At 44.9% G+C, this 115,316-nt stretch overlaps 1 protein-coding gene across 1 annotated transcript; it reads right to left on the reverse strand.

The window, feature by feature from the left end:
* Window positions 1-4,173: 4,173 nt before the first annotated feature.
* On the reverse strand, window positions 4,174-98,067 carry ITPKB (inositol-trisphosphate 3-kinase B). The gene is made up of 8 exons (XM_075925311.1): window positions 97,715-98,067; window positions 93,684-95,429; window positions 25,881-25,980; window positions 25,038-25,251; window positions 16,009-16,213; window positions 11,170-11,271; window positions 9,757-9,828; window positions 4,174-7,863 (listed from the first exon to the last, which is right to left on the reverse strand). The coding sequence occupies exons 2-8, from the start codon at window positions 95,253-95,255 to the stop codon at window positions 7,648-7,650; spliced, it is 2,481 nt and encodes an 826-aa protein (XP_075781426.1). The 5' UTR covers window positions 95,256-95,429; window positions 97,715-98,067; the 3' UTR covers window positions 4,174-7,647.
* Window positions 98,068-115,316: the final 17,249 nt, after the last annotated feature.

Raw genomic sequence — 115,316 nt, forward strand, 5'->3', positions numbered from 1 at the left:
ATGTAGAACAATACCCACAGTTTGCAGGAAATTACTGTATAACCCTTCCAGTACACTAGTCCCAAATTTAACAAGGAATGTGAGATATTCAGGCAGATTGGCAGTTTGAGAAATTCAGAGAGCTGGAACACTCCTTTGAAGAATGCAACAGATTGAGTCACTAATGGACCACAGGTTTGCTGCCCTCCAGCTGCCTCTTGCTCAAAACTGCAGTATGGGCATGAGATTTGTAAGTAGGACTTTACATTTTTAACTCCCTGTAAAGCTCTCAGCATTACCATTCCCACGGGTTCACCCAAACTCAGTCAACTCCACCTTCAAAACAATCCTGAGGGAAAAATCTGTCACGAAGTAGTAAGAGATAGATTGAAGGTTCTTTCTATTTGCTCTCTGGTTTCAGGTCCATTTACAAGCTCCTCTCTACAGCCATGAGGTCTAGAAAAGTTTTTTAAATGAAAGCAGAGATTTTCACTTGTCTCCAGGAGCTATGGTTTCCTTTTAGCATGCAAGCAAGTTTTCAGTTGTTGGAATAAAAGCTGTGTTCATTTTCCAACACAATTTCTTTTAGGGACTGTTGTAAGCAGCAAGGGAGTCTGAGCACTCAGTCTTTCAAACTAGAGTCAGTTCGTGAGGCATAACACTGGTCTACAATTTTTTAGAAGTTGTCTGCTTCAGAGATAAAATGTGCTATTTAGTATGTATTTTGATGTGCTGAATTCAAATATGATAATTAAAACAACTGATTGGCTACTGTTTCCAAGATATTTAAGTTTTTACATTTTATGTCTATGTATATTGTGTAGGTAGTAGAGTTTTAATAATAAATTGTAAATGTAGGTCTTTTCATGTGTTTATGGTTGCTTTACAAGATAATATTTCACCTGTCCTGTTTATGTAACACTTTAAAAATCAGCAAAAGGGATATATAAATAAAATGTATTATGAAACAAAAGGCAAAAATCTATTATGTACGTAGTTTAGTCCTATTCAGTGTCTACTCAGCGCTTCTTGGCTTGTCTCTTGTATTCATTAAATAGAGCATCTCTTGTCACTGTCCAGCAATAGTCTGCAAGCACTGATGGGCTCCATTTGCCCTGATAGCCTTTCTCCATTGTTGCAATGTCCTGGTGAAATCGCTCGCTGTGCTCGTCGCTCACTGCTCCGCAGTTCGGTGGAAAAAAATCTAGATGAGAGTGCAAAAAATGTATCTTTAGTGACATGTTGCAACCAAGGCTTTTGTATGCTTTTAGGAGGTTTTCCACCAACAACCTGTAGCTGTCTGCCTTGTTGTTTCCGAGAAAATTTATTGCCACTAACTGGAAGGCTTTCCTTGCCACGCAGTGCATGGTCAAATGCATTATCTTGAAGAAGTTCACGAATCTGAGGACCAACAACGACACCTTCCTTTATCTTAGCTTCACTTAACCTTGGAAATTTTCCACGGAGGTACTTGAAAGCTGCTTGTGTTTTGTCCATGGCCTTGACAAAGTTCTTCATCAGACCCAGCTTGATGTGGAAGGGTGGTAACAAAATCTTCCTTGATTCAACAAGTGGTGGATGCTGAACACTTTTCCTCCCAGGCTCCAATGTCTGTCAGAGTGGCCAATCTATCTTGATGTAGTGGGAATTTCTTGCATGACTATCCCATTTGCAGAGAAAACAGCAGTACTTTGTGTATCCAGTCTGCAGACCAAGCAAGAAAGCAACAACCTTCAAATCGCCACAAAGCTGCCACTGATGTTGGCCATAGTTGTTTCATGTTGGCATAGGTTTCCTTCATATGGACTGCATGACCAACTGGAATTGATGGCAAAACATTGCCATTATGCAGCAAAACAGCTTTAAGACTCGTCTTTGATGAATCAATGAACAGTCTCCACTCATCTGGATCGTGAACGATGTTGAGGGCTGCCATCACACCATCGATGTTGTTGCAGGCTATAATATCACCTTCCACGAAGAAGAATGGGACAAGATCCTTTTGACGGTCACGGAACATGGAAACATCACCTAACACCTAACACCTAACATCACCTGCCAGGAGATTCCACTGCTGTAGTCTGGAGCCCAACAGCTCTGCCTTACTCTTGGGTAGTTCCAAATCCCTGACAAGTTCATTCAGTTCACTTTGTGTTATGAGGTGTGGTTTAGAGGAGGAGGATGGAAAATGTGGGTCCTATGACATTGATGGTTCAGGACCAGAAGTTTCATCCTCTTCCTCTTCCTCGTCTGACTCAAGTGAGAATGATTCTGGTGCATCAGGAACTGGCAGTCCTTCTCCGTGGGGTACTGGGCGTATAGCTGATGGAATGTTTGGATAATGCACAGTCCACTTTTTTTTCTTTGACACACCTTTCCCAACTGGATGCACCATGCAGAAGTAACAATTGCTGGTATGATCTGTTGGCTCTCTCCAAATCATTGGCACTGCAAAAGGCATAGATTTCCTTTTCCTGTTCAACCACTGGTGAAGATTTGTTGCACAAGTGTTACAGCATATGTGTGGGGCCCACTTCTTGTCCTGATCTCCAATTTTGCAGCCAAAATAAAGGTGATAGGCTTTATTAACCATAGTGGTTATACTGCGCTTTTGTGATGCAAAAGTCACTTCACCACAAACATAGCAGAAGTTATCTGCACTGTTCACACAAGTATGAGGCATCTCTGCTCACTTTGGCTAAACAGAAATGTGTCCCTTTGCAAAATCAAACACTGACAAGTAAGACAGCACGACACTGTATGATTTCTAGAGCTGATATAGGGCAATTTGTTCAGAAGAGTGATGTAAGCTTCGTTATGATTGCATCATCCATGACTTCTAGGAATAACATGATGCAATTCATATCATGTATGACACAATACCAGCTTCAGCTTGCATCATTCATTGTTTTGCCTAAAAAGCAAGTACTGTCCAAACCCAGTCATAGATTTATTCATAGATCCAGTCAAAGATGTATTTTAGTCATTTCTGGTTTAAACTGAGATCCCTTCCCTTTATAACTCACTTATCCTCCGCCATTCGCAAGTCAAGGGTCATATATACTGACCCAATAGCATATCTTGAAAACTAGAGCCAATCAACAATTTTAAGCATCATTTTCGTTCTCAGTGACCCAGAATTAGTAAAGTTTGACTACATTTATTTCAGAAGCATTTTGGCTGTAGAGCAGTGTAATTGCTCCCAGGGAACTAAGGCCAAATCTACATGGTGGAAAAAATGGATGCACAATACACAACTCCAGCTATGTGAATTGCGTGGCTGGAGTTGATATACCGTACATCGATTTTCTGGGGAGGCCCCACAATGGGCAATTGATGGGAGATTTTCTCCCTGTGACTTCCCTTACTCCTTGCTACAGCAAGGAGTACTGCAGTTTATGGGGGTGCCCTCAACGTTCAAGTTAGTGGGTCTTTAGTAGTCCAACTAAATTAAACCCCGGTAGATCGATTGCCGGAGCATCGATCCTTTGGTAAGTGGAGATGTGGCCTAAGCGTTTGTGTTGACAGTTGTGTAAGGACATGATTAAGATTGGAGCTGGAAGTCAGGAGATTGAGCCATCATCCAACTTCCAATGCTGACTGCCTGGGAGACCCTGATCACCAGGGCCTCACCCACGCAGCCAGGCTAGTGGTTTGTGTATGTGTACAGGGGGCAGTAAGAGAATGGACAGGTGTGGACATGTTAGAGTATGTGGTCTACAAAGGGCACTTTGTCATTCATGGTTTTTCCTTGACCAAAGCAAAGATCAGCTACAAAGGTACAAAGAAAAGCTTGACAGGAGTCATAACATGTTGGAAAACAGCTTGAGTAGCATTTCCTTTGATTACGGTAGGATCTTTCCAGATAAGCAATGCTAGGAGGTTGTGAGTGCTGTAGCCATTTTCACTGATCATGGGGGAAAGAAAGACATCTGGCAGCCAAGATCCCTACAGGTCTGTCTTTAGTTTATCTCACTGATGAAGTCTGATTTCCCTTTCATGTAAGCTCTGCCCCTGGGCCTTCAGTTTGGGGCCCGGTTCTCCTCTCAACCCCAGTGTTATTCCAGATTTACACAAGGGACAGAATGAGGCTCTTAACGAGCGGATTGCTCACAGCAGGACAGGTCCCAACCCTTGAGTTACTCCAAGTTTCAATAACCTGGAATGGCCACTCCCTTTGCACACAAACACAGCTGGTTTTAGATGCCTTTATTTTGGAAGTCATAGGCTCTTTACAGGCACTGTGCGTTGGTGTTTCAGAACAGTTCAGACTTACTCTACATCACCCAACAATCGAGGGATGGTGGGAGGGGGGAAAAAATACCTCAGAGCAACAGTTCCAGGAAGGCGTACGACATTCAAGGAAATGATCTGCTTCTTTTGGAGCCACAAAGCAAGGAATCAGGTTTACACAACAGACTTAAAAATAATATACATACACAGGAGCAATGCAATGCAAAGCTAAACTACAGCTAAAATGGGTACATATTTAGGGTGCTGCTCGAAAAGGACATTTTAAAACCTAAAAATACAGTTTGTTTGTTTTTTTAAAAAAAGATGGCATGCAATTATATCGTAGTGTTTTGTGCAAATAAAAAAGAATGAAAATAAATATAACTTAAAAACCTTTTCCATGACACTAATGGAATGGGCCACATCCGTAAGGCACTTCCACAGGGGCTACTTTAAGTAGCATAGGGAACCCGGGCAAAAAAGCAGAACAGCACAACCATTTACAACTGTCTCCTCAGAACCACAAACCTGTGCCTGGTGAGAGACTGAGGAAGTCTGATGAGATTTTAATCTTCACCTGACAGACTTGTGCAGGGCTGGGGAACAACAAATAGTCAAATTGCACCCCCTCCCGCTTGTGTTGCAGTGAAGATGCCTTCCTGACACAGGAAAATTGCACCCATCAAACTGTGGCAGAGTGGGCTGATAGCGTCACTACAAGGGGAAAAGATGAGACGATGGGTCTTTTGGAGTTGGGGGAGGGGGATGAGAAAGGTTTATAGAGTCTGTCAGACTCCTAACTAGCTTGTATTAGTCACAGAGGAACAGCTGTAGAATTGTTCATGACCCAAGCTCAATACTGTCCTTGTTGGGGATGTTAGCATGTAATCATTTACATGATTAACTGATAAGCCCAGGCTTATCGGTTAATCCTAATGGTTACATGCACCCCAGAGGCAGCAGGGGTGGAGGGAGTGGGAACCAGTGCTTGTGGGGAACTGGCTTTTAAGCTGGCTCCTCACACATGCAGGCTCCCGTCGAGCTGCTTGTCCCCCCTGCTGCCTCCAACAGAGGCAGCAAAGAGGAGAGGGGGAGGCAGGAGGAGCTGGTGCTTAAAAGCTGGCTCACCACGAGCACGAGCTCCCATAGAGCTGCCTGTTCCCTCCTCCCCCCCTGCAGTGCCGCCTCTCTATCACAGGCAGAGGGGAAGGGGGTAGGTGAAAGCTGGTGCTTGTGAGGAGCTGGCTTAAAAGCCAGCTCCCTGTGAGCTCCGGCTTCCACCTGCCACTGAGTGTAAACATGCAACCGCTAAAAATGTCAGCGGTTACACATTTACACAAATACACATCCCTAGGCCTTATGTCGCAAATTCTGGAGATCTCCAGGAAGGGCAAGACGCACCAACGATCTTCCTCTCTCCTCTGGTCTGTCAATAGCTGACCTTTAGCGACTTAGTTCTGCTGCAAACACTCTGCTTAGGTCAAATGTTCCAGGAAGTTAAAAATTCACCTCCACCCTAAATAGAGAACTAGTTGTTTTCACAAGCCTTGACACAGACTAACCATTTGTACATCCAGTTTAAGCAGAGCAGACTAGTGAACTATTTGTGAAAAACAGAGCTGGGGATTGAGCAACAAGGGAGGTAGGGGGTGCCTTAGATCCCTGTGTCTTGCAAAGAAAAACAGGGGCGATAACCTTAAGAGCTGCCTCCCTACCTTACCCCCTTCTATATTTCTGTAGATATGAGCACTCTCAAATGCACTCCATCTAGGGGTGTGTTGGTTGCACACAAGGGAGCCAACAGCCATGCCGGTGGGGGGAGGGGTGGCTCCATGCTCCTGGAAGGGATGAGGCCTCAAGCAGAAGGGGCAGGAACAGGGCAGCCAGACCTCAGTGACCCCCACAGCTCACCATGCCATGCCACCCCCCTAACCCTAAGAGCTACCTGGAGTGCCCTGCATGGTGCTCTGATGGCGATTTAAAGGGCCCGGGGCTCTCGGTGGTGCTGCTAAGACCCTATCAGATGTCTGGCATTTGCCAATCCTAGGGGCTCATAACAAAGATACTAGATAAGATGCTGAATGGCATTGAAAAACAATGGAGACCGCTCCCCACCTTGTGAACTTCCTTCTGTCCCCGATTTACCCGGAATCCACCCCCTTGCACACTTGGCAGTATTAGTCTGGCATGGCGGAGAGGGCAGCTTGCTTGCTTATTGCTAGGAAATACCCACCAACACTGAAGCCTTTTTAAAGTTTCACAGTGGTCCCTATAGCCACTTTCACTCTCCCTCAGCCTCACTGGAGGCCTTCAAGTCCTGTGGTAGGACACCATCCATCCCAGCTTAGGAGGGCTGGAAGTTGCTGCTATATTGAGAGAAGGATCGCTGAAGACAGAAGAGAAATCCCTTCCTTGCTGTCTAGATTCAAACTATTGGCTCTATAGCATTCCCAGTAAGTGCTGGCCCAGAAGGTCTGAGCACAGCCTCAGATCTTCACATGCCAGCTCACTGCCCTACTGCTAAGTTGCTATAAGGCCATTTCAATTTAAAGACAGGCCCATGGTAAACTTCTACAGCTGACAACACCAACCCACCTCAGTGGTTAGAGGGAAGCTCATCATTCAGCACCAAATAGAACCACAGTCACACCACACTTGGTTATTGACTAGAACAGGCTATTCCAATGGCCACTTAAAAATAATGGAACAATCACAGAAATGGATAATGAAGTTGCTTCGAGAGAGAGAAACCTAGATCTGCTTTTATCAGTTACTCCTAAGGAGTCTACATATCTAGCGTCCTAGGACGAAGGATGTTATTAAATGCAACTAAATTGCTGTCAATCGGGTATCCCTGCCTTCACCTTCTCTACAATCTGTGTCTTCCTTATTCCATAAATCCTTAACATGGCCATTTAAAAACTATGGAGTCTTGACTACTTTGTGGATAGTGTGTTACCAACACCAGCCACTAGAGGACGGATGATCCTTACAGATGAACAAGTTCTGTAGCTCACTTAGCCTAAAGGGCTTTAATTACACAGTTCAGGAGCAACAGAGCTCAGCATTGGGACACCATCTTCCCGCAGCTGCACAACTGCTCACTAAGCAAATTCATGTTAAAACGAGATTGACTAAGAGCCAGAAATGCTATGGAAAGAGCATGCATTTGCCAACCAGACCACAGTGGCTCACTGCTCTGGCACCCACAATGAGCGGCACGATCTGCTCCTGTCTACTGAGCAAAGCCAGTGTGTCAAGCTCAATGTTTGTTCTGGCAGGTGATCTACATATGTACAAAACTAAAAACCACCTTAAATAGGGGAGTGATAGCTTTAAAATGGGCACGGGGTTGGAAAGTGTCTTGTAGTGCAGTTCAGAAGAGTCAGTTTGAGGGGCAGGATTCTGGGTAGTGGTGGAGTTGGACATATGGCTTTAATGCAGGTCCTCGCTCTGTGACAATTCTGTCAGGATCTCAATGAGGTTGTCCAGCCCCCAGAGGTAGCCATCCTCTCTGTTCCCTTCCACCCACGGCACGTTGTGCTGGAGCAACTGTCCCTCTGGCAGTGGTGTGGTCTTCCCAAAGTCGATCATCCACACTTTGGCCTGTTCCCTTTGGTCATGAATGAAGAGGAGGGAGCTACCAATTACCTGCAGAAAGAAAGACACTATAATTCATCATTCCAGTTTTAGTTAAACATCAATGCCAGTCAGCCAATGGCCACTTGTGTGATCACACTCCCACTGTCTAAAACTGCACCTGCACAAATATTTTAGGCTCAAGTTTTTGCATGTGCATAAACTTGGATTTGTGTACACCAGCTGTATTTGTTCATGTAAATCAGATATTTAAACTACCTGATTCACTCATAAGTCACAGATATTGTGCATGCAAGCTTTGCCAAATTGAGGAGCATGAAAGTTTGGGCTTATAAAATTCTAGCGGCAAACTTCAGAAGCCAAGTGGAGTTTCCCAGGGTGGGGAAGTCATAGGGACTATCTTCATGGGGACACTCAGGAAAGTTAAGACTAAAGGCAGGAGGTTAATGCACATCAGTTAGAACACACAGAACCACTGAGGGTATGTCTACACTACCCCGCTAGTTCGAACTAGCGGGGTAATGTATGCATACCGAACGTGCAAATGAAGCCCGGGATTTGAATTTCCCGGGCTTCATTTGCATAAGCCGGCCGGCGCCATTTTTAAATGCCGGCTTGTTCGAACCCCGTGCCGCGCGGCTACACGCGGCACGGGCTAGATAGTTCGAACTAGCAAGCCATTCCGAACTATCTGTACGCCTCGTGGAACGAGCTGTAGACTGATGGACTCTATACTGACTTGCGCTGTTGCTATTCATGAAAGCACCAGCAAGTGCAAACCTGACAAGAGCAGCAAAAGGGGGCACCTTCAGCTGGGAATGCAGATGAGACTTGGAAGGTAGAAGAGAAAGACTCAGCCAAATGTAGGAAGCTGTTCTTGAACCATGAAAGGCACTGGAGAGCAATTTGTAAGTGGGAAGGAATCCTTACAGGAGAAATTAAATTAATGACCATCCAACCAGTCACCAGACGGCTCAGAAGATATTCCTGTTAGCCACCAGCTCAAGACAGCATGGGGGCTAGGACATCCCTAAAAGCAGTCCCCAGGAAAGAATAGTGATGCAGCTCTAAAAGAATTCAACCACAGTCAGCATTAAATTTGGAATTTCCATCCCATAGTAAAGGCAGTCCCAAACCAGAATGAAAAATTGTCATTTAGAAGTTTCTGTGGAATGGAAATTCCAAAAGATTTCCATTTGGAAATGTCAAAATATTTTGTTTCAACATTAGTTCAAAAAATAAACCAAACAAACCCTGACATTGCTGCAATCTAAATGTTTAATTTTGATTTGTTGAACTGACCCCAAACTCTTTGTTTCAGGTAATTTCAACATTTGAATTGTCTTTAGAATTCAGGTGCAAAAATGTGTGGAGAAAAATATAGAAGCTATTTTCTGACAGAAAATCATTCTGACAGAAGATTCCTGACCAGTCTTCCACTTGCAGGATCTCTTATCAGCTCTGTAAGTGCTGTTTTGAGAAACCTCAAAGGATGCTGGCAGAATATCTGGAACCATGTTTGAATAGCTCATAATGCTGGAAGCCAGCCATTATCTGGAATTTGCATTAGTGTAGAACTTAGCATAGACATACCATATATAGAGAGAAAGTAGCCAGAAATATTCCTGAAGTCACAGATAACTGTAAGCATTCTGAGCAAACATTTGTGGCATGGGCCAATAAAAATTGATGATCATACCATTTAAAGGTAGCTTTTACATAGTGTCATGTGTGACAAGTTTACCTCAAAGTTGTAGGTTACATGATCTCTCTGCAGGTACTAAATGGACAAATTATGAAAATACAAATTTGAGAATAAACTCAAATTTTAGAAATGTATGAGTTTTAACACTTACTATATTCTTTTCTTGGATAGAAGCTACAGTGTACACATACAAACAGATCTAGCTAAGCATCATCTTGAGAGAGAAAGACAAGTTCTACCTCATGGCATTTAAAGAATGGAGATGTTTCCAGGGTGGCACGGATCCCCTTCAGCCGATTAAGGTAACCGTTCTGGAATTATAAAGAAAATAAGCACTGTGAGTATAAGTCTTTTCAAGCAAGTTAGTGTAGTTAGGGCTAGAAAGGGATATGTTAACTAGTAACATGGTGAATTTCTGGAAAGCGCCAAGAGATCCTTCAAAGTCCCCTTGCTAATCATACCAATGTTCATAGTCTAATCCAAAAAGCAGGCTAAATTATAAATATTTTAATATATACAGTACTGGCTAACCATGCTGCTAGCCCTAACAGAGTCAAGTTAGCTACTCAAACGCTGGCTCTGGTGGGAAATTGTGGAGGGGGGCAGGAGAGAACTTTAAGAGGTTAGCAGTTGGACTGATCAGATTCACCTCTCATTTGCCCTACCTTTAAATAATGTAAGAGTGGTTTGAAAGGACTCCCAGTCTGCGGACTAAGGAGCAATTTGGCCAAGCCAGAGCCATGCAGAGTTGTTTACAGACCAAGAATAAATCCCAGGTAGTTAAAGTCAAAGTAAACAGGCAGGTTTGAAGTAGGGAGCGCTAAGAGTCAGGCCATTTAGAGTTATTTGCTAACAGGCTTTATAAGGTAGGGCCTAAAATGGAGCTAGTTTATCAAACTGTGTATTTTGCCCAGTCTATATAAAACATTTACAGCTAAACAGCTAGTTCACCTAGCAATGAGCAGCAGCACATTTGGCATATGCAATATCTATAGGTTTGCAGCGTTCAGATCTAGCAGAGGGGCAGCTGCAGACAAGACGGTTTCCCATGCCTCCCAGCCCACTCCAGGACATTGGGCACCCTTACAGACAGCCTTATGAGACAGCCCACAGTCTACTCTAAAAAATTAGAAGGAAATCTTGTCCAGCAAGATTCAGAGATCAAAAGTAAGAAACAAACTGAAAGGTCCAGTCTATCTTCACCAGCCCCAGCCACTACTGATGGGAGCTTGTTCCTTACATCCTATGCCTTTTCTCTTGCTCTAAAGCAGACTTCCCCTCCCCTGGTTTAGCTGACCAAGCCTACCCTTCTGCATCTGTCTTCTGGCAGTGAGTGGTCTTGTAATCCTACTGGCTGCCTGAAATCATCATGTTGCCTAATGCAAAGTCTGAATGTTGCCATTACAGCTAACAGCATGTTCTCTCCTGTCCTCTACCTACCCTTGCACCTCCTCCAGGCTAGGATGTGGTCTCTGCTTTGCCTCTCTGGTGCTATGTTCCAATGGGCTTGGCACAGTAGCAGTACATTTAATTCTCTGGTCCTTGGAATTATACAATGCACCAGCAAGGAGAGAGTGTAGAGAAGGAAGGAGTCCATCCTTGCACTTGGCAGAAATTTGGGTAATGTCTTCCTAATGCAACTGCTAACTCACCAAAACGTTTCGGTTTCCTTTAGTGAATCCTCTGAAGGCTTCTGTGACCTGTTCCTTTGTTCGTGTCTTCTTGAAATCCCGGTTCACTGTGCCATCTTCTTTCTTAAAAAGGGAAACAGAAACCCAGACACACTGTCATGAGAACGGGTTGTCAGAGGAGATGACTTGTGTTTGAAACACTACTGGGCATGTCATTAAACACAATTCAGACCAGTCTCCTGGGCTTTGTCTACACTGAAGGGTTTTGTGCAAGAAGCCTTTTGCGGAAGAGTTCTTGTGCAAAAACTTCTTGCACAAAAGCGCATCCACACCTCAAAGTGCATTGCAAAAGCAATGTGCTTTTGTGGTAGCTTCTACGCTGCATGGACACTCTTGCTCAAGAAAGCTGTGATTGCCATTCACAGAATGGCTATCAGAGCACCTGTGCTTTTGCTGATAGGGGTTTCTTGTGCAAAAACCCCTCCGGGGCCTTTTTACCTTTTTGCACGAAGGACTTAGTTCTAGTTAACGTTTGACTGCTGCGTGTAGCCGCGGGCAGTTAGTTCGGACTAAGGGAATTTAAAAATGGTGCCCGGATGGGAAGATGCAAATAAAGCCCGGGATATTTAAATCCCGGGCTTCATTTGCAACTTCGAATGCCTACATTAGCCTCCCTAGTTCGAACTAGGGGGGCTAGTGTAGACATACCCTCAGACGCTGTAGAAATAAAGAGTATAGAGCAAGTTCTGTCATTGTTTGTCCACATTCTATAAACAGCAGGGTAATCAGAATTCTCTTTGGGACACTCACTTCCTAGACATAATGACCAGTTTTAAAATGTGTCCTATACATGCATCTTTGTTTCCATAGTCTAGTTCTTCATGAAGGATGGCTTGTTTGCCCAAAACACTCTGAAAGGATGATGAGCCGGAAAGGCATCCTGTTGTGCTGGGGAAGATGAAGACTTAAGAAATGGGTCAGAGAATGAGGGAAGGAAGGCAGTACAATGAATATCCTGCCCTGTAGCTTTAGATGTCATGGGGTTCCTTGTAAAGTCTTCCCAGAGGAGTTTGAAGGATTCAGCTGATCCCCATTCCCACAGAATAAGGTATTGACTGCACACAAGTCAGTAAACTCTGAAACCAATCAGACATGGAAGGTGAAATGTGTGTGTGAATCAACATGTACAAGATTTAGTCCTAACTGATCCTGTTACTTTTTGGTTTTAGTTTTAGTGTTACAAGAAGGAGAGAGAAAAATTGTTCTCCTTGGCCTCTGAGGATAAGGCAAGAAGCAATGGACTTAAACAGCAGCAAGGGAGGTTTAGGTTGGACATTAGGAAAAACTTCCTAACTGTCAGGATGGTTAAACACTGGAATAAATTGCCTAGGGAAGTTGGGGAATCTCCATCACTGGAGATATTTAGGAGCAGATTAGACAGACACCTGTCAGGGATGATGTCTCTGGTGCTTGGTCCTGCTGTGAGGGCAGGGGATTGGACTTGATGACCTTTTGAGGTCCCTTCCAGTTCTACTATTCTGTTATCTGAGTTATCTCTTTGCACCACAACGTACACTTGCATTTAGTAGCCCATCTTCTCCAACTCTCTCAGCCTTGTGGTTGTGAAGACCTTCCTAATGTAAAAGGATGCAGTGGCACCTGCCCAGTTTTGCAGACAGCCTGAAACAGCACCTGTGAGAATGCTGACGGTGTTTGAAATTCAATGTCTAATGACAATACAAATAATCTCTATGAGGTTGGTTATTTCCCAGCTGATCCACGTGTGTTAGGAAAACAGGGCTGTAATTAGGAGGCTCCCCGCAGATTACTGAAGAAGCCGCTCTTTCTGACAGCAGCGGAAGAAGCAGCTAGAGCTGTGGGTGTCAGCTAGACGGCTGCCACCACTTATTTTACACCCCACTTACCACTTGTTTTCACCTCGGCTTGTTTTATTCAATCTGATCACTGGTTAGTAGAGCTGACCCCTCAATTGCTTTTGCCCTTTTTCCCATTTCAAAGCTACAGCTCCTGATGTTTATCGCTAGTAAAAGTTTTGAAAGATCTTAACTCTCATTATCTTTCAATGAGTTATATGCTTCTAAGGCCTGGTCAACATCTAAACATTGGATCAACCTAGCTATGTTGCTCAGGTCTGTGAAAAATGTTGTGCCCCGTGCTGTGTAGTTAGGATGACACAAACCACACTGTAAAATTCTTCCATCAGCCTCACTAGCATCTTCTGGAGATATGGATTTCCTATCTTGACCTACATTGCTACATCAAGAGTCTACCGCTTCTGTTGAAGTAGGACATGTCTACACTACAGTGCTACATTAGCACAGCTACAGAGCTATGGATGTGCCCAGGAGCTATTGAAGCACCCTAAAAGTGTGGGGGTCACAGGTGGCTGAATCATGGCTCTGCCACCCATGCCACACCACCCCAGACCACATCTCACACTGCTCCTGCCCCCCGGCTGCCCCTTCCCTTGAGGCTCTAACTCCATTTTGTCCCTTCCACAAGGTCTCACCCCTGCCCCGCCTCTTCTCCCAGGATCCTGCCCAGCCTCTTTCCCCCAGGAGCTCACCTGTCTCCCCTTCCTTCCCCCCCCCCCCACTTGCTCCTCTCTACCTCTCCTCGTTTCTCATCTTTATGGCTGGTAAAAAGTGGTAAAAATGGCCATGGTACCTTGTCCTTCCCCCTCTCCCCCGCCTCCAGTTCTGGCAGGCCTGACTATGCCACTCTACTGTGGATATACCCTCAGTCACTTAGGGTATGTCTACACTACCACCCTAGTTTGAACTAGGGTGGTTAATGTAGGCAACCGAAGTTGCAAATGAAGCCCGGGATTTGAATTTCCCGGGCTTCATTTGCATCTTGCCAGGCGCCACCATTTTTAAAGCCCCGCTAGTTCGGACTCCGTACCCGCGGCTACATGCGGCTCGAACTAGGTAGTTCAGATTAGGCTTCCTATTCCGAACTACCGTTACTCCTCGTGGAACGAGGTGTACCGGTAGTTCGGAATAGGAAGCCTAATCCGAACTACCTAGTCCGTGCCGCGTTTAGCCGCGGGCACGGAGTCCGAACTAGCGGGGCTTTAAAAATGGTGGCGCCTGGCAAGATGCAAATGAAGCCCGGGAAATTCAAATCCCGGGCTTCATTTGCAACTTCGGTTGCCTACATTAACCACCCTAGTTCGAACTAGGGTGGTAGTGTAGACATACCCTTAAGGCTTGTCTTCACTGCAAAATTGTAAGCTGTTTCCCATTCACACATATAAACCCTTCATTCGGGTTGGTGCTTCTAACTTTATTTGTCTGGCACAGGCTCCAGCTCAAGATAGCACAACTCTGTAATTGCTAACACAACCGTCCTGTAGTGTGGATGAAGGCTAGTTCCACTCAAGTTATGTCAGTCCTCCAAAGCCATCCCAGCATTCTCTCCTGCCCCCATCCTCATGAGGAGGCAGCAGGATAATTCCACCACAAGTCCCTGGGGGAACATTCATAGAGTGGCACTACTGAGCCAAGAACTGTGAGACAGGCCCACAGAACTCTTAGACCCACGCATAAGAGAGGGCAACACCCAAGTGGAAAAAACAGCTCAGATGTTATTTTGCAGCATTGCGGCTTTCACTCCAGCTAGACTAAAACTGAGAGAAGAAACTGAAGCGTAGATAACTCAGGTTAACTCTGCACTGAAGATACGTCCTTCAGCACCTTTGAAGAGTTACCCATTATGTTTAAACGAGAGATGGAGAGCAGCCCGTTACGTAGGAGAAGAATCTCCATAGTCCCGATCAAGCCCATGTCTTGATATGGCAATCTGAGTCTGGCACAAACTAAAATGCACATTGGGGTTAGGATCAAGGTTTTAGTTCAAAATTTCAGCATGACAATTCCAAACACCAAAAGAGACACCCTGGCTTTGTGAAAGTCCAGATCCACATTGCAAGCCCTCAAGTTTGAGAGCAGCTTTTGCTTCTCTCCATTATAGAAACTGGCTCCTGTACTAAAGGATTGGATCATGGTTTCATATATTCCTCTCTTTCCCTTCCTCCCCCACCCATCTACTATGGTTGTAATTTCACAGATGCAATTAGGATGACAGCCTCCACATTCTGAGAAGTGGCAGAAAGTCAATTAAACATGCTGCCGCTAGAGGGCAGTTTTAAACTGCTAGGATGTTACACATCCTAACGCCTGGTCTCAGCTTATAAATTGGGTAGACATAACTATGACACTTGTGGGCATGAAAAATGAATACTCCTGAGTGCCGTAGCTAAGCTAAAATAAGCCCCCACATAGCCATTGATTCTTCCTCAATCTTGCTACTGCTACTTGGGGAGGTGGGTTACTTACATCGACAGAAAAATCCCTTCCATCACTGTAGAAGCATATTCACTATGACACTGCTTGGCAAAGCTACACGACCAAGCTTTTCAGTAGTTACAAGATACTGGAAGGGGAAAGAGCAGAAACAATTTCTGCTTTGAATTTGCCAATCACAGGGCTGGATCATGATATTTTTTAAAATATCCCTAAAATTTGCAGGGGCTCGATTCTCTCTTATTGGAGCAAGTTAGGACCCATAACTCAAAGCAAAAGTTTAGTCAAAGCTTTGCCTGTTTCTTGGGTGGAAATAGCCCTTTTCTAAGGCTCTCCCTCAGAAGCCAGAAGGAGGCCCGGGACATCTTGAAATGATGTGAAACTGGCTGAGAGAGATCATTCTGTGTGCACATTTCACCAGGTCTGGCTACAGAAACTTCATGTTACTACTGAATTTATCACTTCTCCCAGACCGTTTTTCCCATGAACCCTGCCCTGTGTTATGGCACGGAGACGGGTCAAGCAGCCTCACCTTTATCCCCTCGATTCTGAATCCCAGCGTTGCTGTTGAACTAATGGTCTCTCTCCACTGCATGTATCGGGGCTTGGTTACTGCATGCTGTTCATTCTCCTCCTCGGTTGGGGCATTAGGGTCTACTTCAATCATCTTCTGATACATGTCCTTCCGCAGGCTTGGCTTCTTTCTGGCCTTAGTTAGCTCTTCCTCCAAATACGTTCTGTAAAGGAAGTGGAAGGATTATGAGCAGTTGATCAATGTGGTACAGTTCCAATGTATCAGGATCACTGTCTAAACATGTTAATAGTGCCAAGGAGGGATGGCTGCCCTTACTCAGGGACTGATCAACCAATACAGACCCTAACAGGAAGTCCAAGTGCCTTCAACTCCCAATGACTTCGCTTGGAAACAAAAGCACTCAAGATCCTCCCAAGGACCAAACCCTAAAGAGGCAGTGCCTTACAGGCAATTTCCAAAGAGCAAGAATCCGCAACATGGGGTTTGCAATAAATATGTAAACAGGTCTCCCATGCCCAGGAGCCTCATGACATGCAAGTGAACTGGGGCCCCAACTAAAAACTCAACATTAGCAACCCGAGATGTGGTATAAGAAGAGTCCATCAGCTACCATACCACAGTGCTCTCCAGTTACACTGAGAAAAGAGATGCAGAAGGCAAATGCAGCATGCACAGAAAAGCTTTTTATTTCCATCCCACCTGCCATTATTCAGAGCTCAGCCCACAGACAGACATTACAACTCAGGTGAACCCCAAAATGTTCTGATTGAGAACATGATCCAAGGGCTGGCTCCACAGGAGGCACTTTGCCATTCAAAGAGGGGAAACACAGGACACTTGTACTGCCATAATGCCTACAGCAGTGATGGGCAGCCGAAACTAGTGAGTGGGCCACAACATTGGTCCTCCATCATCATCCAACATTGTCATAACCAAGACAGTCACTCTGGATGGGGTCGTTTTGCTACTGCACTTGAGTCCCTAGATTTGCCGGATGTGCCGATTGAACCTCTTTGATTGGATGCAGAAGTAGCACATGGCTTTCACAGTCAATGTTGTGTACAGTGAGCATGTACCTCATTTCACATTCCCTTGCTTTACTTGTGCATCACTTTAGTAATACTGGTAGGAAAAAAAACTATGTTGAAGGAAACCAGCAGAATCTGCCAACATTGCTCATAGGTAATGGTAAACAAACCCTTGATGGGCCATGCACGGTCCTTGGGCCACAGGTTGCCCACCATGGGCTTACAGGCTACAATGAAAATCAGAGCCCCACTGTGTTGGGCACTGCATAGTTAGTGACAGTCCTTGCCCTAAGAAGCATGTACATGGAATATCAGAAGATATCCAGGGAGTAGCTGCCTATTGAGAAATGTGAAGATATTAACCTATATAAAGATTGTTTAACTGATCCTATGCAATTCAGTACCCCAAACTTCCAGCTTGTTGCAAAATACTTCAGACATTCTGAATTTACTTAGAATTCAAAATCAGTTTAGTTCCTCTGCTCTGCCTATCCATGGTGCCCCACAGTTCCCTCCTGACAGGTATGAGAGGGGCCTGAAGACCTAGGCAGGCTTATAACACTGCTGCTGGATCTGTTTCAACATGACTATCCTCCTCTTAGTGCTAAATGTCTAACAGAACTCTGGTACATTGCATGCTGTCATCTTCTGATCAATGGGCAGGGTTAACTTAACCAAGAGTTAACTCTATGTGGATTGGCTAAAGCAAATCAAAGACGTCAAGGAAACAGATGACCAAGTTTGGCTCTGGACAAATAGTGAACAAGCTTAGGATGCAGCTAATGTGGTATTTAAGGGCTGTAGGGTTTCTCCATCGAATGAAGGGACCTGTCCTGCAAGGTATTCAGCACCTCTCCTGCACAGTGCAATGTCCAAGGCTGGCCATGACTTCCTCTCTCTCATCCCAAAGATCAGCTATCAGCTAAAACCATCTCCACCTTCACCACTTCAGTTCCTGTAGCCTCTTCTACAGCCTCCCTCGATACCTGCTCCAGCCTATACAGAAACACAGCCACTGGGATCATCTTCCACAACCACTGATCTGCATAGCACGTGCTGCACAGCTGCATCAAGTTCAAGTTTGCATTCACCCTCAAGGCCCTACCAGACTTCCACTCAAAGCGCAGACCCCTAAAGTGTACCAATTTAGAGCAGGCATTGTCATCAACGGGAAGGGAAGTCTTCTCTCTCAACCTTTCTCCTCTGCACTAAGTAAGGAACAGATTACTCAGGGTTTCTCTTTGACAACTAGTATGGAATGCTGAGCAAACCTAAACAAGAAGTCATTCTCCTGAGCTAAATGGAGCTTTCAGAATGTGCTCTGTCAACTGACCGTGTGCCATGGAAACTGGCAGGGTTCAAGAAGACAGAGAGAGAGAAGTTGCTACATCCCAGCACTTGACTGTTAATAGCATTTGATGTTCCCTTTGAGAATCAGCTGACATGCTTTGACTTCTGCGAAGTCTGTCTTGTGCTTTTTTTATACATCTCCCTGCCCCCACACCACACAGCCCAGAGTGCTGCAGCAAACAGGGTGTTAAACAGGATGTTTTCACACAAAGCTGGTTTGAGATAGCTTAGTTCGTCTGGTGTGTGTCTGTTTTAGTTGGATTGTCAAGGAGGCAAAACCTTGTTCCTACTCCTGTAAAATACAGAGCAGAGTGAAGAGCTTTAACGTCAAATACGTCTGGTTTGATTCATAATGAAAAACAATGGGACAATTGGGAGGGGCTGGAGTGAATGTTCCTCCACTGGACATATATAATCTTTCCCATAGATGTTATTGGTTTGGTTCCCAACTATCTGAAATTCTGTTCTATGAGCAGACATACAGTATTTATTACCCTTGCTGTGGATTCTGGCCAGTCAGCTCACAGTGATAGCTGTGATAAATCAGGGGGATTTGCAATAAAGTCTTACAGCTGCTTTCGGCAGCCTCCAGACAGATGTAAGCTGCTACTTCCTAGAGAAACCTACAGGTGGGGGAAAAGGCAATCTCCTCTAAGACATACTAAGATAGCTTCTGCTCAGTCACAAGCAACAGCTCTGAGTTGCCTTCAGATAAGTCCCTCTCAGAGCAAACATTTTTGCCACCATCTGTTGAATTAAACAAGATCTGCTATGGAAGAAATTCTGTGCGGGGAAAGGAATGTCCAGTGCTCTTTACAATGGTCCTGTTGTCCCAGCCGGTGACACTGATTTATATTGTACAGTTCAGGTTGCAAGGATTGATTTTTATCCATAAATGTTGATTTCACACTGACAGCAAGTCTTTCCATCAATGATAATCATAATTTACAGCTAGGCTACGTAAGCAAAATGCTGCTTAAAAACGTACTAACATTTGATGTAAGGTTATTTATTTCACATATTTCGATGCATGATGTTGACAATTTGTGTTTTACTGGAGATGAGGGTTGAATTTTCTGAATCTCAATGTGATCATTAATGATTATTTCTGAGACCTCCACTGTTGCCCTTCTTCCCGCCCCAGAATTTCACACTTCTGTGAAAATTAGAATAGCTAACAATAGAGAAATGCTTCAAATACACATTGGTGAAATTATTCATTGAAATGAAAAACATAAAAATCAAATTCGGACCCCGGATTCCCTTGTTGTCCTATCTACAAGGACTCCCTTCCTCTGGTAGCAAAGACATTCAGTAAATGTCACAGTTTGCTGCCTCTCAGACAGAGAGCAGGTTCATGATATCAGGCTCTAATCTTCCAACTCAGAGGTCCTCCATCTTTCCCTTCAGGCCTTGCCTCTAGGTTCAGGCCTTGCCTCTAAGTTCTACTCTAGAAAAGCATATGAATCAGTATTTCACAAACTTTAACCCTCAAAGCCCACCTATCTGTGAAACCATATCTAGCTCTGGGGCAGCCATTGAACAGTGTAGGAGAGCATACAGAAAGCCACCCCGCTGAACTGCCGCAGGAATTCAGGAAGGCAGAATGCAATTACCATAGTGTGAATTTGGCCAGGACAGTGAGGGTATGTCTACACTACCACCCTAGTTCGAACTAGGGGGGGTAATGTAGTCATACCGAGTTGCAAATGAAGTCCGGGATTTGAATTTCCCGGGCTTCATTTGCATAAAGCCGGCCGGCGCCATTTTTAAATGCCGGCTAGTTCGGACTGCGTGCCGCGTGGCTACATGCGGCACGAACTAGCTAGTTCGGATTAGGCTTCCTAGGGGGGTAGTGTAGACATACCCTGTGGGTATTCATAAAGGCCCACGGGATCTTTCATAGCCAAAGGGATCAAAAACTTGATTTTCCATCTCCAGAATAGCAGCACAGTGCACTTGAGACACTGGCAGGAAATTGCTCCCACACTGACTGAAAAAAAGCAATCACCTACTGAAATTCTACTCCCTATAGCACGTGTGCGTGTATGTACGTGTGTCTCTACTGCTGTCCCAGTTCAATCTTGTTTGGACTGTGATCCTGTCTGAGTCAAAGTAGTTTGGTATGACAGATTAGATACACTAGCAAGACACAATGCCCCTCCTTCACACGTCATACCCACTGATCCATTATACCAAAGCTATTCTCTTAGGCCATATCTATATTAGACCCAGAAGGTTGGCTTAAGGCACGCAACTCCTGCTATTTAAATAACGTATCTGGAGTTGACGTACCTTAATTTAAGTCAAGCTTGGTGCCATCTTCACAGAGGGAAGTTGGCAGGAGCAAACACTCGCATTAGCTTCCCTTACTCCTTGGAACTGCAAATACTGGTGTCAACTGGAGACGCCCTCGGCATTCAATTTAGCAGGTCTTTATTACACCCACTAAATTGAATGCCAGAAGATCAGTCTCCAGCATGTCGCTAGTTGAGGACTTGCTCTCTCAGATGGGCCATGCTTTCTTTCGGTTTTGCCTATGCCCAGGCAGTGGTGGTCAATAGGCACTTTACTTCAGCTCTCGAGCAGGATGCAGGCGATGGCACTAGAGAGACTAGTGGAATGGGGTTATCTATGCACCTCGTGGGACCTTGATAGGCCCACAATTTATATCTGTTTCAGACATCAAATCCGCAGATATCTACTTTATATCTACGGGTATCCGCATTCGTGAATATGGATGCAGATATCAGCGGTTTATTTTTGTAGATATAGATACAAATTTTGTGTCCACACTGCGCTCTAGCAATCTAGGCATCTGGTCACAAATGAGGACATTACCAGAGCCTCCTCTCCTTTAAACCCTCACCTACAACAAAGTGGTGAAGGGCTCTGGCTTCAATTAGCATGTGACTTTAGGGTGGGGGAAGAGAGCAGGCAATGCGGTCTGAAATACTCCCCCTCCGAGCACAGTCTCTTCATTTGTGGATACCTTTCCCTTCCCCTCTCCATCTCCCCTCGGCTTTATCCGTCACTGGACCCCAACGCATCTGGTTTTAGACTGAAGGTAACTGGAGGAGGCCTTCTAAAGCACGACAGTATTTCTTCCCGCTTGGATAAAGGAGGGGTAGCAAGGCATCAATAATTACTTTCTTCTTGCACCCCACCCCACCACCCTCATGGGATACAATTACCTTCACAGAACTTCCAGAATGGAAAAACCCACATCTCCTGCTTACCTGGGACTAGCCAACAGGTCAGCATACAGGAATGCTTTCACCTTTTGTGGTGCGCTATGTTTGAGGAGATAACCCTGAACCAAAACCTCATTTCTGACCAGCCAGAGTATACTTCTCAGTCCTTGGCTTAGGCCCTTGCTATCTAGATACCTAAATCCCCTGCTAGTCACTGAACATTGTAAGCTTCACAAAGCTGCAATGATAGGTGTAAGCCTCATTTTGTGTTGTGATAACAAGTAGGGACCCTGAGCAGCTTTTGTACTAGGAGCTGGACATGGATGGAAGTAGACAGTCCCTTTTTTATGTAAGGGGACTGTTAGCCCCTTACTAAAACTCTGTGGGAGTTTTTGGTTTGCCAGCTCCCAGTATCAAAAGGGGAAGGGTCTATGAGACTGACAGACCCCAGAGACAATGGAAAGCAGCCAACACCAGCTCGGCCTGATTGACAGGTTGGACAGGCCAGTGAGGGAAGTAAGAGGCCAGGCACCGTCCTCCGTGTGAGCTGGAATTTTTCTCGGTCTCTCTGAGCAAGGAGAGGGGGCTGAGAGACAGCTAAGAGGAGCAAGCTGTGTGGAGAGGCAGTCCTGCAGCAATACAGCCAGGCACACACAGTCCAAGGAGTGCAGACCCTGTGTTGAGCAGCAGACTGGCAGTGCTTAGAGAGCCAAAAGGGACAGAGAAGCAACGCAAGGAGCTGGAGACTGGCAAAGCAGCACAGCCTGCAGCTGGATGTGGTGAGCAGCTCGGACCAGCAAAGTGGGGGGAGAGGCTCTGGGCAGGGAGATATCACCAGCCAAGAGGCTCAGCAGGCCAAACTGGGAGAAGGGTCTGACCACCTAGAGCTTGAGGCTGTGTGGTCACTGCCAGAGCAAGCATGTCCAGCCTGCAGCCCCCCCCCCCCCTGCAGCACATACAGGGCCTCTAAGGAAGAGACTATGAACTGTCCTTACACTCTGCAGACTGCTGTTTGTGATGGCCCCATGCTACAGAGCAGGACTGTGTGTTCTCATTTAACCTTTCTCATTTTTTCTTATTCTTTTCTCTCTAATCAGTTGATGTTTAATCAATTGTATTTGCTTTGAACTTTATGGAATGATCACTGGGCCAAGAAAGCATGCAGTGTGACGAGAGCACCCCGGAGTGGGGACACTCTATCCCCTGCCCCAAGTGACTACAAGGTCGGGGTCTAAGCCCCAGGAAACCTGGGCCCAGCCTTGTTGGGGTTTCGAGGACTCTGCTACTCAGGAGAGTGGAGGGGGAGCCCTCAGGATCAGGGAGGCTGTGGAGTAAAGGAAGTGGGAGTGGGGACTCAGATCCTTTCGTTGGTCCATTTCACCGGGGTGGTATAGAACTCAGGAAAGTTCCCCACAATAGCGGGACCATTCCCCCGCTTACATTTATGACGGAGGCCACAGTCAACAATCCAAGTCCGATTTAACCAACAGAAGTCAGGGCATGCTAGCTGCCTAACCACTGTCAAGATCTAGCCCCTGATGGGTAAAGAGATGAAAATGCAATTTGTTTTCTTCATTGAGCCTCCATTGATCATCTTTCATGCGTACCTTTTTGCACCATTATGTATATTTTAACACAAACATGGTTTTGACTCCACTGTACTGCAAATCTCCCCTGAAACACAAGTTCAGCCATCATATGCAGATGGTTTTGCCTAGTTCCACACCTCACTACCAGTGTGGCAAAGGTATATGCAGCCCTCTTTCACAGCAGCCTGCACAGCTCTAGCCTCCCAGCCTGTCAGCAGCATCAACATAAACCAGGCCTACAGATCACGGCCAGGGCAAGCAAATTTTAAGGAAATGCTCTTCCGTAGCCTCCTTGACCAGGATGTGCTCTTTTGGGCAAAGCATTGGTTTACCCTGCTCAGAATGTTTTTCCACTTGTTCATACAGTCACTTGAACTTCATTCCTCCTCTGTGAAGTGAAGAAGAAACACTGCAGCAGAATAGCCTTCTGCCATTCAGTGACACAAAGAAAAACACATGGGCAGAGTTAAGAGAAGGGGTTTTCTTGTGGGGCATGAGAACAGGATTTAATTATCACCCCAGGGGAAAGACCCAGTTCCTGTTTCCTTCAAGTTGCACTTCAACTTATGCTGGGGGGTGGGGAGGGGCAGGGATTATACCACTGGCTAGGAGACTGCCTGCATTCCATTACCTACATTCCTCCTCCACCCTCCGGAGAGGAGTATGGGTTTTGTGTCTGGCAGTCCAACATGCCAGTTCATGTTTCACATCAAGAGTTCAAAAGGGGAACTACAAAAAGAAAAGAATCCTCTTTTTCCACAAGAGCGGTCTTTTTTCCAGAAAGCGTACGTGTCTCCACCACCTCTAAGCTTTAAGTTAGTCGTGGGCGGGGGGAGGTGTCCTAAAACCCAAGCTGGCTAGTGATTTATACTTGGCCCAAATCTGTTCTCTGGATTTGGGTTTTAACACAAACATTTAAAGAACCTGATTCTGCAATGCTTGGCCATGTGTAACCCTTACTGGCTCAAATAATCCCACTGAAGTCAACAGGACTAGTTCTGTTTAAGGTCTGCACAGGAAAGGGTTTGCAGGACTGAATTTTAATAGTTCATATATGGACTCCAAGAAAGACTAGGATTCCTATGCTCGCCCTTTGCGAAAGGCTTCAGGATCCATTGATGAAGGAGAGAATATGATATTATATACACTGTACCCAAGCAGCATGGGAGAGCAAGTGATAAGCAAAGGAAAGGATTAAAAGCTGTTTGAATTCAGATCTGAAGTGGAGAGTCTGAGATGGAGAAACAAGGAGGCTGACAGATAGCACCAAGGTCTTCATTGCAGCTTGAATGGGCTAGAGCAGCACATGGAATACACATATGCCCTGATGTTTTCATGGCGGCATCTCCCAGAACATTAGCTGCCCTGGTATACCTTGTCCCAGCATGCTAGAATATACTTTGATAATGTAAATTTTAGGTGGTAAATGCTGTTGTTCCTTCAGAGAGGCATGCAGCTCCCTGGTGCTCTTCACCACAAAGCTAGAAGTGGGTGTGCAACAGCACTGCTTGTGCTTTAGTCGTATGTGATAGCTAAGAAATGCTTCCCCTGCCTGGACTTAAAGCGACATGTGGTGGGAGCTCCCAGGCAGGGCTCCCTCACGGTGTCTCACCAGCTCACTGCTTGGTAAAGCCCAGCCCAGGTTTCCTCTTGTGTCTCCCATCCCCACCCCCACCAGCAGGGCTCCCCTCTCCAGAGGCCTGGGCAATAGTTATCCATAGTCAGGTGAGCCTGTTAGAGGAACTGGTTTGCTCTGGATAGTCTTTACCCAGGGAATAAGTTGCTGTAAGCCCTGGATTTGGATTCTGGAACTGCAGCTGCTCGTTTCTGCTCAGTGACAAGCCAGGGCACCTCGCAGCACTAACCTGACTCCCATCTTGCAGTCCATAACGCAGGGGGAGTCAAACTCAGCCAGCAGGTCTTCCATCTGATTGTACCTCTCCCCATCCTTCACCACGTCCCCGTGGTAGGCAGGAACAAAGGGTTTAAGGACATCATTCATCAAGCGGTCCAAGCAGCGCTGCTCAGATTCACAGTGCTTCTTGAGTATTCGCCCATTAGCTGCAGCCTTGAAACTACCTGAGAGACAAAAGGCAAGACAGTGCATATTCGGGTGCCAAATACCCACTTTCGCAGAGGAGAGCAGACAAATAGTCATGAAGCCTCCTGCCCCTGCTGACATCCCCACCCAGAACAAACAAGGTGAAATGAACTGCTATTGAGTGTTACCTAGCGCCAAAGATTAACAGAGGTAATTGCTGACATGACAGACCTCAAGTGAGAGTCAAGGCTGTACATACTACTCTTCTGGGGGGACTCAATCATTCCTTCCCTGCCTCCCAAATCACTGCCTCTAAGCACAGTCTCTCCCAGGGACTAGTCCCTAATGACAGAAAGTAACACTCATGAACATTGCTGCATGGCAGGGTTTGAACTTGGGACTTTCATCAGTCAAGCACCAACCTCTACTGCTCGAGTGACAGGAGTAACTCCAGCATTTGACAGCACCCTGTACAAACTAGCATTTAGATCAGTCCCTCCCTCATGCCCCTGCTTCCCCAGAGACAAGGCTGATTCAATGTGAACACTTAATGAGCATCACAGCGACAATGTAGGCCAATGCAGCTAATTAGTGCAATAATCAAGAGACTTTCCAGTACACCGTGGAGGGCTTCTTTGATGACTTGACACAGCTCACACTTCCATACCTGCATGCCCTGCTAGTTGGATCCAAGGATACTTTTTCTTGAAGGACATAACGAACGGGGACCAGTGTACCATATTTTTGATCTTCCGCCATGACTTGCTCTAAGGAAACAGAGAAAGGCATATAGTGGGTCAATGTTTTTCTGTTCATAAAACTGGGAGCTCTTTAATCTCCAGTCTAGCTTGGAGAGCAGGTTTGTGGATTTTTGGGATGAGGAAAGAAAGCCAATACTGAAGAGAAGAAGAGAAAGGAGCACAGGGAACACTACTTCACCCCTTTCTCTTCTGCCCTTGTATGCAAATAAGTCATTGATCTCAATTATCAGTTCACACTGGCTTAAATCAAGAATGTCTCCATTGAAGTGAATGGAGTTTCAGTTTTACACTGATTCTGATCATGCTTTCATCAGAGTCATCTGCTATCTTCTCTCCATCTCTTAAATTTCCCCTTTAGGAGCAAATAGACATTTTTGGGATGCACCCTGGACAGTGTGTGTGTTAGAATTCTAGGAGACCTGTTAAATTTTGCAGATATGCCAGTGTTTGGCAGGATGGCAAAATTCCACTGCAGATCCACAAACAAAAGCCTATTTTTGTTTCCATTGGAAGACAGCTGCTTTGGTCATTAAGTACTGAGTCCGTGAGTGTCTAATTGACCAGCCAAACCAAGTGAATCAGCACATTTTAGAGAACAATTCCCTTCTGGCATATGGCATTTGTTATTAGATTTATTAGTACAAATACTTGTATGCATGAAGGCGGGTTTGTTCTCAAAACATAGGAAAGCTTCTTTCAAAGATGCAGTTTTTCCTGAAGAAAGTTGTTTTCCCTAAACTGTGCTGATGGAACACATAGCTAATAAACAGCAGAGATATTTCTTATCTTTGCACCAGAAGGCTGTGCAAACAATCTGTGCAGGCTCTATACAACAACAATGGGAAAATGCCTAATTGCACAGGATGAGACAACCAGTGCTTTTGTCCTGGGGACTCAGGAGCAACTGAGTTCAGTTTGGAAGTGACATGACAGTTACCTTCGTTTGCTCAATTTTAAAACACATGTAAGAGAGCAGCTGCCTCTTCCCATACAGTCTGGAGAACTAAGTTTCACCCCTCTCAGTCTGGTCAATGAGCGATCCATCATCCCCAGTCCTTAGGGCATTTACTTAGAGTAAATCACAGACCAGAGCCAGAAAGCTAATATTGTAGCCAAGGCATTAGGGAGAAGGAATTGATCTGGGTGCAATGAAAAGATCAGAGGTTTTAATTTCCTAAGCCTTCATACTGGAAATCACCATAGTATGAGTCTGTAGCCTTAGGAACCATAGTACTCATCAAGATTGTTAAGAGTAGCTATATGAAGTGTCAGCAGCAGAGAAACACAGATGTGTGGTGGCCACCGCGCTAAACTCAATTTTGAGACAACTCTCTTTGCTATCTTGGTGGGATTTTATAGGATGCTGAGCCATGTGGCATTAAAAGTTTTAACATTTAACTGTAAGAAGTGTGCACTAGGTTATGCCAATTAAACATGGACCCAACTAGGGGAGAATGTGAAGCCACTTCTCCTCCTGGGAAGTTCAGGGAATCCCTCCCAGATCGCCATACACAGGACAGAACAGGTTTGAGCCTGGCCCCCCAAGGCAGTATGAGAGGAGACAAAGCCAGATATCCTTGTGAGACACTGTGAGGGACTAGCTCCTGCATTCCGTGTGATGTCAGGCTCTTGCATGGGATGTGCAATGGAGGAAGGGAGCCAGGCATACCATCTCTCCTGCCAGAGCACATGGATTGGCCACTCACCCTTAGGGTATGGCTAGACTACACATTTTTGTCAGAAAAAGGTATGCAAAAAGCATTGTGTCCCTTTCCCCCGATTCTTTTGTCAGAAGAGGCTTTTTTGACATTTGGCCCGTCTAGACTGGGCCAAATGTTGGAAAAAAACCCCTCTTTCGAAAGGCCCCTTCTTCCTTGTAGAACGAGGAATACAGGGGTTTTTGAAAGAGCACGTTAGCTCTTCCACAAAAAAAAGCAGAAGAGCAAATGTGTTCCCTGGATGTGGCGGAGTTTTTTTGGGATATCTCTGGTATCCCGAACCTCCACACACACACACCCCTCCACAGGCTAGCTGTACCCTGGTTACAGGGGAATCAGAGGTGTCAGTCTCATCCCAGGCTTGTTTTCAGACCAAATGTTTGTCAAGAACATTTCCAAAACACTGAGATTACCTGGAGCATACATCTCCCTTGAATTTTGCTGTTCAGGATTTATTTATTGGAGCTGCAGTTTTACCAGGTTGGGACAAGGATGCAGAAGGTAGCTCCCTACCTGACGTGTGGATGAACACTTTCTTTCCAAGTAAAAGGCCAGAAGTTGTGTGCTTTGACTGTTCTTTGTTCTTACTTGGCAGAGAGCACAGGGGCTTTTCCCTGTCCTTTTGTTTTCAAAATAGAAACACTGCATTCCCACTGTCACTGACTGATTTTAAAAGGGACTCCAGCCTGCATGGGAGCTAGGCTTCAGATCAATAGGACCCAACTTGTCTAAAAGGGGGGATCCTCCCACCAACGCGGAACCATAACTCACTCAGTCTCAGGATACAAGCCAAGGCAACGACTGTTCTCGAGCCAAGATTTTGTTTTTTGGTGGTTAGAGGTATACAGCAAAAGCCTTGATGTGCTTCAGAGCAGGAGCGAAGTGATGCCAAGTGGCTCCCAGAGTAGAGGTGGCCATCCCAATTCCCTCCCCCAGCAGAGGCTTTGAGAGATACTGTATCCAGATAGGTCCTGCTCTGTCATCCTGCCCGACTTCTCCTCCTCCACCAGACCTTACTGGCAAAGGAAATAGTTCTCACAACTCTGCGATGGGCTCAATCCCTGCCTCGGCAACTATTTATAGCTAGTGTGCTAGTGAGCGGGCACTGAGAGCACTTTCTAGTCAATTAAGCAATACGGAGCTCTAATGGCCAGCTGAACCAGGGGCCAGGGCAGAGGGGCTGACAGACTCGCCGGGCCCCTGCGCAAGGTGGGATGGGGGATGGCTCCATGCTTCTGGACGAGGCCTTGAGCAGAAGGGGCAGGGCCAGGGCAGCCATCCCCCAGAGCTGCTGGGACCACGCCCCCGCTCAAAGCTGCCCAGAGTGTACCACACGGGGTGCCACCGGTGATTTAAGGGGCCCAGGGCTCCAGCCGGCAGCAGCAGTCAGGAGCCCCGGGCTCCTTTGAATCACCAGGCCCTGGGGCAGGTGTCCTCTTTCTGCCCCCCCGTATTGGCCCGCCTGGTCCAGTGTTGCCGGCCCTCAGCATGTTTCCAAGTACAGCACAGCCTATTCCTGCTGCTTTACACCCCTAGGGAATGGTTCTGATGCCGATCTAGGACAAGGGTTTGTAAGCCACATTTCAGTACACATCCCATTTTCAGAGTTACAGCTTACCCCTTCCCTGTTCACATCTCCTGTATGGCTCCAGGCCCAGGCAATGTTCCCTCTAATCTTTTCCATCCAGGGCAGGGGACTGCACTTGATGACCTCTCAAAGTCTCTTCCAGTTTTAGTGTTCTATGAATCTATGTGCGGATTTTTTCATCCATGTGTGGAATACATTTTTATGTGCACCAATGTTTCCTGAGCAGCTACACCAGAGCCCAGCTTACGAGGCACTATGGCTTCAGGTCCTTGCGTGCCAAAGCACCACTCCCCAACCCTTGGTGGCACCTGCAAGTGGGAACACAGCAGTCCAGGCGACAAGGTTTTAAAGAACCCCTTTGGTGAGGTGTTCCATGGAGGAGCATTACCTCTGAGCTTTTATATAGGTAAGTTGCACAGATATTCAGAGTAAATTATTCTTTGGGACAACTGGAAGAGTCATGTGGTACTACAGAGTAGTGAAGTATCAGCTGTGCACCAGATGGTGATTTTGGTGAAATGACTCATGTGTCTGACCATATCAGTATCCACTGAGGTCAATGGTACTAGTCCGGGTTGAAATGTGTAAGTGTAAGGGTCTATGACACACACAGCAATGCTGCAAGTATGGTGTCCTTAGGTAAGGTTTGGAAGAGCTGGTTCTTCAGTTACCTTGCTATCCAGCAAAAAGCCTGGTGCAAGGGTTAATTTAATATAACTTTGCAGCACAAGTCGGTTAGTGAGTGCGTAAGTGGGGCAGCTATAGCAGGTGTTAATAATGTCGTGTTCTCTCACTGCATCTAACCTGTTTTAACAGCAGCCGCAAATGCAGAGTGATTAGCTATTTTGTGCTAAATTATTCACCAGTGATGAAAAAATATTCAGTGAAGAACCCCACAGGTTACACTAAGACACTTATGTGGCAGGGAGGCTAAATATTACAGCTGTAGTAGATTCTAGACTTACTTCTGTAAGAACTCAAAGTAGCTACAAATTTACTGCATGTTCCTCTGTCCCTTTACAGCCATAGATACTGACTAACTGTCTTCTGTGCATCTTGGGATGCTAGTTTGGGGCCATTCCTATTAGGTGACCTAGATGGGAAAGGAGGGGGCAACTCAGTGACTTGTCATGTCAGACATTTAATTTTAGTGCTCACTTTGGTGGGGGGCGGGTAGGGAAGACATAGTTTTATCTACTCTATTTACTTTACATATCGAGAGGCTAAAACAGACAGTGGACTTCCCCTGTCGATGGAGCTTTGTATGGAAAAACCATACAAGAGCTCAGTGCCAACCCAGAAGCACAAGAAATATTTTGTTTCATTAGATTAAACAAAATGTGTCTGATGAGATTGACGTTTCCTGTATATTTGCCCTAGGGCAGATGGCTTTCTTTTAAGCAGGTGGAGCTCACGACTGCTCAAGGGAGTTGAGGTTCCTCCCGCCCTGTCCCTTTTCTTGTGCAGATTTTGAAGTGGTTTTAGTGATATTATTTCCTTTGACAGATTGTTTTGTGAGTGACTTGCCCTTATTCCAGACTGAGCCAGAGACCTGTGGCAACCAGGTTAATTAGCTGCAATTATGGCATCCAACAATTTTACAGGGCCAATTGTTCCTTAAAATTGCTTGGCTCAGGCTTGTACTGAATTATTTCTTTATTGTTATTTAATATAAACACATTACATTAGCCAAGACTTAACTCAAGCTTGGAAGATGATGAGAGTCCAGGGGCACTTTCTGTCAGTAATTACTCCATACCCTAAAAACAACCTTCCCCACACACTCCAGTTAGACCTTGAAAGAAGCTGGAGTCAGAACAGACCTAGGGCTTTGTCAAGAACTGAGGCAGTCTTCAGAGGAGTCCACAGTCCAGTGCAGAGGTGCTGAGCAACTACTGTTTCCACTCACTTCATTGGTGCTGTTGATGCTAAGAAAAGTCAGGCCCTAAGTATATTGCATCCATATTGGAAAGAGTGAATGGATAAGGTGAGGAAAAGCAGAGGCAGGGAGAGAAGAAACCAGTTCCTAACTCCACTTACAGGCACCCCCCTCTCCATTTAGCATTTGACAATTTAATCTCTAGGTTTCTATTTTCATAAGCGGACAGGGCAGGAGGGAGTAAACTCGAGTAACTTCTAAAATCCATGCAAGAAACTGGGTCTGTTTTTTTATATTTGCTGGGCAAGAAACCTAACTAGTTCATAGGCATAGCTTGTCAAATATATGAACAGGATGATATACCATGGGGCTGCCTGCCAGAGCAGAGGCCTGGACTCAGTGACCCAGGAATCCCCTTTCAGTCCTATGTCCCCGTGTGTGGCATGTTAACAGTCCCCAGCACTTTTTGAAAAGCTGTCCATGGCCACTCATGCATTTAATGATGTCCTTAAAATCCTTACTGCATGCCAGGCCCTGGTCGTGTAATGCTTGAAAGACGGCAGTGTCTGCCAAACCTGCCAAGAGCTTTATTACCCCCACTCGCCTCACACACTCCCTGCCCCGCCACTCCTCGCAGTCCCTGAGGCTATATCTACACTACACTGATCTATCGGAAAAAGGTACGCAGATTTTGGGGGAGCGCAATTTGCGTACCTTTTTCCAATAGTTTTTTCAGAAGAGGCTTTCCTGAAATTTGTCCCATCTACACTGGGCCAAATTTCGGAAAAGCCTCTTCTTTTGGAAGAACTCTTCTTCCTTGTGGGAAGAGGAAGACAGAGCTTCCAAAAGAGCATGTCTACTCTTCCGCAAAAAAAGCAGAAGAGCAGATGCGTTCCCTGGACGCAGCGGAGTTTTTCCAGGTTACCTCTGGTATACCGGAAACACCCCATAGTGTAGACATAGCCTTAGACTTGCTAGGAGTCACAGTGTGCAATGTTCAAAATACCCTCCAGGGATCGGTGCACAGCTGCAGTGTAGCAGTTCTCTGCCCCTTAAAGTGAAAGTATCAGCCCCACCAAAAAGGGAACTCCAGCCACAGTAGTTGCTTGGTTGTACAGTGACAAGTCACTCTTAAGTTCAGTGACGTTCAGCAGAACTTGGGAGTGGTTTTGGGGTGGGTAGGGAGGGGAAGGGGAAAGGATCAGTTAAACCAATTTCAGGTTTAAAGGTTAGCAATTTGCTCCCAGAACCTACTGCTTTATCTCACCACAGAGAAAGACAGATTTTGAACCATATTCAGCAAGTACTGAAAAAAGCAGGGAATGTTTGCCCACAGAGTTCACTGTGTGTCAGCGGGTTGTAAGGCCTTGGTACATACAGCCAAGGGAAAAAGAGGCCATTTAGTATTTCCATGTTTAAAAAGAATGAATGTGTTTTCTTTCGGTCTTTAAAAAGTAGTTACGGTTTCCCTAGTGATGATTGTTTCCCTTCACTAGGAAAAGCCTTGTACCACCCCAAGAAGATGATAAGGAGGCCAGCTCTATTCATTGTATGAGAGGCTGATGTGCAGGTTGTAAGCCCTGGCAGGTGACTGAGCAGCTCACTCCTGAAACCAAGTTTGTAAACTCTTCATAGCACTGGAATGTTCTGGCACACAAGTGAGAAAAACAGGACTGACCCAAAGAGACTTTAAACAGAAGACACTAAGGTGGCCTAGCTAAAGGAACCTGCAACCGAGCTCAGACTGTGCTTCTTCCTTTCAGTAAGGATGTTAAGGAGTGGGTATTTTGCTAATTGTGTAGACGATACAATTTGTATTGACTAAACGATTAGTTGATAAGGAGAGGCGTGCTGCAGAGGAGGCGTGAGCAGTCCTGGCTCACACTAGCTCCAGGACCGCTGCAGCTTGGGTGACTCCCAGAGCCGGTGTGAGCCGGGACTGAGTAGTCTTGGCTTGCGCTAGCTCAGATACCACTGCAGCTTTGTCTCCCCTGCCCCCACCTCTGTGCACTGCACAGATGGTGCTGGGGGAACCGGCTTTTAAGCCAGCTGCCTCCAGCACCAGCTACTGCTCCCCCCCCCTTGCTGCTTCTCATAGGGTATGTCTACACTACCCCCCTAGTTCGAACTAGGGGGGGTAATGTAGTCATACGGAGTTGCAAATGAAGCCTGGGATTTGAATTTCCAGGGCTTCATTTGCATAAAGCCGGCCGGCGCCATTTTTAAATGCCAGCTAGGTCGGACCCCATGCCGCGCGGCTACACGCGGCACGGACTAGCAAGTTCGGATTAGGCTTCCTATCCGAACTAGCTGTACGCCTCGTGGAACGGCATACTGCTGGCTATCAAAATTTGCAGATGATACTGAACTTGCTGCCTCTGATACAGAGGCAGGAAGGAGGGGGGAATGTGAGTAGTCGACAAGATTAACCAATAAGCCTAGACTTATCAGTCGACTACTCATTCACATCCCTAGTCGGAAGACAGGGCTAAATGGGCCTTTGATCTGACCCAGTATGGCCATTCTTATGTGGTATGTCAGGGAAGGGGGGGCCACTTCACAAATTTTGGAAGTGGCCGCGGGCCAACTCAGAAGGGTTGGGGCCTTGGGCAGAAGGAGCGGCATTGAGAACTACTCGATAAGGTGAACCCACTTATTTTCTGAACCCACTGCAGCTAGTAAGAACAGTTTAATTTAAATTATGAAACAGATGAAGCGTTTTAACTTTCTCATGTTAGTTTATCAAACTTCATTTTAAATAAAGTAAAATATTATGTCCAACACAAAAGGTTTCAATGTTTTCTTTATTTATAGCAGGGGTGGGGAAACCCTGTTGGGTAGGAGGTCACTGACCCACAAAAAAAATCAGTTGGGGACCACACAAGAAAGAAGCAAAAAACCTCCAAAAAACCCCAACGCTCACTGATGTGGCCCCAACTGAGACACCTCACTCCTCTGGTGCCCCAGCCTCATGGGGTGAGGGAAAGGGACGGGGGAACTGAGGTTCAAGGCTTCCCATAGACCAGGTTTACTTTTCTGGGGTTCTGAAGCAAGCTGGAGGTGCCCGGTCTTGACAGAATTGAGGTGAAGGGTGAGGTCTGGGCATGAGGGGGAACCTTACCTGGCTGTAGGCCCCCTTGTAGCAATGGCTGCAGACACACTATCCCAGCCTCCCTGGAGGGAGACCCTGCTGCTGCGGCCACGCAGTCCCGGGCCAGCCCTGGAGGCCAGAGGCGCCACAGCCATATGGCCCCAGAGGCCAGAAGCACCGCTGTTGCAGCCACATGGCCCGGGGCCAGCCCTGGAGGTGCCTTGGCAGCGGCGCCTCTGGGGCCAGCACTGGACTGCGTGGTCAAGGCACCACTGAGGAACCTCAGCCCCAGCGCTGCCTCCTTCCACCACAGCCTAAGCTGCTGCAGGAGGAAGGCGCGCTCTCCAGTGGCTGCGTGGGGTGAGGAGGGGTGGGGCTGAGCTCCTTCCCCTGTGGTATGTGTGCCACAGGTTGGGCATGCCGGTTAGGGGGCGGGGCCTGGAACTGCCTCACTGGCCGGATCCAGCCTGCTGAGAGGCATTTGCCTATCCCTGGGTTATGTTCACTGTGGTGATAAAGCCTCAATACCTCTAATGCCTCCAATTTCACAGTGGGAGAAACAGAAGCAGAGATGTTATTTAGCCAGGGCTTTACCTGAAAGTTGAGGGTAACCCTGGGGTTTGAATCCAGAATGTACTGAGCCCCAGACCGATAAGCACTATCATGCTCACTGTATATTTCCTCCCAAGAGAGAGCCCTTACTTTAAAGTAACAGCTGAAAACTTCCTAATATGGATTAGTCATAACAGGCCTTCCAGTAAAGCTAGTTGAATTATTAATTGCAAAAGAGTTAGCACAAGTTTAGCCTATTTCTGTTTGGGAACCAATCCAGATTTCAGTGAATGTATTTGTCATTCATGAAGTATACACTAATTCCTTTGGCTAGGCAATTTTCATCCTGGGAATCTGAGTAGTTCATGAGCATCTATTCGCTATTTTAGGCAGACATCCACGTCCTGAAGTCACATAGTTTTGCTGCTCCCTCTTTGGATGACAAGTTTTAGGGTATTCAAACACTACTGATCAGAAATACCCTGGCTGGCAGTCAGAATCACACACTTCAACCCACTCTCCCCCCCAAAATCCAGGGGATCTGGAGCCCATCTGTGGGAAGTGCTCATGAATAGCAAGCAAGGCACAGAACAGCTCTTCACTTGTGTAATGTTCAGACAGCTCCGTTTTCCGCACTTGACAAATGCAACATGTTCTCCTGGGGCCCAACCCGACAGCCCTGATGTCAATGGAATCTATGCCAGGGACTTTGATGAAGCAGCATGAGGGCTCTGGAGACTCGTTTGATTTCTTTACAAGAGCAGCATTGTGCACTACATCGCATGTTTCGCCATCTCCAAGTTTGACTTAAACTCAGCTGCCTCTGCTGTACTCTTTCTAGCTTGACATTAAAAAGCATGAGCCAGAGCAGTGTTTCTTAAACTTTAAGACCAAGAACCATCAAACAATAATATTTTAAATGAGGAACACCACAGGAAAAAAAAAAAGAGGTTGGGAGGGAAAGTTACTGAGGGAAAAAAGGATCAGGGGAAAATTACTGAGAAAAAAAAAGTTGCCTGCCCCTTTAAGGGTAGCCATTTTGAATTCTGTTGTTCTCTGCGGCACACCTCCGACTGCCTTATAGCACACCGGTGTGCCACGGAACACAGTTTAAGAAACACTGAGCCAGAGACTAGCACGGGTCCATAGAGCAGACTGTATGTGCAAAGCAATACTGATTTCACCATTTCCTATTGTCATTTTATCTGCTCTGAAAGGACACTTCTTACCCTCTAATTCTCATTCAAATCAACCAATAACAACCCCTGGCCATTCAGCTAGCATAGATGCTGCTGCAGTTACAGGGTTACATCTGTGTTCTCTTCTTGATGGGAAATGCTTATTTCAGTTCCAGTCATATTTATGAACTAATACACCAATCTAGTATGCCACCTCAATAGCCCCCAAAAAGTGTAGGGCAGTTTGAAAGCCACGTGATATTCAGCTTTTAAAAAGCCACCCTGAAAGTTGCTAGGTGGATGACAACCCTAATCAGAGAACCGGTTCATGGGAAGAAGCCTAACTGGAGTAGGAGAGACAGCTGTGTGCTTGAAGGCGCGATAGCTAGCTAAGGGGAAGTGATCCATGTTGCTGCTTTGAACTGTACATGTGGGCACTGGTGCCATGTCAAGGAGAGAGCATACAGGTACTTATCAAGTGTACAAATGCTCACAGAAAATGCAATGCTAAGAGAGTCCAAAGTACATCTTAGATCTTTTTTAAGTCTCTCTCATTTTGCAGTGGAGGGAGGGGAGTTAATGGGCTAGTTTGTTTAATCCCAAACAGTGTTACTACTTTATATTCCTTAGTGATAATTTAGTCAGTGTCATGGAAGAGGGGATAGTCAGTCAGCTGAACAGTCCAGCGTGAACTACTAGTACTTGAACCTGGAGTTCTGTGCTGGCTTCGAACTCACATTTGGGTATAGTTTGAAGAGTTGCCTACTATCTACAAAGGCAAAAGTGGTGGGGAAGTTAGTAGGTAATAGGAGAGACTCTTCCCCAGTATATCACTATGGCACTTTTCTAGGGTTGCCAGATGGTTTCAACAAAAATATTGGACACACTTGACATTACATCGCAATCTATAAAAGCGACGAGGAGTCCTGTGGCACCTTACAGACTAACAGATTTATTGGAGCATAAGCTTTTGTGGGCAAAGACCCACTTTGTCAGACGTGGGTCTTTGCCCACGAAAGCTTATGCTCCAATACATCTGTTAGTTTATAAGGTGCCACAGGCCTCCTCGTCCCTTTTGCAGATTCAGACTAACATGGCAACCAGACATTTACATTTTCAGTTATATTTTCTCAATTTGTTTCCCAAACAAAAAGCACAAATACTGGACTGTGCGGTTCAAAACCGGACACCTGGCAACCCTACACTTTTCCCTGGAACTGTAGTCCCCAAGGTAGGGCATTCTTGGTGGATGGCTTTCATCTTTGGAGCTTACTCCTAGTCCTAAACCTACCTTGGGCAACTTTTAAGGCATGATGGCATATGTCTGTTTAGTCTGTAATAGGCTATAATAGTCTGCTTAGGCTGTAATAGTCTGTAATAGGCACTGTAATAGGCAGATAGTGCACTCCTCCATTGGCCAATGCTATGATTTGCAGCCATGTTGATTGGCAGGATAAAAGAGAGCGTAGCATTCAAGAAGTCAGAAATCTGTAAATACCAGCGTATTGTTTTGCCTATGCTTGTTGGTTGTTTTAACAATGTCATTAAATTATTTAACTTTGCTTTAAAGCTGCTGACATGATATTGAGTGCAAAAGTGTCAAATCCTACTGAATTAGCCCCAAAGTAAAAGACTTTAAGAAGCCCTGTTTGGAAGGCATATTCAACAAGAGAACCTGTCATTACAATGTACTCATGAACCCCAAAACAACTCAAAATGGAGGCACAATATTTGATTTAAAAATATATTCCCATTCAAGATCTTTTGAGTGATTTATCCCCATTTAGCCAAATAATTCCATTATCCTATTTGCCTTTAACTAAATTTCATTTTATATAACACATAAAATTCCCCAACAGAATGAGAAATACTGAATGAAGGTTTTAAATGATTCACGCTTTTTTGGGAAAAATGGGAATTTTTCAGCATTTGATCTACTGTGAATCACAAGTTTACCTTAATCACATTTGCTTGGAACAAGCAAGTCAGTCACGAGGCCTTTTATTCACCCACGCGCATTAAGCACATGGAGTATAAGAAATGGATATTTAAGAGACACAGATTATGAATTTCACAGATATGACTGAACCATTTAAAGATGAATAAGTCATGCCGACCGACCTTGACCTCTCAATTCTCTTCAAGTTGGCTTAGTTCTTTAGTTTATATTTGGAGTTCTGAATTCATGTTTGGACAGCACTTGGAAGATTTTAAGTGCTATTTAAAGTTTGATTGTTTCTCCCACATTGAAATGGCAACAGCAAATGTTTTGATAAGTGGAGTAAAAACTCTCTCCTTCCACAGTACAAGTTGAACCTCTCTAGTCTAGCACTCTCTGGTCAGCAACATCCATGGTCCAGCATAAGATTAGTTAGCCGGATGTCCACTTATCATGGGTGTGGCCAAATTTCCCACAGTCCCATAAAGTTGGTTTACTGCCTCCAGTCCTGACTCTCAGTGTTCTATGCTGTTATTTAGCTCTAATTTACCCCTAAATGCCTTCTAAAAGAGCCCAGTAAGCAGTGTAAGTGTTGGTAATTCTGCTAGACCATATTGACCTCCAATGATTTGGCAAATTCTCTGGTTCAGCACTGGTCAGGTCACGAGGGTGTTGGACTAGAGAGGTTCAATCTGTAGCTGCTGTAAATCAAAGCCATGCTTAAGAGTTCAACAGTAATTCATAGCAGTAGTCTTAGATACCCTTATAAAAAAAAGGCACATTGGAGAGATGAATATGTCCCCCTTCCATGCCCAAAGGCCAAGTTGACAAATTTTTATGGATCACTGTAGCTGGAGGCTATCAGTTAGGTATCTACATTGTGCTTAGAACATTCTTTTTTTTTTTTTTGGTAAGCAAAATCCTCACCTGACTGAATACTGAAAACCAACATCGGTGAATAAGTTGACACTTTCTGTATGTATTCCCAATAGAAGTTTAATCCTGCCCTAGCATGACATAGCCATGGAAGTGGAGCTGAGTAGGAGGGCAGGGCTGGCCCCTCATTTAACAATGGAACCATCCAGTTGGTGCAGGGCAAACCCATGAAATGTTAAACATGCTCTGCTCTGGAAAAGAGAGGCATCCTGGGTGCCTTCTTGCCTCATGAGCACACAGGCCGGTCTTCCGCCTACTTTTCCTGAACAAGAGGCTGCGTTCTTGCTCTGCTCTGCACAGTGAGGGAGATGGGAGAAAAGAGAAAGACATTCCCTGTACCCTTTTCCCACAGTAAGGCCACTGTGTAGTACACAGGACAATTTGGTCCCAGACATGCTGGACTCCTGCAGGACTAAGCAGCCTATTTTGTGTCAGCCTGGCTATAAGAACATAAGAACAGCCATACTGGAGTATACCAAAGGTCTATCTAGTTCAGTATCCTGTCTTCCAACAGTGGCCAATACCACATGCCCTAGAGCGAATGAACAGAACAACTCATCCCTCCTCTGTCACCCATTCCCAGCCTCTGACAAGCAGGGGCTAAGGACGCCATCCCTGGATTCCTCTTCTATTCACAGAGGGGAAGTATTTCAATGACGTCCAAATTGATTGGCAGGTTCCAGAAATGGGCAGTGTTTCAAAGAGACATTTAAAGGAAACCCAGACAACTGACAAAAATTACCGCTTCATCATGATTTCCGGAGACTGAGACGCAAATGGGGACCATGTTCAGGTCTGGCTTTCTGTTTGCTATGTGGTATTGATCACAGAAAGCAGACATGTGACAGGTCAGGGTGACCCTTCTAGAAATCCTTTGGAGACAATGATGGTCAGATACAGGGGCCAAGCCAATGAAATAGATCTGAAGCTCTGCTCCTCAAAGCCTGATTTCCAGAGAGCACTGAGTGCCCAGAAATTCTCATTGACTTCAATGTGTCTCAGAGCTCAGCGCTCTCTGGAAATGCACAGAATGTACCTAAAGATAAGCACTGCTTCTGGAGTCTAAGTACCCATTTCTTTTTGAAGTGCTTTACTTGGAGTTTTAACCTCAGGAGAAATTGATGCCTCAACATTTTACTTTGGAAGGGGCCTCAATTCCGATTTCAGTTGGAATTAGATGTGCACCTGTGACTTTTTGTACTTGTTCTCACATCAGCTGTTTACATGCCCAACAATCAATGGTTAATGCAGAAGTTATACATGCACAATTGAGGAACTATTGAACCCCTGGGTCTATGCCTTATTTTTTCAGTGCTACATACCATCTGAATCAAAGATGTGCAAGTGAGAGAAACACTAGTAACACTCAGCAGTCACACACCCACCTAAATTGTAGATTTTAATTTTTGTTAGGAGACAAATATATAAATATATAAATATATAAAGCAATTTTTCTGAACCCACATTCTGTCTCAGAAGACACAAAACCTTTGATTCTCTTCCACCTTTTCAATTGGCATGCACAGCAAGAAGGGCCTAATAGAAAAAGGGACAATTGGTTGAGGAAGCCTATGACACATGAGTTTATTTGTGTCTAGACAAATGTATACTCAAGTGAATGAAGAGAGGGTTACTGCCAAGAATGGTATGTCTGCAGGTCTTCCCATTGTCCCGCAAAATGGGATCAGCGACGAAAGACTAAGTGCTTGTAGAAGGGGTGCAATTGGATACAAGATGTCGGTTTCCATGGACTGTCCAAGTAGCACCCTTGGTGTGGTGGAAGCACACGCTCCTCCATACATGCCTGGAATACGGATGTCAACATGTAGTCAACTATATGATTAACTGATAAGCCTAGACTTACAGGTTAATCTTGTCAACTACTCGCATTCCCCTCCCCACAGCTGCCTCTGTATCAGAGGCAGCAAGGTGGGGGAGAAGGAGCCAGTGCCCATGAGGAGCCAGTTTTTAAGCCAGCTCCCCAACCCCCACCCCCGTGCTGCTGCCTCTGATAGAGGGTGAGGGGAGTAACTGGAACCAATACGTGTGGGAAACCAGTTTTCAAGCCAGCTCCCTGCACGTATCGGCTCCGCAGACCTGCCTGCCCCCTTCCCCGATATAGAAGCAGCAGCGCAGGGTGACAGGGGGCTCCCTGCCCCCAGGGACTACCAAATAGTCATGTAAGCACTCAGATTTCAGACTATTCAATTACACGATATGTAACATCCCTAGCTTGGAAATGTGGCCCATCTCAGACTTGGAGGGATCAGTCCCAATCTTGGGGCAGCCAATGAGAACCAGTTGTGGTGCTGGTTGCAATGTGGCCATCTGTCCACTAGAAAAAACAAAAATAAACTCCACCTGTTAGAAAGGCAACTCTGATGGAAACAGTTTCACATTCACTCCTAGCCAGGACTGGCTTTGAGCGCAAGAGGCCTGGTGAAGGGTTCTGTCACACTGCCTATCCCCCAGCCTTCCGGCTCTGTTTGGTACTGAACAGGAAAAAAATGCACAATGCATATCAGACATACCCTTTTATGACTATCTGTCATACAGACTCTTCTTTTCAGAACACATTAGTCAGACACTGCACTGCAGTCATGTGGTATCAAAGCCCTAGCATGTCAGAATGTGTATGTTTCCACAAGCCATTTAATTACAGGGCTTGAAGGACTGACATCTCACATGGCCTGCCAGTAACTACCAGCGCACTCCCAATTTTCGTGTATAGCAACTTCAGAGGACTTAAGATCCTCAGCTATCATATCTCCTCTGAGTTCATTTCCGCTATCCCAGTTTACACCCATGGTCATTTTCATATAAACCTATCTGCTACCAAAGCTGTTTGTACCTGCACATTCTTGGAAGTGGGGATAGTTAACTCAGCAGGGAGAGTTGGTAAGAACTTAACTGAAGAGTCTGAAGGACTGATCCTCCATCATCTCTGTATGTTGTATGGACACCAAGGGCCTGTGGGACTAGGGCAGAGAGACACTGCCACAAGTGGCAGACACACCACATGCTCCTTGAGCTAGAAAAGCAGGAACAGGTTTGTGGCATCTTATCAGCAGGAGTCAGATCCCAGGGATAACCATATCTTTATTCTGGCAACCCTATAACTGCTGGCGTGTCCAAGCTCCTCCTTTTACAACCCATTCTCTCTTTCACACAGGACTCCATCTAACATTGTTAGAGAGGGGAAAGAAAGAAGGGGAAGGAGGAATCTATCCCCATCACCTTCCCTCTCCTTTCCTGAAACTGGCAGAGTGGGAATTCCATGAGTACACTCCAGGTGCAGTCAGTGAGTTAAGTGTACCCACACTAAATGGGGGAAACAATAAGTGGGCCTCCTTGATAAAGGAGCATTCATGATATGGGAACAGATGCGCATTACCTTGAGGCATGTAACAGAGCTGTCATCGTTATAGACAGCGATCTATGTCTGACACCCAGTGACAAAAGGTAACAGCTTTGTGTGTCCAGTATGCAGCATTTCAATGCAAAATGACAGAATTCATCTAATGAGCAAAGCAAGACCTCTACTTTTATAATTAGCAGGGCTGATGGATGCCTCTGCCCTTTCTCCTCCAGTTCTCCAGACACTCAGCCCCATGTACTTTTTCCTAGTGTTCTACCCTTCTACTCCCCCTAACCAAATGGTATCCAACTTGTGGGGCATGACCCCTTAGGGGTTCAGCATGGCCTGGGCCAGCTCTCATGGGTACCAGGGAGGGAGCACCATGCTTCCAGCCTCACTCCACCCCCAGACTCGCTCTTTCCACAACCCAGCTGACCCTCCAGTCCTGCTGCTCCTCCAGGTCCAGGCCAGCCCCATAGAGGGGAGATAGGAAGCGTCATACTTTCAGTCCCTCTTCACCTTCAGCCACCTGCAGCTCTTGTACATTTCAAAGGGAGAGATGCAGCAGTTGGGACTGGCATGAGCAGGGACTGCTTCAGTCCCTGCTTGCACAGTTTCCTCGCTGAGCCTCTGCCTCCCCTGTCCCCGCCCCCCTCCCAGAGCCAGTGCTGGGGGGGCTGGCTTTTAAGCTGGATCCCCCCAGCACCAGTTTCTGCTCCCCTCTTTGCTGCCTCTCTTTGATAGAGGCAGGGATGTGGGGGAAGCGACTAGCTGAGTCACTATTTGACGACCCTATAAGCATAAGCTTATCAAGTAGTCAACTAGTCGCGTACCTCCCTATCCTATTCCCCTGTTTCTCTGACCTTAAATACCACTCCTAGGAAGCATTCATCTGTCTCACCCAAGACTCATATTGTAGTGACCTCTAGCCACTCATTCCACGACTCCTTTCGTCTTAGGTGAGAGGGCTGGGATGAATGAGCGACGTTAATTGGAGGGTGAATTGACAGCCATCAATCTCAACAAAGTCTTTGATTCATCCTGACTCTAATACTTCTCAGTTAAACTGTACAAGGTAGCAGAAGGAAACCTATCTAAGGGGCGGGCGGGGGGAGGGGACTGTCTGTAACTCAGGAATCCCAGAGTCCCGTGACCCCAAATCAGGCTGAGTAATGCTACTCTCTGTTCTCATGGGGCACACCAAATTTCAAAGCCATTTGAGTAGCCATTTAGACTTTAAAGCACTTACAAGGGTCAATCTTTAAAGCATAGAAAATGGCAGAAATTGAAACCATCTAGCCCTTTATCTTAGGGATGTGAATGGCTAACCAGCTAACTGGCGGGGATTGGAGCAGCCCACCCACCCAATGTGGGCGGGGGCTGCTCCAGCCCTGAGGGGCCCACCACCGGCAGCGGGCACTCCAGCCGGGCTGGTACAGCCCCCATCCACAGTAGAGTGAGGGGCCACTTCAGCCTAGCCACGGTAGGCATGGGGGACACCCCCCGCAATCAGCCCCATTTATGCAGCAAAACAGTTAAACATAGTGCTTAACTGGGATTTTACATGCCTTTCTTTGTATGGGTACATGCACACTGTAAAACGTGTCTATTTTCTTAAACAGCAGTCTCAGTTTGGGTACCCCAGAAATTTAATAGGTGCCATGCACTGTCTGGAGAAAAACCTGACACACTATTTTGACCCCCATCACAAGAATAGTTTGATGTTTAGCTCTGCGCAAAAAAAAAATCTAGAGACTTTCCGAAAAATGGGTATTTTTTCAGGGCTTCTGTTACTTCAAACCCTTCCTCAAATGACCCCTAAGTTGGATCTCTAGACCTACCCTCCTGACTAGGCATGTCAATTTCAAAGGAACCTGACTAGGCATGTCAATTTTAGAAGGCTTAAAAAAAAGTCAGCTTTTAAACAGAAGTCGTGTGGAAACCCTACCTATCATGTAAGAGATGGGTCATGACCACATGGAAACACATCCACACAAACAGGCAATAAAACAGTTATCCTTGCTGAAGAAGGGGAGGGTAGTAAATATATTCAGATGTGGTCAGAACTCTGTGGTTTCCCTTTAAATTGACAAATGTGGCAGATGAGTAGGCAGCACACAGTGTGGGGAAGGCAGGAGGGGTCGGTAGAGCTGAGAGAGGAAATTGAGACATCAAGCCAAGATGATTCTCAGTGGCAAGAGGGTTTCCTATACTTATTCTCTTACTTTGCCTTTCAAGGCAACTTGTCTGCTTTAGGTTGTCAAATCCAATTACCCAGCCTCAGTGCAGTTTAAATACAGCGGTGAAACCACGGATTCAGGTCTCTACGGAGCAAAAAGGAACACTGTCAAAACGACCAACCCAAAACTTAAACTAAAATTAAGTTGAAAACCGATGACTATTTTTAGCTGAACCCACACTGATTCACAGATATATAGCCAAAAAGACAGAGGACTTTAACCCTAAACATGTAAGGAACTTTAAAGAAAATCACTCTTTATGCAGTTCCTATGTAAGAGTCTCCAAACACTCTTCCCAAAGAAGCCACTTATTCCTGCATGTAGTATCCCGGCAAGGCCAGGTGAAGAGGACAATGATAATTACTTCAACACATTCTGGTTTAAAAACAAAACAAAACACAAAGACCCTAAGAAGACTCAGAAAAGAATTTACTGCTTTAACTCATGTTTACAGTGTTCCATTGGGTGCTGCTGAGCAGGAAGTGGTTTCTGTAACCCAAAGGGGAAATGCTCATCTGAAACAGGAAAATGGAACTTTCTTTTGAGTATTAATAATGGAAAACAGCGCCTGCAGGGCTGCTTGCATAACCGCTGGCAAAGGGAAGATCCAAGTAAAATGTCACCATTGTGAAGTAAGCCCATTATGGATCACATGTAATGAAGATTCTGTCAGGGCCAGATTCTATCCTGCGTGACACCTACACAACCCTACTGAAGACTGATGACGCAGTAGTCTGTGAAGCGAGGACACAACAACATAGTTGGCATTTGGCTCCAGTGCAGCTATGTCCGTGGTGCAGATCTAGAGTAACTCCACTGACTTCAAATGTACAGCAGTATGTATATTGACAGGAATAAGGGCTATGTTCCAAACTAGAATCCAGCCTGCTCCCCCATAGTTGCTATGATTCTGCTGGAAGAAAGAAATGTGTTGCTGTTAGATGCAGCCGGAGGGTACAGCAGGAGAGTGATTCAGGCAGAAAGTTTTGTTTTCTGTTAGGAATGAGGTGGGGAGCGTTTAATTATTTTCTCCTCTTATCATCTCCTTATCTCCTCTGATTTTTTTCATGTGTCTCAGCAACCAATATTGAAATGAAGCTTTAGGTCTGACCATTTTGTAAGGTGGTTCCTTCTAGAATAAGCAACATATACTAAGTAGGGTGTGAGCGAAAGGGTCATCTGTGGTATGATCTGCCAAACAGAGAGAGCTACCTTGTAGATCAGTCAGTAAGAGAGCAGCATATTGGCCCCGAAGAAGGCTGAAGACACAGTGGCTGCTCTGCAGTTGGGATGGTGAGAATTCTTTTTCTTTAAAGGGAACAGAACATAGCAAGCTTTGTACACTGAAAGGTAAATGACACCACTGACTATTCTCTTAAGCTTGGCCAAAACTGGAATGCTAGTTTCAGCAAACAAAGTGACAAATTCTTTTCATCATTTCCACAGGCTAAATATGGTTCACACACCCTCAAGCCTCTCCGTTTGTTCTCAGGGCCCAGTGAAATGAGCTACAAGAGTGTTCTGGGTAACAACATGAAAGTTAACAAATATGATTCAGATCCAAAATATGATTCAGATCCAAAATAACAAAGGGGGTTTTTGCCACTGAAAACACAAGACATGACTGATCTTAGATTACTTAAAAATGGGAATGACGCCCATCTCCCACAGAAATTCCAATGTCTAGTTTTCAAAGAGGTCATTACTTCTAGGACTATGGTACACCAACCAAGAATCCAGAATTCTTGGAGTAAAGGAGCCATTCTGCCAGTACTGGAATTCATCCATTTATTATATGAAACCTCATCAGGAGCTGTGAGTTATCCCCTCTCCGTTCATCCCCTGAAGAGGTTCTAGAAAGGAGACCACTCCCTCTGCAAAGGCAGCTAGTGCCTGGCATGCTTTCCAGTTTGACATCATTGTATGGACAGGTGGGAAGGAACATGGGGGCTGAATGGCTTCATACTCTCTGTGCTCAGAGCTAGTCACAATGGCTGTTTTGAATCAGTACAAGAACAGGATCCTCAGCTTTCTGAGATTTCAGACACAAAGTGGTACCAGACTGCTTTTGGGACTGTATATGAAGGGATAGCTGGTCCAATAAAAATGTTAATTTCAGTATTTTGGAAAGAGAGATAAAGAGATAGAGAGAGAGGATTAGACTAAAATATATTAAGCTCTTTGGGGAAGGACCCTGTCTTTTGTACAGCACCTGGCACTCTGAAGGTCTGATCCATACCAATAGCCCCTTAAGGCCACAACCATTATTCGATGTGCATTCTGCCTGGAGACAATGTGGAAGAACCCAAATACGAATAAGAGGCCACTTACAATGTGTAGCCAGACCAGGACTAGACTTTGGGTCTCTTTACTCCAAACTGAAAAAGAAATGTGATACTGTCAGAAAGCCCATACTTGATGAGTTACATTCCCCTTTCAGAGGGCAACCCTGCTGATGCCGCCAAGGCATTTTACAACTGCAGTGAGTGCATTTTTCAGAGGCTCATAATAGCCTCTAAAAGTCTGCTTCCAGCTTCATGTTGCTTAAACTGTACTCCAAAGCAATATAAATAGATTTTCAATATGTGTTTATGTTTGATGCTGAACAGCAGCAGGACTGTACTATTAACCTAAAAATAGGAAGTGCAGTTGCAGCTTTGTAGAAGCAGAGTGCTTTCCCTATATTGACATTAGCACAGTGGCCAAGTGCCAGTCCTTCTGTTCTGCTTGAAGGCTGGTGAAATTCTTTGCCGAGCTCATAAATTACTGCTTTGTTAGCACACAGCAGGCTACAGTGATACCAGAAAGCCCTGGTATTTCCCTGTTCTCAGCCACCACACTGGTGGGGGGAAGGGGACGTGCTTGATGTTGCACTTGATCACTGTCCTGAAACTGACAGGCGAGCCTGCCTATGAGGGAGTAGTGTGGTGGTGGGTTGCTAAGATACTGCATGACGTGCAGCCAGGCTTCACTTCTACATTTTTTCCATTACACTGCCTTGGTTGGCGCTTGCAGAACAGGAGGAGTCTCTCTCAAGGGAGCTATCTAGAGATCAGCAAGAGATTGTGAGAGCCTGCAGGGCATACCATGTACCCTTTACATTACATTTAAATTAGGAGGCATAACAGAGCCAAAGAAACATCCAGTTCCTACTAGAGGATCATTGGCGCTCCCCTCCCTACACACAGAGGACAAGTATAACAATTATAAACACAAATTTGACCAGAGTCAAGACACAGTGTAAATACAATGAAACACACACTCCCGTCTTGGCTTTTTACAGTGGGACAAGGGCAAATTATGACTATTGTGGGGATGAAATGGAAAGGGAGGGCAGCAAAAGTACAAGTAGTGGAAATAGACACCATGACACTGGCCTCTACATTTGACCGGAGGCAGCTAGTGAGAATGCATCAGCTGATCTCAAAGGTCATGCAAACAACTAAAGAGGGTGACTGTCTGCAGCGAAGTCAACCCAAGACATACAGAATTTTAGCCAGCCAGATTCTGTGCTGGGCCTCTCAGCGGTCAGGGCACAGACCACAAGTCTGAATCTAAGTGGATTTGGCGGGAAACGTCTCAAGGGATGGGCTGCTCAGGTGCAGTTCCTGTCAGCCCCAAAGACTACCTCAGCGGAGAGCTAGGCAGAAAACCATCCTGAAAAAACTTCTGTAATTTTGATTCCCCCTCCCCCGCATTTTGCATCAGGATGAAACTGAGACCTTTCTGCACTTCACACACACACACGCCGAGACACTCCTACTCCCACCCCAGAGATAGGGGACTCATCAAGGCAAGGGGAGACCCAGCTTTCATGTAGGTCTCCAACATCCCAGGCAAGCACTCTAACCAGTCGGCTGCCCTGGGAAATAGATGGATGGACAATCACGCAGGCACTCTTCCATCCTATACCTGAGACCTTTCCGAACTAAAGTTTTATCAAATCCTGACCAGCACTATTTACAGATGCCCATACTATTGCCCACAGATTCCTCTAAATAGGAGGAGTCAGAACACCAAATTACTGACACACCCACTCCCTACACGCACGTTGGCTTCCTTTCCATATCCAGTGATGCCCCCATGCCAGGATACATGCAAAAGGATGCCATAAGGATTGGTAAGTCAACACAATATTGAGGAATTTCCCAGAAGACCCAAACAGTGTAAGGGGTGCAGATGGGGGACAGAAGTAATCCTAATTGCCTTAAATTGTGCCCAGAAACAAGCTGTCCCTTATCAGTTCATTGTCTGATTATCAGCTCTTCAAAGAACACTTTCTTTGCTGTTTGCTCTACTAGGATAGGAGTAAGTCAAGAAGCCAGAAAAGAGACTCATTCTCCTACCATGCTCTGTACAGCCAAGAAACCAAATGCATGGCTTGTTCTGTGGCTTTCCTCACTTCCACTACAGAAACCATTCAAGCGCCTGATGGCAAGAGAGTATTCCTTGCTAAAGCTAGCTTCCTTTCCCTCCTCTGAGCTTCCCCAACAAATCCTTGCCTGAAAGGAGGGCAGCCCTTTTCCGGAGTGGTTTAAAGAAAGCAGTGGTTCTTCACACTTAAAAAGTTTGGAAATATTTGGCTCGCTACACTTTTTTAAAGGGAGAAACAAACCCGGAGCCACACCACCCATCCTTAGAGGGAAGTATACAGCTTATTGGATCTTGGTGCTCATGAGACAGAGCCAAGCATAATACATGCAGAGACAGCTCAGGCTTCTCCCAGAACACAACCAGTGCAACTCAGACATTAGTTCTGGACTACTACCAGATAAAGATTGCCAGTTTTAGTGAACAAGTGTTTACTTGGAACTAGGTTGAAATCATCACTCATCTGTGGCCCAGGCTAGTTTTGAATGCATGGGCCAACCTCTCCCATTGTGTAAAGCCATTAGATACTGTGAGTTACACAAGATAACTGCTTTTGCTGTTATATTTATTCTGGAGTCTGTAATTTCTACTCCAACTCATCTGTGGAGTGTTTTTACAGTGGGTTTTACCCATGAAAGCTCATGATATAATATGTTAGTTGCATAGGGCAGTGTTTCTCAAACTGTGCTCTGCGGAGCCTCAGGGCTCCGCAAGACATCTCCAGGGGCTCCGCGAGGTTGACAAATTGGAAACATCGATAGGTACAACGCATACGGGGCTCCACATAAGTACAACACATACAATCAGTGGACCGCTGGGGCTCTGCATAATTTTTTACGCATGTAAAGGGCTCCGGAGCCCAAAAAGTTTGAGAATTTCTGGCATAGGGTATGTCTACACTATGGGATAAGGTCGAATTAAGATATGCAACTTCAGTAACGTTAATTGCGTAGCTGAAGTCGAAGTACCTTAACTCAACTTTTGGCACTGTCCACACTGCAGGAAGTTGGAGAGAGAGCATTCTCCCTTCAACTTCCCTTACTCTTCATGGAAGCAGGACTACCAGCATAGACCAGAGCGCCCCTCTCACTTCGAATGAGCATGTCTTCATTAGACCCGCTAATTCGAACCCTGGAAGATCGACAGCGACAGCTTTATCTTCTCTGTGGTGTAAACATACCTAAACATGCCACAGGACTGCTCATAGTTTGCTATGCTACTAAGCCAGTATTCTGACGAACACAGGCAATTCAAGATTATACTTCATTTATGAAGAAAAGTCACTCACTTGCTCCAAACACAACTGCAAAGCCAAGAAGCTGGAGAATGCCCCTAAAAGTCATAGTCTAGCACTTCTCCTTTTGGTACAGTTTCATCAGATTTGACCTAGAAATATTCCTTCTGCCCTTCTCTTCCCTAGAGGAGCTGCTATCCTGTCTTTAATAAAACTGCCTGCATCTCCATACTGCCTGGAAGCTGTCAATGCCATCATTGCTGCAGTGGATTTTTTGCTCTCCAGATTTATTTCTACCCATTACTTTTAGGTAATAGAGAACTACGAAGAGAACCCCGCTGAGATTACAATGCCCTTGTACAACACTGTAAAAAAAAAATCCTTTTCCCAGTCCCTATGAATGACAGATGGTGAGTGAACAAAAGTATTAATTCAACAATACCAGTTACATTGTAAAGCAACTGTCCTTCCTAATAGACATCTGGGCCAAGATTTCCAAGAATAACTAGTAATTTGGCATGTCCAACTTGACACCGTAAGCACCCATCACATTGGGTATCCAAAAATGGAGACAGCAACAATAAGTCACTAGCTACTTTTGGATACTTGTTCCAAAAAGGATTATTATTTGCTTTGTGGAGGACAGGGTTGTATAATCATATTATAGCCTCAGCCATGACTGCAACAACCATAATGGGATGTTATAACCTGGTGCCATAGCTAACAATAGAGAGTTATACACAATATATGCTTATAAGGAATGAGAATCAGGGATTTATAGGAAAGAAATTCCACAGCTCTTTTCACATGTAAATTAGTAGATTTTAAAAGCTACAAATGGAAAGCTGCATTTGCATTTTTTGCATGACTCTGATTTGAATCCACTGTAAAAACATCAAGACTCCTCACATAAAAAACAGGAAGCAACTGGCAAAAAAAAAAAAAAAAAAAAATAGCTCTCTTCCCCACAATTACACCTGTAAGGATTATGTTCTCTCGCAAAATTCTGCTTTCTTCCTCCCAGAGCAAGCAATGTTATTCAAACAGGAACAGGCCACTGGAGTCCAGCTCCTTGCGGGCAACCCACTGCCCTGCTGGCCCCGCAGGGATCCGTGCCACTGGCTCTCCACCGGGACTCTCTGGACTCATGCCAGACCATGGACGTTGCCAGACCAGAGAATCCCATTTAAGAGAATTTCAACCTGTATTATTATGGAAGGACTAACACGGGTCCCTTTCTGTTGCATACAATGGCATAGGGAATAGAATCATAGAATCACAGAATACTAGAACTGGACAGGACCTCAAGAGATCATCAAGACCAGTCTGCTGCCCTCATAAAGTGTTAGCAGATGCAAGAACTCCCAGCCAATTCAGTCTATAAATTACTGGATGACTTCCATGTAGTTAAGTTCAATCACACTAGAAGGCAGAAATGGTGTCTTGCTAATGAACTGAGGCATCCAAAATAGTCAGGGTGTTAGAAGTACTAATAAAAAAAGGTGTTGGATTTAGAGTTGTGTCTGAGGTGTTAATTTGTGCGGTGCACAGTACACATCACAGTGACCTAGTAGACAAACTCTTCATTGGGAACTGGCTGACTTCAGAGAGATTGCTAACTAAGAAAGGTCATCTATACCATCTAGAAAACAAGCATTATAGCAAGCAGTTAACAGAATTAGAAATAAACTGCTCGTCTAGATGGGATGGAGGTGTTCATGCAGGCTCTGTTTAGACTGGCAAGTTTTTCCGCAAAATCATATGATTTTGCGGAAAATTTTGCCAGCTGTCTACACTGGCCGTTTGAATTTCCGCAAGAACACTGACGATCCCATGTAAGATCGTCAGTGTTCTTGCGGAAATACTGTGCTGCTCCCGTTCGGGCAAAAGCCCTCTTGCGCAAATCATTTGCACAAGAGGGCCAGTGTAAACAGTACAGTACTGTTTTCTACAAAAAAGGCCCGATCGCGAAAATGGCGATCGGGGCTTTTTTGTGGAAAACCATGTCTAGATTGGCCACGGACGCTTTTCCACAAAAAATGCTTTTGCGGAAAAGCATCTTGCTAATCTAGACGTGCTTTTCCAAAAATGCTTTTAATGGAAAATTTTTCCGTTAAAAGCATTTTTGGAAAATCATGCCAGCGTAGACGTAGCCGTACTGTTTGAACTTCTTCCAAGGAAAGGAACAGAAGTGTTAAGAGAATGAAGTCTGGACAAAATCACCAGGGAAACTGCTGCAGTATTTTTGCGACACAGTAATAAGAGCTGGGATTTGGGATTAATGCTAGAATTCACTCAGGAGAAAGTGCTCTCTTTTGCAAATGGAAGTTTTGGAGACAGCTACACAGATGGAACGAATGTTGGCTTTTCCTCTTGTTTCCCCAGACAGGAAGGGGTACAACAATATCCGAATAAGTTACCCAGTTAAAGTAACTGATATTGAGATCTGGGATTAACACGTCAGTCCTAGGTTTGCTTGGTTCTGCCTCCCACACCTTCCAACTGGAGTCAATTAAAAACATGTATTCAGACATGTCTGCCTTTTACATGTAGGCCTGCTCTGTGATCCAGTTGATTCCGAGCACTGCGCCCGGAGTCATGAGATCTGGGCTGTATTCCCAGACTGGCATGAAGCCCTGAGCTATTCACTTAACTGTTCTGCCTCAGTTATCCCACTGCAAAGTAAGTAGAGCGCTTATTTACCTCTGAGCATTGCTTTGAACTCTTAAGAGTAAAAGAAGGCTGTACATGCACAAAATGTTATTTATAGCAAGACTCTCACCTGCAGCAGCCATTCATGGAGCTAGCCAACTCTAAGGTTGACAGATCAACAGGACAGCCTTACTTTGAAATCCTTCAAGGGCAGCCCCCACATATGACTGTAGCTTTTATATTGAGGAGCAGAATTCAAAATCCACCTAGTCTAAGTATCCCATTCCAAAAGTGATTAGTATCAGCTGGCTCAGAGAAAGGTACAAAACACCTGGCAGTAGGTAGGTGTGTCAGAGCATGCCCCTGAGGAAAATTTTATCCTCCCTCCCACTAGATACCAGTTGACTTATTTCCTGACACAGGAGTTTATATTCTTTCCAGAACTCTATTGCTTTTTTCCCTTGGGAGTTTGTTCAGTTGTTGCTGTAACTAACCAAAGTTGTGGTCCTGACACAGGAAATGCTTGGTGAAGTTTTCTAGCCTGTGCTGTGCAGTGGATAAATGATCACAATCGCCTCTTCTGGCCTTAAACTCTAGCTTTTCTTCTGAGTGACCCAAACTTCTTCTGAGCTTGTGGGACATCAGTGTTTATTTGCAAACATGACTGTTGTTCATTACTTCTGTTACAGTAGCACCTAGAATTTCCAGTAATATTGAGGTGCCAATGTGCACTGCGCTGCATGCTGTGTGTTAAGAGATGCCCCAAACAATGCCTTTAAACAGACAAAACAGTAAGGACTATCCCCATTTTATGCTGGAAATTCAGCAACAGATTAAGTGACTTGCCCAAGGTCATTCTGGCAGACTGATTCTTGGTTTTGCTACAGACTCAGATTTCCCTAGCCATCTTACAAACGCCTGTAACACATGCACAAGTCAGGCATGCTGATGTCTGAATGACTCCCAGCTTCCAGCTCTGTTCCATATTTGTATGCAGCCAGTGTGTGTTGCATTATCACACTGGCACTCTCAGTCCTTTCTTGGCAACACAGGTCAAAGCTAAACTTTTCCATTCAGATGGAGAAACAAAGACTTTGCCTTGTCCCTTGCAGGGAAGTGTAGTCCAGGAAGTCATGTGAAAACAGCTCTATGCAGGATGAAGTTACTAACATGCCTCCAGATGCTTGACAAGCATGATAGGTCTCCGCAAGAGATCAGCCCGGTACCCACTATATTTCAGGCCATGTTCTGTCCTGTGAGTGTGACTCCCTCACAAGGGCTGTGTCTACACTGGCATCCCTTCCGGAAAAGGGATGCTAATGTAACACATCGGAATAGCAAAATCCGCGGGGGATTTAAATATCCCCCGCGGTATTTGCATTAACATGGCTGCCGCTTTTTTCCGGCTTGGAGATAAGCCGGAGAAAAGCGCCAGTCTAGACGTGATTCTCTGGAAAATAAGCCCTTTTCTGGAGGATCTCTTATTCCTACTTTGAATCAGAGATCCTCCGGAAAAGGGCTTATTTTCCGGAGAATCACCTCTACACTGGCGCTTTTCTCCGGCTTATCTCCAAGCTGGAAAAAAGTGGCAGCCATGTTAATGCAAATACCGTGGGGGATATTTAAATCCCCCGCGGATTTTGCTATTCCGATGTGCTACAAACCCTAACCCTAACCCTTTTCCGGAAGGGATGCCAGTGTAGACACAGCCAAGGAGTTTGGCCTTCTTGTGTTACAATCCCATCTGAGCTCTTCTGCAATCGTATTTGATGGCCACGGTACAGTCACATATACCAGCACTTACAATGATGAATATTTTGTCACTAATGCCATTTTATATCTCATCCTGCCAACCTAGTTTCCATCACCCCAAAAGTCTAACCCTGATGTGCTACATTGCTTTCATATACGGATGCACATAAATTATGCCCAGGAGCCTGGCGATATTATAACTTCAGTACATAAATTCTATTTATGGGATAGACTGGCGCTCTTGCCAAGCCTTCTGGAAATTATACTAGAAATCCTCCACACACAGATATTTCACAGGATGTATGAGCAAACAGTGAGTGGTTTGTCTTAAAGGGAGAACTCCACCCCATGCCGCAGGGATTTTCTGACTGTCATGTTTGGCTCTTACTGCAATAAATCCATTCAGCCGTCTGCCAAAGCACCAGGAAAGGGAACGGTGAGCCAAGGCTGCTCGGGGGAGGGGGGGAAGGGGGAGAAATGGATCCTCTGACTAGATTTTAGTTCCCCAGTGCTGTTAGAGGCAATACAGATGGAAGTACAGCCCAAGGAGAGTACCGGTTCAATATACAATAGTCTTTGAGCTCGTGTAATTCATTCAGCCCTTCACAGTTTCTCTGCCTCACCCAAAGGCAGCACTGGTTCATTCTGCCTAAAGCTTCTAGAAGTAAATCTACACAGAGCTCCTTTCAGACTTCAAAGAACTTGGAAAATGTTAACTAGTTAGTCCTCATCAGCCTTAGATGAGGGCAGAGTGTATCATCCCTGGTTTACAGGTGGGGAAATGGAGACAGGTGTGTGTCTCCACAGCAAGCAGCAGAGAGTCAAACAGCCCAGGTCAACAGACCTGAGGGTTCAGGCTAGTAACAGGCTGAAAAGAGCTGGGTAGAGGCTGTGGCTTGCGCTAGAGCTTTGGAGCTGGAACCCCCTCCCTAGGTTCCAGAGCCCCTACACCGGATCATAATACCTCAAGCAGGGACCTGGGCCTTGCCCTGTGGGACAGAGCTACCACTGGAGCGAGTGAGCACAGGACAGGTTTGCTCTCCGGCTCTTCCCTGCCTCTATCTCCAGAGCCTCCCCTCCTTTGTGGTTCCGCTGCTTGTGGCTAGTGCCCCCTTAGCAGTTCAGTATTGTGCACGTACACCCATTGAACCAGGAACTCTACCTTCCTCTCTCCCCCCCCACGATAAGCTGTAGTCAGTTATGGTGGATGGTACGATGTATCCCAGTGAGAGAGCATGAACAGCCACCTGGTAACACACATGAGCATCCAGAACCAACATTGGTAAGAAGCTTCTAACGAGCATTTGTGAATGCAAACAAGATTTAAGCGCGTGACTGCTGGTTCATGGATGCAGACTGAATTCTGAACAAGGCTAAGTGCAAATATTGGTGTGGTTCAGATCAGACAGGTCAGGCAGTTACTCTGCAGCACATTGATGACGGATACACTTTTGATATTTCAACGAGGAGGATTTCCCTTGTGCATCCTCTCCACCTCAGTTATTTCAGTTCAATAGTTATTGTGGCAACATAGTTTGTGTAACATAATAGCTGTCAGCGGGGCTGAAACACATAGTGAGACCAGACTGTATAACAGGTTTCCAATTGAGGGACATAATGAACAATACTATCATCTCTGTGAAAGATACAGGGAGCACTTCCGCTAACAAACTGCAGAAAGAAACATCGAGGCTGCTACTTCTTTACAAGGAGAGTTCTTGAATGTTAGAACGGTACAGTACACAAGACAAAGCTCTCAAGTTTCAGCTGCCTGTGGCAACTCATTTAGCTAGGAGTAAGTATCAGGGTCAATGCAGACCACAAAGAGAGGGAGACATGAGCAGATGCACTTAAGCCAATAGCCAGCAGATTGTATTTGCATGAAAAAATAAAGCTGTGCAGACGTGTATACCACCCAACATGTATTTTGCTATAGATTAGCCAGTGTTACAGAAACACTGACAAGGACCCTGAAGCCAAGATTTGACCTCACTGTTCTGAGGTGTTTTTTGCCTTTGAGTTTTCACCTTCCTTTCTGCTCCTGAGATGTAACATCTGCCATTTCTGTGGGGCTCCCCAGAAACTTCGCAGCAGCAGTAGAACTGACTGTTTTTAAGCACAATGAGGTTCTTACACTACAAGACAGCCATGTTAATTTTTAGCTTCATTCAGCAGATTAAGGGAGAAACAGCCACCAGTATTTTAAAGAACACTTGTGTAAGAAGTGAAGAAGTGTTTAACATTTCAATGAAATAACATTATATCAATCTACAAACAGGGGGTGAAGTCAAGGAGAATTTTGCCTCTGACTAAAATAGGGACAGATGTCAGCCAGTAGTTTTAGATTTAAACTTAATCTAGATTTGTTTATTAAACTCACCTTCACTTTCTATGCACACCACCAACACAGGAAGAGAATGGCTGGTTTGGAAAGACCCCTTTGTTCATCTGTCAGAACCACTCTGAGGCTACATTTAGACAGCAGGCTTTTTGCTCAAGAAGCTTTCTGCAGAAGAGATCTTCCACAAAAACGTCTTGCGCAAGAGTGTGTCCGCACTGTGTGGACGTTCTCTCACAAGAAAGCTCTGATTGTCATTAACAGAATGGCCACCAGGGTACCTGTGCTTCTTTCAATAGGCTGTTTTTGCACACACAAAAACCCTGTTTCCCATCCACACACAACTTTCTGCACAAGAGCTCTTGCGCAAAAAGGCTTATTCCTTGTAGGACGAGGAATAACTATTGTGCAAAAAACCCTCTCTTCTTATTATTTACTGTAAATTTATTGTGCAAAAACACGCTTGCAGTGTGGACATGCTGCGAGTTTTTGCACAAAAAGGGCCATTTTTGCGCAAAAACTCTGCAGTCCAGACGTAGCCTTAGTGTATAGCTTTTAGCTGTACAGAAGGAATATTCAAGGCCCAAGCAATTCAGCCAATAGCTGACTGAGCAGGACACCTAATCCTTGGCAAACAAAACTATAGCTTCATTGGGAGGGGGGAGAGAAGCTTTTTTTTAAAATCATTTTTGACAGTCTAGAGTCCTCTTTATTGTTCCTCTAGCTTTAGCATCCTTAATAACTGGTAACGATAAACACTACTATGAATTTATCCACAGTGTATTTAATTATCAGCTGTAAAACAGGAGCCACACTACCACTGAGGCTCTAGTATCCAACTTTCAAGACGAGCACAAATTCTTTCAATAACAGTTTCAGTCTCCACACCTAGAAGTTTGGACGGTGCTGCAAACAATTGCCCATACGAACAATACCTTCATGTTATCACATTTGGCCATCAGGAAATAAACCACTGGTTTCCCCCTTGGGGCTGTATGATGTTAGCACCCACCCACGGTCCTCTGTACTAAGAATTCATAACCTAAACTTTGGTGCATGGTGAAGCGTGTGTCTGCACAGTGCCAGCTCTGAGCTTTGTTCATATAGTCCATCTGAAAGAAGAGTATCTTGATTAGCAAACAAGTCCTTCTCCACCCCTTAACAGCAACACATCTGCAGAAATCATCAGATTCCCCATAGTAGCTAGTGAAAGAAACATTCTTATTGCAGGCAATAAAAATATGCAATTGGACCACACATAGAAGCACCTCCCCTAGAAAGCCATTACAGATTAGATTAGACTAGACACTGGAAAGTACTTTGGAGCGGAGATAAACTGGCAATCAGAATTTTGATTCTGTCATACTGCAGCTGAATTTTCCATGATGAGCATTTTCCTTTGTCCATCTTTTCAATAGATATCTAAAAGGGTGTCATAAGGAGGAGGGAGAAAACTTGTTCATCTTGGCCTCTAAGGATAGAACAAGAAGAAATGGGCTTAAACTGCAGCAAGGGAGGTTTAGGCTGGACATTAGGAAAAAGTTCCTAACTGTCAGGGTAGTCAAACACTGGAATAAATTGCCCAGGGAGGTTGTGGAATCCCCATCTCTGGAGATATTTAAGAGTAGGTTAGATAAATGTCTATCGGAGATGGTCTAGACAGTATTTGGTCCTGCCATGAGGGCAGGGTACTGGACTCGATGACCTCTCGAGGTCCCTTCCAGTCCTAGTATTCTATGATTCTATGAATAGGGTAAGGGCTTGTCTACACTTGAAAATTAATTTGGATTCGGGGATGAATTTGAAATGCAAGAGCTATTCCTGTATAACTCCGTGTATGGGCACACTTTCTCTGCAATAAGAACAGTTATTCCTAAGTGGTCTGAATTATTCCTGAATCGCCAACCCAGCCAAAGGGGGGTGGCAAAGAGGGCAGGTCCCCCTTGGTCCAGAGATTCAAAGGGGCCTGGACTCCCGGCTTCCACCATGACCACTATCATAGGAGCAGCAGCAGCTGGCGTGCAGGGACCTTTAAATCATCACTGCAGCACCACACAGCACACACTGGGGGAGCCCTCAGGGCTGGCTGGAGGGTGGGGGGCCAGCACGTCATACTCTGGGTGGTACTGAGCTAAGGGCTGGCTGCTGGAGAAGGGAAGAGTTAGGCAAGACTGCAGATCTGGAACTAGACGTGGCTGATATTTGGGTCAGATAATATTCGTACTGGTGGGATGGAAAACCAGGATACTCTGCTATATGCCCACCTGAATTCACTGCAGAATACACCCCCGCTCTACTAAATCCATGCACATGGCCATTTATTTTCTACTGAGTTACTATCCTATCTGGCTGCCTCCAAAGGCCCTCCAACAGCACAAAGGCTTTTCACAATATTTGGTTCAGCTAATCTCAGCCACTGCCGAGTAAAAAAATCTCTGGTTCTCATGCCGGTAAAACCCAAAATGAGGTTGATGTGGAGGAGGAGGTGAAAGGTCTGTGCACCAAGAGAACAGTGAATGCTGCCAATGCTAATCTGTAACAGAAGAAGCAAAGACGCTGCAGGGTTGTTGCTCAGAATGTGTGACAATGATTCTTTCTTTTTTCCAGAAAGTCTTTTATCATGAGTGATTAAATCATGGGGGAAACAGCTTTGCTTCCTTATTTATGAGTATTTCATGAATCAGCAAAGTGCAAAACTGTCACTTAGTCCCGCGAATGGGATTATAGCCCAGAACACGAAGGGACTAATTTTCAAAGGCATCACCTTCTACTGATTTCAGTGTGAGCAGTGGGTGCTCAGCCCTTCTGATGATCAGACCCTCATCTTCCTTTATATTGCTACCTTTCAGTATTAGGACCCATATTTCTCTGGTTTCCATGCATCTCATCCTTCTCCCCTTTCTGTAAACTAATATACAGAGCACCATGCACCACAGTATTTAGCAACCTACCACTCCCCATAGCTTGCCCTGCTGACCCCTACCTTAGACAAAAATTCTCGTGCCAGTTGCTCCGCTCCACTGCTGCTGTCTCTGCCGGGAGCCCCCTGCACTGGCAGCCAGCCTTCCATGTGGCATTTCCCCTACCCAGTGGCAGCTCAGAATGCGGGACAGCCCCACCAGCTGTGGGTCCCTCCGTCACGCATACCCAGCTGGTAGTGCTCCAAAACCTGGTCCAGACTGCGTGCTGAAAGGTTCAGGCTTCTTAGAGGGCAATTCATTAAGCTATGGGACTGTTTTCAAGGAGGTTTACTGGATCAACTGTAAATGGCTACTGCTATTAATCAATTTTACTGCTTAGTCACCTCTGTCCCTCCAACCTGTGCCAAGATAGAACTGTTATTTCACAGCACATACTGTACTGAGTAGCCAGTTCCTGTAAACTGTCTGCTCCACTGCAAACTGAATCACATATTGTTTTCAGAGTTCTCTCGTTCTCTGTTTGACTGAAAGAAACAGGCTTTACAGTCACTTACCAATGAGAAATAGAATAAAAAGAGTTAAATGTCACTGGATGGTATGTGTGACTGTTCAGTGGCCACATGCTCTTCAGAAGAGTTAATCCAGGGGTGAGTACAGGGACTAAGAGCCAGGAGCTCCAGGAATCTAATCCCAGCATTGACATAGTATGTAGCTCACTTAGGCCAATATTTTCCAAAGTGGCCACTATTTTGGGGCACCCCAAATTCCAAGTGATCAATTGGTGGTGCACACTCCCAATGCCAGCAGAAATCAGGAGCAGCTGTACATCACCTCCAACAAATCAGGCCCCATGTGTCTCTAGTTAGGTACAAAAATCAGAGGTTCCAAAAATCAGTGGACACTTTAGAAAATGTTGACCTGAACTTCTCTGCCTTGATTTCCCCAGCTGTAAAATTGAAGAAAATTATGTTCATTTGAATTGCAGAAGAAAGATGATGCAAGGCAGTTAATTTTTAGTTAGTGCTGTTAACACTGGCAACAGAACCACGACAGCTATAACCATATGTTTGGTACTGACACAATTTTACTGCCACTCAGTGATGTGCTGCCAATATTTTAATGAAGGGTTTCCACCAAACTGTCCCTGCCCCTTGACCTGTGATAATACCCATGTGCTGGGGTTCATATGCTCATGAAGTGGACCTAGAGATACGAGGGCTCTGCTCATTTGTTTTCTCATGTAAAACACAAAAGTGTTTACTCATAATTGTAATTAAGGAGGGAGGCAGCACCTCAAGCTTACAATAAGCTGCATGTTATTGGAAAAGCTTATGTAGTACAAACTTTGTTATCTGGCATTCATGGAGAACGAGGCTGCTAGTTAATCAAATGTGCCAGTTACTCAAGCTTTACACCGATGATTCATACATTTTTCACCGTACGTGTGCCATAGATGCAGGATGGGTTAGATAATATCCAGTATTATATGCAGAAACATGACACAAACAAACTTTACTGATGCAAGTTTACAAACTTAATTTCTGCAAGAGCCAGAAAATGTCAAAAAAAGCTGCCAGATGGCTATTAGAATTTTTCTGGTTAACTGAAGGAGGAACTGTATTGCCATCTATGGCAGATATCAGTTAACCAAGTTTTCTAGACATTAAAGCGCCAGATAATACAGCTTGTACTGAACTTTGTTTCTTTAAAACATCTACCAAGCAAATTGATAGTACAACAGCGTGTTTCACTTGTGTGATTTGTATGTGAGGATACAGGAAGACTGAAGATCTTATTGGAGATCCCCGAGGCGATCATTCCTTGAGAATTACAAAAATCCACTTTTCTGAGTATTAATATTGTGGTAATGCTTAGTATGAACAGGCATAAGGCCTGACTGTGCTAGGCCTGTATGATAACGCAATGCCCCAAAGCGTATAAACACCAAACACCTGCACTCTAAATACCTAACACCTGGTGAAACCTGGTGCATTTCAGAGGCTAAGTATTTGCTCTTCAGAAGCATTTTTATGAAGCTTCAGAGACAAAAATGAATTCTGGTAGATCCCGCTGGGGATGATCCACAGTAGCTGGGAATCATTTCCATCTAGGGGTGGAATTTTAACAAGGATTATCTTGGAGCCCCAAAGAACCTCCCCCAACAAAACACTGGTGCCACCGATGTATTGTCTATGTCTGAGGCATCTGAGGGAAGCAATTCTCAGAAAAAAACCCAACGGAAGAGAAGCTGTGCTAGATTCCTACTAGCAACCATCATAATTAACACAATGGTGGTTAGAAAACACCTGATTTCCATTTGTACAAGGATTATCAGTGCAGTTTATTATTATTTCTTTCTTCCACCTTGGTGGGTGAGGAATAGTGTGATACCAGTTCCATCACACATTTCCCCTGGCTGTTTCCAACCATTCCCCAGCTATTGGAAGCAAAATTAGGCTAAAGAAACTGAGTGTCTGTGCCAGATCCAAACCTTCAGCCTAAGAGATGCATTGCTATAATCATGGGCTTCGCAGCAAAATCTTATTTCCATCTTTCCTTGATGGAAACTTGATATGGCATAAGCTTGGGTCCAGGTGACAACTTATCCAAAGTCACATGAGGACTGTTGACTTAGCCCATTATAGAAACAGGTGCCAGTTATCAAATGTGGATCAAGAAAGCCACAAATTTTTTCAAAGTTTGGAGATGTTTGTTCCCAAGTGTTTTGTTCAGCCCACTACAGAGATACTGCCCAGATGCCAAATGTGGATTTGGAACTAAATTTCCCCTAAAGAACAAGAGTGCTTGGTCTGTTGCTCCTCTTGCTTTTGGCAGGTTCACTCAGATGCACTGTGGGATCTTAGCCAAACAGTCCATCTTTTCTTTAAACATGTTCACATGACTGCTTTCTCCACTATGCCCATTGGCTCAACTTCCTCCATATCTTGCTAAGACAAAAGGCCCTGAGATGGGTGTCTGGTTTGTAACAAAACATGGACACTGGACAGTCTGCCCGGCTGTGAGTTCTTTAATAAAAGTTTCATACATTGTTACTAACCATTGGTCTGACTCAAGACCATTTTAATGAGGATTTCTTCCTGTATTTTTTGTTGTCAGTGTAAGCAAAGGCTACTTAACTTTGGAAGCCACGGGGGCCACAATGATACTCACAGCACATGTGGAGGGCTGAAACTTAAACAACTTCTTTCTCACTGACGCACATGAATACAAAGATTAAGGCAAGACTTCACAACATGCTGGCCCCATTTAAGTCAGTTCTGCTGATATTAATAAAATGCAACATTTACCCAATTTCCACCCATATGACAGCACTTTCAATGAGCAATGACAGTCCAGGAATTTAACTACTAAAACGCATATCAACAGAAGTCTATTATATTGACTCGCCGTTGTGAAGTATGTTCCCAATGGAGGCCATGTTCAAAGGATCCCACTCGTGGGCCTTGTGTTGAGCCCCATGTAAACTCAAATTGCACCGTGGGCCACAAACAAATAGGCTACGTGGGCCACATGTGGTCCATAGGCTGCGTGTTGAGTAGCCCTGGTGTAAGTTAATAAACCTGGACTATCAGTTTAAACATTCACCAGTTCTTCCTAGCACCCCCAGGAACAGCTGTTTTCCTTTTGGCCTTAGGGATGCTTGTCATTTCAGTAAACAAAAAGCAAAAGCAAAGTTCACAGTGATCCAAATCCTGGCACCATTGTTCATTTTCTGCTTAGTCTCCATTCAGACAAAGCTCCCAGTGACTTCAATAAGAGTCTTGCCTGAGTAAAGAGAAAAAATGAAAGGAAAAAGAGCTTCAGGATTTGGCCTACTGGGTACTAACAGTGCCCACATGGTGCTTAGGAACAGGTCAGAACGTTGCACTCACTGGGCCAGTAGCTGATGTGTATGTGTGAGAGAGGGAGACCTATTCCCATCTGTACCTGAGCCACAAGAACTACGTATTCATTATAGACATCCTCCCATCTCATCTTATCTCCTAGCCTGACCTTTTCCATAAAGCTATAGTGGCTCAAGCTTTTAGCTCTGGAAGGTGCTGGTTCAGTCCCCTGTGTTTGCCATGATGGTGACAGTCTCATATTCGTGTGTATGCATCTGTCTTTGTTAGTATGGGATGGTGTATGCCAGTGTTTCTTTAACTTGTTAAGACCGAGGAACACCAAACAATAATTTTTTTTTATGAGGAACACCAAGGATTTTTTGTTGAGAAAAAAAAAAGCGGCCATTTTGAACTCTGTTGTTCTCCGTGGCACACCTCTGAGTGCCTCGCAGGACACAGTTTAAGAAACACTGGTGTATGCACTAGGGATGTAATAGTGTATTTGATTAACCAATAAGCAAAAGCTTATAGTTTAATACGACAGACTGCATGCATTCCCCCCTCCCCCATCTACACCACTTGCCAGTACATTTTTTAGGAGGCTGGCCAGCAGTCCACCCTGCCTGCCCCTAGACAGAGGCTGCTGCCACCACGCACTGCTGCCTCTTATCAGAGGTAGCAGCACAGGGCAACAGGCAGCCCATCCGCAAGGGGAGCTGATTTTTAAACTGGCTTCTCTCATGGACCAGCTCCAGCCTAGAACCCTGCACTGCTGCCTCTGATACAGTGGCAGCAGCACGGAGTGGCAAGGGGTTCCTCAGGAATGAGGCTGGAGCCCCTGGGGACTATAGGATAGTCAACTAACCAATAAGAATCCATGAGGTTACTCAACTATTCAATTAACCGATATTTAACATCCGTAGTATGCACTCTAGAGCATGTATACCACATGTGTCAGGACACGCACACACCATTCATACATGTGTGTGTATGTGCTAATCAGTCTCCTGTCTCTTGCTCCCGCGTATTAGCCAGCTGTGTGAAGGAAGAGAGGCAGTGTTCTGTGAAAGAATGCGGCTAGTGTAACAGAAAGCCATGTTCTGTTTCATTTTTTCATACCCACTCATTCCACCTCAAGTTGTTTACAATTAACCACTCTCTTAAGAGGCTGTTCCGCCAGCGTATTGCTGCATTTCAGGTCAGTTCAAAAAGGCTGCAAGAGAAATGCAAATCCAAAAGTAAACCTATATACCCCAGACTCTGGGTTGCATAGAGGGGCTTTGATCAGTGCTATCAGACTTGCCTTGACAAGCTGCTCTCAGAAGAAAGAAACATTGTGGAGCCCTGCCTTCTCTCTCATTAGAGGGTATGGGTGTAAGTATGACAATGGATGCATTTTCTTTCATACAGTACTGTCATGTGCACACCTATTTCTAGTGAGGCTAAAAGCTAAAGGCAGATCCTGCCAATATTAGATCCAGAAAAGGAAAGGGACTTAACCCACGGGTATAATGCAGTTATTTTTTGGAAATGGCTCCTGAAAAGAAGGGAGGCATAGAGCAAGAAATAGCTAGGGCACAGGCAGATGGAGATTATAATTGTGACCATTTGTACAGACTCCACAGTGCAGGGCTGCTTTTTATGGTGGGAAGGGGCTAGGGGAAAGCAGGGAGCAGAAAATAAAGAGGGGGTAATCAAAGACTAGGCAAAACGGGGGAATGTGTCTGAGTAACAAAAGGGTTTGGCAAGCGCTTTTGTGGACGAGTCTGACTGCAGGTTGGTAGGGGTGGTAAGTTGCTAGGCTTGCCCAGGTAGCAGAGCTCTGAGATCTGACCTTGCTGGCTGCTTTTCTAATGGAAAGAAATATAATCTCTCTCCAATCAGTGAGGGGGATTTGGGTAGGAAGCCACATAACACAGGCTGAAACAAAAGCCTTCTGGGCTGTTTTGGAGCTACTGCTGGTGAAAGGGGGAGAGACCGCTTGGCCGGAATGGGTTTTGCTAGAAGCATAAATCTAGTGCAGTATTTCTCAAACGTCATTGCACCTCAACCCTCTTCTGACAACTAAAATTACTGCATGATCCCAAGAGGAGGGGACTGATGCCTGAGCCTGCCCGAGCCCCACAGTTGGGGCCCCTGGGTTGAGACTCACTTAACTCATTTTCTCATCTTCCCTGCAGCAGGATTTGAACCCCCAGAATTGGGCGGTTTCTATTGTACAGCCTAGCTGAGGACCACAGCCAGCAAAGCTTGCACCCTGCAGTATACGGAGAACCCCATTGAAGTCACTCATGCTTAACGCTTTCTTGGATCAGGGATTTACTGTACAAGTTAAACCACTGTAGTAGCATGACTGTCAGGACTGGGTTACTATAAAAAATTTAAATGTGACTCACACTAATAGACAAATAGCCAGTCTCACTTGACCTTCCCTAGGGAACAGTCATAACTCAGTACAGCTTTTGAAAGGGGCCTTGAAATATTTTGGCATGAAGAGGCACTGCACACATTGACACTACAGTTGTTGTGACTGGCCCACACTTCACTCACATGATTACTGAACACAGCCCTTATTCTCCCTGAACTTTCACGACCAAACCATCCTGCCCTTCCCTCTCCCTCCCCAGCCCTGTCAGCTTCATTTGTTAGAAGATCAAGTACTCAGTTAAAGCAGTGGGGCTCTAAATAACGCACCAGGACTCAAATGTGCCTGAAAACCAGCTTTGCTGAAACACCAGGCTACTGTCTAGTCTCACCCAACAAGCACAGACATATGAAATGAATGTGATATGCACTTGGATAATGCGCACGTACCCATGTCCATCGAAGCCCTCCTTAGACCTAACCACAGTTAAACCCATATAAGTACACTGTAGGTTTGATTCATTCCTTCTTGCTTTAAAAAAATTAAAAATACCTCCCCATACATCACACTTCATTCCCCCCCCCCAACAGAGGCAAGCTGTGCCCTTTATACCAAATGTCAGATCGCCTTGTTTTTCCCCCCATGTTTCTCTCATTTTCTGTTGTGACAAAGCATCGCCGTGGCACAGCCTCTCTAGTCACAACGGCAGGAAAAGGGTGGGGTTTGGTAACTGAACTGAGCTGTTACTTGCTTATGAAGGTTGGAGGCTACGGGCCAGATCCTTGACTGATGGAAATGCAGAGAGCTTCATTGAAGTTAATGAATTGATGGACATTTACAACCATGGAATATCTGTCCTCCAGAGCACATTAATGCAAACCCATTCATGCCACCTCTTCCACATGGACACCCACAAGAAAATCATTCCAAAAATGCCGTAAACCGGAGAGGAGGCCTTCATGAGCACTGGAGCAGACCACTGGTCTGTCAAACCCTGAATTCTGCTTCCTGCAGTATCTAACTCCTACCTACCTGGCCTGCTAAACTCGTAGTCCATGATACTCTGTCTGGACAGTGAATGGACTCCCACTTTGTATCACTCCAGCAATGTAAAGGGCCCTTAAAGAGGGCATAAATTACAGCTACTTTAAGGCCCTTTTACAACACAAGAGTGAAGTCAAGACACCTTAATGTAAATATGAATCAGCCTCATCATCTGTATCAGTAGTTGTGCCACGCTGCCAATGGCATGAGGAAATTCTGAACTGAAACATGACATGATTACAAATCTTGGCCTGCATAACTAGAAAGGTATAGTTCATAGATATAGCAGCCATGCCATTTAAAAAAAAATCCTGCCAGTTTTTGACTCTATGACATCCTGCAGCAGTGAGTTCCATAGACTGGCTATATGCAGAATGAAGAAGTGTTCTCTTTTAGAGGTCTTTCTTTCATTGAGCAGGTCTTTGTCTTGTACTTCGGGGCAGGGCAAGTAAGAAGGAAGAACTGACTAGTTTTCAGAACAACCTTAAATAATTCATTCAAGACTTATTTCAGTCTTCTTTCCAGACTATATCATAATCCTACTTCTTGCAATCTCTTTCATGTAAATCCTACATTGCCTCTCACCATCTTCATTGGCTGGACTTTTTCAGTTTCAGCCCAGGAGTTACTGTTTGGATGGATAGAAAAAGCAAGGTTCACCCAAAATACTCTTAAAATACCATTGCAATGATCACGTAAGTATTTGTAGTGTTGGTGATATCCCTAAAATTTAACCATCCATCAGGGCGACATCTCAAATCCCAAATCTGAGATGAGTGATTGAAACATTAAATAGTGACACTGGAAAGAGAGAGGAGGAAGCCTTTGCATGTCTTGCTGTAGGTGTTCCCAGTAGACAACAAAGGGTCTTCATAGACTCAGAGGATATGGATTGCCCCAGGATTCCCAGTGCCTAAATTCCTATCTGTCAGAATGTAAGCACATGGAAGAGAACTAACGTAATACCTCAGATCTGTTTAGAATAAGTGACTTCATACAAACAATGCCTTCTTAGCTTATTAGCTCCCTATGCCTGATTCTTCATTGTTTCACACCTTGCTTTTGAATTGGTGTAAAGTGATTGTAAAACACTGCCAAATCAAATTGGAAATGATTGACTCTCATTGTGCATTATGGTCAGACTATACCAGGAAAAATGGAGACTCAAACCCCTGTATCCAAGTCAATTACTGACACACATAGCTTAATACAGTTAGCTATGCATTTCCAAGCTCAGCACACTGGACTCTACACAGTCTAGTGCACCATAACAACAAAATTGTTAGCTGAGGTCTGTCTGGTACCCCTGTGTTCCAGGGATTGACACAAGAGGCGGAAAGAACACAACTAGTATTTCTAAGGTAGAGTTTTGCAAGGTTCAGCAATGAAAAGTCCTCTCTTGACTTCTAAACTGATCATCTCTCTCCTGGAATGCTTGAGAAGGAATAAATATGGAGAACACATGACTTCATGGAATTAATTTTTTTGCCTAACTGCTCTTCAAACCAGGGAATCTGAAGTGTGTGAACGAGGTATCCTGGAAAAGGGACTAGCAAAAGATGCTATCTTTTATCTGAACCCAAGCATTACATTTGTTTCGCAATGTCAGTCACTAGATTTGAAAATAGCCATCTTCTACATAAATAATAAGTGTACGTCTACACAGCAGTGCTATTTCAAGATGTATCCTGAAATAGCATTTTCCGCATCTCATCAGTGTGCCCATTATTTTGAAATGTAATCGAAATAACGGGTGCGCTATTCTGATGTCCCAATAAACCTCATTTCACATGGATTAAGGGACTTGTCGAAATAGACTATTTCAAAATAAGCTTGAAATAAGGTACACAATTTGCATAGCTCAAATTATGTATCTTATTTCAAGCTAGCACCGCAATGTAGATGCAACCTAAGAGATGCATGCTCAACAAAGCTCCAGTAATGTGGAAAGTTTCCAGATACTACAACCTCAATGAAACATTTGCTGCTTACTTGTATGTGTTTTCAGATGCATTTACATTTTTTTCTCAAGTTAATGGGAAAGACTGAAGTAAGGTTTAAATTGTGTTCCTCAAAAAGCAGCCACTTTCCCCCTCTCATTGTGCTATGAACTGCCAATGACAGTACAATATTTTCAGATTTTGGTCCATGCGTATTGATGGCATCACATTTCTAGGAACAGATTTGAAGATAAGTGCCCAGCGGGCAAAGTAACAGGGGGCCTAACTGTAGAATCTGGGGTTGGGAGCTGGCCAGGGAGTGGAGTGCAGAGGAGAGCAGAGCTGCACAGTGCTAAGCTGGCTAGAGCAAGTGGAAAGCCTCAGCCTCCTTACCCAAGCCTGGACCATCCCCTGCTCTCTCTTGCCTACAGTAGGACTCATGGATGTCCTTCCAGTTCAGAGGATTCTCCCACAAGCCCAGGGCTACTAGCTGAGACAGAATCAGCAGGTCTCAAAAGTGCACCTTCCCTCTGTTTAACAGAAACTTTTATGAAGGATTCAGTATATTAAACATATGCACACTGGTAAACCTAGGGCAGTTCAGGTGCAATCGTACGACCTGCTCAAACAGTATGGGCCAGTTTTTTTCAGAGTTAGTGATGCACGGATATTTGCAGGTGCTTAGCTTGTGCATCCAAATATCAGATGTGTGTGTGCTGGAGCAAGCATTCACGTCTAGGTGGCCAGTTACACAGTTAACTGCTGTGCACGCACAAGTACCAGATTAGGGAGCAAACCTCTGCTGCGAGTGTGCATGTATGGATCACCTGGTGCATAGACAATCCAATGCCATTTGCATGCTTTAATTTATTGTAACCTCTGGATACCAGATATCATTAAGTAATTTTAAAATCCAGCTGTCTTGGCCTCATTTGCTGCTGCTTTCCCTGGGTAACTTTCTCTGAGTATAATCTTGTGCAGCTGCTCTGCCTTATTCTCATTTTTTCCAGGGCCTGTTTCCCATCAATGTAATTTCTTATCCCCCTTCCTCCCTTTCTATCCCTTTCCATCTATGAAATCCCTTCCTTCTTCCCTGGTTTCTCTCCTATGCCGTCACCTCCTCAGTTGCTCCCTCTTTGTCTACATTCCCTACTCTTCGCTCCCCCTCCACAGCCTACTCACTCATATACTGACATAAACACACACACACTCCCCCACATGCTCACTAGGCCCAACCACACATAAGCCCTGACTGAACTTGCCTGCCCGCTCACACATGCAAACTCAAAGCACCCACTCACTTCCCCTCCTTTCCCTCAGCTACACACCCATGCACCCACTCACGCACTACCCCCACAACCTTACATTTGCTCACGCACTGCCCCTGCAGCACTGCACCCACTCACTCACTGCCCCCACGCCCCTTCACTAGCTCATTCATGCCCCCCACAGCCCTTTTCCTGCTCCCTCACTGCCCCCACCACCATGATCCCACTCACTCATGGCCCCCCACAGCCCAACACCCGCTCACTGCCCCATATACCTGCTTTTTCACTACCTCCCTCGAGTGATACTTTCTCCCTCTCTGTCCTCTTCCCCTGTACACTACTATCCCTGTCACCTCAAAGGGGCTTAGAGAAAGAATTGCTACAGAACTTCTGCAAAAATAGGATCTTGGCCTATGAAGGGGAGAGCAGCAGCCTGGCTTCATGAATCCTCCATTAGCTGCAGGTTCTCCTGGCGTTCTGTCCTTACTCCCTGCTCGCTTGCCCTTCACTTCCTTCTCCGCCTGCTCTTCTCCTTAGCCCCCATGCTGCACACCTTGCCTCCTGGGCTCTACCTGCTGATCTTCTTCCTTCCCTGCCCACGTTGCTCTCTCTCTTCCCATCTCTTGTTGCAGATTCCCCTATTTTATCCCATGTTAACACATTTACCCCAGGTTCCCTACTTAGCACTGCACCCCTTTGGGTAACAGAGAAGTAGTTGGCAAATGTTAACTGGACCCCTGCCTGTTAGTGATAACAATCTATCGATCAAGTATCAAATATTTATACATATTAATTAATTCATTATATGGATAACACTTGAGAATTCTATGTCAAAGTTCATAGGCCTGAAGCCTTATGCTAACTGCTACAGCTAATGTCTTATATCTCCCATTACACCCTGCCTTGCACTTCTGCCATATACTGTCCCTGTAGAGAACTATTTAAATGCAGTGACTTAATCTGCTATCAGGACCTTGTTCAAGGGATCCTGGAAAGTAGCATAGGTCCCATGACAATGTGATGATCTGCAGTCTCATGAATTCGAAGGTTATGGATCTAGACCATTCTCTCCTGCTCATCTTAACCAAAGGGTACAAGGAGCACTGTTTTAGCATCCTTTAAAAAAAAACACATTGGCTGCCCACACATGTTTAATTTGGTGGAAGGGGGCTCATCCCACTTCCATCTATACCTGCAGGACCATTCAAATGCCATGTAAATGATTCGGGGTCCAATGCAGAATTGTCTTGTCAGGGAACACATCTCAGGTCTTTGGGCTTCTACTAACGTTAATATTGATCTTGCTTCCATTGAAGTACATGGGGAATTTTCAAAATCATTTTAAGGGAAGTAGGACAGGGTTCTTTTTCATGACAATCATCGCATTGTTACAGTGCAACCCAACACAAAAGTGCTCTGGGATAAACAACAAAAGGTGGCAAACATCGCTGGTCAAAAATTCTCCACTGAAACTGTTTTTTGACAGCAAATGGGGTTAACTAAAATGTTTTGGCCAGTGTCTGCTTTCAACGGAAAATTCTGAACAAACACCTGAAAACTGAAATATTTAAATCTGGAAATATTGCTATGGTGCCTTCTGGGAGCTGTAGTTCCCATTCTGCTGTACACTCCTCCTAATCCCTGGGGGGCGGGAGGAGAAAGTGGGGGAAAGGACCATAGTATATCATGGGAGATGTATTCTGACCAGGGATCCCAAGTTATAGAGAAGAAAGTGATCATGGGGCACTCAAACAACTCCCATGTAGCATAGTGCTCAGCACTCCAATCAAACACTTTGATTTTTGGCTAACACATGTTAGTTTTAGGACAACATTCTTCAGTTTGGGATGAATATTGGGATCATTCAGATCGCCACTAAAAAAAACCCCAAAATTTTCAACTGATTTTTTTTTCAACCCTACCATAATGGAAACTGTGTCTGGAGGATACAAATGTGCTACAAAAACAATGTGCTAATGATAGGGACTAACTGCATGGACAAGCAGTGAAATAAGCTGATGAATATTTAAAGCCAGACATGATAAAAACTTGGAGAATGCACTGTAGAGAAAAGTTCAGCGCCCAGGTGATGGGCAACATGGGATCTAAAAGGTTTCAAGCCCCTCTGATTTCTAAAATAAAGACGAAAGAGAGAGTGTCAAGGACAGGAGGAATGGAGACAGGGAAAAGAAAAAAAGATGAAGGCTTCACAAAGGAATGTGAAGGAGGAAGATGATCAGAGAAGGGACAGTTACATTATATGCATTTTAAATTCCTTATTCAAAATCCTACTAAATAAATCAGCCAACCTCTCATGGATGTGAACTGTCAACCTTTTCGGTTTCATTTAAAAGTTGAATGGGGGTGGGGAGAGGGTGTCATTCTGATATATGGCCAGCCCTAGCTTTATTATTAAAGCAGAAGAAAGGATACAGTTATATTGCATCCCTCTGCTAATAGCAATATGGTACCTTTTTATCATATCTCGCTCTCTCTTTCCCCTGGCGCCAATGAACCTAGGTTCTCAAGAATGTTGCACTTGACAACAGACACCAGAGAATCCATAAACACTCAGTTGCTGTGTTCCCACCCTTGTTACTTTGAATAGGGCCTTCTTCCTCTCTCTATTGACTAACTGATCTGGGCCTGATCCAACTCTGTGGATGACAATGGGAGTTCCTCTGGGAAATATCCAATAGTAGGACTGTCAGTGTTTTCATTGGGGTTTGGATCAGGCCCCACACTGTACATCACGTAAAACAATCAATAAGTAATGCTCCATTTGACTATAGAGACTCTCTTGGCAGTGAAAAGCATCCTCTGGTCTGGGAAGAGAAACTACAGTAATTTCAAAAATAGCCGGCTGCACTTTTACAAGCCATCTCAAACAATTTTTTCCATTGATCAGATGATATCAGTTACTCAAACAGCTTTTCAAACTACTTCCTGTTCCACAGGAAGGCTCAGCAATTATATTGAGAGAAAGAAAGAGAGAGAGACCTGAATTCTAACTTTGTTTTGAGATGATGTGAAATAGCTGAGATGGACAGTTCTTATTTCAGGTCTACAAAGGTATCCATGAATATACTGCTGAAGAAAGAGGCTGGATTGACAGCCCTGAAGTCTAAGTTTCTCTATGAAACAGAAGAATAGGTAGATTATCGGCAATAGCTGTACAACCTTCCCTTACATAGCCCTGAAAAGACACCTCATCCGCAGACTAGAGACACTTACTCACATAAACCATCAATCCTCATTTAATGTGTATAGACCAAACTTTGGGATCTTTAACATCCACTGAAATTAATGAGAGATTTTGACTAAGTATGGATTTCAGAATCAGAAACTGAGACAGGGATGGCCATGCCTAGTGGTTAGAGCCACAAGTCAGACCCAGAATCAGGAACTCAGAGTGAGCTGGGATCAAAGAAGTAGGGCTGTGAACAAGGCCAGCACAAGAGGCAGGCTGGAGCAGGACGAGGAACTGGGCTGAAGCTGGCTAAGTCTTGTAGAGCCTGTTACCACTATCAGGACGGGGAGAGTTCCAAGCCATGATGTGACGCTGAGCAGGCTGAAATGCTGTTTGTCCTGTGAGGCTTATATACCTGCTCTGAGAGCCACCAGACCAGCTCCAGGCTTATGGATTGGCTGGAGCCTAGCACAAGAATGACCCATGACCTTGCAGAGCCAGGTGGATGAGGTAATTTTTTATTGGACCACTGTCTGCTGGGGAGAGAGACAAGCTCAGACCGTCTCCCCACACATGGTCCTAGAATTCAATCGTCTAATCAGCAGTTTTACAGCCCAGCAGCTCAAACCAAGTGAGCCCAAATCAGTTGATCCAGGGCAGTCACAGTTTTTGACTTGCTGCATAGCTATGCAACTGAGTCTGCTCTCTGTTTCTGGGTCGACAGCGGGTCGAGATATTTTAATATATTTGATATCTTTTCTTGGTTAGTGATGTTATCTTTTTCTTGGTATTAGAGAGCATATCTGCACTATAATTAAACTCCTGTGGCCATCCCATATCAGCTGATTTGGGGTCAAGCTCGAAGGCTGTAAAATTATTGTGTAGGTGTTGGGGCGTGGGAACCTCAGCCCCTATGATGGGGGCAGGCTCCCAGAATCCAGGTTCCAGACTAAGCCCAAACATGTACATGCTGGTTTACAACCCTACAGCCAAGTATCATGAGCCTGAGATAGTTGACACAGGCAAAACATGGGTGCTTAATTGCAGTGTAGACATACCCATTATGTTCAGCTGAATAAGCAGAGTTTCGGACAAAAGTGGGGGGAGTGTGCAACTCATAGACATTTCCTATTTCTCATTGACTCTACCATACACACTTCAAACCAACCAGGCTTACCCTCTTAATTTCTTTCATACACTGGGCCATATTCACTTCTGGTATAAACCCACTGGACTAAATGGACCTGTACTAGAGATAAATGTGGCCCAATGTCATTACCATGCTTTAAAATGAAGTGAAACAATGTTGTGTAACACCAGTGACCCGAACATGATAGGTTCATAGAACTCAGGGGAAAGAGTCAGTAAACTCTGTAGTCTGTGCTCTTCTGAGTCAGCTTCTCTCAATGGAAGAAAACAAAGATCTAGATAAAGAACATGGGCCAAATTTGGCAGTCAGAGGTGTGAGTGTTTGTTCTATTGAGGTCAACAGGAACTGTGCATGCACCTGAAGGCAGATTCAGCCTTTTACAGTATATGTTCGGGAGCTACACACACTCTATGTTAGCCAATATCGTATTAGACTGAGTGTGAAATTTGAGGCTGTTGCTTATTCTGTATAAAATGCATATTTGGAGGGCTAGAAGGGATTAGCAGGTATTTTCAGAAGAATGGTATTTTCAGGGGTATTATTCCTTGTGTGTAAGGCTTGTGCAGCCATGCTTTGTAGATGTTAAGTGCTATCTCAGTGTTAGTATTTGCTTGGCCAACGATCACTTCTGAAATCCCCATTCTGCTCAGTAATGTTGTTGTCACCCAGTAATATCATTTGTTATTTGTTTTGTAATGTGTATTTTGTTACAGCTGGCAATCCTGTTCAAACTGGCTTGTCATTTAATTACCAAATAAGTTATTTCATTCCATAACGTAGATGGAAAATGTTGTTATGCAATCATATGTTTTTGGATAATATCCTGTAAACTTATTTCCTCAGTTAATTTCATATCCTGGAAATGTTCTAATTGTGTCTATTAGGTAGTGTTGCTCTACCCGTATGCTGCTGACCTCCAAAAGAATATATGTATATAATATACAGTGGGTACAATTTTCTTCATAGCTATAAAAGTGCAAATCCATCAAAGTCCACATAGCCAATGGTCTACATAAGAACATAATTTGGTCCCTTAACTTTAAAGGTGTTACAGCTAATGTTAATTACTTTGATGTGTGGATTATTACAATTAAACTTTTCAAGAGGCTCTAAACAGATATTGAAAAGGATAGGAGAAAGAATGCCCTTATCTTAGAAAGTCCTTAGGAGCAAGGATGTACGCCCATCCGTTATTAATGAAAGAGGCAAATACAGTTTTTCAATCCAAAAGGAAAAAGCATTTCAATCCATTTAACTATCCTTCAGTTAGAAAAAGGGGCCATTTGAATCTGTCCAGTGCACTTTTGGCATTCAATTATATGGCAGTTGTAGGATATTTAGCTAAACTAGCTTGATATTAAATGTGTATTATCAGCACCTAATCTTGCCTGTACATAAAAGCATGATTGATCTTCATAAATCATTGTGCAGGTGCAATTATTTAATTTGAAAGTCAAGGTTTTTGTTAAAATCTTGCATTGAGGAGAGATGCTGGCCAACAGCCTCTGTGTTGGTTTCCTGTGTTAGGATTAATATAATCAGAGCTGTTTTCCTATCTTCTGAGTGCTACTAGCATCAAAGAGCGCTGAATCCACCTTTATCAGTACCTGCGCGGTTTTATGCACAAATGCTCTATCTTGCCCTGTAAAAATTGTGCTGTTCTATGAAGTTATTAAACATATTCAGAACAGGGTTAGTACAGTGTAATAGGTACTGAGTCAAAATGCCTGCATCCTGCCAATTCTATACCTTGCAACCCCTGGTAGCACCATTAAAATTGCACTGGTACACAGAAATGCTTACAAACGTCTCCAGTGTACATAGTTAATTAGGCAGACCAAAAGAGAATTTGAAGAGGAATAAGAAAAAGACAGCAAAAACTAACAGCAAAAAAATGTTTAAGTACATCAGAAGCAGGAAGCCAAACAGATAATCTGCGGGGCTACTGGACGGTCAAGGTGTTAAAGCAACACTTGAGGATAGGGTTGCTAGGTGTCCAGTTTTGAACTGGACAGTCCCGTATTTGAGCTTTCTGTTTGGGAAACAAATTGATAAAATATAAATGAAAAAATAAAAATGTCCAGTATTTTCTAAATAAGATGTAATGTAGATTGTGATGTAACGTCTCAAGTGTGTCCAGTACTTTTGTTGAAACCATCTGGCAACCCTACTTGAGGAAAACAAGTCTGCTGCACAGAAGCCAAATGAATCCTTTGTATCAGTCTTCACAGCTGAGGATATGAGGGAGATTCCCATACATGAGCCATTCTGTTTAGGTGACAAATCTCAGGAACTGTCCCAGACCGCTGAAATTTTCATGTTTATACGCAGGGGGCAGGCAGCTGCCCAGGAGCTGGTGCATGGAGGGAAGCCAGCTTTTAAGTCAGCTCCCCGTAAGCACTGGCTTTCACCTGCCCCACCCTGTGCTGCTGCAGTTTGCAGGGAAGGAGGAACCCTGTATATAACAATAAAAGCCAGCTCTCCACGCGTACTAGATCCTACCTGCCCCACCCCATGCTGCTGCCTCTGTGCGGGGGAGAGGGGCACCATGAGTGTAACCATAAAATCTGGCTCCCCCTGTGTGTAACTGTCAAGGTTGCCCAATAAGCCCAGGCAAGTGTACATGGTTACATTTTCACATCCCTGGTAAAGAACAAAATTACCAGACACATAAATGGACATAATTTGTTGGGGAAGGGTCAACACAGCTTTCATGAAGGGAAATCATGCCTCACCAACCTATTTGAATTTTTTAGGGGGTCAAATAAACGTGATGATACAAAGGATACAGTGTACTTAGATTTTCAGAGAGCCTTTGACAAGATCACAAACAAAAGGCTCTTACACAAAGTAAGCAATCATGGAATAGGAAGAAGGCCCTCTCAGAGCTCAGTAACTGCTTAAAAGATAGGCAGCAAAAGTTAGAAATACATTGTCAGTTTGCACAATGGCGAGAGATAAATAGCAGTGTCGTCCAAGGGTCTGTACTAGGAACAAAACTGTTCTTCATAAATTATCTGGAAAAGGGAGTAAGCAGTGAAGTGGCAACATTTGTAGATTATACAAATAAATGCTCAAGATATCCAAATCCAAAGCAGAATGCGATGAGTTACAAAGAGATTTCACAAAACTAGGTATCTGGGCAACAAAATGTCAGATGAAATTCAGTGTTGATAAATGCAAAGTAATGCACATTGGAAGACATATCCCAACTATATATACAAAATGATGGAGTGTAGCTGCTACCACTTAAAGAGATCTTGGACTCATTGTGAATAATTCTTTGAAAACATCCACGCATTGCACAGCAACAGTCAAAAAAGCAGAGTGTTGGAAATCATTAGGAAAGGGATAACTAATAAGACAGAAAAATATCCCAATGTCACATACGCTCACACCTAGAATACTGCACGCAGTGTAAAAATGCCTGCATGGTGGCCACACTATGCTATGCACTCAGCATTAAAATTGCACTGTGGTGCCCAAAAATGCTTAGAAACTTTCCTCATGGAAACTGTCCCCGGTACATTACTTCAGAGAGGGATGTTTTGCTGACTTCTGTTAAGTAAAGGCTGCTGCCAAAAGCTTCAGGTTACCACACAATAGCCTCCCGTTTCTCCTGTTTGCCCAAATTCCCCTGCAGAGATGAGTTAAGGGGGCCAGAACTCAGCTGGCATAAATCCCCTTCACTGCATTGATGTCACCAAGTGATCTACACAAGGTGAGGAAATGGCCCAACATGTACAAGCAATGCTGAAAGGGCAGCAATGACAAGAGAGCTCATTGATGCTTCTTCATACAGCACATGCATGTACTTCTTCTCCCTCTCTCTCTCCCTGGAACCTATGCAGGTTACAGAAGCCAATGATGAAGTTACAGCTAGCTGCCTACTGCTGAGTTTCCCCTTTACTGAATTTGTTGAATGAGCCTACTGTGAAGGTCTGAAGGAGTGAAAGTCTGTCACTCAGCCCTACCAATGCAGGCCTTTCTGAAGATGTTCAGATCAGATTTCAGGGTCCTTTCAGTTTAGGTTATTTTTCTAAACCAGACCCGGTGGTGCACCTTACAGAGAAGCTGCCAGTTATCTAAAGCTTTTGCCGCTCTTATTCATTTGATACCACAGGTTTCAGTCTGAATCACAGCGAAGTGTGGTTGACCTCAGATTAAACTATAGCCCTCGTTCATGCCGTTAGAGCTAAGGGTTTGTCTGCACTGCCAGGAGGCACCTCAGTCTTGCTGAGGATTTGTCACAGGGACAGAGACAAGGGTACAGATTCTGTGCTGCCCCACATCAAGAAACGCAACACAGAAGACACAGCCCAGGAGACTTGGGGGGGGGGGGATGCAAACATGGCTCTACCACGTCACCTCTGATTCTGGACAACCCCAGGCTCTGCAGCCCAGAATAAGAGCTCTTTGTGCTTGGCCATTCATTGATACACAGACATTCCCCTCCCACCTGCCACGCCTCCACCTTCTTCCTGTGCAGGGGACTGCACAGAAGGCCAGCACAGAGCTGCTTGTATCAGTCCTACACCAACCCACCCTGGGGAAATTCCCCAAGAATTCCCCGTTCCAGCTCTTTGATGCCTCTAGTGCATATACAGATTCTAGCCCCACAAATACATCTTAAATTCAAAACCAACCCTCTCCAGGTAACCGGAAGTCTTCCCTGTAAGCTGAAGCTTGTGTGAGAGAGATTCAAATGTCACCCAGCTGATTAGCAGAGTGCTCACGGACAAGTTTGTGTTTATCCTGGTGGTGCACATCTGCACATGCCTCGATGCACATAACAAAATGTATTCTGCACATGGAGGGAAAAAAATCTACCCATGGATGGAAAAGATTAGAGGGAACATTGGCAACTGGATGGCAGAAAGGCCACCTGGGTCTGCTCCCGCAGAAGCAATTGGAAATTTTGTCACTGACTTCAGTGGCAACCTGACTGGACCCAAGGTTTGTAACAAGAGCCAGAGGCTTGATTTACCACAGCCAGGTGCCTAGTAGACTAATTTACATCCATGCAACATAAGAATTAATGCTAACACTGATTTGATAAGGTTTTACTTCCACCCAGGGTTGCCAGTTTTGACTGGAGGTTTCATCACATGACATGACCTTTAAGTAAAGATTAATCTTTAATTGCTGGAGGATTGGCAACATTGCTGTACTCACTTTTTAGCAGGTAAAGAATCAGTCTGAACCACTTTCAAGAGGCTGTTTCTCCAGGGTCTCCTCAGGAGCTGGTGTGATCAGGGCCTAGAGACAGACTGGATCACAAACTTCGGATGTGGTTCCAGATTGAGATAAAGATCTGGGGCCCAATTATCAGTTCCGGCCAAAATATGCTCAGTGCAGGCTTGAGACACTGGGAAAAGGTGGCTTTCTGCTTTTCATGTGTTCTTGGTCTATCTAGCCTTTGGCACAAATCAAAGAAGCTTTGGGGCTACTCTAATTCAGTGGCTGCCTCTGTCTCTAACAGCTATGCCATCAGTTGATAATAACAGAAGTGCAGCAGTTAAATGGCCACGCCCAGCCTTCCAAAGTCACATGGCAGAAAGACAGAGGAGTTAGCATAAAAATTGTTATTCTAGCTCCATGCCCTCTACTCCGGTGTGCAGAGCAAGCCATGCAGAGCCTCTTATTAAAGGCCTAAGAGAAGAACGGACAGCGATAAATTCTTCTGGGTGATTTTTCAAATTGGTGTGTGCAGATTTAGCAGCATCCTTTATCAAAGAGAGCAACAGCATTCCAGTGGATGTTGAAAAGGTTTTGGCAAGCAAACTGTGAGATGCATTGCTTGGTGCCATATCCATGGCATATTGCTGTAATCTTGAATCACGAGACTGGCTCAATTGGAGAGAAGCACTCCAGGGGGAAGGACTTAAAGGAAAGTGATCAGCAAGTAATTTACTTCTAAGTTTGGACAGAGCTGAGAGGAGACATATGCTGAAATGAAGGGAAGATCTGGGCAACGAACAGTCCTCAAACCTTCACATATAAGCATTTTCATGTAGACCTGAGTTCAGATGGAGAGTTAGGCAAAAGTTTTCAGCCAAAATTTTGTTTTTGGCCAAATAATGCAGATTTGTGTGAACTAAAACTCATGTTGAATTTGCTGAATCATTTCAGTAAAAAAAAAAAAAAAAAAAAAAGAATAAAAAAAATCAAAACAATCCAAATGACTTTTCATTTCTTTTCAACTGTATATTTAAATATTTCATTTGTCCCAAAATGATTTTTCCAATTTTCTGAATTTCCCAAAAATGTTCTTAAACAATTGTTTCATGTTGACCTGGAACAATTTGTGGGGTTTTCTTTTTTTTTTTTTTTGAATGGCCAGAAAACCAAAAACATCAAGTAATCTGTATTTGCACAGCTCTTTTCAAACACCTATTCATTTCTCAAGTGAAAAAAGTCTAATAGGTCTTTTATTCCTAAGTCTCCAGTTGTGCACATCCCTAGACTCATGGCAGTTGAGCGATGCTCTGTTCCAGAAAAGCCCAGGGCTCAAGTAGCTGAGGCCCTGCTGTCTTTACACCTGCAACACAAGACTGAAGTATGGGAGAAGGCTGCACAGTAGCTGGAGGCCAGATTTATATTAGGGGTCAAGGTCAAAATAAGGTACAAAACTCTGAGTACATAAATAAGGTATCTGGAGTCGACGTATCTTATATTGAGTTAACACTGCCTTTCCATTGAGTCTTCCCTTACTGTTCTTGATCTAGTGGAGTACCGGAGTCGATGGACGCATGATCAACAGTTGATTTAGAGGGTCTTTACTAGACCCGCTAAATCAACCCCTGGAAGATCAATCCTTATAGTGCAAATCTCCCAGTAAGTGTAGACAAGACCAGAGCTGTTAAACCTTTCCAGCCTGATCTTGACTGGCAAACATGGTGGGTTAGCTCAGTCAAGTAAGCTTAAGCCCTTTGGGGCTCCCCTTTTGGGAATGTCTACACTGCAATGGGGGGAAGGTGATTACAGCTTGGATAGGCGTACCCGCATTTGCTTTAATCTAGCAAGCTCAAAAGACAATAGAAGTGAAGAAGCAGTGGGACAGACTTTGGCAAAGTATCTACCCATGGTTCCACTGATGCCTCTGCTGCCACATTTTCATTTCTATTGATAGCTTTTCTAGCTAGACAAAAGCTAAGATGGTCATGCTTACCTCAACTGCAATTATACTTCCAACTGCAATGTAGATATAGTCTCAGGTCTTGTCTGCACTCCAGAGATAGGTCAACGCAAGGCAGCTTACATCAACAGAACAATGGAAGCATCTATACAGTACTTAAATTTCACTCCCGCTAATGTAGCAATACCATTATACCAACTTAATAACTCCACCTCCGTGAGCAGCATGGAGTCAGGTAGATTTAATTAGGTTGACTCAGTGTCAGTGTGGCTTACATGAACTGTTATTATCTTTCAGGACCCATCCCACAAGGCCTCACCCTGACAATACAATCAGTACAAGTGCACCAGGTGAAGATTAGCACCACCGACACAAGGAGCAAAGTGCAGACACGCATAAGCAATATAATTATGCTGTATGCCAATGTAAGTTAGCTCGATTTAATTTTGCAGTGGAGACGTGGCCTTAGATAAGGCATTGGGAAGTTGTACAAATAGGCTGTGTGTACACTGGCGCGATCTTGTGCAAAAGCGGTCGCTCTTGCGCAAAAACTTGCTGCCTGTCTACACTGGCCACGTGTTCTTGCGCAAGTAAAGTGACATTCTAATGTATGAAATCAGGGCTTCTTGTGCCAGAACTCTGATGCTCCCGCTCAGGAATAAGCCCTTTTGCACAACTGTGCTTGCACAAGAGGCCAGTATAGACAGGCAACATTAATTTCTTGTGCAAGAAAGCCCTCTGGTTAAAATGGCCATCAGAGCTTTCTTGCGCAAGAGAGCATCTACACTGGCATGGATGCTCTTGCGCAAAAGCATATCTCTTGTGCAAAAGCACATGCCGGTGTAGACGCTCTCTTCTGGAAGAGTTTTTGCACAAGAAGCTGCCAGTGTAGACGTAGCCTAATATAGTGTAAGGAGTTAATATAAACTGATACTATTAAACCAGATCCAATCTCCGTGTGGGCACTCTACAGTTTAAAAGTGACTTTTGTTTGGTTTAGTCTGTGGGCAGTCTACACTTCAAACGCTGCCTTAGCACAGCTGCACTGATACAGCTGTACCACTGCAGTGCATAAGCTATGTCAGAGCCCTCTTGTCTGTGTAGTTAGACCACCTCACCAAGAGGCAGTAGGTGTGGTCAAAGGAGACGCTCTCCTGCTGACACAGTGCTGTCTACACTGGAAGGTTAGCTCAGTGTAACTATGTCACTCCAGATATGGATTTTTCAAACTCCTGAGCCATGTAGCTCTACTGATACAGGTCCATTGTGTAGCACTGACTTGAGTCAACTGAGAACAGGTTGAAACTAGACTGAAGTCATTCTGAAATCCAAACAAACATGTCCACACAGGTGCTTGGACCTAGTTAACTAAATTGACTTATAAACAAATATAAATAAGCCTACATAATTTTCCCATGTACGTAAGGCACAAAACATAACCAGCTTAGCAGAGCTTCAAATGTTTTAGCCAGCTTCTTACTACATGTTAAGGGGACTTTTTGAAACTCAGAAACAGAAAAACACATTCGTTTTGCTGTCGAGACAGATAGTGTAGTAAGCACTAGGTTCATTTTGTTAGTTTTACAAATGAGTTAGATTCATCTCAGCTCTGTTAAAAACACAGGTGGGAAAAAAAACCCTAAGGTTGCCAAGAATAAAGAGGGCAAAATTGATTAGGAATTAAATTGCATTTATAAGTCCCAAGGACAAAATTATAAACAGTGGAGAGAAAGCACTTGACCATATTTCTTCAAACCACAGGTTTTACATAAATTGTGCAGCCTTTTAAAATGTTACAGTAACGTACGCAGATACAAGTCAGTCTCTGAAATCTCTTTTCTTTCTTTGTTCACTTCCCCTTTATCTGGCATTTCACTCTGTCCTCTGACAGTAGAGGGTGTTCCCGCAGCTCAAGACTAGCATGATGGGCCTTTAGCACTATTAATACATTTCAGAAAAGATAATAATTAACAACTTTTCTATAGCTATTTAAACACACCAGCAATTGCCTTCCCTAATACCTCCACGTACTGTGAGCACAAGCTTTGCTTTGAATGCATAACCAATCATGAAAACCAATGACTGTCCCAAGCTGCAGAATGAACTATCTATTCTGAACATCCACTCAAAGGTGAGGGGTACTTGGAACTGGATTTTTGGCTTGTACCATTATAAAGGTAGGGTTTGCCTCTGATATTCAGCAGCAGATCATGTTTGAGGTTCCAAATCAGGGCCTGATTTTTCTCCCACTTACATTGGTGTGAATCACATGTAACTCTATAGAGATACATCTACACAGCAACGTTATTTCAGGATAATGTCTGTTTTCCCAAAATAACATTGTGCACATCTTAATAATATGCCCATTATTTCAAAATACATTTGAAATAATGGGCGGCTTATTCCAGCTTTCTGCAAACCCCGTTACACGACAAATAAGGAAGATGCCGGAATAGCAATTTATCTCAAAATAAGCGCTGTGTAAACAATGTCAAATTTCAAAATAAGCCACACAATTTGCATAGCTCAAATGACATAGCTTATTTCAAGTTTCGTGCTACTATGTAGACGTACCCTAGATGTCCACGGGCCAGATTCAGCATTGACCAGCACCATGAGCAGTCATTTGAACCAGTGCAAAATTGGTGCACAACAGATACAAAATGTTACCATTTGCATTTGGGAGAATTTTAGACCCACCTTGCATTCATTCTGCGCTGGTATTAATGACAACAGAAGGGGCATGAATGGAGAGTCCAGCACAATACAATTACATTGGTATAAAACCGGAGTACGTAAGAGAAGAATCAGGCCCATAGTTTCAAAATTCAGAGAGTTGGGCAAATCTGGGGAACTTATTCTGGCTTGTCTTTAAGCCACACTTTACTTGGCATTTTGAAGTTGTTTGGTAGTTCCCGATAAGGATTTAATTGTAGTTTCTTATTTAAGTTGTATGCCAGCCTGCCTTGGATTTTCCACTTGAGATTATTAAAAGATTAATTTGTTTGGTTCATTAACATTTATCCATCCTGCTAGGTTTCCTACAAATAGATTCTGGTCAGGCTCAAGAAGATTAAAAAATATATAAAGATAATAAAGAACCACAGTTCAGGTTCTGTCCTTATTGCTGTTTAAAAGTATTAATTGGGATATGTAAACTTTGCTGACTCTTAGAATCTGGACTTTATTAAAAAAAGCATTAGGCATGACAACATGTCATTGGATTAGACAGCCCTGATTCAGCTACAGCTGTGGAAGAAATACATAACAGGAGTTCCTGCAGCATTACACATTTGCAGACTTAGGTCATCAATTGCCATAGAGAAGATAAAAACAAATGTAGCTGAGCCTGGAAAGAATGCTGCTTAAAATTGGAAGAACATTTAACATGAGTGGCTTAGGATGCAATAACTTTTATTCTAATTTAACAAAATCTATCAGCACAAAACATATCAAGACAGACTGCAGGTTTATCTTTCTGGTCTGCAGATCACTGGGAAAGTCAACCTGTCTCCTCTCCCTTCTCCTTCTTAGCTGTAGATCTGAACACTCTCTGCAGTCCATTAAATATGAACTGCTAGTAATAAAAAAACAACACTATAGTTTCTGTGTACAGTTCCAAATGGATACCTCAGTAAACCCGTCTCACTCACAATAATCCCACCCATGCCAGGACTTGTGGGATGGACCTAGGATTGCCATATGCACTGTTTGCACTAGGTGAATTCTCCTTTGGACACTCAAGGAGTTTTTATGGCAGTCGTGTACAGCCAAGCCATGTACGGGGACTGTAGTAGGAGGGAGACTCCTTCCACAGTATCTTAATCTTGTCTCTTTTTTGGTATGAGCATAGATCCCTTTGCCATAGTATCTGAGTATCTATTTAACAGTTCATAGCAGGGGAAGATTGCAGCTGGGTTCTGTAATGTCTTCCTGAATATGAAGTCAAAAGAACAACAAAAAGTCTGGTGGCATCTTAAAGACTAACAATTTTATGGTGGCATAAGCATTCATGAAGGCTTATGCCATAAAAAAATTGTTTGTCTTTAAGGTACCACTGGACTCCTTGTTTTTGCTGAAACAGACTAACATAGTTACCTCTGAAACCTGTGCACATGAAGGCAGGACAAATAGTTCAGGGTTTCTGAATCTGAATTCTCAGGAAAACAGCCAAGTGAGAGGGCAGAGGTGGACATGCTCTTGCTTACTAGGCTATGTGAAGATGCTGGGCCAAATCTTGTGTTGATTTCTACTCTGTTCAACTCCATTAATAAAACCTGCCTCATGACTGACTGACACCACGCAAAGGCAAGAGAGACATCAGAGTTGCCAAATTGTCTTTGTGGTCCTATAACAAGTTGTTTCTGTTACCACTGGATCTGATACGTCAGTCTTTATACAGGCCAAGCATATCCACCCAGAGTGGATGCTGTGATAAGTCCCCCTCTGTTTTATAACATCCAAGGGCGTGATTTCAAGAAGTGCAGAGCACCCATTAGTACAGCAGAAGTTCAAGGGTGAAATCCTGGGCAAAACTTCTATTGGCTTCATTGGGGCCAGGACTTCACCCCATGGCAATGGCAGATGCTCAACACTTTTGCAAATCAGTTCTCTAAATCAGGGATCAGCTAACAGTGTACTGTACTTACAATCCAATTCCTTCTGCCGTGCCTGTCTGACCTCAGAGATTATGTTTGTGTTTTCGGGGGGATATGGGATGCTTTTCCATTGCTAAAAGGCTCCAGTAGAACTGACTGTTAATGCTGTTCCCATTCTTTAGTGCTCTTCAGATACTACTGTACTATTTACAAGAAAAAAGTTTCAAGTAGCAAGTAACATCCTACTTTTCCCAAAATCATTCCTGGCTTTTGATCAGCAACAAATCTCAGATCTGAACGAAAGGACTGAATGTGTCTTTAGTAGACTGTCTCCTTTTCCCTGTATAATATTTTAAAATGACTATACAATCTTCTTTTCTCTCATAACAGAAATGCATGGGAGCATCGAAAATAATTTGCAGGAGGCAGAATGATAACTTGAGTTTTAACAGCATTCAGATGTTTCAGATTTTAATTTTGCATATCTACAAAAAACTAAATGAAGCCAGAGCACCCTGGTGCTCACCAGTAACAGTAACTTTCAGCTGTCTAGAGACTTTTGTCTGAAAATCTTAAAGAGCTTTACGAACATCCATTAAAGTCACACTGCAACCCTTTGTGCTAGGTAAATACTGTCATGCCCATATTGTAGAAGGGAAAACTGAAGTACAGAGAAGTTAGGATATCCATATTTAAAACTAATTTGGGGTGCCTCCATTTATGATGTCAGAGTTTCTGAATACCCACAACTGAAGCCAAGACGAGTTGCTGGAGATTTAAGAACCCACTTCTGAAGCTCCTGGACATAATATTTAAATAGCTTCTTGAATTACTTACAGCCATTGTGCAGACTCAGAGAGAAAAGTCTATTTATGCTTTTACATAATTTGGCTGGCATAAGGTAAAATTTTCAAAAAGCGTATCAACGGCATTTTCAAAAACAACTTAGGCACTTATGAGCCTAACTCTCACAGCAAATCAATAGGGCTTAGTTTCCCAAGTGTATAAGACATTTTTGAAAATGGGAGTTAGGCTCCTATGTCACTTAGGCACTTCTGAAAATTCCACCCACATTTTAATTTTTGCGGTACTTATTAACTATTAACATATTTCTCAGGAAGCTTAGCTAGGTTCTATCTAATTGAAATAAATCAGAATAACTGCACCAATTCACTTACTGGTATGGATAAAAAGTGAGCTCTAATAATTATACAGGGCTAACCCTAGCTGAACTGAGGTTTAATACCAGAAAGAGGTGCCAACACACTGCAGAAGTGCCACGTAATGACTGAAAGTGCTGGGCTCATGTTATCTCTGCATGTATATCTGTTCTAGTTTGCTATAGAAATAACATGGAAAACATGACACAGGTCCTGCGGCAGTTTGATAAAAACAATCACTTTACGGTTCTATAAAAATGCGCAAAGTCTCCACAAATGTGGTGAGCTTCAATTTTGTTAAATCCAATCGGAGACACTGTGGTTCTGATATTCAAAGGTTCTAGGTACTGACAACTCCAGCGAACATCAGTGGGATCTGTGGGTGGTTGGCCTTCAGCGAGACAACTGTGTCCAAAATGAATGAACGGTTTTGAAAAGCTAGATCTTAATTTTCCTGCAGGCATCACGAGTCACAAAACTGTGCAACACAGAATCAGAATCCCAAATAACGAGTTCTCAGAAACCTCCCCGCTTTCTTGAATGAATGTTCTCAGCGTGGAATTATTCAAAAATCACCAGAGTGAAAGAATGTGCTGCTAAACACGGACCTATAGTAAAAGAGTCTAATATGTGCCATATATCCCCCATGCTGTGGGACATGGAGTGGGTGCAGTAGGAATGCTCCTCCATTGGCTAAAAAAACTGCTGAAGAAAGAGTAGCCAAAATGGTACCATCCACCCTCTTTAGGTTATGGTAGCATCTTCACCCAGTCACAATGCATTAGGGCAGTGGTCACCAACCAGTCGATCAGGATCTACCAGTAGATCTTGGAGCCTCTGGCAGGTGATCCTGACTGGTTTGGCTGGGAGGCTATCAAGTGCCAGCACTTCAGCTACCCCTCTCCACACTGCCCTGCTGCTTTTGCCCAGAGCCTCAGAGTTGCCCTCTGGGAGCCTTCTGCTTGTTGCGCAGGTTGGGGGAGACAGAGGCCAGGGCTGCTGATGTCACTCCGACTCCTCCTCTGTAGCCCATCTTCTCAGAATGAGGAAGGCAGGGCTTTGGCAAAGGGGTATTTGGGTTTGAGGCAGATCCTGAACTGACAAATTCAAAAAGTGATCTTGTACTTGAAAAAATTGGAGACCACTGCATTATGGGATATGCAGGTTTAGAGAACATGGCCAGATGGGAAGGCCATGGCAGGGGCTCTGCACAGCATCATCCCTAGCATACCCCATGGGGAAATACTTGCTATTGTACTGCCCCTTCCTCATTAAAATTACATCTTGGATAGAAATATGACATTTATTTTAGGGGAGCAAATCAGGAGAGCTGCTGCGAGACAAGGCTTTGGAACACTTTGTAAAGAGAGAAGGCACAGGATCTGCCTGGCACTTGGCGGCAGCTTGTCACAGCTGCATTGTCTCATTTCAGAAATATTTTACAGTCCCTGCCAATCACAAACCAATACAGTTCCCGTGCTGCACTAATCATACATATATCCTTTCCAAAAGCTCTCGCTGGTTAGCTCACGTTAATGGAAACTTTGTACTCTAGGCGAGCGGTGATTACACGATGCTTGCTCAGAGAGGCAGCAGTCTGAAATGTGCTGCAACTTTTGTGCCTGCAACACTTCAGGTTTCAGAGTCCTTCAGTTTCTGCACTAGTGAAGGGAAGGCCAAGAACAAGAATGCCTAATGGTATCTCATGCTACTTTGTCTGGAGAGAGGGGGCTTAAAGCCTTCATTTTCATAAAGGAAATAGTTACATGATGTGTTGCTCTCCCTGGCGCTGAGCTATTCAGGAATCAAGGATTTTGCTTGGCTAGCACTGACTCACCATGGTGATCAGCACATGGTGATAGTGAGCAATAGCTAGTTGCAGCAATCATTTGCTTAAGAGCCACAGTGGAGAGAGTTAACCTGCTGCAGGGGCCCAGGTCTCCTGCTGCAAGACACGAGTAATTCCACTGACTTTAGCGGGAATTACTCAGATCCTGTGGCAGGAGAATAGGGCCCCTCTGGGAAAGAAACACGTGCAGGGCCATATTTTCCTCTGAAGACAATGGGAGTTAAACCTAACCCGCGACAGGGGGATCAGGTGCCTAATGAGGGTGAAATCCTATCAGGGGCCTGATCATGCCCCAGCTGTGCCTGTGCAGCTGCACTGTTCTACCAGAATTGCATGGGCACAGAAAGCCCCCGATGCAGCTCCTAAGTACAGTGCCTGTGTGGGACAAAAGAAAGGGATTCTTCCCAACATGCAAAGCACAACCCCCCAGACTGGAGTAGCAGCTGTGTTGCATTACGGGTGGACCCACTGGCCAGCCTCCCACTCCTTCCCCAGCCTGCCCACAATCCTGACATTGCTGACCCAAAGGCTCTGTGTGGAGCACTGCTCCGGAGCACACTAGGTTGCAGATTCCCCTGGACAACGCACTTCCTGCAACATTGCTTAAGAAGTGTGATAGCTCTACTGCTTTTTGAGCCTTGCAAGCTTGCACAAATGGGGTGGGGTTTCCCCCAAGCAACTATCTGCAGCCCAGTAAAAACCACAGTGCCTGGAACCCTCGCACCATGTACACTTTATTTAAACCTTAGGAGGAGTTACTATGAAAAAAGATCTAATTTGCTTACTGTCATTTCACTGGGGATCACTAACACACTCCTTAATAATATCTGCTACGTCAATCGTCTCTAACACCATTCATCTTGCAGGTCCCCAGTGCACTTTACAGACAGACTGGAACAGGAGAGATAGGAGTCAGTCAAGGAGGCAGGTCTGTAATGGAGGGGTATATAGAAAACATCCTTCCGAATTCCATGTGTCTTATCTCAAAAGGAGATGACTAACCCATCCATATTCTTTGTGTTAAACAACTTAACCACTTAATGTTCCCTGTCATTTGGGGAATTCTTGTTGGACAAGCCAGTGTGAGAGTGAGATTGCAAAGTAACAGGTAGACAGAAGCGTATCTGCAATAACAATGCAGCATGAGTTCTGAAGGCCTGAAGGAAATTGTCTGCCATACCATACAAAAAAAAAAACCCACCTCAGAGAGGAACTACAATAGACAGCCGGACATCCCAGATAGGTTCTCCTGCCAGACAGCCTCCAAAAAGGAAGAACAAAAGTGAGCCTACTGTTTACTGAATCTGTAAACACCCAGTATGAAACATACAATCCTGAACATACCTCCAGCACAAACCACTTTCTTGTTGCTATCTCTTTCTCAGGTGCAGCAATCTTTCCTATCAATGTTCCCTATAAACTGAGCACTCAAAAGGCTACCTAGGAGAGATTAAAAAGCCACCCAGCTGATTAGCAGAGTGCCTACAGCCAACAGCATGTATTTCTGCTTGCAGTGCACATCCAGACATTCCTCAGTGCACATAACAAAATGTAATCTGCACATAGATGTTTCCCACCCACACAAATATCACTAAATGCAGTTGCAGATACCCAGACCTGGATCCTCAGATCAGTAGGTATAATTTGGCACAACACCAAATCAAAAAAGTGCTGGCTAACCTTCTCCAGCCCTGGTTTACACTAGAGTTTTATTTCAAAATAGCCCCCCTCCTCAGGTTAAATTTGTAAGTGGAGCGACCACACTACTAAGCCCATTTTTTCAAAATAAGGGGCCACTTATTTAAAAATCTGTACTCCTTCTTTTCTCGGGGACTAACGCTAATTTTGAAATTGCTATTTCAAAACAGTGTTAGCGTGGATGCTCTGGTGCCACTATTTCACAATAACTACTTCCCAGAGTAATTCAGATTAATTACTCCCCAGTGCTTCTTGGGGCTCTAAGTCAAGATAGCATATTCACATTAATGGAGCCTGCCTCAGACTGATTTCGAGGCTTTCCCATAGTACGGACATGCTATTTCAATTTTGTAAAATAGGGAGTTAGTAAGTAAAATTTAGTTATTTCAAAATAGTTTTCCAGTGTACACAGGACCCCAGATTTTCAGGAGACACTTTATTCGGGTTTCATTTAGACTGGAGTAATCAAACTGCAGTCAGTGAAGTTACTCTGGTGTTTCACCAGACTTAGATCAGACTCTGCCCTTTAATAATACAAATTAACCCTAGGAAACTCACTGCTAGACCTTTGGGCTTGTCCAAAGTCCACTGAAGTCAGTAGGGGCTTTTCCCCTAACTTCAGTGGCCTTTGAATCGGGCTCATTCTCCAGCAGTGAAACAGCTTAGAAAAAAGCTTGCCCAACAAGTAAGGATGAAACAAACCTCCCCCCCCCCCCCCCCCCCGCCGCCTCTCTTCCCCCTCACCCACAGGTACTGTTTTGTACAGAAATCCATTTTGATCCTCAAGGAAGCTGGATTTGTCCCATCCACCCTAGCACTCAACTGCCTGCAGCACAAGTTCAGCAGGATGGGTACTGCTGATAAAAGTTGTCAGTGATGGACAATGAATAACCAGAGATTTCTAAAAACTAGTATGCACAGAACAAACATTTGTCAGCTAGAGGAATATCACAAAGCACAGAGCACACAGAGTGACTCAATGGATCAGAGTGTTTCACACTATTTGAAAACATAAAGATCTACAGTGTTCATTTCTTTGCCAACAGTGTTTCTGCCCAACTGCTTCTCTGTCCTTCACAGAATTGGGCCTGGATCCTTGCTATGAGAAGAAACAGGCAGCTCAGAAAAGATGTTTTTCATTTGTGTTTCAACCTGAGCAAAAACCACACAGCATCCCTTTCTTCAGGGATTTGATCCTTCTGTTCAGTTAGGTTCTTATATTGTATTCATCCTTATACCACTGAAGTCAACAAGAGTCTCTACTATAATGTGCCTGAGGCTGTTTCAACATAATGGACCAAACAAGGAGGGATGCTCTGGTCTCCTATCAGAATTAATGAGAGTTGTGGGTGCTCCACAACTTTCAGGATTTGACAGTTTAAGACTCAAGTATTAAATGTCAAAGCAATTTGTGAATCAAGCCATAGCTACATTAAAAACCAAATTCTCCTCAGGAAAAAAGCGTGTTTTGTCCAGAAGATTCAGTCATGGAACAATCTTCCAGAGGAGATTTGGGGACTCCAGAGTCCCACCATCTTTAGAAAACATAGTAAAACCTTCCTCTTTGGAAAGGCCTTTCCACCATTGCAAGAATGACACTCAAAACACAGACACCTCCGCCTACCCAAAAACCCCAAACAAACCAATCTCAAATAAATATATAAATAAAAATAAAATAATTAAAATGTTAAATGCAAAGGTTTTACTCCAAAAATGGAGAAGTGCCAGAGAGTCCATGAAGTATATTAGGGATTTCATTATTGTTATCCGATAGATAGATAGATAGATAGATAGATAGATAGATAGATAGATAGATAGATAGATAGATAGATAGATAGATAGATAGATAGATAGATAGATAGATATGGCCAACTGGAATTAAATTTTGAAGAATAAATGTACAAATATGCAAATGAATCAGGGGAAATGCCTCTGAAGCCACTGAAGTTATTTATACTAGTGTAAAACTGGTGCCAGCAAGAAGAAAAAGAACCACACCTTAGCATGAAGTTACAAGACTAATAAATAGTTCTAGGTAAGTTCCAGCTTGCAGTTCTTGGATAGGAATTTTGCGTAAATATTCCAAGATGGGGCATTCCAATAGGTTGTGCAAGATCTCTCTTAAAAGAAGGGGGATATACTGTTACTGATGTACATTAGCATACTCTTACAGCATAGTGGTGAGGTTTGTGTTTATGTGTGAGGGAAAGAGAGAAAGTTTCTCTTGAATGACTGCAAACTTATTCTAAACTCCTCCCAAATCAGTGACAGAGTTTGACTCTGGCTTTGTCTTTCATCAGAGTTAATAAGCACCTCACTTTGTGGTTAAGGGTGGCTAACAAAGCATCACCCCACTTGAGATAAAGAAGGGCAATTGTCAGGTCTTTTACTATAATAACCATGGTGATAATGCATTAGAAAAGTGGTTCCCAATGGATCTGGGGAAACAGTATCCATTTACCAGACTCCACCTACCCCTGCCAGAGGCCCCTGCTTGTCCTTTACCTTTCTGCACTCTAAAGCAGTCTGGCACTGGCACAGCCAATTCCAGGATGGGGGGAGACAAGGTGCAGGAGAAACTAATGGGTGGGTCATAGTTAGGGTGGCTGGTCCCAGCATGAGGGAGGGAGCCATGGTAGAATCTGGGGTACCAGTACTAGAGCCAGCACTGGGAACCAGAAAGGGGGGAAGGAGAAGCTGCTTTGGGCAGGACTTACCACTCTGGGTTTGTGCTGGTCCAGGGTCTGCAGGAAGGCCTGGCTTTGATCCAAGGTGCGCTCGGGGTCGCTGGAGATGTCCTCCTCCGATTCCTCCCAGGATGAGGAGAAGCCCGTGGAAGAAGCCGAAGAGGAAGACAGCTTCCTGATGGGCATGTTCACTCGGGGATTCTCCTGGGCCTCCTCCTCCTGACCCCCCAGATCAGTAATGATGACAGCGGGGATGGTGCTTCCGCAGCAGCCCTCCCCCGAGGGTTTCCCATTTTGTCCTGTGCGTGTCTCTATCCCCAGCAGCTGAGGGTCTCCAGGGTGGTCCTGCTGCAGCTGGGCACAGACTTGATCCTCTGCTCCCAAGGAGCTCCCAGACGCTGGGCACAGCTCAGCAGAACCGGTCCAGGCTGGGGTGCGCCCGAGCTCCCCCCAGTAGCCAGGCTTAGGGGGCCGTTGCTGCTCTTCACTCCTTCCTTGCTCCGGAGCAGCTGAAGAGTCCGAGCCCCGTGATCCGCAACTCTCGCTCCCTTCCTCTGGTGAGGCGGAACCCTGAATTTCTAAGGACTCGCTGCCCTGCTCCATCACCCCTGTGCCCTGCCCGCTGTGCATCCCAGCTCCTCGCTCCATCACCCCCCAGCCCAGCGTTTCACTGGATTCGCTCCTCGTCTCCATCACTTCCGAGCCCCGTGCTGTGTGAATCTCCGCCCAGCTCTCCAGCACTTCTGAGCTTTGTATGCCACTGCCCCTCCTCTCCATCACCGCCGTCTTCTGCGCCCGTGGGGGCCCGCTCCACTTGCCCCGCTCCTCGGGTCCCGGCAGTTCACAAGCCCCACTCCTCTTCTGCGCCAGTGCCCCGCCGCTCCTCGCCACCTCCTCTGTGCCATGTGCCCCCAGGGTCCTGCTCCCCCGCTCCATCTCCCCTGTGCTCTGTGCCTCGCAGTGCCCCGGCCCCTGCCCTCCGGTGAACCCGCACCCCCGCCCCATCTCCCCAGACACCTGCACCCTGGCGTGCTCACTCCCCCTCCCCGTCTCTCCCAGAGCCAGTCCTACGCCACCCCCGCGCTCTGCCTCTGGCCAGGGTGAGGGGCTTGCCAGGACTTTGTTCTCCTCTGGCCCGGGCACCTCCCCTGGGGCTCCACCGGGGGGTGGGCTGCAGAGCCACATGGGGGATGGTGACCTCCGGCCAGGCCGTGGGCTCCGGAGGGCGGTGGAGCTGTGTGCCTGGATATGCGCCTCGAAGAGCCCCACTTTCTCGTTCACTTGCACATGCTGCAGCTCCCGCTGGCGAGGTGCTGATGGTTCTTCCCTTCCCCCTGGGCTCGGGCTGCTGAGCCTCCCGGTGCTCCCGGATTCCTCCGGTGGCAGCTGCTCCCCGGGGGGGAAAAGGAAGGCTGAGCTCCTTCGGTGCCAGCGGGGGCTCCCAGTGCCTGGGCTGAGCAGGTAACAGGCACTGTGCCGCTCCGGGACCTGCAGCACCTGCCCCCGGGGAGGGGGCGACTTGCTCCCGCTACCACCGCTCTTTGCCTCCTGGCTGCTATTCATCATCACCAGGCTATTGAGCGCATAGCAGTACACAGCCATAGTACTGAGCCTGGGCGCTCGCGGGGGAAGCCGCCTGCTCCTCCTCCTCCTGGGTCAGCCGCTGCGGGGCAGCCGGGCGCCTCCCTGGCCCGCGGGCAGCACCATCGCCAGTGAAGCCGGAGCAGCACTGAGGAGCTGGCCTGGCCCGTGCCCAAAGCTCCATAAACAAATCCGCTGGGGAGGAAAGAGAGAGAGAGCAATGAGCCTAGAGCCCTGGGCATTAGCTGGGCATGGGGCAGCATTGTAGGCTGGACTCCTGGGCAAAGGATGCGGGGGAGTGACGATGTTCTGCTTGGCTGTGGCTGGCTGTGTGCTAGGGGTACATGTACATCTCCAGAGGCGTGTGCAGCGGGGAGCCTGAGCCACTTACTGTGCGCCCGTAAGTGTCTGAGTGGATTTATTGTGTCCGTGCATTTCAGCCTGCATCACCACGTGCGTACCTAGGTCTGCGCATTGTGACTGGCACCTATCTATGGAGTCTGCCAAATAGATGTTATGTCTACCACTTCATGCGTGTGTGACCATTTCTCTGGGTTCAGTTACAGCTGCATGTGCCCTCTTCCTTGTTTGGAGAGGTGTCTGGCTATGTATAACTTCTGCCTATGTATTCCTACCGCAGGTGTGTGTTTCTGCATCTGTGCGTGTGCCGGGGCTACCTCTATTAGCATCTGCTGATCAAAATTCTCCTGTCAACACCATTTTTCAATGAAAAAATGGGGCTTCAACTCAACATCTTTCTCCACAGTGTCTGCTTTCTGCTCTCTCCTCTACAGGCCCGTCTTCCAGCCACACTGCATCTCGCAGCCTGGCCAAAGAGCCTAGCCTATTGAAGATCATGGGGGCTTGCAGCACTTACACTACAACTCCCATAAAGCACCACAACAGAATTTCTAAATGACACGTTTATGGCAGAATTGCTAAATGACCAGTTTGGACTAAAAGACTGTGGCTGAAATATTGAGTAAGTACCGGTATGGCTTTATCGATGCTGGGCTATGGGGGTGCGGGTGTATGTCTGGCCTCCTGCTAGGATATCAAGATCAAATGAGGGTCTGCTTCAAGTACGTGTTTCTTTTGTGCGGTTTGGTGCATTATGTGTGTGCGCGTGCGTGTGCACGCATATTCGTGTCTGTTAGATCTAGATGTGCTTACTCTGTATAGTCAGGCGCGCATGTGTGTGTGTGTGTGTGTGCGCGCGCGTGTGTGTGCGCATGTGCTCATCTGTATGGCCTTGTGCAGATTCATGTCTATTAGATCTAGATGTGTTTACCCTATGTAGTTAGACCTCTGTGATGTAAGTTTGTTGTAAGTACCTCTTGAATTAGTCTTCTGTATATTCTTAGTCATGTCTAATGTGTGTCTTATATGGACATGTGAATGGGTGTATGCTGCTTCTCCATGTGCTTTTGTGTGCATATGATTCTCCCTCCGTGGGTGACCCCCTGGCCATGTGTGCTTCTATGTGTCTCTGTGCATGCGTGTATGTCTGTGTAGCTAGAACTGCAGCCTTCTTTTCTACTTGGAGCATCTGAATTCCACCTATGAGAATTATGCCTGAGGGCGTTTTATGCATGTGTAATTATTTATTTATAGGCATGTGCCCCGCGCATAAGCTGTATATGTAGCTTTGAATGGACCTGTGTGCAGCTGTGTGCCCTATGTGCCCATGTGAGTCTATATGCTAAATGCCTTGGTACTGTGCATTAATATCAATTACTATTAATTAGCTTCGGGACATAATTTGCAGCAGTATACATGTATAACGGGATGGACTGGATACTAGCTCGGTACATATGCAACTCTAGAGTTACAGCCTGGCTCATGGTGGTGACGGTGGGCAAACGGGCGAGTGTCTGAGTGAGTGTGTGTGTGTCCATGCCCATCTCCATAGCAGAGCGTTCAGGGGAAGTGCAGCAGGATGTGCCCATCCTATTATAGAGTGGGAGAGCAAACTGGGCGCCCTTCACACTCCACTCCTGTCTGCCAGTGCCCTGCGCAGCGCACGGCGGAGCGCTTTTGCTGACAGCTTGGTTTGCCGTCGCTGCAAAGCGCTCGAGCCCTGTTTTTCTTACTAGCTGTCTTTAGAACGGCCACTTAGCACGCTTCACAGAAAACAGTCTCGCTGCATTTTGCCGCCACTCGAATCTTTTCAACCGTGCATTTGCTGCCCCCGCTCTCCTGGCCTGAAAAGGCAGTGAGTTTGCTCCTGCCTGCAGCAAAATGCACCAGCTAAGCTAAGGCAAATGGGGTGACCATACGACAGTTACTCATTAAAGAGCGGGGAAGGCGGCTCGACACGGCATTTGCAGGGAAGCACGTTTCAGAGCCATTGTGAGACTTGTGCCTCTTATTTATTTCCATGATCCAATCCTCTTGCCCTGCGGTCCTGCCCAGCTAAAGAGAGATCCGCTTAAACGAAAGCCAAGGGTTAAAAATGGAATTTAAAAGTCTCCCCTTACCTGGTATGTCAGGGACTCATGCAGATTTCACGGTGGTGTTAGTTCACATCCTCTTGAAACCCCCGCAGGAACTGAGACCCACACCAAATGCTCCAGAAATTATTTCCTCATCCAGAGCAAGACTGAAGAACACAGCCGTCTATATTGTCTGTAACAGAGGTTTTAAAAAGTGGGCTGCTTTCTTTCTGGTTGAATCGGGGACTTGCCTTTCACTGCCTTGTTGTTTGGCTAATTGATTATCCTTTCCCTGCCGAGAGCGCGTTCAGCTTTGTCACTTTCAGCTTTGCAGCTTCTTGAATGTTTGTGGAATGTGCGATTAAAGAGAAAGAGGGAGGGAGGAAAGCGGGGCGGGGCAGGGGGTAGGAAGGCAGGCAGGAAGGAAGTCGTGAGTGAGCCTGTCTGGTGTTGAACTCAGCGGAACAAGTTTCATTTTTTTTATTCTTTTTTTTTCTTTCTTTTCTATTGCTTGGCAAGGACCACTGGAGGGAAACACTAAAAAAAAAGTTTCCATTGTTAAGTAGCAAAAAAAAAAAGTTTCTTCTTCTGTGGGTTAAAGATACACGATCCATTTTTCCACTCCTCAGCTTAATCTTACTATGTGTAACTTTCTGTACTATTTTAAAACCTCAACTTCAGTTCCTTTTTCACAAAGACGATCCCGGGGTCATTGCCTGACCCTTACATAGGCTGCTGCTTGCATCTAATACACACGCTGCTGTGTTTCCAAGGCTCATAGTTCTAGATACCAGAAAATTAATATTGCTTGAAGCTTCCAAACAAAGTAGGTTCAAAATAATTCTCTAACCTAAGTAGCATGTTTTATGACCTTAGTTTCAGGATTCTAATTCCAGTACTCAGAGGTTTAAATGCACCTCTCCTCAGAGGGCCCTGCTCCTGGAGAGTGTGTTTTTCAGTCCCACTTACATCTTGTTTTGAAGCTTTAGGTGGTGCTTAGGCTTGTGTTGTACTGTCCTTTTGCACAGGGGTGCATTTCTCCCCAAGTGAGGATACGACTTAGGCAGGAGTCTCCCTTGCCCTGTCCCTTGTGGTGATTTGCCTGCATACAAAGAAGGTGCAAATTGCCACCTTTCCAGTAGAGTAATGTTTTACCCACTTTGCACTAGTGGGAGAGACTGAAGATGCAGGGCAATGGAGAATCAGGATCCTGAGAGTAGATTCTCAGCTGATGTAAACTGTCTTAGCTCTGTGGTAACTTCACTTAGCGTAGGATCACCCCCTCCACCCCCCCTCCGCATTTCTGTAGGATAGCATCCTAAATGTCCGTCTAGAAAGAAAGCTGTCCTTCCTGATGGGGGATATGCGATACAGCTATCCCATATTCAACTCCCGCAGGCCTTAGGCACTGCTCTCATTTGGCAGCAAGAACAGATTCTTGGACGTGAAAAGGGGTGATATTTAAGATCAAGATAACCAATCTGAGGTGGCTATCACAATGTAAAATTCCTAGCAGATGCGAGGCACTGCAGTTTTTACCTTTGTGCAGCTAGTTCAAGATAACACCAACTGCTGGTTATAGGGTTGACCTCAACTCGCATACTGAGGTAAAACCACCCATGACTTGTCTCTGCTAGGATTTTATACTGAGATAGCTATCTTGGTGTAAAACCATGCCTCTTTTTTGCTGTAAAGATATAGCCTTTGGCGTGAACAGGGGCAGAAAGTTCTCTCAATCTGTAGAAGAATGGGTGGATTGCCAACCTCACAGACACACAGTAAGACAGGGTGAGCCACTACAAATAAGTACATTTTGTTTTTCTATTCAGAGTAATCTTAATTACATCTCTGTGCAGGAAAAGAGAGGCTTAGACTCTTTACACAAAAGAGCAATATTTTCTGCAATGTCTGAGCTCAGAAGGGACTTAAACCAGAGGGTAACTTTACTCACATAAGTAGATACACTGAAGTCAATGTGAATAAAGTTATCCCTGTGTAAGAGTTTCAAGGATTTGGACCATTTATGGCTCCCACTCTATGCAATGTGTGTGCAAAAATGAATTTTCACTATGTGTTAAAAATGAATTTTCAAAACAGCTGTGCCTGTCCCTGTCCCTGTTTGTCTACCTATGTGACTGTGAATGGTGTTTACAGCCTCCCAGTGGAAGAAAACATGTATAACTAAATGTGGAGTAATCCCACATAAATCATCTGATGTAGTCCACGTTTATCTGGCTGTAACTGAGAGTGAATTTGGCTATATTTTATAAGAAAAAGAACCATACATCACCTAACAGGAAATATGAGCCTTACCTAACGTTGAAGGTTGGCAATTCTACATGAAGCATTAGGGTTCCTGACAGAAGGAAGTTACACTTCTGATCATTCCAGGGAGGTAGAGTGGGCAGGTGGTTAACAAAGGAACGGGAATAAGAGTCTTGAGTGATGCTCAGTTGTACTCCAGTCCTTTTTGCTTTGCTTCAGTGCCACAAAGAGCAAGTGAGAATTCTTCTGGCATGGGGGAGCTCTCAGCTGGTTTACCAGTCTTCTGCACCAACATCTCCCCCCTCACATACATTATTGGCTCTCAGCATGAGGGAAAATAGTGATGTGGGAGGAGGGAATGGCTGGAACATTGGGCTCCAGCTCTTGCTCAGCAGACCTATGGGCCCAAATTGTCAAAACTATTTAGGTGCCTAACTCTCATTGGTTTTGGCAGGAGTTAGGTACCTAAAGAGGTCCTAGAATTTAGAGTTATAGTTAGGCTTCACTAATCTACACTAAAGGCTTTTCTTCACTTACCCCGAAATCAATGTTGCAGAGATTTATCTTCCGTGGTTAGATTTAGCAGATCTAATAAGTCTAATAGTCTTCACTTACCCCCATCAACCCTGGTACTCCACCAGGTCATGAGGATTGAGGGAAGTCAGTGGGAGAGTTTCTCCTGTCGACCTCTCACAGTGGGGATGTCACAGAAATTTGACCTAAAATACGTCAACATCAGCTACCCTGTTCTCAGAGCTAGAGTTGTGGATCTCAGGTCAACATTCTCCCATAGTGTAGTCCTGATCTAAGACTCAGCTCAATGAAGTATCAGCGTGTGACTCTAAGAGTCAGTTGTGGCTGAGAGCCACCCAGTCTCTGCTGTGCCAAGTAGAAGCTCAGTGAAGCAGAGGATCTGATGCAAGGATTGCTGCGTTCTATTGACCCCACTACTGTCTTGCCGCATGAGCTGGGGGATTTTTTAAAATATCTTTTTACCTTAATTTACCTGTCTGTGAAACAAGTATAATAATATGTGCAGTGCATTGCAGGGTGGTTTATGGCTCTGTCACGCTTGATGTTTGTCAAATCCTGTGAAAGCTACGTGCGAAGTACTCGTTCGTAGGAGTGTAGTAAAGTAGGGCTGGATGATGTGCTTTAGCTGTTGCAACGGGGTTGGAGGACACTCAGAGACCTCAAGTGTTTTGATATCTGTGGATGAAAGGTATTATGCTAAGTAATAGAATGTAAGTATAGACACAAATGTGGAGGGGGGGATGAGGGAAGACATTTTGTGCTACGCTTAAGCATCCATCATAGATCTGAGACATTATATTCTGTTTGATGCAACACATTCATGCACAGGGTGATTTTGTTGTTCCATTAGGTAACTTAGTAAAACATGTGCAATTGATTGCGAAGACACACTAGCATTATGCTTGTGTAATTCCATTGAGTTCTGTAGAGTTGTTCCTTATTTAGCCCAGTGTGAGAAGAATCAGGCCCTCAATCTGTAGTGTGTGCGTCACAAACACATTTTGCTGTTCTGCAGTAGATTAGCAAGTTGACCCATAGTTCCTACTTACTATTAATAATTATATGTGTACAAGCTGTATATCTGTGGTGTATTCTATGAGTCAGCATTAAGGTTTCCTTTGTGCAGAGCCCTTACAAAAACATTAGGGAATTACAAAAACACAATATACCATGCATATTTTTCTTTTATTAATAAAAGGATGTAAATGGAATATCTCTCACTCCTCATTTCTCAAACTACTAAATGTTGTACATAAATGCTGGAAGATGGTTTAAAATATCAACCGTTCAAATACTAGTTCTGTGTCTGGACAGGTTTTTCCTATTCATCGGTCACAATTATTCCATTGGACTGAGACCAAGTAACCATAATTGGACAGCTTTGCATTTATTTCAGACAATTTTTATTATGGCAGGAAAAGGGGAAGCTGTTTTTTTTTTAAGTCTGCAGCATGTCATCTAACTTTTTTTCCCACCAGCGCTGGCATGCTTGCTCTCTCTGCTTTTGTGAAATACAATGAATGTATATTACATGACATGGCTGAGATAATCCACAGTACCTTTTTAGGGATGAACTAGACAAGAAATCACAGGAAATGTTGTCAAAGTTTCCATTCTCTGTAATGAATGGCCTCTGCTTTTGGAGGGGAAGAAAAAGGAGGAAAGAAAGGAATTTAGGAAGATCTGGTTTATAATTTTAGATCCTACAGTGGGAGGTGGACATTTAACACATATAATTATAAATAAAGTACCAAGAATCCATGTGGGAATCTATTGCTATATACATCTTAGGGCCCATTGCATAATAATAATACATTTTAAGAATTTACCAAACTATTTTTAATAAAGCAAACACACACACACACACACACACAAAGCCAGATATTCCTCAAACTCTCATATCTGTCCAGATTTGAGTTAAGGCTGTTAAGTAACTTGTATTTCACTAATTAAATAGTTGATGCATTTTTGCATCGACTATTCGATTAGTCGATAGGGTGGTTATTCCACTTTGAAATGCCAGGATGGCATTTCAAAGGGACAGCGCCACACAGCTGATCTCGGGCTCTGTGGGCACTGCCCCTTTGAAACACTGCCATGGCGTTACAAAACAGAAGCACTGCACAGAGCCCGGGGTCAGCTGGGGACTCCAGCTGACCCTGGGCTCCCTGCTGTGCTGCCCCTTTGAAATGCTCCGGCGGCATTTCAAAGGGGCAGCGCTGCACAGCTGGTCCCAGGCTTAGCGCTGCGGAGCCTAGGGCTAACTGGGGACTCCAGCTGACCTCGGGCTCCCCTTGTGGGGCTGCCACTTTGAAGTACCCCTCTCTTCCACTCCTTGCTCAGCTACCGGAGGCATGTTGGAGATGGAACTTGTGCTTGTGTGCACACATACACACTTGGGTGCACATGCATGAATGTGTCCTTTAGTGGCAATCTCAAGACGAAGCCTCATCTCACAAGATTTCCATCCCAATACTTCAGATTCACAAGGTTTGGCTCATTCTGAGAAGGTAGGGCATTTGGTCTAGTATTCAGCAGGGACAGGGAGTTAGAGGATCTATTCCCAGCTCTTTCACTGTACCTTGAGACAAATCTTTTAGTCCAAAATTCTCAAATCTAGCTCCATAAAGGTAGGCAATTAAATTCACATTTAGAACCCGAAATAAGTAGCCACATTTTCAGGATGCAGAACACCCACAATTCTCATGGCTTTTCACCAGGGATGAATCTGGCTCATTATGCAATTTTTCTTTTGTGCTTCAGTGACTGGTTTTTGAGTATTTATGTTTTCTTTTAAAAAGGCAAAGGAGTTTTTACATTCTGTGTGGGTCATTAATGAGCTGTTTGAAATGAAATGTACAGAGCCTATTTTTACATCCAGTGAAGCAGCATCTCTAGCCCAGGAGTAAACATTTGCCACCTATTTCTACAGCCTGCTGAATCAGACCTGAAGCAGGTGGTCAGCTTAGTCCTTGCGGGCTGCGAAATGCTAAACTCATTGCTGACTCACTCCTGCAGATGGGAATTGCTTCCATGGCATCACCACGCCAGGGGATACGGGAGAGGGGTTTGCCTTTAGTGAACAATACAAAAAACAGGACGGAGGAGGAGAAGTTTGGCTCCTGATCCCACATCAGAACTCTTGTGCTTTCTTTCTAAGCACTCTTAGATCTGCTTTTGACCTTTGCTTTCTTCTGGACACACCCCTTCGCCTGGACCAGATTCTCCTCCACCACAGCAGTCTATTTTCCACTAATGCCCATGGGAGTTGCAATAACAACATGGGGAGAAGTTGGTTCTCTTGGAGTCTGTATGCTGCTGCATTAGTAGTGGGTGACCAGTGGGCTGTTCTTTATAATTGTCATGTTGGGGGGCTCTCCCCCAAACTCAGAGGACACCCAAGCTGGTTCAGTGAAAGATGTGATGCTGAAGGATGTGAAGCAGAAGTGCCTCTTGTGCCTCTGGGGATCCTCCCCTGCCCAATCTTGCCTGGGGACAACAGGAGACTCATTTGGGCTGTCTGGAAAGGGAGATTGGATGGAGCTCAGTTTGCAGCCAGAAGCTGCATATGTGAAGGAGGACACTGTGAGCTATCAGAGCTATGCTGCCCCCACTCCAGTCACCCAGGCAGAGTCCTTTGGTTCCAAAAGGTGCCTTTGCCAGCTGTCTGCTCCATTTTTACAGCTGGCACAAATGTAGCCGTTTCCATACCCTAACCTGCAGGTGCTTCCAGGAGGCAGCCGAAAGGATTGATTTGCAAAGGCTGGTTTTAAACATGGGCCCTTTAATCTCCACCCACAGCTGAATGAGGCTCTGTTCCTAAAGTCAGGCTCCTCAGAAGCCAGGGGGGGAGAGCTGGACAGAGCTCCACAGATGAACTACACAAGGGCTATGTCTACACTGGCCCCTTCTCCGGAAGAGGCATGCTAATTTCGAACTTTGGAATAGGAAAATCCGCAGGGGATTTAAATATCCCCCATGGGATTTAAATAAACATGGCCGCCGCTTTTTTTCCGGCTTGGGGAAAAGCCGGAAAAGAGCATCTAGACTGGCGCGATCCTCCGGAATAAAGCCCTTTTCCAGAGGATCTCTTATTCCATTGAAAGTAGGAATAAGAGATCCTCCGGAAAAGGGCTTTATTCCAGAGGATCGTGCCAGTCTAGACGCTCTTTTCCGGCTTTTCCCCAAGCCGGAAAAAAAGCGGCGGCCATGTTTATTTAAATCCCGCAGGGGATATTTAAATCCCCCGCGGATTTCTCTATTCCAAAGTTCGAAATTAGCATGCCTCTTCCGGAGAAGGGGCCAGTGTAGACATAGCCAAGAGGAAGTATTTGGGTTTTGCCAACGTCATGACATTTTCTCCTTTCAATAGTTACACCTCCCACACTACCCAGATTGTGCAGCTCCAGGGAATGGCTGGCAGATTATGCACAGATCACTAAGGTGTCTGAGGGCAGCGTGGTAGAGGCCAAAGAGGAAGATAGAACATTTCTCCCCCAAGCCCCACACAGAGTGAGAGACTTTGCTAAAAGATGCCACAGAAATGCCTCAAAAGAGTCAATTTTGATAGTGTATCGGCCAGGACTGTGTGCTCTCTGCTATCAGAAAAGGTTCCTACTCCCCAGAAATGTTCCCTCTAATCTTTTCCATGCACATGCAGATTTTTTCCATCTATGCGTGGAATAAATTTTATGTGCTCTGAAATGTGTGATTGTGCACCATAAGTAGAAAAACTAGCTGTGGGTATTCTGCTCATCAGCTGCATGGCCTTTGAATCTGAGCAGCTGCACAGGCTCACGGCTTACAGAGAACACTGTTCCCCAGCCATGCAGCCAAATTTCTGCATCCCTCCAACTGAATAAGTCTTGGAGTGGCCGGTGAGTGTGCTTTCTGAAGAAACCTTGTTTCCATCTGTTTTATGTATTTGACATGTCCCCAAAAAAGAACAAAATGTGGGAATAACTAAATATCTTCTCTCCCTTTCTTTCCCCATCTGTTAGGAAAAGGTTTACTTTGCAGCTCTTGGTACGTGTTGCAAATAGTGCTAAACAAAGAGTTACAGTAACTGTAAAAGAGGTGGCTTGGGAGTTCTAATCAGGGATCGTCAGCAGGGAATCTCCTGCCATCTGTGTTGTATGGAAAGGAAACCCAGTAGGCTGCGTAGGTGACCAATGGGATGGCACTTGGGAGCCAAGGAGAAGTCAGATGTTGGTGCTAGTCATGGGAATTGTCTTAAGAATGGCCATACTGGATCAGACCAAAGGTTCAGCTAGCCAGGTGCCCCAGAGGGGGTGGACCGAAGACAACGATCAAGCTATTTGTCTCCTGCCATCCATCTCCAGCCTTTGACAAACAGAGGCCAGGGACACGACTCCTTGCCCCCTGGCTAATAGCCTTTTATGGACCTAACCTCCATGAATTTATCTAGCTCTTTTGTAAACTCTATTATAGTCCTAGTCCTCTCTCTTCCCCTCTCCTGCCTCCTTTCCCCAGTCTCACCAGGAAACTCACCAGAGTTTCATTCCCCCGCCCCCAGTTTTGTTAAATAAAGAGTTTGCGTTCATGAAAACACATGTATTTTATGTGACATCGGGAAGGGGTGTTAGGGAGGGGTAAGTGGAAGGACGTGAGGGAGGAACGAGGCACAAGCCCCCAGTGGGGCAGACCAGGGAGGCTCTTAGTGCTCCTCAGGGTGGGAGCTCTCCCGCAGGGCCTGTTGGATACTGACAGCCCCCTGATGGATCCACGAGAAGCACCAGAGTGCCCAGGAGCAGCTCTGGCTCCATGTTGCAGAGTGCTGTGGTGTCCCGAGTGAGGGCAACCAGAGCACGCAGAGACAAAATGCTTTGCTGTCCCTCATTGAGGTAGGCAAGTAAGCAGGGAAACCTGAGAACTGGCTGCCCGGTGGGAGGGGGGGGGGGTAAGAGCGTGGGCATGTGCGCCTTTAAGCACAGGCCTCACATAGCCTCAGGCAGCAGCCACACAAAGTAACTCCTGACCTGATACCCTGCCGGACCTGGCTCCGGCCAGCCTTAAACGTGATTCAGCGTCCAGTCAGTGTGGATGCGCTATTTTGAAATAGCAAAAAGCTATTTTGAAATGCATTGTGTGTAGACGCGTTATTTCAAAATAAGCTATTTTGAAATAAGATTTCAAAATAACGCTGTAGTGTAGACGTACCCAAAGTGTTGATTTGGTTTTGAAGATTATGCTGACAAGTCAACTTGCCAGTGGTGTAAATCAGATCAAAGGAATTATGGCAGGGTGAGGTGGAAGTAAATGAGAGGAGAATCAGGCCACAAGCATTTGAAGTTAATCCTATAAGGATGAGAGAGATGGCTAGCTATCCACAGAAGGAATTTTACTGCTTAAAAAGCTCTTTTTTAGCCCATGACAAGCACAATTAGTCCTCCCACTAACTGCATACACACTCTTCCATGTTCAAGTTAATTTCTGGTACATGATTAGTTTGCAGTTGGGAGCATTGTCACTACCATTGTGATTAAAATACCTTACTTTAGCAGACCAAGGCTATCAATGGTCTTGCTGGCCTCTCCAGACTAACTCTTCAAACAAAGAGTTACAATGCCCACCACTGATTCCCAAATTAGTTTTCTTTCTGGAAGAAATTATCTCTTTATTAGCAGGAGGAATTTAGTAAGTCCACATTCCTGGCAAAGAATAAAAAAGCCACATTAGTGCTAACATTAAAGCTGTTGATTTATTGCCACTACAAGATTAATGACCCAAAAAAAGATAGTGCTGTGGGAACTGTAAGGACCACAGGGGTCAGGACCTAAGTTTTAAACTTCAGACAAAAAAATGGGATGTGTACATCTTAGAAATGGTGCTCTTTGAAAGCAAACAGTCAGTAAAAGGGCAATCCGTGCTCAGTAATTGTTTCAAACCATTACTAATTATAAATGTAATGATGCTCTTTCCACACCATGTTATTCTGGCTTAGAGTACTCAGAAGTTTCCGTTAGAGACAACTAGCAGGCTATGCCCCATGCTTGCTACACTCACCAACCCCCCTCTCTCTGGAGGCTTTTGCAGCCAGAGAGCATGATGACATCAGAGAGCAAGAAAGTGTGATTATGTCATTCTGTCACCTGGCAGGAAATACCTTTTTAGAGGGGGGGGGGGGAGGAGAGAAAGAGCACGCGCACACACAACTGGAAACAAGCGCCAACTTTGCATTATCATCAGAGGCATTTATTTGCTGAGCTCTCTGCCTGAGAATCTAACATGATCGGATACATAAATACAAAATTATGAGCAAGGTTTGAAGTATCTCATTGATACAAACACATCGGAACCCTTCCTCATATTTAAAAAAATAGCTTTACTGTTTATTGTGAATGAGGAAGTCTACTTCCAAATGAGCAAATGTTGCACACAAGTTTGCCACTTCAAACAGAGGACCAGATCTTCAGTTACATCATGGTAAATGTGGAAGCCATGGCAGTATTTTGTTATGATGCCAGTATCACTGACCACAGAATCTGTTCCAGAAACTTTTGCTCATGCAGTGGACTGGAGTTTCTGCTAAAGATTTACTTTTTAGAAGCAGAAAAGAATGGAAGACTCATTATTTTAAAAGCAGCACTTCTGTCTATATGGAAACAGGAACATATTTCAACGGATCAGATTTTAGTCATGTTAGGAAGACAGTTACAATGCCCTTTGTACTCATGACAGGGAAGAGATACTAACAGATTCATTGGCTGCATTTGCCTGATGATTGTCTACAACAGGGGTGGGGAACCTCAGGCCAGGGGCAAAATGCATCCCCCAGCTTCCCTGGATCCAGCCCCCAAGGTTCAACATTGGGAAGCCCGCACTAGTGCTCCAGCTTCCCTGCCACCCACCTGCAGGGCCGCAGCACACAAAAATCTACTAGCCTAGGCCCCCCTAGGCTCTGGTGTGCAAGAGGAATGTGGGGTGTGTCTGTCTCCTCAGTCAGGGGCTTCTCACTCTGCTTCTTACCTGTGTGCAGCCCCCCCCAATAGATTTCTGTGGTTGGTGGCCCCTGACCCAAAAAAGGTTCCCCACTCCAGTCTACAATCTGGGTCTCTCCTGATATTATCACAAGATGGGAGAGGTCTAGGTCAGTGTCATAAATTTAGGCCCTATACTAACATCATCAAAACTAAACCAACCTTTTCATCCCTCATCTCATGGCAAAGATACTTTTTTTACAAGTTGAAGTTAGTCAGCTTGTCAGGGTGCAAGCCCCCCACCGTGCCTCAGTGTCCCAACTGTCCTCATCTAGCCCCTCTCAAGGGCAAGTTACAGTCTGTACAGGTTGCTCATCATTGGCATTGGGGTTGTTTCAACTACCCTGCTTACCTAGGCTGCATCATGATCCACCTCCAAACCAGGGTTTTGTTTCCAGCCCTTAGCCAGGGGGAATCTTGGCTGGCCCTTCACCCAGCCCTAGCTGGCTATCCTCAGCTCAGCTCCCTCCTAGGCACTCCTGCTTCCTCCACAGTCAACCCTTCACTGGCTTTCCCCATAAGCAAACTGTGCTTCTCTATATAGCTGCCAGCTGGGCTCTCACTCACCCTAATGGCTTCAGCTGGCTTCTCCAAGCCAATTGTGCTGCCCTAGATAGTTGCCAGCTGGGCTCTCCCTAGCCCAAACAGCTTCAGCTGGCCTCTCTGTTTCCAGCCCCGGCTCAGGGCCTGAGTCCTGGTCTTAAAGGGCCAGTGCAGGGCAGGCACCCTGTCACACAGCTCTGGCATTTGTCAGAAAAGGTATTTTGGAAAAGGTAAGATGAGATTAGCATGTTGTGTGGAGTTTCTTCTTTTTTTCTTAAACCAAGCATTATCTCAAAAATGGCCATGCTTAAAACTCTCCCTTTGGTTTAATAGGCTGAGCTCTTAATGAGGAATGGTGTTTTTTTCTAAGAAGTCTGCGATAATTTGGGGAAAATTCAGCTAGTTTTATTTTTCCTAACTAGCTTTCAAACATTTTAAATGTAGGTATAAAATATCAACAAAATAAACATAAGGGGGTCTTTTTGGATTAAAAAAAAATGCTTGGATACCTGCAAGCTGCAATGGAGTAGCTATCACAGCACTCCCTTTTCCAAACTGCTCCAGAGGAATGGGATTCCAGTGGAATATTTTGCCTTACTAAGCTTAAATATTAACACTTATTGAAATGTTTTCAATTAGTATCATTAAGTTATTACACCAATTGTGATGAGGCTGTAGTAGACCTGGAGAGCTCTAATGAACCCATTTCATAATGGGGTCAATAACAAACAAAAAAAAATCTATTACATTAGGAGGAACCCAGGAGCTCTAGTCCCTAAAATTAAAACACACAGCATTCTCCTCATCAGCCAGAGATCTTTCACCCTGTTGGTTAAATCAGAGGTGTGGCGGAATCCCAGACACGCTTGCTTTGGTTGATTCTCTGTTCATTGTAGTAACTGCAGCAAACAAATCTCCCAGTCCAGTATTTGTCTGACATCTGAGAAGAGCAAAGTCAAAAACCATTCCTCCTGCTCTGACACATCCAATAATTGAGTAGAATTGGCACAGGGTAGCAGCATTGAGCAACACGCTAACCTTAGTATGAGTCATGTAAGAAGTTAGTGCAGTAGACCTCTAATTCATTTTGATGGCACTTGACATAACAAAACCATTGGAAATTAATGGGCTATCTCACTCTTGGTGTAATTTCCATTGACATGAATAATGCCCAATGATGGATGACTTTGACCTGCTATCTGTCACTTATACAGAAACTATTAATTCAAAGTGCTTCACAAACATCAAATTAAACAAATCTTGGGTCTCACCTACAGTCCATTTAAGTCAAAGGAAAGACTCTTATGCATTGCAATGGGGTTTGGATTGGGTCATATATATTATACTAGCCAGGAAGCATTTCTTTCCACACTTTCCCTCTTTCATCTGTGCTATTCAAAAAACAGACTGAGGATTTACATACAACCCATTAGGCAGTCTGTCCAATTCAAATTAGTTTCCATTGGTTAGAAAGTTTTTCCATTTCACAGTTCAGGTAATGATTTCCCTGTTCAGGGACAGCTGTGACTGCAAGAAGATATACAGCTGACTAGTAATACCCTGCACTTACACTCACTGGCGTATTTCATCCAAGGTATTCTCCGAGTTTCATGAGTCTATTAGTCCCATTATACTGATAGGATGCATCTAGACTGGCATGATTTTGCAGAAATACTTTTAACGGAAAAGTTTTTCCATTAAAAGTATTTCCGCAAAAGAGCGTCTAGATTGGCACAGATGCTTTTGCGCAAAAAGTGCTTTTGCGCAAAAGCATCCGTGCCCAGTATAGACGTGCTTTTGCGCAAGAAAGCTCTGATGGCCATTTTAGCCATCGGGCTTTCTTGCGCAAAAAATTAAGGTGCCCGTCTACACTGGCCCTCTTGTGCAAATAGTCTTGCGCAAGAGGGCTTATCCCTGAGCAGGAGCGTCAAAGTATTTGCACAAAAAGCACTGAATTCTTACATTAGAACGTCAGTGCTCTAGCGCAAATTCCAGCAGTCAGTGTAGACAGCTGGCAAGTTTGGGGGCAAAAGCAGCTGTTTTTGCGCAAAATCTTGCCAGTTTAGACGCACCCATAAAGCAAAGGGAGTTCAAGTCCTTTGCACACAGCTCTACATTGAAAATTTACAATTGGCATCCTTACATCTGTCAGGGATATGAAAATCCACTGGGCAGGGAAGTCCCAAAGCAAAACTGACTCTAAACAGAAACCAGCCCATTTTCCCTACCTAAGGGAAAGAGGGGGGGGGGGGGGAGGGAGAGGAAGTAAACAGCAGAATTGATGAAGTGTGGAAGGGATTTTTAAATTGTCATCCAGTTTTCTTAAAACCAGGGCACGTTTAGGGTGTGCCCACACTGCAGAAAGGCTATGTCTACACTGCACAATTATTTCAGAATAAGCTATTCAGGAAGAAATACTCCCAACTAGTTTTTCAAAATAGTGCATCCACACTACAGGGAAGTCTCAAAATTAGTCTGAGGCAGGTTCCCCTAATGTGGACATGCTACCTTGATTTAGAGCCCTAGGAAGCACTGGGGAGTAATTACTTTGAATGCCCTGGGGGAGGAGCTATTTCAAAATAGCAGCAGTGGAGCGTCCACGCTACTGCTGTTTTGGAAGGGGCATTATTCCTTGTGGAATGATGTTTACAAATGCCAAAATAACATGCCCGTTATTTTGAAATTATTTGCTATGTAGATGCTTGCAAAGTTATTTCGGAATAACGTCTTATATTCTGAAATAACGCTGCTTTGTAGACGTACCCTAAAAGACCCGCAGCACCACAGGGGCTGTCCTGGATCAGCTGACTTAGGTGCATGGGCCTCAGGTTGCAGGGTTATAACATTGTAGTGTAAATACTTAGGCTTAGGCTAACGACCCTGCAATTCAATAATTCACAGCTGGAGCCCCAGGAGCAACTGTGATCCAGAAAAGCACTCAAGCATGTGCTTAACTTGAAGCACATAGGCAGCCCCATTGGCTTCAGTGGGATTGCTGTGTGATTAAAAATAAGCACCTGTGTAAGCACCATTTACCGGATCAGAACCAGAGTGCTCAACATCTTGTAGGCTCAATCCCCTAATTTTCTTTAAAATTCCATAGGTTTTTGCAGTGATTTCTACAGAACCATACTGGTTTAATTCCAGGATTTTTCTAGCTCAGATCATCCTTCTTTGCATGAACGTATGCTAGTGGCCACATCTCTGGGTCACCCTTGCAGAATGTGAAGTCAAATAAATTTATCAGAATATGAGAGACAAACTACTTAAGGGAAGAAAATGACAAGACAAAAGAAGCCAGCAAAGGCCATAATGGCAATGCTGAGGAATTTACATCAGGGGTTTTTTTTACTGTGATGCAGCAGTTTTGCTGTCTAGTAGCACCTAAATCATCCCACAGCAAAAGTGCCACCATTATTCATTGTAGACAACAAAGTGTAATTTACAAAAGACACAATGGCTGACACGTGACTCATAACTCCATGTGTTGATCCTAGGTCATACTGTTGTGGCGGACCAGGCCGTGTCTGGGCACAGCTGAGGGCGTCCGCTCAGGGCGAATTGCTCAAATCTGGGGCTCCTTACAGCCCCCAGACTGACCTCTCCAAACAGGCCACAAACCAGTCCCACAGAGCACTTCAGCTGCCTGCCTGAAGCCTCACGAGCAAAACCCCTCCGTCACCCCAGCAATATCCGTGCCCCAGATGACCCCGGGCCTCATACACCGGTGGGGGGTCCTAGCACCCAATCCCACCTACCCCGAACAAGTTCTGTCCGGTCCCAAGAAACCAGCCACAGATTCCTGGCCAATTTGCCCTCTGGACCTTACCCACAAATCACACTGAGCCAATCCTTTAGCATCTAACAACTAAAGGTTTATTATCACAAGAAAGAAAAGCATGAGAGTAAGGTTGCTAAAGAATCATACATTACATGCATCGAATCTCCCAGTCCTCGATGCAGGCTCTAGCAGAGATGTTACAGCTGCTGGTTTAAAAGTCCTTGTTGCACATCCTAGAATCAGGATGGGTTCACAGGTCTTTCCGGTTTTTGCATGAGAAAGTGCCAGTGTAGATGCAGCCTCAATGTTTAAATAGACCAGACAAAGGAAGAATTCTTAGCCACATCTTGTCAGATCACACAGGTACCGTGTGACAAAGGTTGGAAGTTGTCACCTAGAGCTGGCTTACTTTAGGACCTTAGTCCAAAATAACCCTCCTAAGTCCGATTTGTAAGCAGTGAGTCTGCACTACCAAGCCCATTATTCCAAAATAAGGGGCTGTGGAATTTGAACTCTGTACTCTTGCTTTTCATGAGGAATAATGCCAATTTGAACTTGTAGGTCCGAAATAACACTAGTGTGGATGCTCCGGTGCTGCTAATTTGAACTATTTGGCCTCAAAGAGGCCTCCCGCAGCTCCCCAGAGTGCTTATTGGGGCTCTGCATCTGAGGTAGTGCATCCACATTAACGGACCCTGCCTCCCCGTAGTGAGGATATGGAACTCTGAATTAATTAAATCAGGAGTCCATAAGTCAAATTTAGTAAATTCAAAATAATTTCCTAGTGTAGACATGGCCTAGCTAGACTCTTATTCAGTGCCTTATCCATAAAAAGCTAGTCTCTCTCAATTCTTCTAACTCCTAGTTCCTTCCTGCAGTGGGTCTGGTGGTTAAGGGCTCTCCATTCCCTCGGCAGTGGCTTGACTAGATTTTTGCAGTGTAAGGAGCTATCCATTCAAGAAATGGAAATACAGGCAGTCCCCGGGTTATATGGATCCGACTTACATCGGATCCCTACTTACAAACGGGGTGAGGCAACCCCACACTAGCTGCTTTTCCCCCTATCAGACCAGGGAGACACAAAGCTAGCGCCCCACCCAGCAGACCAGGGAGACGCGGAGCGGCTTTTCTCAGCAGACACCTCAGCTTGAGAATAAAGGACTGAGGGAAGTGAGGTGTGGGAGAATAAAACTGAGCTCTGGAGAAATGTTTGGCTAGAGTTTCCCCTACAATATGTACCAGTTCTGACTTACATACAAATTCAACTTAAGAACAAACCTACAGTCCCTATCTTGTACGTAACCCAGGGACTGCCTGTAATCAGAATAGCTATATTAGAGAGACATTGAGATTAGACGTCAAACTCAGACCCTATTGAAAAGATCGGGGCATAACCATAGCTACAACACTTAAGCTATGACTACGCAACAGCTTATGTGGAAGAACTTACATTGCTAAGCAATGTGAATCCTTCCCCTCCCCTCTGTGTGACATAAGTTATACCAACAGAAATGCCCATGTGGACAGCACTATATCAGTGGGAAAGCTTCTTCCACCAGCACAGCTTCTGCTACTCCCAGTGGTGGCTTTATTAGGCCGACAGGAGAGCTCTCCTGTCAGTGTAGGACATCTTCACCAGGCATGCTGCAGCAGCAACATGGCAGTATTGCATGCACAGGTAGGATCTTGGTCTACAAGGACTTCATGTCCCATCATTCAGAACTGCTGATTACCTCCACTGTAGAGCTAGCTATATCCACTCTCAAAGTGGCTGTTTTGACTACAGGCCAAATCCTGCAGGCCTGACTCAGTCCTTGGTTCACCAGGAGTTCTACCTGATTCAGGATGGCAGGGTTTGACCCTATAAAAATACTTTCATGCTGTGCTTCTGAGCCCTGGAAATATTTAACAGGGGGGAATCATTTAATTGACATTTAAGATGGTTGCTTTGGATGAAACTGTCAAATTAATCGGAGGCTGTTAGGGAGCACTCAGCAAGAGGCATGAAATAAACAAAAATGAGATTAAGCAGCTCTGCACTAGGCTGGAGAAGATGCAAATGGAATTTTGGAAGGAAAGCAGAGGGGGAACAAGAAGGTATTTACCACCAGCAGAAAAGTGGTGATCATTCATCTTCATTGAGGATAATAGTCCCTTAGCACTTCAGTGCCTCTTTGCATCAGTAGATCTCCAGGCACTTTACAAAGAGCAGGGATCTCAGGTATACATTACAAACCTATATTGGTGTTCCTACATCACTGAGGGGTCTGAGCAAGCTACACCCTTGAGCAATGCAGTTAACTCCCCATCTAGACAGTGGTATGTGGATGGGAGAGCTTCCCCTGTCAGCACAGCTCTTGGGTAGCTGAATTAACTGTGCTGATAGGAGAGCTCTTATCCACCGGTATACGAACATATTCCTTAAGCGCTACAGCAGAGCATCAATACATCTGTGCTGATGCAGCATTTTAAGGGTAGACAGGCCTTTTGTATCATCCCATCCATTTTACAGATGGAAAATGGA

This window comes from Pelodiscus sinensis, chromosome 3 (genome assembly GCF_049634645.1).
Source record: "Pelodiscus sinensis isolate JC-2024 chromosome 3, ASM4963464v1, whole genome shotgun sequence".
NCBI lineage: Eukaryota > Metazoa > Chordata > Testudines > Trionychidae > Pelodiscus > Pelodiscus sinensis.

What these genes read in the sequence shown, in the direction of transcription:
- ITPKB (XM_075925311.1), bottom strand. Translation starts at nt 95,255, where the DNA reads ATGGCTGTGTACTGCTATGCGCTCAATAGCCTGGTGATGATGAATAGC. An exon ending in CCAACTAGCAGGGCATGCAG is followed by an intron (nt 25,252 to 25,880) that starts GTATGGAAGTGT and finishes TTTGTCTCTCAG; the next exon opens with GTAGTTTCAAGGCTGCAGCT. An exon ending in AAGGAAACCGAAACGTTTTG is followed by an intron (nt 9,829 to 11,169) that starts GTGAGTTAGCAG and finishes TTATAATTCCAG; the next exon opens with AACGGTTACCTTAATCGGCT.